Source organism: Cuculus canorus, chromosome 23 (genome assembly GCF_017976375.1).
Source record: "Cuculus canorus isolate bCucCan1 chromosome 23, bCucCan1.pri, whole genome shotgun sequence".
NCBI classification, from domain to species: Eukaryota; Metazoa; Chordata; class Aves; order Cuculiformes; family Cuculidae; genus Cuculus; species Cuculus canorus.
In genome coordinates, this window is record NC_071423.1 from 100,185 (window position 1) to 219,336 (window position 119,152).

General features: G+C 53.0%; 10 protein-coding genes and 1 long non-coding RNA gene across 22 annotated transcripts; 5 read left to right on the forward strand and 6 right to left on the reverse strand.

Annotated features, from left to right (window-relative positions):
• Positions 1–4,963: 4,963 nt before the first annotated feature.
• Positions 4,964–55,098, forward strand: CDON (cell adhesion associated, oncogene regulated). Its single transcript, XM_054087022.1, is given in 29 exon segments — positions 4,964–5,079; positions 13,101–13,237; positions 15,492–15,768; positions 17,389–17,534; positions 18,187–18,272; positions 18,274–18,315; positions 18,317–18,332; positions 18,762–18,825; positions 18,827–18,881; positions 18,883–19,020; positions 19,022–19,055; positions 19,905–19,948; positions 19,951–20,065; positions 20,068–20,181; positions 20,985–21,079; positions 21,081–21,119; positions 21,122–21,341; positions 25,924–26,210; positions 27,979–28,153; positions 29,289–29,417; positions 31,018–31,224; positions 32,334–32,515; positions 33,845–33,950; positions 38,097–38,219; positions 39,640–39,867; positions 41,510–41,781; positions 44,131–44,210; positions 50,694–50,947; positions 51,651–55,098. Coding segments are annotated over 28 exon segments (3,795 nt in total). The 5' UTR covers positions 4,964–5,079; positions 13,101–13,161; the 3' UTR covers positions 51,842–55,098.
• A 418-nt stretch (positions 55,099–55,516) lies between these two features.
• LOC128854378 (V-set and immunoglobulin domain-containing protein 10-like 2) lies at positions 55,517–59,764 on the reverse strand. The gene is made up of 6 exons (XM_054087110.1): positions 59,277–59,764; positions 58,343–58,993; positions 57,959–58,261; positions 57,536–57,658; positions 57,429–57,453; positions 55,517–57,353 (listed from the first exon to the last, which is right to left on the reverse strand). Exons 1-6 carry the CDS (start codon positions 59,383–59,385, stop codon positions 57,158–57,160), a joined length of 1,407 nt encoding a protein of 468 aa, XP_053943085.1. The 5' UTR covers positions 59,386–59,764; the 3' UTR covers positions 55,517–57,157.
• An 18-nt stretch (positions 59,765–59,782) lies between these two features.
• LOC128854344 (V-set and immunoglobulin domain-containing protein 10-like 2) lies at positions 59,783–61,573 on the reverse strand. Its single transcript, XM_054086791.1, has 3 exons — positions 61,501–61,573; positions 60,532–60,700; positions 59,783–59,988 (listed from the first exon to the last, which is right to left on the reverse strand). Exons 2-3 carry the CDS (start codon positions 60,662–60,664, stop codon positions 59,783–59,785), a joined length of 339 nt encoding a protein of 112 aa, XP_053942766.1. The 5' UTR covers positions 60,665–60,700; positions 61,501–61,573.
• Positions 61,574–62,030: 457 nt separating this feature from the next.
• On the reverse strand, positions 62,031–71,852 carry DDX25 (DEAD-box helicase 25). Its single transcript, XM_054087111.1, is given in 12 exon segments — positions 62,031–63,540; positions 65,518–65,709; positions 65,874–66,036; positions 66,485–66,615; positions 66,618–66,736; positions 67,514–67,691; positions 68,059–68,173; positions 68,852–68,954; positions 69,040–69,132; positions 69,216–69,354; positions 71,649–71,712; positions 71,788–71,852. Coding segments are annotated over 12 exon segments (1,389 nt in total). The 5' UTR covers positions 71,818–71,852; the 3' UTR covers positions 62,031–63,478.
• A 75-nt stretch (positions 71,853–71,927) lies between these two features.
• PUS3 (pseudouridine synthase 3) lies at positions 71,928–80,260 on the forward strand. 2 transcript variants are annotated; one of them, XM_054087169.1, is made up of 6 exons: positions 71,928–71,953; positions 75,143–75,262; positions 76,586–77,009; positions 78,169–78,731; positions 79,079–79,269; positions 80,031–80,260. In XM_054087169.1, the coding sequence occupies exons 2-6, from the start codon at positions 75,168–75,170 to the stop codon at positions 80,258–80,260; spliced, it is 1,503 nt and encodes a 500-aa protein (XP_053943144.1). In that variant the 5' UTR covers positions 71,928–71,953; positions 75,143–75,167. The 2 variants fall into 2 exon arrangements, with proteins under 2 accessions (XP_053943144.1, XP_053943145.1); XM_054087170.1 differs by lacking the exon at positions 71,928–71,953 and adding an exon at positions 76,100–76,244.
• Positions 79,155–80,545, reverse strand: LOC128854383 (uncharacterized). 2 transcript variants are annotated; one of them, XR_008453442.1, is made up of 4 exons: positions 80,479–80,545; positions 80,116–80,291; positions 79,404–79,512; positions 79,155–79,293 (listed from the first exon to the last, which is right to left on the reverse strand). It is a non-coding gene; the product is annotated as an uncharacterized LOC128854383 (long non-coding RNA). The 2 variants fall into 2 exon arrangements; XR_008453441.1 differs by lacking the exon at positions 79,155–79,293 and having other exon boundaries at positions 79,300–79,512.
• Positions 80,546–81,027: 482 nt separating this feature from the next.
• RPUSD4 (RNA pseudouridine synthase D4) lies at positions 81,028–86,364 on the forward strand. 2 transcript variants are annotated; one of them, XM_054087137.1, is made up of 7 exons: positions 81,028–81,209; positions 82,411–82,576; positions 82,806–83,007; positions 83,551–83,644; positions 83,746–83,896; positions 84,173–84,270; positions 84,425–86,363. In XM_054087137.1, exons 1-7 carry the CDS (start codon positions 81,060–81,062, stop codon positions 84,608–84,610), a joined length of 1,047 nt encoding a protein of 348 aa, XP_053943112.1. In that variant the 5' UTR covers positions 81,028–81,059; the 3' UTR covers positions 84,611–86,363. The 2 variants fall into 2 exon arrangements, with proteins under 2 accessions (XP_053943112.1, XP_053943113.1); XM_054087138.1 differs by having other exon boundaries at positions 81,043–81,134; positions 84,425–86,364.
• On the forward strand, positions 84,654–89,688 carry PANX3 (pannexin 3). 3 transcript variants are annotated; one of them, XM_054087127.1, is made up of 6 exons: positions 84,656–84,782; positions 86,371–86,724; positions 87,395–87,537; positions 87,619–87,833; positions 87,988–88,652; positions 89,472–89,688. In XM_054087127.1, the coding sequence occupies exons 2-6, from the start codon at positions 86,544–86,546 to the stop codon at positions 89,531–89,533; spliced, it is 1,266 nt and encodes a 421-aa protein (XP_053943102.1). In that variant the 5' UTR covers positions 84,656–84,782; positions 86,371–86,543; the 3' UTR covers positions 89,534–89,688. The 3 variants fall into 3 exon arrangements, with proteins under 3 accessions (XP_053943101.1, XP_053943102.1, XP_053943100.1); XM_054087126.1 differs by having other exon boundaries at positions 84,654–84,782; positions 86,563–86,724; positions 87,988–89,688; XM_054087125.1 differs by having other exon boundaries at positions 87,988–89,688.
• Positions 89,689–89,891: 203 nt separating this feature from the next.
• Positions 89,892–98,150, reverse strand: SIAE (sialic acid acetylesterase). 7 transcript variants are annotated; one of them, XM_054087136.1, is made up of 10 exons: positions 96,588–96,727; positions 95,324–95,464; positions 93,076–93,239; positions 92,851–92,922; positions 92,581–92,764; positions 92,200–92,327; positions 91,990–92,123; positions 91,633–91,787; positions 91,359–91,554; positions 89,892–90,618 (listed from the first exon to the last, which is right to left on the reverse strand). In XM_054087136.1, the coding sequence occupies exons 3-10, from the start codon at positions 93,224–93,226 to the stop codon at positions 90,325–90,327; spliced, it is 1,314 nt and encodes a 437-aa protein (XP_053943111.1). In that variant the 5' UTR covers positions 93,227–93,239; positions 95,324–95,464; positions 96,588–96,727; the 3' UTR covers positions 89,892–90,324. The 7 variants fall into 7 exon arrangements, with proteins under 7 accessions (XP_053943111.1, XP_053943105.1, XP_053943110.1 ...); XM_054087130.1 differs by lacking the exon at positions 95,324–95,464 and adding an exon at positions 98,055–98,150 and having other exon boundaries at positions 89,896–90,618; positions 92,200–92,309; positions 92,851–92,989; positions 96,588–96,752; XM_054087132.1 differs by lacking the exon at positions 95,324–95,464 and adding an exon at positions 98,055–98,150 and having other exon boundaries at positions 89,897–90,618; positions 92,200–92,309; positions 92,686–92,764; positions 92,851–92,989; positions 96,588–96,752.
• Positions 98,151–98,693: 543 nt separating this feature from the next.
• On the forward strand, positions 98,694–107,432 carry NRGN (neurogranin). The gene is made up of 6 exons (XM_054086792.1): positions 98,694–98,975; positions 99,800–99,849; positions 99,988–100,083; positions 103,316–103,435; positions 105,539–105,745; positions 107,264–107,432. Exons 1-5 carry the CDS (start codon positions 98,822–98,824, stop codon positions 105,743–105,745), a joined length of 627 nt encoding a protein of 208 aa, XP_053942767.1. The 5' UTR covers positions 98,694–98,821; the 3' UTR covers positions 107,264–107,432.
• Positions 107,433–107,578: 146 nt separating this feature from the next.
• ESAM (endothelial cell adhesion molecule) lies at positions 107,579–117,259 on the reverse strand. The gene is made up of 7 exons (XM_054087153.1): positions 117,168–117,259; positions 111,773–111,930; positions 110,436–110,649; positions 110,206–110,361; positions 109,356–109,478; positions 109,100–109,238; positions 107,579–108,763 (listed from the first exon to the last, which is right to left on the reverse strand). The coding sequence occupies exons 1-7, from the start codon at positions 117,208–117,210 to the stop codon at positions 108,421–108,423; spliced, it is 1,176 nt and encodes a 391-aa protein (XP_053943128.1). The 5' UTR covers positions 117,211–117,259; the 3' UTR covers positions 107,579–108,420.
• Positions 117,260–119,152: the final 1,893 nt, after the last annotated feature.

Here is a 119,152-nt window from a genome sequence, read left to right on the forward strand (position 1 = left end):
CAACAACCCACGTATGCACCAGCCCCCTGTGCTGCAGGAGGGGCAAGGATGGGGCTGTGCCAGAGGCCTCTTGTCCCAGGTGGACCAGAAGATAAACTGCAATTCTTGCCAAGCCCGGAGAGGCTCAGGCTGGAGAGAGGGTGCCTGCGGGCTGCTCTGGCCATGACATCACCCGTCTGCTCTGGCCATGACGTCACCCGTCTGCACGTACTCTGTACCCCAGTGAGAAGTGTTGATGCTGGCACCTGCCCTGGCCGGGGGCCGCAGCTTGTACTGCTCGGCTCTCGCAGTGCCCCAGTGCTGGGCAGCATGCTCTGTGTCCAGGAAAGAAGTATAGAGGAGCTTGAAAAGTAAAGCTGGGGGAAGGAACTTGTAGGGGACAGGAAGATGGTGACCATGGCTTAGAAGTAGAAAACCGCTGTTTGGGAAGATGGGTCATCAGTTGTGCTCAGCTGGCTCCATGGCCTTTGGAGCTGGAGGGGTTTATTTTGAAGCCACACACCAAGGATCTTCTCCCGGTGACCTGTGTGCACACCTCGTTATGGGATGCACGGTCAGATAGAAGGTTGGGGGGACACCTGCGTAACTTTGGTGATGGAATTCATGTAGTTCAGTCTGTTATCATCCCTATGGATATACTGGAATAACTCTTTGGCAGCTCGTAAGCTGTGTCTTGTCGCTTTAATGTCTTTGAACGTGCCAAGAGTTGACAGATACTGTTGACAGGCTCAGGGAGGCTGTGGGATGCAGTGGTTGTGGGTGTGTGAGCTCCCATAGCTCAAGGTTTGGTTGGTGAGTCTCCTCGGCTTTGGCTTTCTGGAATTCCACAAGAGCTGTTGTTCTCACATTGATCTCCCTTGGGGTGTGGATGGTGAAATATTTCAGCTGGGGTTTGGATAACTTCTGTGTGCTGCAGGGGGCAAAGATAAGGTTTGTGAAATGGGATCTTGCTGTTTGGAGAATGGGTTTTGCCAGTGTTGGCTGTAGATGGAAGAGTTCTGCTCTGTCATATTCCTGCACCACGTAGATTAAATGTATTGCAGAGTCAAACTCAACAACAGTGTGTGGTTTTCCTTTGTCGTCCTCTTCCCCCGAATCAGAGCTCACAGCGGTTCCCGAATTACGGCTCTGTGTGCATATGCTCAAGCGTAGTCCTGGATTTTCTTAAAGCTGCTGGGGGCTGCTTCTTCTGTGGAACGATTTCATGTTTGCAATAGCTTCAGGAAATCTCTTTGTTTCACAAGAGCCTTTTCAAAAGGTGCCTTTTGGTGTAGCACTTGGATACGTGTTGCCTAAATCCTTTGCAGTGACAGCATATCACAGCTTGATGGAGATTTGAGCCTCCTCTAATAAAACACAAGTGAAGGAGGAAAACCCCGAGGGTTTTTTGGAACAGAAGATGTTTTCTGTTCCTGCCACTAATTTTTGTTGCAGAATGAAATAGGAATGTATGCTTTAAATCTTTGTCAGGGTGTAGAAGGAAGCTGGCAGGGGATGTAATCAAAAATGTTATTATCAAAACTCTTGAAATATGCTGAAATGTAGGGCTTAATGGTCTAATGTTACATAGAGCTGTTCAGAGTGAGGCACTTCTGGGCGCAGACTACACTTCCAAATTGCTGTGCGAGTTGGGATCAACTAGGGAGGAGTCTTGGCCCAGATATGAGATGGTGGATGCTGGAGTTGGATGGTCTGCAGTTGTGTGGCTTGAGTCTGCACAGCTCCGGGAATCGTCGCGGAACAGAGCTCAAGGGACTTTGGTGGCAGCATTAAATCGAGGTGCAGTTTTCTAGATTATGGGGTTTTGAGCTGAGCACTTAAGAAATGGTGTAGTTTTCAAGTTAGTTTTTTTCCTAATTGTTGCATTTGCTGTTGCTTGTGTGTAGCCAACATATGTTGTAAGAGTGCTGTTGAGTTAGTCTGAAACTTGTACTGGTTACAGTAAAACACAATGAAGCAACACCAGATCCTAAACGCTGTAGCAAAGACCCTGATCCACCCAACTGGTGCCACAGGAGACCAACAATCTTCACCCTCGTTCTAGTATGTTGGAATATGGGAACTGCAAATAACCCTCACTCTTCCAATCCTTCTTCCTCAAATGGAGAGACTGCAGGTTGAGGACGTGAAAGCAGCTGAAGTCCTGCTCTGAGCCAAAGGTGTGAAGCTGTTTATTTTCACTCTGGCAGTGTATGTATTGCAGGAGGCAGATGCTCGCCTGCTCAACCGAAGCATTCGCTGCTTCTCTGGGGACTGGCAAGGGAACAAGTGTTGTCCTGTCCAATCTCCCAGTATTAAAAAGTCCAGGCACTTTTCACTGGATGAGTCTGAAATGACTTTAAAAAACATGCTGAGAAGCCAATAAAAAAGAAACGTTCATTTTCTTGGCCAAGTTCAACTGAAGACTAATGCTCTGGTGCTGCTTAATCTTGTTTTTCTTGCTATCTGATGGATGCTAACGTAGGATGGAATAAATCTTGGCGGCTGGTTATCTTTGCAGGGCCTGTGTGTGTTGCTGAGCTCGGCATTAGAGTCTTGTGGAGGAGCTGACATGCTATGAAAAGTCTTGGACCTTCTTCCCGCGTTGCTACAGCAGCAGTGTCCCTTCTTCTTTTGGGAAGGTGTCTCCTGGAATTTCTGGTGTGCAGTTGGACATGGAGCAGCAATTCTGTTCGGCAGAGTAGGATGTGTCCGTGTGAGTGAAAACAGGGTGCAGTCAGTTTAACCTGGCGGTAAATTCTCCCTGGTAGCCGTGATGAAGTGTAACTGCTTTCCTATCGGCTGCTCCTGTTTGAACTGGTTCTGCTCGCCCTGGCTGCTGTCACCGGGCTGGCGGAAGGGGATGGAGGGCTCTGACTCATTGGCTGCCGCTCGCTGCCATTCATGCCCCGATGCCCGGCCACTCCGGGCTGGGTCCCTGCCTCCAGCAGCAGCGAGCCGACTGTGTGGCATCAGCTCTGAGCTCGGCTGCAGCAGATAGAGCAGCAGAGCTGGAGGACCTGAACCCCTGTGCTGTGGTTTTGTGATCATTCCTGCCTCATTCCCTTGGATCGATGCTCTCCTTTGGCTCCGCTAGCCAAGGAGGGAGGCAGGAAGCTATGGCCAGCACTTGGTTGCTGAACAAATCCTACCCAAAGCCTTCCTCTTTGTCCCTGGTGTTCTGCTGACCTTCTGTTGTGGGAGCCAGGTCAGTTTGTTGTAGCCAATCTGTCCTGACCAACGAGAGGGTCTCTTTCTGTTTTCTGCCTGGCTGTTGTATTGAGGTAGCCTTTCCTTGGGCCTGAAGCTAAGGGGATTGTTCTGCTGTACTGTCAGTTGTCTTGGGATTCCTTCCGTCTCAGCTGAGAAGCTCAGGAGCGTGTGTTTGCCAGAGAGTTCAGACTTGAGTCTTGAAACCAGGTTTGATTTGTTGAGCGTGGGGGAAGGGAGGGGAGGAGAGCAGTAAAACTGAATTACCCAGTTAGCTTACTGTAATGCTGAGGGCATGGATTGTTCGAAGGATTGTTTTAATCAGGGGAAGGAAGGACAGACTCTTTCCTGCTTTCTCCCTCAGCTGTCCCTGGTTAGCCGTTTTGCTTTCTAATAAGCATTGTTCTCCTGCCTGACTTCCCTGGAGACTGGGTTCCACAGCAGCGTATGTTGGCATGGCACGTGGCAGGGCATGGACCACTCTAAGAGCAGGGGAAGCAGCGATTTCAAGTGGAGGGTGGCATTCTTGTTTAAGAAACAGAGTCAAAATGGATGGGTTGCTCTGTTTTGTGCATGACTGCAGCGTCCAGAGGCACTGAGAATTTTGAAGGGGGACTAACGACCGTGCTGTAACGCACAGGCTCGGCTCTCTGGTTCCAGTGCGCCTCCCATATCCTGCAGCCATGAGTTCACAGGCTCCTAATTGCCTATGATGTAAGACAGCAGTAGATGGGGTTGCTATAAATTCTGGCTGCAGGTGTGGATTTAATAGTTGTGCTTCCCTTTAAGGGATCATGGATAGCATGGATCCCTGCAAGTTGTAACAGACAGAGTTGGATTCAGGGTAAGGCAGCTAAATGAACCCAATTGCCTGTGGCTGTTTCTGGCTGGAGGCTGCTGATGGAAGAGGTGTCAGTGTCCATCTGGAATTGCCGCGGGAATGAGCTCACTGTCCCCTGACAGAGCTTGCCCACGGTTGCTCTTCTTTTCATCAACCTTCTCTTGCGTCAAAACTTACCGGGCATGAGAGCGTTGCTGGGAGTGGTCCTTTCAGCAGCGTGTGCGGACACAAGCTCCTTTGTCTGGGAGCCCAACAGGTTTTTCTGATGACCAGAGTGAATCTGTGATTCTAGCCCTTGAGTTTGGGGTTTGTATTTTTTAAATTGCGCTTGATTCCAGTTACAGGAACTGTAGAGGAAGTATAAATAGGGTGACCGTCCTTGCTGTGCAACTTGCAAACTTTTCAGAGGGGGAAAAGACAGAGCCAGAGGCAGTGCTGAAGCTTGCTGTGGTGAGCGCATGTGCTCGGAGAATGAGGATGGCGAGTCCCCTGGCTCACTTGAGCAAACGCTCATGACTCACTTGTAGCTGGGTTTCCTATATTTTTTGTTTATTTTTGCCTACATTCTGGCACTCTAGGGTTTGTTATAGATATTGAGGTGGTGCTTCATTAGTGGATCTGAGGCCTTGCTCTGTTAGACTGCAAAGTTCCATTTCATAGACGTCCACTCCTACCCCCTCCTTTGGGCTGGTGCTCCAAGCCTGCATGGTGAGCTGAAACTGCTCCCTCAGCCAGGTGAAAAGTAAACCTCATTTTGCTTTGGCGAGTTTTCAGGGAGATCTGCCAGCAGAGCTGACTCACTTGGTGGCCTCATGATCGTTGGTGCAGATAGGGGAATGCAAGCCAGGTCCTGAAGGAAGGTGTTGCTGCCCTCCTCAGCAGCAGCCTGTTTTTGAATTGGGTTCAACTGGTTGTGAAATCTCAATCTTGCTAAAAATCACCTGGTTGAAAATGTAAAACAAGCTCCCTCGCTCTGAGGCTCAGGCCAGCCCTACAGGGAGGCGCAGAGGGGTGTGCTCGCAGAAGGACCCTCGGAGACATGGTGGAAGGTGAGCAGAGCTGCTGTTGGCCATCATAAGGCAGTGCGATGGAGTCAGTACAGGTGGTGAGCTAAATACGGGGAAGAAAGTGGGAGCATGAGGCAAGGTGGTGCCTAGGCAGGAGAGAGCGAGAGGGAGGCAGGTCTCATGGGGCCTCGAAGAGCAAAGGGTGAGATTTTTTGTATGTATTTGGTCTACAGTTACTGTGATGGAACCTTTGGACTAATGATACCTTCAGATCCCTTGGGGACTAAAAGCCCTTATTTAGTCATAATTGCAGACCAGCAGAACTGTATATTAGGCTAATGCTCTGTTCTTTTTCTTCCCTTGAGGCTAGAAGAGTCAGAAACCATGCCCACTTCATTAATGGGGCAGCGGGAGGACTGTCTCAGATTTTTTTTTTCTGAAGTTAAGAATAAAATTAACCTAATTGTTATGCCTGTTTGTGGGTAAGAAAATGTGGCTTCTGCAGCAGCTCCCCACTCCCCACCGTGCTGTGCCTGGTGCGGATGTGCGGGAGGGAGATCCCAGGTCTCCGATCGGAGCAGGGATGTGTGTTCCTAGCAGGCTTGGGGCTCAGGAGAGTTTTCAGCTGCAGAGCTGCAGTACACAAACTGTTAAATTTTCTTCCCTCGCCTCACAAATTCATTTCTTCAGCCGATGCCAAAGCATGCGTTTCTCTATCGAGACCATATGTACGCCAAGACCGAAGTTTTAAAGTCAAGGTGTTTTTGAAATATTGGAGTGCAAATTAAGTATCTGAGTAATCTTAACTGTCTTCTAAAAAAATGCCTCTATCAGCCTCACATATAACTCAAAGGATTAATGGAAAACTAAACTTTGATCGGAGTCCAACAGCTGATATCAGCCGTGAGACTTTCCAGGCCTGAAAGCAAACTAGAAAAATCCGATGAACAACTGGGCATAAGATCTGCCTCTCCATCTTTGAGGCAGGCCAACGTTACGGTCATGTTTTAAGGCTCATACTACTTCCCCCGCAGCTGCCTAATGTCATCTTGTGTCACCTCTGTCCTGAGATGCTGGACCTGAACCTGTGGCAGAGCTTGAGTGAATTGCAGAGGTTATGGTGTTTTGTAGACACATCTGCCTCGCGAAGGCAGACCATCAGGGCTTTGGGTCCCCTGTCCTTGTAGGAGCTCAGCAATTGTCTCGTTTGCTCGGTGCTTGGTTTTTCTCTGTCATCTTTTTCCCTGAGCAAACAGTCTTTGCTTGGCCAGAAACAGCGTGCCGTGCCAGGTTGCTGCCCGGGCAAGTCTGGGTTTGAGCCCCCAAAACTGCTGTCAGGATTCATCCTCGGCATGTGTGTTAAGTCCTGTGGAGCAAGCATGAAGCCTCATGCATGCTGCTGCAAGGCTGCTGATAAAATTGTGTGTTAGCTAAAGAGAGTGAAGCTGCCGATTGAATCATGGAGTGGGAATCCACGTAGGAAACACGTGGGTGCTGGCTGGGCTCGGATCCATTTGGGTACTGGGCAGAGGCAGAAGCATGGAGATGTTAAAGAAGTCCAAGGCGAGGACTGGAAAGGCTGTGCGGCTGTAATTTCTCTCCTTTAAGTTGTTACGATAAGGATCTAGAAAGTATACTGTGTTGGCTTAAAATGTAATAAATAAATATGAACATAACATCAAAGGGAGCTTTTTCTTCTAATTTTTAAATACCTCTCCACTTGATTTGTTTCTGGATGCCTGCAAGTGTGTTTCACTGCATTCTCTCACCTGGTTATATCTTTCACGCTGAGTTTACAGGGTCACTGTCAGCAAACTGTTTTTTTTTTTCCCCTTCCAGACGTTTTTAGATAGAGAAAACACCAGACTTGCAGGACTGCTAGGCAGAGTTCAATTTGTTTTCCAAAAGCACCCACAAAATCCCTTTGAAATGCATAATTTTTATTACTTACACTCACAACCCCCGTCTTTTGTGATGCTGTAATGCTGATACAAAATGCCTAATTATGGTAATTTTTTTTAAACCCCACACATATGCAAATGCCAGGCTCCCTATCTCATTGCTTGGCTTCCTGTGATTTAGTGACATGCGAAGTGCCGTTCAGCGCTCGAGGTGGAAAAGAGTAAAACGGGAGCACTTGAACACATTTTTTACCCACTCTGTGATTCCAGCACAGCTTTTCTCGGGGCTGGAGCCCGTTCCTCGGAGTGTAATTAGGAACACATTGATTCCTATTGCAGCTGGCAGCTGCTGGCTATTGCCTTTTTCAGCTCCTGACCCCCATAGTCCTGCTGACCTCTCCTGGGGTTCCTCGCGGGCGCGGTGCATTGTGATGGGCCAGAAGTGGCTCATGTGGAGTTGATTATTTCCTTGCTTGTCTGGCCTTTTTGGTGCCATAACTCCAAGTCACTTCCATTTTCTTCCCCTGCTTTCGGCTGACCACAGTGAAAGGAAATGCTTTTGCTGGCGACAGGATCGGTTTGCACGCTCGGCTGCCTCGATTGAGACCCTGAACAGGGGGGAGGGGAGGGCAGCGAACGCTGTAGGTGCTGCATTTGCTGCTTAAAGGTTGATGTTAATGATTGAGAGGTCATTAAGCATTCATAAAAGTGAAGCTTCAGAAGGCTCGGTTGCCTTTTCGCCATCCTGACCCCATGCGTTGGCATCCCTGACGCGTGGGAGCTGTGTCTGTAGGAGCCGTGCAGTGAAGTCGCAGGGCGTGTAGGCACGCGTGTCCATCTCTGGGACCTCCACGAGGCTTTCCCAGCCACCAGGAGTCCGGGAAACCAACATGGGAGTTGAGCGGCGAGGGGCAGCCGGTGCTGGGTGGCACAGAGCTAATGGAGTGTACGTGCCAGCTGTGTCCCTCATCTCCCGGACCCCAGGAGGACAGCATGGAGACAGGCCGTGATCAAAGGCATCGGAGATCACTGAGGAGCCCGCCGGCAGGAATGTCTGATTGCTTTCTCTTGGAATGCCACAGGCTTCAATACCCTTTTTTTTTTTTTTTTTTTCCCCAAGGTGTCTTGGTGTGAGATTTAATGATCTAACTCGCCTTGCTTGCAATAAAGGCACACTGTTCCAGTTAGTTCTGGGGGTTCATTAGCTCACAGACACTTTGGAAATCAGTGATTTTTGTTGTAGTGACAGAAACAATCATGGGGAGCAAGTTAATGTGAATTTTTTTCTTGATTATTCTGTAATAAATGACCTAAGGAAAACCCAGTTTGCGGTGCTTTAGGTGTTAAATCATGTCTAGTGTTGTAAAGTGAGGTTGGACTGGATTCTGAGTTGCTGCTGTTTAGGAAAAATATGCAACCTTTAGTATCTAAAGCTGGTTTACTCTGACTCTGAAAACCACTGTCCCGTCTGTGCAGGCAGCCAGGCTGCCCTGACGCAGCAGCTCCCTGTCACTTTTTCCTAGGGCTTTTTAGAGACGGCCGTCGGCTCCTGGAGGTGGAGTGGGCAAGCTGAATAACTCCCTCTGTTCCCCAGCCGGCTGTTTCCTTCCTCCTCCTCCTTCCCTGCTTTGCTCCGGCATTTATAGGACCCGGTGTATTTGGCTTGCAAAGAAACCCTCTCCTCCTTTAGCTTCAGCATGCCAAAGGGCTCGCTGAAGGTCGTACGGGCTCCAGAGGGGAGTGATGGAGCATGGTGGCAATTAAACTGATGTGGGGCAGTGGCCAAACAGCTCTGGTGGCCCCTTGCTGCTGGAAAGGGAGAAGCTGGCACTGGCTAGGGTAGCAGGAAGGTGATTCAGGGACCTAAACCGGAGGGAACAAAAATCTGTCTGAAAAGGGAAAAAGTAAGTATAAGGTATGCTCTTTTTAGTAGTGACTGCCCTCAGCTGCAAGGGTGGAGAGAGGAGGTCATGGTGTGCTAGATAAGCAGGGCAGGTTCTCGGCTCTGTTTTGAGGGACACAGGATCCTCTTGGGCTGAGCACTGTGTGGATGTGTGGCAAACAGCTTTTCTTTTCATTTTTGGAGTGCAAAACTTTTTTGAGGGGCAAGCATGGGTAGGAGTGAGTTAATTTGGAAGTGATAGGTTAAGTTCAGTTAACGCTGAATGGAGTGGACGTGGAAAACCACTGGTTTCTGGAGAAACAGCAACAACCGTGACACTTTGGGAAGGGAAAAGAGGGTCGCTGCCAGAGCTGGGCTGTCCAGATCGAGTCAAGAAGTCCATCTGGCCAGCCTGGTGCTTATGTCTTCCCGTTGCAGCTGAACATTTTGGTAAGTCCATGAGCTGGTAAGTCCATGAGCTGGTAAGTCCAAGGGCTGCTCCTTGGCCTGAGATGGCCCATGTCCATCCTGGGGAAGGTCTTCAAGCCTCACTGACCTGGTGAAGGTACGCAGGCTGCCCTGTACAACCAAGCTGGCATGGGACAACTCTGCTTCTGTACTGGGCAATCTCTCTGCTGCTCCTGGAGGGACTAATTAAAATGCCCCCTTCCCCTCTGTTGTGCCGTTTGGAGTTAGCTTGGGTGATATATTGTGCTTCCCTGGCATCCTGAAGGTTGTGAGGTGGAAGCTGTGAGCTGATGGACAGGCGCATGCCTGTCCCCATGGCTGTTTAGGAAGGGATCCCTTTTCAAAAGGGCCTGTGGCATGAGTTGTGCAACCAGAATTGTCATGTTCAGAAGTACTCCATCCTACTCATTACCTCCAGATGTACCACGTACACGTTTCGGTACACCCCTGCCTGGGCTGTGCACTTCAGAGGGGTGGACACCCGTTGGGATGACAGCTCCTTGTGCCCCAAGTATTATCTTCCTCTCTTCCCTTGATCCAGGAGCAATAAGTTACTTTAGAGCTGACAAGGAAGTCAAGTGCTGGATGAAAATAATGGGAAGATTACTTTTAGATGAAGATGCCTCTATGGAAGCAGGAAAGGCACAGGCCTTTGCCGTGCTGTACCTTTCTTGTGTGTGGCACCAATGATCTGGAAAAAATGGCTGTGAAACTGGAAAGGACTTGATCTATGGAAACCACATCCATCTCTATTCAAACTTGAATATTATTTTTATATGTATGAATAATTCCTGTAACTACTGTTTTATTTCACAGGGCTCAGAAATAGCCCCTTTTAATGACACCTCTTAATTTCAAAATCACTTTGACTCTTTCATCCACCAGTGATGGATGTTCAGTCTCTCAAGCAAGAAACAGTGAACAGTAGGCAGAGTGGTTCCTGGGTGAGCTCATCTGGGAATTTAAGGCACTGAAATGCAGCCATGTCTAACCAAAGTGTTCCTCTTTGTGTTCCCACTAGGTCCATAATGAGTGCCACCCCCTGTCAAAGTGGGAGTGCAGGGGTATTGAATCTGATGGGTTTTTGTGGACCCCAGAGCTGTGAGCTGTGGTCTTGCCCTGTTCTCTCACAAGGGGCTCGTGGAGTGGCATAATATGTGGGGGAAACAGAAAGAAGCAAATACATCGAGGCTGTGTATCGTGTTTTGGATCTCATCTTACCTGTGTTCCCATATCCAGCAGTGAATGAGAGATTTCTGTGGTCCTTTCCAAAGTGGATGCTGGAGTAGCTTTGTTCGAGTGCCTGAGTGTTGTTGCTGAACAATACTACTCCAATTAAATGGAATGTTTTTCTTCTTTTCCTCCAGTCAAAGCACTTTGGTAATTGTGGCTTGCGTTGTGTACTCACTGCTTTACAGTTGATCTTACCATGCCGCAAGCCTGCGAAAGCTGAGCTGGTAGGTCAAAAGAAGAGAAGCTGTTGACACTGGCAGCAAGGAACATGTAAAGAGAAAGATAAACAGTGGGAAATCAGAGCCTGGATAAAGTAGATCTCCAAAGATAAAGTTTAGTTAAAGATAATGAGCTGGACTTGTTCAAAAAGACAGCTGCAGAATAACCCGGTAGCTCCATGTGCTGGGGTTAAAGTTGACTCAGAATATACGTTTCATTGCTTTTCATAAATAAATAGTTTAGGGAAGATTTGGCAAAAAGCAACATTGCCCCTCAGCCCTCTTCAGCAAAGTGTTTGATGTTAACAAGTTCTCCGGGTGTTTACTTTGTCCTCCATACTCGCCGGTGGAGCGGCTCTCCTGCCCTTGAACCGAGCGAGAACTCAAATAAACCAAAGCGCCTCTCCTGCCATCTGTGCCTCACCAGCACAGCCCGGCGCTCGCAGGGAGCCTGCCTGGGCCGCAGGATTGCCCGGGCTGCCTGACAGCTGGAGTGAATTTGCTGCATCAGATAAAACTGCCCAGAAACAGGAGCGGAACTCAGCATCGTTTCTCCCTGTCTTCTCAGGCTGTCAGTGTGAGCTCAGGGTGCGATTCACAGGGAGGAGTAGCAGTGGCAAGTATTTCCATAAAATCTCGAGTGATTCTTTTATTATTATTGGAGTCTCTTCCTGATGCTTATTTTGCTTATATATCCCCCAGTGATGTGCCACTGATAAAACACTGTCACTTTTAAATAAACCGTGGGAGTAGTTTTGCTGTTGATGTCTGGATCTGGCGTCTTCGGCAGCAAGCTGCTCTGTGAGTGCCCGGTAAACAGGGCTGATTCCTATCGACCATGTGCATCATTGCACTTGTTTCTACGCCTGCCAGTAAAACTCCCAGTAACTCTATGTGTGTCGGATCTGTGTACATACACACGTCTGATAGATGAGATGTTTAAAATATGTGTAGAGTGTTAGCAGCAGCGGAATTGTACGGCCAGGCTGATAAATGAAGTAATGGCACTAAATGAACTCCAATCTTATTCATCATTATATTACACAAGGGAAACAGAAAATGTAAGTGAATGACAGCAGATTATTTGTTTTGTTGGGGAAGAGAGCTTTTGATGGAGTGTCAGAAACTGTCCCTGAGACTGATCTCGTCCAAGCTGGGTTGTCTTGTTTAGTTTGTGGGTTTTGGTGCTGACAGTGAAGTCTTAGCAGAACGGGCAGGTGTCATGTGGCCAAGGAGAGGGCTGTACTCTTGGAGACACAGCCAGGTAGATAAAAGCATTCATAACAGGTGCCCCAGAACTGTGGAGGAGAAAGCAGAATTGGTTTGAGCCTCTTGCTCCGAGAATGATATGGAGGGGCTGGAGTGCATGCAGAGAAGGGGAACAGAGCTGGGGAAGGATCTTGAGAGGCAAGGGTTGTGAGGAGAGGCTGAGGGACCTGGCGCTGTTTAGCCCGGAGAAGAGGAGGCTGAGGGGAGACCTTATCACTGTCTACAACTGCCTGAAATGAGGTTGTGGTGAGGTGGGTGCTGGGCTCTTCTGCCAAGTGATAGTGATAGGACAAGAGGAAATGACCTCAAATTGCACCAGGGTAGGTTTAGACTGGACATCAGGGAAAATGTCCTCACCGGAAGGGTTCTTGGGCACTGGCAGAGGCTGCCCAGGGAGATGGTGGAGTCCCCATCCCTGGGGGATTTAAAGCTGGGCAGACGAGGTGCTCAGGGATGGTTCAGTTGTGGACAGGGACGGTTGGACGCAATTATCTCAAAGGTGTTTTCCAACCAAGCCACTCTATGTTTCTAGGAATGTAAATGAGAATGAGATAAATATTGATGGTTTTATTTGAGAGTCATTTGCCATTGTTTGCTGGCAAAGCACAGTTGGAGGAGTGAGCGGATGAGGCGTCTCAGTGAGCAGTTTTAGAGCAATTCTGAGTGGTAGCTGCATCACAGTATGTAGGTTCATAAACACTTGTGAAACAAGTGTAGCCTGGTGATAGATGGTCAAACGATTATTGTTTCCAAACAATATTATCTCTAGTAGATAAGCTGTTTACTTTGGACTTCAGTTGCTTGAATCGGAAAGTAGTCTAATTTTTCAAGGCAGCTTGGTTCGGCACAGATACCTCATGCTCCTGCTGTGGAAAAAGTCTGTGTATTAAGAGTAGTACTTGGAAAGATAGTGAAATTCAACTTCTAACTCAGTTTTACAGATGGTTTCTATATTGCAAAGAGCATTGGCTGTTTCCTGGCTGTGCTTTTTTTCTTTTTTTCTTTTTTTTTTTTAAACCCCAAACACTTTGTTGTAAGCGAGTTAAAAGACTGACTCCTGCAACTCACAGGAGACGTATGTTTGTTTCGTAGCTGTCTCGGTGCCTCATTGTAATCTGGAGCTTCGTGCTCTCCACTCCTGTCCTCTGGCGCTATGCATCTGGATCCTCAACGCTTACAGGCACTGCTCGTCATCGCCACTGTGGGTCTCATCTCTGCCACTGGCTCAGGTAAGGCCACCTTGCCCCACCTGGGGTGACACACTCGCAGACTTTGGAGGTTGAGCCCATGTTTTTGTGTGAGCAGCGGTTTGGAGTGCGTTTCGAAGTGGCTCACTTCGATAATCTGCTTTGAAGGAAGCATGGAGCACTTAAACATATTCTTAAAGTGAATAAATGGCTTTGCTTTGGAAAACTTGGCTCAAAACAAGTGCTTGAATGTGGGAGATTCTCAGTTACGAACATTTGTTCTTTGGGATCTCCTTGGGCTTGGCTGGACACTGGGTTTGCTGCATACAGTGCATCCTATGTTCCCATGGATTTGGGAGAGGTTTGCAATTTGCAGAGGGAATCAGATCTTTGAAACATGAATGCTGATGCGTGGCTGCAGTTGGAACAGCTCTGGCATTAAAAAAAGAAGAGAGATGGTTTTAATCGACACATCTGCTCTGTGTAGTCAGCTTGTCTTAATGTAACCACACAAAGCAGCAGCTTTTACTACTTTTAGCACTTCATAGCCAATCGTTATAAGCAAATGGGATAAATTTTATTTTTCAAGCAATCATAGGAGATAAATTCCAGCTGTGGGGTCACTGCTACCAATTCTGCCTCTTACATGGAGCACAAAGTGTTGGTGTCATGAGCAAGGGCAGAGGCGAAGATGGAAATTACAGCACCATTTCATAGCACTTGGTGGCTAGTGAACTAAAACAGGCATTGCTTTCCTCTTACCCTTACAAATTCAAACTGAACTAATAGGAAAAACAGTTTTCTAATTAAAAGCTAAAAATGGACATCTGGAGTCCTGTGAAATGCTTGGATACCATTTTTATGGATTTCATCTTTTTTGTGAAGTGAAGCCACACTTTAATTTCCAGTTTTATTTTATGCAGATAGTTTCTGGTCTGGTTAAAAATGCGCAGTTTCTCATCTGAAACTCATAAACAGAGCTCGGATGGCCTGGCTGGAGAAGAAGAGCATGAGCTGAGGGCCCCACCTACAAGAAAACTGTCTCTTATTTGGATGTCATTTAATATCATCATGACCCATGCTATCTGCCTTTGCTTGTTTACAGACTGGGAGTTGTTTGCCCCACCACTGTGTCTATTTTTGTTTTTACTTTTTCTACTGTGTTTCTAACCAAATAGGGTTCCTTGGTGCTAACAGCCTCTTACTCGCTCCCTTCGTATAAAATCTTTAACAAGAATGGTACAGAAAACAATTGGAAATAATTCCCAGTGTTTCATTGGCCAGGATAGGGAAAAATTTCCTCCAACAAGCAGGAATTTTCTACTGGCAAATAAATGGATTGTCATAACCAAGTTTTGTGGAACTGAACCTTTTATTTATTACCAACTTTTCCTGTTCCTGTACATCTTTACTGAGTAAAGATAATGGATGCCCAGTTCATCATTCTTGGCTTGATGGAGTCCATGTATTTGGAATTAACAAGAGCCTCTGCTCTTCTTCCAGCTTTTTTTTTTTTTTTATCCTGCTATTTTTAATTGGTTCTGCAGACTTGGAGATGGTTCTACGTAAGTACCTGGCAGGCTGCTCCCATTTCTAGAGTTTTACAAGTCACGTTGGGCCCGCTTCATCTGGGACAGCTCGGCCACAGCTGCGTGTTCTATGCTCCCCTCTCCTCAGGTGGGGGTTGCTGTTCCCCTCCGAGTAAATCCCATGGGATTGCAGATTTGGCGAGCCCTCGCGAGTGTGATGCCTTCGCCGTATGCAAACATGGGGATGTGTCATAGAATCCTGGAATGGTTTGGGCTGGAAGGGACCTCAAAGCCCATCCAATTCCACGCCCTGCCGTGGGCAGGGACACCTCCCACTGGATCAGGGGCTCCAAGCCCCATCCAACCTGGCCTTGAAAACATCTGGGGATGGTGCAGCCACCATTGCTCTGGGCGACCTGGGCCAGGGCCCTCTTAAGTGGGATTTGAATCTTGATCTTGGTGTTAGAGAGAGTGGGGATCTGTCAGGAGTTCCTCTTACAGAGGAAAAGGCAACACCTGCCCGAGTGTCACTGGCAGCCTGGAGTTAGGAGGCTGCGTTTGGTCCAAAACTCTTTTAGCAGTGTTGAACCTTCTGATGAAGAAGTTTGGGGCTGTGAGCAGTGCAGAGGCCCCGGGAAAGGGCATTGCTCTTGTACAGACCGTGGTCAGCCTTTCACGCAAGTCAGCGCATCGTTAACCTCATCACTTGTCTTCATGCAAAATGCTGTTCACTAACTGAATGTATCCATCTGTTTTTTTCCTTTTAGATTTAACTCCCCGTTTTATTTCTGAGCCCCTATCGACTGTCCAGAAGCCTGGTGGATCCATCCAGCTCCACTGCTCTGCTGAGCCCTCCACGGCTCAGCTTTCCTGGCTGTTTAATGGGCAGCCCCTGGACAGCAAGGTGGGAGAAGTGGACATCCAGGCAGGATTTTTGACAGTCGTCTCCCTCAGCCTCTCAATGTCTGGTCGCTATCAGTGTGTCGCTAACAGCAGTGTGGGTGCCGTGCTGAGCAGGCCTGCAGTGGTATCGATGGGCAGTAAGTGAATTTTGCTTTATATTCCTCACTCCTTGCAAATTATGTAGCCTTCACCTGGTTTGTGTGGTTTGTTTATCTTTGACTTTTAGAAAACATCAAGTTTCAAAGTGTTTTTTTTTTTTTCCTTCAGCCAGTACTTGGGGTGTGATCAATCATATACTTTTCACCAGGTTTTTTTCCTGTGTCACTGGGACCTGTCAGGTGATGCAGCCCTGGAACAGAGCCCCTGAGAGCTCGTGGATCCCCATCCTTGGAGGCTTTTAAAGACTCAGCTAGACAAAACCACAGCTAAATTGTTTAATGTTAGTGAGAACCTCAGTTCGATCTGAAGGCCCTCAGTCTCCTTTCCAGCAAATACAACTATTATTTAGTGCAATAATTCAATTAATTTCCAGTGAATTGATCTGAAAGTACAGGGCTCCCAAAACCTTCACTTCAAAAAGGATCTTGAAACAGCAACAGAGCTGGCATGCGAGTGCAGAAGCACCCGCAATTGAGAGTTGATTAGAAAAGAAATGTATGGGAATTGTTAACGGGAGAATAAGTGGGAGCTACAAATTTTCCTTTCCACTTATTTAATTTCATTTGGTCAAAACTATCTCGATGTTCTTCAGGTGGGCTTCTGCCCTTTTAGGTACAATTTCTTTTCTCTCAGTAGCACTGGTTATTTTAATCAGTCTTTGCCTTAGAGCTTGATGTGTAAATTATTTGATCTTAAAAGACTTTAGAAGAGGAAGTGCAATGTTTTGCACCTGGAAAGGATGCTGTGGTGCTGGGAATGGGAATATAATACTTCTCCATGAGCACGGTGCTGTCTGCATGGGATCACGGTGCTGTCTGAATCAGGCCTTTGTCAGGCAGGGTTTGAGTGATTTCTCTGGAAGGGTACCTCATCTATGGAGCATGTCCAAACTCCCCTGGGAGGAAAATTTCTTAAAAGGGAGAGAAGTGAGTGTTTTGGTAAAGTACTGACCCATAGCCAGAGCCTCTCAAGAGAGCTGTAAGAGTGGCTAGCATAGAAAAACTTCACAACCACAACTTCACAGATGCTTTGAACACGAATGGAGTAGAAGAGCAGCTTTCACACTGTTCTCCCACCTTCTGAGATGTCAGTAGCAAATGCAAAGGTGCTGCTGAAGCTTTCTGCCGGCCTCGTTGCTCATGGCAGTGAGTGGGACACGCTGCTGCACTCAGTGTTGTTTTAATTATAATCACAGAGAGACAATTTCATGTGTCTTATGGTCAGGCTTCCTGCTGATAGTGTAAATTGTGTTTTGTAGCACTTTTGGAGCCTATGGGGAGCACTGCAATCTCTCAGATGGCTCTGCTGGCTTTTCCTGCAGCAGCTGAGGGAATCCAGGAGCTGTTTCTCTTTTCTCTTCCTCATTCGTCCCATTGTAAAAGCTGTCCCTTTCTGCAGTAAGGAAGTGTCTGTGCGCAGGAGGGGTGATGCTCTTGGAGAATACAGAAAAGACAGCGCCTGTTGATTATGAAACACCCACATGCTGCACCAGAGAAGATAATTGGCTTGAAACGAACTGCGTTCTAAACATCAGTACTGTGCTTACTGCCTTCCCCTTCCCCAGGCTGTGGCTGCTCCTGACCTCATACAATTCTTTCCTAGGTCTGGCTGATTTGATACATCAGTGAAACCTGGCATTGCAGTGGAGGAGGGTGGAACAGCGTTTATCAGCTGCAAGGTGCCAGAAAGTAACCCAAAAGCACAGGTTCGCTTCCAAGTGCGGGGAAGGTGGCTGGAACAATCAACAGGTGAGGTGGTTTATGCCATGGGTCAGCAATGTGAACATTGAACAAAAGCTTACTTGGGTTTTTTTCCTTAGAACTTAAAGACAAAAAAACACTCCAGAGATTTGCACAACTTCCTATGCAAATCACTTCAGATAAATCTGCCTTTGTAAATTAATGTCCCTTCTGTGGCAGCGCCATTCCTTTGTGATCACAGGATCACAGAATGTCCTGAGTGGGAATGGACCTACAATGGACCATCGGGTCCAACTCCTGTCCCTGCTCAGGACAGCCCCTCAATTCACACTGTGGGTCTGAGGGCATTGGCTGAATGCTGCTGGGATATTGTCTGGCTTGGTGCCGTGACAGCCCTGGGAGCTGTTCCAGTGCTCCACCACCCTCTGGGGGAAGAACCTTTTCTTAATGTCCAACCTAACCCTCTCCGGCATCTGCCATTCCCTCGGGTCTTGTCATTGGTCACCAGAGAGAAGAGCTCAGCACCTGCTCCTCCTCCCATGTGAAGAAGCAGTAAATGCTCCTGCATTTAGCATGGATCGATCTGTCTGACAAGTTTTCTTAAAAAAAAAAAAAAAATTAAAAAAAAATTAAAAAAGGAAGACTTTTTTTTGAAGCTAAGTTAAATATAATCTTCTTTTATCCTTCCTCACTTGTTTAGACAACTACCTAATTCTTCCATCTGGAAACCTGCAGATTTTGAATGTATCTTTAGAAGACAAAGGATCCTATAAATGTGCAGCGTACAAACCCCGTGACTCACGATCTCAGAACAGAACTCACTGGACAATACGCTCACAGTCACTCGTGAGTATTCAGCCCAGCGTTCCAGAATTAATACATCTCAAATTGAATAAGAAATGTTTCTACAGATTTTTAAGCATGGGCCTATCAGCGTAAGTATCCAACTGCTCTCAAAGACTTATCTCATGTAAAATCTGTCTGGCACTGTTTGCACATTCAGTTCTGGTTTGCTCTTACAGTGGAGGAGCAGCGTGGCTGCTTTTACAGGTCCCAAGGGACAGAGCATTTAGTCCTGGAAAAGGTGGTGTTGCTAATACTGAGTCACCAAACAGCTTTGGAGCAAGACTGTGGAAGAGAGCATTGCAGTCGTGCTCAGCCACAGCTATAAGCAGCCTGGTTTGAAGGGGCATGGCAAACCTCGGGACTGGAGAATGAGATGGGAGAGTTCAGTTCAATGGATGGTTAGTGATAGCCTCGTCTCCTTTTCTCCAGGCTCTTCCTCACATGGCTTCCACGCATAACTTCACCCCCTGGCATCCAGAGCCTGCAAGTGCCCCGCACAGCTCTCTGATGCTGGAATGTGTTGTCAGCGGGTTGCCTCCAGCCTCTGTCCCGCTGGATTAAAGACGGCCAGGATGCTCTGAGAAAAGCAGGTTGGAAACTGCTGCACTCCCATCTGGTGACGGAGAGCTTGAGGACACTGGACTCTGGAAATTACTCTCCTGCGTGGTGGGAAATGGACTTTGGAAGTAGTGAAATACATTAACTATTCACTTACTGTACTTGGTAAGAAGTAAAGACATTTTCACATCCAGGCAATGACATTTTTATTGTCTGCTTGCTGATTTTGGCAGCCGATTACAAATAGCCTAACAGTCTTTCTCAGCCTAAGCATGTTAAAATAAAGAAAGAATAAAGGTATGTTCATAATGACCACATCTCGTTATCTCTCCCAAGGTGAAATCCATATCCACTTACCATTTTCAAATCCTTTGCAAGTCCAAAATATTAAACAGCAAAGGATGACCAACTCCAGGGGAGGAATGGGTCTGTTTTGTTTTCCTGCAGAGTGCCAAGTGTAGTTGGGATACAGTGTCAGTAATTGCCAGAGAGCAGAGGTTTCTCCTTCAAGGCTGTGTATAAGCAAAAGCTGGCAAAGGAAAGGTGATGAGGACAAAACCAAAAGAAACTTATTTGTCCTCTTTTGTGTGACCTGCAAGGCATTCTGAATCTCCCTTTCTTTTGTGGCAGAGCTTCCTAGGTTTGAGGGTTTTGCTTCCATGACTATTTTGGGTTTGTTTTTGAATATATGTGTTAGAGTAATTCAGAAAACAGGCTGTTGACACAAAATACACCTTTTGTTATAGGGATGGCACTGAAGAAATATTTGAAAATGCGTGTTTTGTTCAGAGTATTAATGCAAACATGTAGCTGTTTGGAGTAGAAGGGGATAGTTCATCAAAATAAGCAAACATGTGGGAAAACCACCTTTAGGCTGCGTTGACCTGGAAGTATGTGGTGCTGCTTAGCCTTTGTATGCAATGATTTTGCATAACATTTTCATGGTATTGGTTTTAGTACTTAGGCTTAAGATCAACACACGATGGTTTATGTAAAATTATGGCTCCTCTATAGAACCTGCCTCAATCTCCAAAGGGCTGCAAGATGAAACCGTGGCTGAGCTGGAGACACTGCGCATTTCTGGTGCGACATCCAGGGAAGCCCTGCTCCGACCCTCACCTGGCTCCACAATGCAGCTCTCCTGCAGCTCTCTCCACGGCATCTGCTGTATGGGAAACCATCTGTGGATCCGTGCTGTCGCCCCTGAGGGACTCTGGCTTTGTACCAGTGGTGTGGCAGACAACGGGGGTTGGATTTATGCAGTCCACTGGGACACTTCGTGTCCAGACAGGTAGGAGCACGTGCAGCCCTTGAGAACTGAAATGAAGCATTCATACTTCAAGCTTTATTTCATTTTGTTTTTTTCTTCCCCCTGCATCGATTGTGTATTGATTTGGTTCTGATTGCTGTTTGTAGCAAATCTAACAAAGGAGGTGCTTTCTGTTGAGTATTTAAGATGTAAGTGTTTCTGGGTAGTGTGGTTACTGATACTTAAGTCCTAGATCACCAGCTGCAATTAAATCAGCTTACGATTGAATCTGACATAATTATTCTTAAATAGAATTGGGGTCTGTTATGGGAGATGAACTGGGATTCTTAAGCCAGATTCAACGAGTACTTATGCCTATTCTGTATCTTCAACTTCATGAGACGAATCATTGATTGGGTGTTAGTGCGCTCTCCCTCTTGTATCAGATCAGCAGGATACTGATAGTCTTTTTGAGTACTTTTCAGTCTAAGATAGTTTCTCATACCTAGAGGAACTTGATTTCTGCTGGTGCAAGGGGGGTTGCAAAGGCCATTTCTATTCCTGTTCTCACAAGTTGAAACTTTTGACCTTTTCTGTTATATTAAGATTGAGGTGAGATGCACTGAGACAGGGCTGAGCATTAATCTGTGACCTGCTTGTCTGTGGAGTGGACTAAGTCTCACCTATCTCTTCATTCTGAAAAAGGAGTCTGGAGAGGCTGTCTAGAGAAGAAAAACTGTTAAAATGGTTACAAATAAGCATGTGCGACTTCCTAATTGACTCAATTTTGCGTAATTAAGCATCATATTCATTAGTCAAATTCATTCTTTGGGTTTCCCCCCCAGGCAAGGACTCCAGGCCCATTATCGTTTCTCCACCAGCAAGCGTCACATTTAGTGGATGGTGGGATGTGACGCTGTCCTGCAATGCACTGGCCACCACCCCTTCCTGTGATCCGTTGGTACGACAGCAGAGGACTTCTGTACCAAGCCACCCTTCCAGGTGCTTCATTCAAAACTGCAGAAACCCTCCTCAAGCAAAGGGGGGCAGTGCTGTTGGAGAGACCACCTACTTCTCCGTGTCCCAAGCGGGCTGGAGCTCCTTGCACATTGGGAGTGTGACTCCTGAGCATGCTGGCGAGTACACATGTGGAAGCCATCAACACGCACGGCTCCATGACGTCAAAGCCTTCCTTACAGTCGGTAAGTTTGAAACACCCGATTGCACAGTCACTCCCAGATTTGGATGAGGAATGCTCCAGAACTAAGAAAGGAACTGGAAGTCGGTGGGGTGGGCATCCTGGGGAAATGAAGCAGAGAGGTGAAGCTGTCCTCATGGACAAGTTCCCCCCTTCCACCTCAGGGCGGGGAGAGAAATGCCTTTGTGTATTGCGTGGTCTGAATATTCATTCTAGGGTGATAAAAGCTCTCCAAGGGTGGGCTGGTTTTTTATTTCTTGAAAATCACTACTTGGAAAAGACAGTTTTTATACTAACGGCAAGATGGGAAAGAGAGATTTCCTTTCTTCACATTGGATATTATATGAATTGTTATGTGATATTAATAACAGGATATTAGGCTCCTCCAAGTTCCCTTCATGATAACTTGGATGCAGATTGTTAGTTTACATAGAAGTGACTTAAAATTTCTTAGCTCTCTTCAGCTTCTTCCCTTAGGAAATTCAGCTGGGTGTCAGTGGGTTTGTAGGGCAGTGGAACTTAATACAGGGACAGGTATTTAAATGTCTTTGCCACCAATGAGAATTTAGAACTCACATAAATAAAGCAAAAAGATGCTTAAAGGTTCTCTTAGAGAAGGAAAGAAAGAAGAAACCTCAAGAAATCCATCCCATCATGCACTTTTATAAATAAGTTATTGTTGGACCTTGCTGAGTGGAAACAAAACATAAATATCATCCCAGAATTTGGTCTGTGTCAAACAGAAATCCCACTGCTTTGCCTCAGAATTGTATGGCACTTAGTTCATGTTAATATTTTGCTTATTCATTTTTATCGGTTTCTAATATGCTGTATGAGCTGCTGATTGTGGTGTGGAGGGTGGTTAAAGACAACATCGTGCCAATGCTTCCAAATGCTTCCAAAGCACCTGAGTGACTTCAGCTCTGATTTCATTGTGTTTCTTTGGTAGCGGAATCAACCGAAGCAGCTCTCGACCTCAGCTGCTCATTCCCATCGTTTGCCTGGTGCCAGCACGCAGTGAGAGTGCTCATTTGGCTGAAAAATATATCTTTCCCCCTCCCCCCCCCCCAAGCTTTCTGCTGGATCACTTCCACGATGTGATTCATTGCATGGTCTTAAAAGTGGGCAGGGCAACTTAAGCCACCATCATAGTGAGAAACCACCAAAATGTCAAATCATAGCCCCAGGATCCCGTACCCATGGCACTTATTTTAAGTCTTTAGACAGTTGTGGTGTTTGCATGCATGGCAGGAGCTTCCCAGAGCTACTAAATGCAGGGTTATTCCCCAAAATAACTTAATCTAATGGAAATGAAGGTGGAAAATACACTCCAGGACATGTGAGGAGCAGGAAGGTCAGTTTAAAACACAAAAAGATAGCATTTCTGGTCAGTAGGTAGGGGATACAGAGGAGATCAGGTGGAATCTGGCTTTTATAGACGCCAGGCACCTCTGAGGAGTCTTAGAGTGATTGGAAACACCTGCCAGGCAAGAGCGGCTTCACTGATCTGCTGCGTTAGGATTTTCAGAGTGCTTTTCCTGCTTTTCCAAAGTACTAAGGTACTTGGAGAGTTCATGAGGAGGGAGGATCCTCTGGTTGTTTAAGAAGCAGGGAAGCAATGCCTGGGAACGTGATCTGTTTGCACAGCGCAGATGAAGTACAAAGGTTGCTCTGCTGCCGTGCAAACCCAGGGCGTGCTGGCAGGCTGAAATCCGCTTGTGTGTTTGCAGCCCTGTTTCAAGAAGGGTTTAGAACTAGACAAGGTGCTGTGAAGTGCTGTAGGTGGGTTTGTAAGGTCTGGAATAGTTTCTGCAGGAGGAGAGGCTGAAAAAGTGAGGGCTCCTTACCTTCAAAATTAGGCATCCGAAGGGGAGACATGGCAGTGAGCTGTGAAATACTGGGTATGATGGGGAATGCAAAAATAGAAGCTAGGAATGCACTCTTAACGCCTGAATTTGGGACATTGGGTCCTTCTGTGGTTGCTGTTTGAGGCAACATTTTGGATGCATAGAGGCCTTGATCCAACCCAGTTCGGTGCTGCTTGTGTTTTGGGATTGGGAAGCTGAGGAAGAAGAGGAATTCTCAGTAGCTGAGGGGAAAAGGATGACACTAAAAGCAACAGCTGAAAAAAGTTGCATAATGACACAGCAGCAAAGCGAAGCCTGATGTGCTGGTTTATATGGGTAGCAATTATGCCAGAAAATTAGCAAAAAGAGCTTGGATCTGAATTGCTTAATGGAAATGGTTACCCGGGGGGTTGTTTTCCGAAGCAACAATACAAACTACTCTCCAGTTGTTGATGACTCCCCTCTCGCAGCAATAAACACAGCAGTGACTGCAGCTCTCCTGTCACCAGACTAAACCACAGCTACTTCTCCACGTGCAACAGTCCACTTCCCGTATGCCAGCAGGCGTCGAGCCACGCTGTGCTCACCCACAAACCCTGTGTCTGCCCTGATGCTTTCGGGCCTTCTGCCTCCCAACGGATCCAGCATTTGTTTCCAATGCTGTCATGCAGCAGTGCATCCCTTCCCTGCTGCTCCGCTGACAGCAGGGAATACCCTTTCATTCGGAGGTTGTTGTAGGGACGCCTGATGTTGTCAGGAACTCCACCTGGCTTTGGACTGGCATCCTTCCTGCCTTGTTCTCTTCTTCCCGTCTCTGAATGTTGTGGCCTTGCTAAGTAAATAGGAAGCAACAAACAAGGATTTCTCGCTGAGAGCATGTCTGTGGCTTGAAAAGAGAACTTTCCTTCCCAGCTTTTTAAAAAGTGGCCAAAAATAGCAGCCACACTTGCTGCTGGTATTTTAATGGAGGCTTAGAGGAATCCGAGTCAGCCAGGCTAACGCTGCCTCAGCTTTACATTACCAGGGAATTTGTTTGTTTTGTAAACCAAGTTCCCTTCATTCCCTTCCCCTTCCAGACCCCAGCACTGCGTGTAACATAAACCTACACAAATCCAAAAGGATGGACAGGGCTCAGAACATCTGGCAGTGCTGCAGCCTGCAACTTGGAGGAGCTGCGCTGCTTCCCAAGCATTCTCGCTTTTAGCACTGACATTTACTTGTCCTGGATAATCTCAGATGTCCAACCTGCCACCCTGTTCCTGCCTGGAATGCTGACAAGCCCTGCATCGGCCAAACAGGGCTTTTTTTTTTTCTGTCTTGTGGCCTCTTTCGAACTACTGATATAATATAGATGTATTTTTTTCGTGCCAGGCAAAGTAAATAGGACGGAGGAGGCTGGAGCAGGATTTCTAGGAATGTGCTGGTATTAAGTTGCATGTTAGATCTGCCCGTAAACGGGAATTTATTCTCAACGTAAATTTTCAAATGAAGTAGCCGAGTCGTGCAGCTTTCAAAGCTGATTCAAATTACAGCACAAACCTCAGAAACAGAGGTAGGAAAATGTCCTCTTGTGTGCATGCCAGTCCAGGCCATGAAAAGTTCCTTGTACAACTGCAATTAATTTAAAATTACTCTGTTTCACAAGTGTAGCTACGGGTTGGGGTTTTTTCTTTTAGCATGCAGTGCTACTATTTTATTTATTGGAGATAGCGGTCAAATTGTGCCTGTGGATGTCATGGTTCAGGTTTTCTCTTTGCTACTTGTGTAAAGAACAAAAAAAGCCTACCTCCTCAAAAAAAACCCACTGACGTGCAAGGGCGCAGCTTGGCATCAGGCTCAGGGCTGCACAGGCACATCTTCCAACTGTTTTTTTGTAGCAGGGCTTGCTTGGAAATTACGCTCTGAAATTATTTATCAGGGAGTGCAGGGATAGGACAAGGGGGAATGGTTTGAAACTGAAAGAGGGGAGATTGAAATGAAATCTTTGGAAGAAATGTTTTCCTGTGAGGATGGGGAGGCTCTGGCCCAGGTTGCCCAGAGCAGTGGTGGCTGCCCCATCCCTGGAGGGGTTCCAGGCCAGGTTGGATGGGGCTTGGAGCCCCTGATCCAGTGGGAGCTGTCCCTCCCCATAGCAGGGGGTGGGACTGTATGGCCTTTGAGGTCTCTTCCAACCCAAACCATTCCATGATTCTATGATTATATGGAGCTGTTGGAATGGGTCCGGAGGAGGCTACAGAGATGATCGGAGGGTTGGAGCACCTCACATATGAGGACAGGCTGAGAGAGTTGGACTTGTTCAGCCTGGAGAAGAGAAGGCTCCAAGGAGATCTTATAGCGACCTTCCATTACACGAAGGGGCTACAGGAAACCTGGAGAAGGCAACTATCATAAAGTCTTGCGGTGATAGGATGAGGGAGAACAGGTACAAACTGGAGAGGGGCAAATTTAGACTGGACATTAGGAAGAATTTCTTCACCATGACAGTGGGGGGACACTGGCCCAGGTTGCCCAGGGAGGTGTGGCTGCCCCATCCCTGGAGGTGTTCAAGGCCAGGTTGGATGGGCCTTGGGCAGCATGATCCAGTGGGATGTCCCTGCCCATGTCAGGTGGGTTGGACCTAGATGATCTTTAAGGTCCCTTCCAACCCAAACTATTCTATGATTCTATGATTTAGTGTCCCCTCTGCGCAGGGCAAATGCATGTCCTCTTGAAGATGTAACCAGTCTCCTCTGTTTACAGTTCCTTTAGAAACTGGCAGGAAAGCTGAAGAAACGGCTCCCATGGAAATTGCCCAAAGCGATGAAAGTGATTTTGGTGCAGAAACAGCTTTTTCAAGCTCGCCTCCAACAAAATTGCATTTGGATGCAGCTGTAACAGAAAAAGCGTGGAATGGTGCTGCTCCCCCCGAAGCGCCCATCATCCTTAGCCCCCCGCAGACGCAGAAGCCGGACGTGTACACCCTGGTGTGGCGCTCAGGGAGGGACGGAGGCTCGTCCATCAACGCCTACTTTGTCAAATACCGCAAGGTAATGTTTCTCCATTGCGTTGAAGCCTTGCATCATGGCAAGTGAATCCCGTGGTGTTCGGTTTCTCAAGGAACCAGTGAATGTCACAGTGCTGGCCCTAAGAACATGGTGTCAGGCCAAGGAGAACATAGAATATAGCTGAACCGTGGCATTACCAGCAGCTCGTTTTAGGGGTGGCTGATGTTGGTCACAAGTGCATGATTTCATCTGGTTTTAAGTGAGATTTACTCAAAGAGCCTGGGCTTTTATTTCCTTTAATGTATCGTGGTGGTCTGTGGGAATTGGGCTCCAGGGTGTATTGTACACAGCTCTAGTGGGGATAGAAATGCATTTGTGTGAGCAAGCTTGGACTTGGGGTACCCATGTGATGTAAAGAGAAGCTAAGGATTCACCTGACATGTCTGCCGCTCTGTGTCCCAAAGAGTTTCTGTTAAACTGAAGCCATCAAACACAAAGGTGAACTAGTAGTTCCTAAGCTGACACCTACCATCCTTAAAAACACAGCAAGCTCTTTGGATTAAAATCAAACCCAACCAATGTCTCTGCCCATTCTTTCAAGCAAACAGTTTTCTGCGTGGCAAAGCTGTCTGGTTAATTTCTCATGAGCTTTTTAATCCTCTACATCCTGATCTTGTCTTAGCCTGGAGGGAATGCTTAGATTTTGACCTGTTAGTTCCTGAAAACCGAGTGCCAAAGTCTGTTGATGCATTTTTCTCATCCAAGAGTGGTTGGTTCACATAAGCACAAAAGCTTTGAGTGCTTCTTTGACCTTTTTGACGCTTATCCTTCACTCATAACAACCCTTTCCACATTAAATGTGCTCACTCATCTTCCTTGGTAGGGAGTTCACCGTGGGGTTTCTAGGGTGGTGCTCTCTTTCTGTCATTAAGTTATTTTATTGATTTCCCTCTTTTAAAGAGAAAAACAAAATTGGGGGAATAAATGCCTTAGAAGAGTGGTTGCTTCGGAAGAAAATAGTTGAATAAAACCTCTGGCATAACCTTTGATAATGCACAGCATTTAGATCTGCCTCTCCTGTGTTATTAAAGTCTTATATTGTTCAGTAGTTTATTTTTGGTGAATCTTTATAGTTTCCTTTGGGATTTTGGGTAATGTTTTCCTGCAAAGGTCAAGCATTAAGCACCTACCCTGAATCTCTTTCCTTTCTTAAATGGTGCTGGTGATTTTTATTTTTTTTTTCCAAAAAAAAGGAAATATGCATTACTAAAACCCAAATCTTTTGGTCTCCCTGATGACTTTTTTCCCCCAGCCTTGAGAAGTAACTAAGATAGAGTTTTTGTTGCCCATTTTTGCCAATAAATATTTTAAAATGCTTAAGTACGGGAAAAGCTGGAATGGTTCAGGGAGCAGGTCTTTCTTATCAAGGTGTTGGGCCCAGCCCTTCAATGTCGCATTTGCTGACAGCTAAAGGCAGATTGAAGTCTTTACAACCATCTGGTCTCTTGCTGCTTTTAGCCACAAGTGAAAATGACTTTTCCCCCCACCCCCAAAACCAGTGCGCGCTTGTGTATGGAGTGGGAAAATAAGTCGGGTTTATCGAAGGAGCACCGTGAGTATAGCTGCAAACATGCTGATTTGTTGCACTTGAAGATGAATTATGAGGAGATACAGGAAAACGCAGAAAGCCTTGTCAAGTAGCTGAGCTGGTTTGGCTATTCATGTGTGAAAATGGTGAGGGATTTGAGTGTTACACTGGGTTCTGTGATGTTCAGTGCTGAAGATGGGCTTTCTCTCCTGTCCTGTGCAGCTGGATGACAGCGTCAGCGCAGCAGGTGGCTGGCACACGGTGCGTGTCCCTGGCAGTGAGAACGAGCTGCGGCTCACCGAGCTGGAGCCCTCCAGCCTCTATGAAGTTCTGATGGTGGCAAGGAATGCTGCTGGTGAAGGGCAGCCTGCTATGCTGACGTTTCGCACCAGCAAAGGTAGGGGCAGCACTATGTTCCCTGTGTCCTAGGCTTTTGGGAGGATGTTCACTTAAATTACATCAACTCTGTGTTGTCTGCTAAGCCATATGTGAAACATTCTGCAATTTAGTTGGTTCTGCAATTTAAAGAACAGTTAGTTATTCTAACTATTAGTTATTCTAACTATTAGTTATTCTATTCAGTTAGTTATCTGTTTAGTTATTCTGCAGTTTAAAGAACAGCCTCTAGCAGCTGAAATAGCTGTGGGGCAAACTTTCCTGAGTACTGCCAGGGCTATGTAAGTAGAAGCTGTTAAAAGTTTGATATTATTATTATTTTGGGATGATTATTAAAATATATGCTGTGAGGTTCCTCTTGCGCAAAGGAGATGAGGAGCATCTTGTCCTTGCGCAGGTTTTCAGAGTATCACAAGTGAAACTCTCTGTTCCATCAAGTTTTCATATATCAACAAAACTGCTTTTGGTTTGCTTTGCAGCCACCTCAGTGACAATCTCCCAGCTGTTTCAATAGTTGTGTGCAGACATGACCAGCAAAGAGCATTTCTAGGCCAAGGAGGTTTTTCTGGCAAGCGTGGGCGCTGGGGGCTGTGCTCTCACACACAGACAAGCAGATATTTTTCATACTAATGTACAAGAACCAGACAGATGAAAATTCTATTAAGAATGTAATGTATTCATGAAAACTTTGAATTCACGATACATACGTACTGCCACAGGCCAAACGTCCCCTGAGCCCAGCTGTGGCCAAGCCCAAATTCCATACCCTTTATACTGAACTTCTCTCTAGACATGGATTTCCATGTGCAGTTTTCACCCCGTTAGGATTTTGTGATGAGAGAGGGATTTGAAACCTGGGCAGGAGCTGACAGCATCGCTGTGCAGCACAGTACTGCAGATGTTGGTTCTGCCCATGAATGGTTGCAAGGGTACCTGGGCTGGTGGGAGAAGGCTTTGTTCTTGCTGCCCAGAAGAAACTCCCCAATTGTTCTCCCGGCTGTGTGATTTGGAGCCAGAGCTTGAGTCCCCTGCACTGTAGCCAGTGACCTGTGGAGCGAGCATATCAAGAGAGGCAATGAACAGCATTTCCTTATCTCTTCCCTGAGCTGATGTCTTGTGTATTAAATGTCTCTTAGAAAGAACGGCATCCTCGAAAAACACTCAGGCTCCATCTCCTCCTGTGGGCATTCCTAAACATCCCGTCATTCACGAAGGGACAAATAATTTTGGTGTCATCCTTCCAGACCTGTCTCGACACAGCGGTGGTAGGTATATGGGTTGTTTGTGATCCATGTGCTAAAAGTTGTGTTGCAAACAGGTGCGTCTGAGTTACCTTGTGTTTCCTGCTGTTCCAGGAGCTTGTGTTACCTCTCCTGTTTCCTGTTTATTCCCTAGGCTGCTTGGGTACAGGTGGTTTTCCCCTCTTCTGTGAGGGGGGTCTCATGTTTGTCAGGTTTTCTGTTCCTCTGTGTTTCCAGAGTAAAAGATTCGGTTCCTGCTTTGGGAACTGGACACTTACCTTATTCCAGTCAGTGACAGCATTGTAACCACCTGCCTTGATCTCTCAGGTTTCCACAGCAAAGTTACCAAGTAGCTGTGCATTTCTTAGACTTTGGCGTCTCCAGGGGGGCACTTGAAGCTGGGAATGTAGCTAATGCATGCCCTAACCCAGTGAACAGCTGATATTTCCAAAGGTGTTGTTACCTGCACGTGTGCCTCTCAGAAAATAAAATGTCTTTCAGGTGTAATGCACGTTCTTGCTGCTCATTATTTAAACATGCTGTTACTTTTTGCTAAATACTCTGGTTCTCTCTTCTCTTCCACTGTGGAGGATCCAGAGGAAGAGGAGAAATGGGAGATGCCCATCTCAGAGTTTAAAGTTCTCACAGTGGCTTGTATCTGTCCTGCATGTTTCCCTGTGGCTTCCCAGGGACAGGCTTATTTCTAGTAGCCAGAGGATACAGCAGCTTCCCAGGTGGGGTGATTTGCAGCCTGTTTTTCAGTGAGAACAACATGTTTATAGAGCTTTTTCTCACCACCCCAGCCTTTGAGCTCACTGACCTGATTCAGGCAAACTTACTCGGGAGCTAAGACCTCGCAGGTGGTTTCTAAAAATGTGGGTAAAACCTAAAGTGGGTGAAGAGGTTTAGCACTGCAGGCGAGGAGCCGAGTGTTGCATTCTTTTGACAGTCCTCAAGATCAGAAGAGCCATGGAGGGGCCACTCTACGTGGGCCTGGCTGAAAATGTGCAGCCTGTTTCATGCCCCCAGAGCTCCTGCCTCGCACTACATTGCTCAGTTCATCCCCTCATCGGTGACTGTCTCTGTGTTAATGAATACAAGGTAGTTTAGTGAAACCTTACAGCTTTCCTCAGTTGCCAGAATGGTGATCACCAGGTTTACTAACCTCTTTCCATTCTCTCTGTTCCACTGCTGTCTGTGCCTTCCAGGGAGTTCAGTAAGTACATCGCTCGTTGCATGTGTTCTTTAGTCTCATTCCTCTGGCCGTGCAGTGCTCAGGAGTGCGGGTGGGTTGAGGACTCATTGGATCTGGGGGAATTTGGGGGTTTTGAAAGTGATAACTAAACTTTTCACTTACATGTGTTTCTGTTTCTGTATAGAGATGGGTTGGGGTAGTGCAACGCCATGTCTCTTCTGATTATATTGATAAAGTAATTGATTACTCTGTGTTCTGCTCTTCAGACACCCTTCTGGAAAGAAGAGTAAAGGGGAATGGTTATTAGTAGAAGCTTTAAGCTTGTCCTTTAAGTCTACTTTAATCATCAGCAACTAATTCAATTGGTCACTACAGAAAATGAAGTTTCAGCTGACTCTAATCCTCTTGTAACTGAATTTCTCGTTTCAGTTCCAGAAGCTCCTGACAGACCCACCATCTCCACAGCATCAGAATCGTCCGTCTATGTCACGTGGATACCACGAGCAAATGGTGGCTCCCCCATTACTGCTTTTAAAGTGGAGTATAAACGCCTGGGTCGGAACAGTGACTGGGTGACTGCAGCTGATAATATTTCTCCTTCGAAACTGTCTGTGGAAGTTCGTAACTTGGAGCCAGGTATTAAATATGATCTTTCCTTCACCTCAGCTATTGTTGCTGTTGTCTCTGCTGAGATGGCTGCACTTCTGCTGACAGACTGCTACAAGTCTTTGGTTATCATAGAATCACTAGATCAGAAAAGACCTTTGAGATCATCAAAGCCCAACCATCCCTGACCACTACTGAACCAGATCCCTTTTAAACACCTCCGGGGATGGTGATTTGACCACCTACCTGGGCAGCCTCTGCCAGTGCCTGCCAACCCTTTTGGTGAAGAAATTTTTCCTAATATCCAATCTGAACCTCCCTTGGCACAGCTTGAGGCCGTTTCCTCTCATCCTGTCACCGATCACTTGGGTGAAGAGACCAACACCCACTTCTCTACAGCCTCCTTTCAGGTGGTTGTAGGCAGCGATGAGGTCTCCCCTCAGCCTTCTCTTATCTACAACCCTAGTTCCTTCAGCTGCTCCTCATAAGACTTGTTGTTTAGTTTCAACTTCTGCTTGGATTATCCTGTTTCTGGGTTTTTTTAGTTTGGGGTTTGGGGTCTTCTTTTGTGGAACAGGAGCTCATTGCATGAATTCAAGTTGATTTTTGGCTTTCTGAGTGGAAAAAAAGCCAAACCCACCGTAATTTAATACTTGCTGTGTGGAGAGGAGGGTTGTGTATTATTGCTAATTTTAGCTTAATTGTCCTAGTAAGCACTCAGAATGCAAAAAGAGAAAAATGCATTATTGGAAAAACGTCTGTTCTGGGTTTTGATTTCTCCCTGTCTCCACCCCTGAAAGCTGAGGGAAGGAGTGCAAGAGTAGGAGGGATGGATGAGGGCAGGTATCCTTTGAACACCTCTCAGTGCCTACCGGCTTGCACTTTAAGGCCTTCCTGGGCTGGTGGAGGTGCTTCCTTCTGTCTGTAATATCCTTTCGATTTTTCTTGAGTGAATTTCCCTAATGGCTTTTAGAAGCTGTCTGTTTCCGATGTCCACTCTGTGGCAGAGTCCTGCAGTGTTACTAATTGGATGTTGGGCAAAAAAATATTTCCTAATCTGTTTAGTCTCCCCTTGAATCCTGTTTTTAATGCTTGCTTTGCTACAAAGTCATCTTTCTTTCCCTTTTTTCCCTTAAAAGGAGAAATGTATAGGTTCCGTGTGATTGCTGTGAACAACTATGGGGAGAGCCCACGCAGTGCAGCATCTCGCCCTTACCAAGTAGCGGGATTTACCAGCCGGTTTTCCAGCCGCCCGATTGCAGGACCTCACATTGCTTATACTGAAGCCATCAGTGACACTCAGATCATGTTAAAATGGACGGTAGGTGTAATTCTCTCCTGTTCCTCTCACAGTAGCAGGCCAATTTTCACTGCTTTGACTGTCGAAAGTCAAGGATTAAGAGCTGATTGCAGACTAGTGAGTGGTGGTTTCCCTCCCTGAGGCTCAGAGGTGATCTTTTTCCTAGAGGAGAGATAAGATACTTCACGCTTGTGTGTTAGAATCAAGTAACTTAGTGGGCCAGATTCCTCTCAGGCCCTTTGCCTCCCATTTCCAAACTCCTTTTCCTCTTCCTCAGCAGCCCTGTTGGTGGTTTGCTGCCTTTGCGCTCTCTCCCAGCCTCCCTCCGCCTCACTTTCCCGTCCCAGCTCCCTGGGGATGCCCTGTACCACCTGCTCGAGTTACACCAGATGTGAGCCTAACTGGCAGCTCCCAGGAAAGGCTGCAGCCGCCTTTGTCCACCTGCTTTGGCACAGACATATCAAGAGGCACCAGTGGGCTTAACTGTCCAAACCCCTGTTCATGCCTTGAGTTGTTACTGAGTTGGCTTAATTTCCTCCAGTTCCTGCTGCTTTTGTCAATCCAGACTGTGATGGCTGGAAGCGGGTGCTGCCTTTAAAACCGACCGTCTTGCCTCACAGCCAGTAGAGGTTTCACGTTAGAGAAACATATTCTTTTCCCCTATTAGCTTGTGTTTTGTAAACAAGTGCATTAAGGTCCTTATTGAAACCCATAGAAATTCTTTGCTCTTGTTTTGAAATCCAAGCCCCTGGTGTACTTTGGAGGATTTAACGTGTAGGGTTCCCAGTGTTGGTTTGCTCTGCTCACTCAGCTTTCAGAGATGTTAAAGACAATAAACTTAAAATAACCTCTGGTTCCTCAGGAGGCTGCATAACTTAAAGTAAAATACTCTTGAGCCGAATTTTAGAGTGACCTTAACTCTTTCTAAAGTAAAAATAGTCTTAACTGTTTCCATTAATCGGTCAAATTTTCCAGCTGTTTGTGGTCACACTTTAACTGACAGTTTGGAAAGTGATGTGGGAGGAAGTTATCATCCCCAGCTCAGCCGCTTGTCCCTGTGCTCCCCTCCTTTTTTTGGCTGCTCCAGTGAGTTCCATGGCAGAGAGCAGTCCTGCAGCACTGCGAGAGCCCCTGGCACTGTGCTCATCTCAGCCGTGTCTGCACACCCACAGCAGTTGATAATTCTCGGCTGCAGCGTCGCCTCTGGGCACACCTCCCCCTACACCTCACTTGCACAACCCTGTTAGAAAAATACCTACTTCAAGGGGATCAGACATTCAGTGCTGACCGCTCAGCAGGACTTGATTTAGATGTCCTTCTCTAGCACAGTCTGTTCAAATTCTCTTTCAGTACATTACATCCAGCAACAACAACACACCCATCCAAGGATTTTATATCTATTACCGACCTACGGACAGCGACAATGACAGTGACTACAAGAGGGATATCGTGGAAGGTATGGTGCAGTACCCGCATGCCGAATAACTCTGCTTGATGGAGAACATTGTGTAGCCACATTGGCTGTGTTTATATGAAACCTAAACTGCTTTTCCCAAACTAAGTCTTTACAATATATTTCACAGAAGTAGCTATTTCAACTCCATAACGTCAAGTTCTGCCCACACATGAACTTGTTTCTTCCTTCTGAAGCCTCTTCTGCATGGAAACTTGAGAACTAAATACTGGAGTTAAGTTTGTCTTGTTACACCACTGCAAATCCTTAGCGTAGATCTATTAAACTGGGTTACCTTAAAGTAATTGAGGAAAGAGAAAGCAGCATAAATGAGATTTAAGCCAGGCTAAGCACATCTGTGCTGCAGACTGTACTAATAACTGGCTGGCTTTTAGGATGATTTACCCCAGCATGGGTTTTCTACACTAGGCAGGACATGCGTGAGATTGCCCTTCTCTCCTTTTACCTTGCTTAATTGCTTATGGACATGAGCAATTGCTCAATCTCTCCTTTTACCTTGCTTAAATTGGTTATGACCACGAGCCAGCAGTGCTCTGGCAGCCAAGAATGCAACCGTGTCCTGGGTGCATCCAGCACAGCATCACCCACCGTGCGAGGGAGGGGATTGTCCTGCTCTGCTCCACACTGGGGCGGCCCCACCTTGAGCACTGGGGGCAGTTTGAGAGCCACAGGATAAAAAGGATCTAAAAGTACTGGAGTGTCCAGAGGAGGGCACGGAGTTGGTGAAGGATTTGGAGGGGAAGTGTGTGAGGAGCAGTTGAAGTCCCTTGGTCTGTTCAGCCTGGAGGAGACTGAAGGGAGACCTCATCGCGCTCTGTGTCTTCCTCACATGGGGAGGAGGAAGAGCAGGCGCTGAGCTCTTCTCTCTGGACCTGAGGGAATGGCAGGAAGATGCCAAGGGAGGGTTAGGTTGGACCTTAGGAGAAAGTTCTTCCCCCAGAGGGTGGTGGAGCACTGGAACAGCTCCCAGGGAAGCAGTCACAGCACCAAGCCTGACAATATTCCAGAAGCGTTTGGCCAACGCTCTCAGACCTGCCGTGTGAATGTTGGGTTGTCCTGTGCAGGGACAGGGATTGAATTCGATGAGCTTTGTGGGTCCCTTCCCACTCAGGTCATTCTGTGATTCTGTCGTTATCCTGCTCTAAGGAAGTTCTTTTAGCCTGAAGTGCTGTAGTACGTTGCAGACACAGCTACGTTTGTGCTTCATTTTGCCTTTTAATCAGGTTTTATTTTTTTCCCTGTGCACATTAGATCATTGCTTTCCTGGAAGAAGTTATTCGATAATGTCTATATTAGTCCAGAAGTGGAAAACCCTTTTAAAAATATTTTACTTAATGTCCTTATTGCTTGGGCTGAGTAAATGTAGTGACCTCATTCTGTCCCGATGACGTTAATTATTTTTTCCTCTCATTTATTTCAGTTACAAGAGGAATGGACCTTTATTTTGAATACTTCCCCCGTGTTAGACAATTCTCCACACAGCGCTTTGCATGGCATAAGCTTTTGCACGCCATTAGAGCTGTTAAAGATCCAGGGTCTCAGCTCGAGGAGTTGCTTTAAAGCAGCTTGTGGAGTCTGCACCTTCATCTGCAGCTCTGTTTTAGCCTGTGCTGGACAGAACTCGTGTGTTTATAAATCTCACGCACTGAGCAGTTGGGTATTTAAGTGGGCTCTGCTGTGCTGTGAAATCAGCTTCTTTCTGTTTTTTTTCCGAGCGTGTGCATGCACTGAACTCCTTTTGGCGGGCTGAGACCACTGGCAGCTGCTCCGCTCTGCTGGAGCCTGGAACACAAACCTATTCGGTGGAAATATTTAATCTTAAAATTTTCGGTACTGTGGTCCCCTAAATCAGCTTTTCAAGGGGAGTTAAGAAAAGAGCTATTTTGAATAAAGTGAGATTGGAAGCATTTGATGTGAAATATGTAGAGAGACATGTGACTTAAGGTATTTTGCCATAAATCACTTGTTCTTCACGTTTTTTCCCCTCTGCTACCTTTGAATTTATCTGTTTCTTGACAGGGAATTTTATCTTGAAATGACTGCATGAGTTGTGGAAAAAGTGTTGTGATGCCTGTGCTAGCCAAGCACTTGCCGTAGGCTTTCCCCGCCACTTCCTGTTAAGTCTTGTCTTTCAGAACAGTCAAAACTCGGCAGAAAACTTTTTTCTTATAAGTGCCGCTACAGGCAAAATCAGATTTTATTTGAAGGAAAAAAAACAGCAAAAAAAGGTTGAACATGGAGGATTCCTCGGAATCTTTCAGCAGCTTTAAGCAACAGCAAAGCAAAATCATCCATGTCCTGCACTGATGGTTCCACCCTTTCTCTGTTCCAGGGGTCCTGGCGATTGAATTTTAGAGATGTAAATGCAGTCTGATGTCAGTTGTTTAAATGTTTTTCCTTGCTAATGATGCACGAAGAGGACAGTTAAAGTGCCTGTACTGATTCCAGTTCCAGTAATGGTTTGAAGCAGAAACCTAAAACCTGGTGTAGTAATTACCAAAAGGAATGCTTGGGGGTGGGGACGACGGGAAAACCAAGTATGAGTCTTGGGAAAATGTGTGATTTAGGGTAGGGAAGGGCCGGTTCAGCCAGGGATTGTCTTCCCTCACTTGGGATGGCCAGCATGGAGCTCGGACCATGTAGTCCATCCCCTCCTGAAACTCCCAGACCGAGATGGGGTCCTCCTGGGTGCCCCCCAGCCCTTCTTTGCTAGGCAGGGGTGTCCACACCAGGACCTGGGTCTGGGAGAAGAGGGAGCCGAGTCGCAGCAACAGCCCCACAGCCATGCAGGCTGTTATTTGTTGTTATTCATGCTTAAATCATAGGTGGTAATGACAGTTTCTTAGAAACAGTGGAAACAGTTCAAGGTGGTATTTTCCAAGAGGGATTAAGAGTGCTCAAAACAGTTAATTAAACTCCTCAAAGGAGGGAGGGAAAGGGGTTGCTGTTTTAGTAAAATTTGTCACAAGCCCGTGAAAAGTAAAAACTGAGAGTGATTTATGTTGAAGTGCTCGGTACTTCAGGAGGGTGTCTAAATGAAACACTGGCCAGGAGCCAGAGATGACAAACCCGCCCTATTAGAGAGATTGCTCGGCTGGGGATCCGTCTCTGCAGGGGGCAAGGCGCGCGAGAGGAGCCTTGCTGTCCAAGTTTGTTTCCTAGTATGTTTAATAAAATGCACATTCATTTAATTGTAGTGGTTTTGGCTAAAGTTGCTCAACTCAGCCTTGATTCCTGCGGGATCTCTGAGAATGCTAGGGGGGGCCTAGAGGAAATCTGGGAGGGGCTCTTGATCAGGGAGTGCAGGGATAGGACGAGGAGGAAACAGTTTTCAGCTGAAAGATGGGAGATTGAGATGAGATCTTAGGAAGAAATATTTTGCTGTGAGGGTGGGGAGGCCCTGGCCCAGGTTGCCCAGAGCAGTGGTGGCTGCCCCATCCCTGGAGGGGTTCAAGGCCGGGTTGGATGAGTCTTGGAGCCCCTGATCCAGTGGGAGGTGTCCCTGCCCATGGCAGGGGGGTGGGACTGGATGGGCGTTGAGGTCTCTTCTGACCCAAACCACTCCATGGTTCTATGCTTGTCCTGGGAGAGGGTCTTAGTGCAGTGGAGTTTCTCCCTTGTCCGCCACTGTCGTCTGTTTTCTGCCCTGCATGTTGTGAACAGCTTCACTGTGTGCTGTGAGCGAAAGAAAGCTTTTCCTATAAAAAACCAGTTTAAATGCCGTGGAACATTTTGGGGTAGAAAAGAGCAGTTTTGTATTTAAGATCACAGAAATGCCTGTTGGATTTAGATGTGCAGATGCTGGAAACTTGGATGTCTGAGGTCTGAGTTAGCGACTTCTGCTTTTTTAGAAGAAGAAATTTTTTATAGAAAAAAAATCAATTGAAAATACTGAAAAAAACTCACTTTTATACCTCAAAAGGTTCTTCTAAGATTCTATTTCACAAGGCAATGTGAGTCTTACGATTTCAGACAAGTCCATAAATGGTTAATAAAGACTTTTGTGCTACCATGCAAAGCTGCAGCCCTTCTGTGTTTTGCAGAGGACTCTGCCATGTCCTTATACCCAGCTTTGGCTCACGCAAGGGAATGAAATATATGGATTGATTTTTTTCTCCCCCTCCCTAGGTACAAAGCAATGGCACATGATAAATCACCTGCAGCCAGAAACATCGTACGACATTAAAATGCAGTGCTACAACGAAGGTGGTGAAAGCGAGTACAGCAACGTGATGATCTGTGAAACCAAAGGTGAGGGCTGAGAGCTGCCCACGAGCCCCTGCGAAGGGGGTGTTGGTGGCATGGAATATCCGCTGCAGTGGGTTTTTTCGCAGTGCAAAAGTCAGCTGTGATGAAGAGCATAATCTTCTGGATTGTTTTGTCTTACAGGAGCTGGGATTGTTTTGATCATAGGGAAACTGATACAGTGCACTCCTGAGAAGGGCTCTTTTGCCGCCAGGCAGATCCGCTGTGCCGAGAGGGTTCTATTGTTCTGGGCTGGGCTTTTCTCTCTGCTGTGCTGATGGCCTCTGCTTCAGAGACAGCCATGCTCCTGGAGATGGCAGAATTGATTTGTGCATCTGTTTAATGTCCTCCTGGGGCTCTGTGACACGTTGTGTAAGTGCAGACCCAGCATTGATGGTTGTGTTGGCTGCCTCCATCGCTAATCCTGCGTGCCTCTGGCACAGAGTTTGTACTGTGCTCTGTAAGCGTTCAGATATGGCAGTCACATTTTATTTTGCAAAGAATTCCTGCCTCCCTTTAATCTCTAAAACCAAGTAAGGCTGTAAGGCAAAAAATGCAGACAGTAACTTCAAATGTTGAGCTATGAAAAAATGTGTGGATTTTTTTTAAATAAAAAGAAAAAAGCCCTGCAGGAGCGAAAGCATCAACATGGAGCTGTGTTGAGAGTGAAAGCCTTTGAAAGAAGGGCGAAGCAGCTCCAGGGTTTCTGGCTTTGTGTACGATTGGCCTTCCTGCTGCAAGGAAACATAGCTTTCTTCCCTAATTTTAACCTTGTAAGATGTAATCTGCCGTTCACGAACTGATTCTTCCTTGAAATGCATCTCCAGGCTGACAGGGCGATCCAGCTCATCTCGCATATCTGCATGGAGGTGCTTGTGGCACTCCGACAGCATTCACTCCTAAACCAGGCACCTCGTATAGGTTTTTGGTGTCAAATGAATGAATCTGAGCTATGGGGTGCTGAAAACCAAAGGAAATGTAATTCCATGTTAAAGTACCATCCTCGTTTTCCATGATTTTCTGTTCGAGCTCTCAGTATCTTCAATAGCATGGTTTGGAAAGCAGGGTTAGCAGGGTTTCACAGCGGATAAAAGTAGGTCATCTGGCAGTGCCTGTGATAGAAAATACATGCTGTGGTTTTTCCTGACCTCAGGAGTGGAAAGATTTGCGCACTTTCGAGTCAAGAGTGAGTGCTGCTCTAGCCATACGTGTGCGGAGTTGCCTTGTTAAAGTTCCGAGTGGACCTCAATGAGTGGGTCAAAGCAAATAGTATTTACCCAATAGCAGTTGGTCTTCTCCTTATAGGCTTTCTCTTCAAGGCATTAGGATTCTAACTCTTCAGGAATTTTTTCATTTCATAATGCAAAATCCATTTAGAAATGGCATTTAGTGAATGTACCTGTGCTTGTCCTCTTCTTTCATCCAGTGAAACGCACACCGGGAGCATCCGAATATCCAGTGAAGGACTTGAGTACACCACCAAATGCCCCTGAGCGGGTTGGCGCAGGCGGAGCGGGGCCTTCCAGTGGCCCTGTTCGGAGCAGTGACATGCTGTACCTCATTGTGGGGCTGGTCCTGGGTGTGATGGTCCTTATTCTCATTGTTTTCATTGCCATGTGCTTGTGGAAGAACCGTCAGCAAAATGCCATGCAGAGTGAGTTAATTTTGGCTGCCCTTTCATGATGAAGATAATGTCGAAGATAGAGTAGTAACGTTCATATTACATTCATGAATGGGAATTGGTTTCCTGTTACAAGTAAACTGGTGTTTATTTAGAGACCTGTACCTTCTTGGGTGTGCCCGAGGTGAAGGTGTGGGGGCTTTTGAGAGTAGCAGTGCCTCTGTTTCTTACATCCGATGCTGGCTGCCCACCTGCATTGCAGTTGTGCAAGAGCTTCACCCAAAGAATGGTGTGTGAAACGCCCGGGCAAAGTCTCTTCAGCTGATATTTAGTGTGAAGCCCCTGCACAGTGCTTCTGCTGATGCAGGGGCAGAACTTGGATGTCAAGGGAGGTGATTCTGCCCCTCTACTTTTCTCTTGTGAGACCCCACTGGTAGCCTTGTGTTCAGTTCTGGAATCCCTAATATATGAAGGAGGTGGAACTGTTGGAACAGGTCCAGAGGAGGCCACGGAGATGATCCAAGGGCTGGAGCACCTCTGCTAGAGGACAAGCTGAGAGAGTTGGAGTTGTTCAGCCTGGAGAAGAGAAGGCTCCAGGGAGTCATTAGAACAGCTTTCATTACTGAAAGGGGCTCCTGGAAAGCTGGGGAGGGACTTTTTCCAAGGGCCTGGAGTGACAGGACAGGGGGAATGGCTTTAAATTGGAAGGGGGAAGATTGAGATTAGACATTAGGAAGAAATTCTTCACAATGAGGGTGGGGAGGCCCTGGCCCAGGTTTGCCCAGAGCAGTGGTGGCTGCCCCATCCCTGGAGAGGTTCAAGGCCAGGTTGGATGGGTCTTGGAGCCCCTGATCCAGTGGGAGGTGTCCCTGCCCATGACAGGGGACGGAACTGGAGGGGCTTTGAGGTCCCTTCCAACCCAAACAATTCTGTAATTTTATGAATCCTAGGTACTTTTAAAACGTGGAGGCTTAAAACCCCAGATCTCTCCCTCTCTTACGTGTATATATCTGGAAAGAGAAAGAACTTGCAGCACTTGGAGGTTGGTTGCCTTGTTGCCTCTCCGTCTTGTCACGGTGAAATGGAGTTCAACATCCATGTCTTTTAGAGGTGTTAACGGGGAAAACCTGCCAGTTTGCAAGCCAGAGCCTTGAGCAGAGGCACTGGAGCTTAAACACACTGTGCCACGCGCTCTGCACTCACCAAACTGTGCTGTGCCAGCAGAATCTCTTCTGCTGCTCTGTTCCTAACGCAGAAGTCAGCCTTGCTCTTCCCACAGGCAGTGGTTATTTTTAAATGTCCTTACTCTCTGACGAAGAGAAGTGAAACAAAACTTCTTGCAAGATAAGATAGTGGTCTTCAAACTGCAGCCAGAGGTGTTTTCTGGAAGCAGTTCCTAGTGGATAACAGAGCGCCTATCGATTATACAGATGGCCTGTTTTTAGGATGTTCGTCGGAGTGACTGACGTCAGCTGAGTCCTTTCAGAGCCACATCCTGCTCTGTTCCTCAGGATGTGGCTGTTTTCCATTTCTACATTTCAATATCAGGCACTTAGAGATTACAGTTAATTTACAAAAGCTGTAGAAAGAGAATATAAGTTTCTTTTGTTTCTTAGAGATGTTCATTTAACTTCTCATTTGGCAATAAATATGCTTTTGGTAATGTCTTCTGCAGAGTATGACCCTCCTGGCTATCTCTATCACGGAGCAGATATCAGCGGGCAAATGATTGAGTACACAACTTTACCCGGCACAAGCCGAGTCAATGGCAGCATCCATGGAAACTTCATAAGCAGCGGCCTCAGCAACGGCTGTCCACACATCCATCATAAAGTTGCTAATGGAGTTAATGGGATTGTGAATGGAGGTGCTGGGCTGTACCCAAGGCACAGCAACTCCCTGTCCAGGACACACGTGGACTATGACCATCCCCATCATCTTGTAGACGTAAGCTCTTATGCTGGGTGCGGGGCTCAGTGTGGGCCCTGAGGTTTATTCAAGCATTGCGAAGCAGCCTTAGTCTGGGTGGGGGGATGCCAGCCGCTGATAACAGCCAGCTCCACTAAATTACTTATCCCAGAGGAAGCAACTGGGCTGATATTTCTGATACAAACATCATGGTTTCATTTGGAGATATCAGATGACAGCAAGAATTCCACTGCTCTGGGAAATCTGCCTCTGCCTTCCTCCTAACAGCATGTCAGCTCTGAGAATGTTTCAGTGCAGGGCTGAGATACTTTACTGGTACATATGGTATTTCTCAATCTTCAAGTTAAATAGATTTAATTATAGCTGCTTATTCTGCAGCTTTATGGATTGCCTGTTTTTCCCCCACCTGTTTCAGATCTGTAACTCTAAGCGATGCTATTAATTATGGCCAAGCACGAATGTAGCAGGAGGTTCCATAAAATGAAACTGTCCCATACATCTTGAAATGCCCAGCAACATAATAACGCTGTCTTTCTTCTTTTTCAGTTACTGTTTGTTAACTGTTGAAGACAGGCTCATTTTTTTGTTTTGAAATTTAAAATAAAATCTAATTTAAGTCTGCGACCCAGCCTTTGTATGCGGTGGAAAAATACTTCGTTTGCTGAAACGTGTCCCGTTTCCAAGGGAGAATAATGATTTCATTATTGTCTATGGAAACAGATGGCTTGCATTCAGACTTACCAAACTTACTCAAAACTGTGAACATTGCCCAGGAAAACTGAAAGAAAAAGTTCTGAAGTCTGAATAACCCATGCTGGTTTTGGAGAAAAAAATGGGGCTATTGTTTGTGTTGGTAATTGAACACAAGCGCTTCGTTTTACTTGCACAACAAATTAGCACTTGCCACAGTAGTTGCCACTTCAGTCAACTCCAGCTCTGAGTCAGGCCAGTCAGTTCTTCACTGGATTCTTTCTTTACTCTGCTTGTCTAGCAAGAAATGCCATTTTTTTGGTTGCTTTCAAGACCAGCCGAGGCCCAAACCGTGGTTTTTTTGGACCTGTCCAACCTCCCAGTGGGTTAAACTCTCAGAACAGCCTCCAGCTGTTCAAGGCCTTGGGAAGGTTTTGCACGTGTTCCAGAGCTCGCTCATGAGAAGCTCAGGGGGCTCAGCACTGTCACTCCTCATTATTTATTTCTTGGAAGCAGGAAAATGTAGGTCTTGTGCAGCGTGAGTGATTTTGTGCTCAGAGCTCATCTCTGCCATGGATGGGATGTGCAATGCCACTGTCCTGTTGCCAGTAGTTTGATGGGGTGTGGAATTTTTCTTCTCCCCAGCTCCGTGTTGTGTGAAAGTTGAAGTCACACAATCTCTTCCCAAGGGAGAGTAGAACTGGCCCACGGGTGAGGCAGTGCAGGGGAGTGGAAGCGTCCTCATTGCTGTCAGACGCTCTTTATTGTTTCATGGATTGGACTAAGTGAGGAGGAGAAGGGACTAGCCGGGCATGGCCATCCAGACGAGTTAGGCAGTACTCTCTGTTGGACTGAGTGGCCTCAGAAACCCCTGTTTCTGCAGGATAGGGATTCTTAGAAGTTTCCTACCACTTGAAATCTCAACAGTCAGGTGAGCTTTCCCAAACCAGCTCCTTTCCTGACATGCAGCATGGTAGCCCAGCGCCGCTGCACTGTTGGCCAGCAGCGACCGCATCTGTGGGCTCTAATGATGAGGGGTGTGTTACTCTGGGCGTTTTTACTTGCTTATAATGGCCCCTTCAGCCAAAACTAACACCACAAAATCCCTCTCACACAGCATCGTTGCTGGCCGAGGAATTACCCCATCTGTAAAAATATTCAGTGTTTCCAAACCCAGTGTAGCGAAGTGAACGGATCTGGTCAGAGCAGTGGCAGGAGAGTGGGATGCGTTGTGTTGTGACATCAGCCCTGCACGTTTTATATTCTGTCTCCCCAAACGAGCACAGTTTGCTAATGAACAGCAATTTGCTTTCATGTCTGTCAGCAGTGTCAAAAATGCACATATTTACAGCGTGTTCATTAAATCAAACCTGAGCTTGTTCAGCTGAAAACAGCCCAGGGGAATGACCGCATGCTTGTCTAAGCTACAGTTATTTCCTTGGCGGTGACCACATGTGCTGGGGCAAAACCTCGTCTGCTTGGCTTGTGTACAGACTCCGCTGTGCCTGTGCTCACGTTTCCCAGGCCCAAGAGCTGAGGGCTGTTGAGGTGAATGAGAGGTTTGCAAATGGAGTGGAAGGGCTTGTGCAGCTGCCTGGGGCCAACAGCTTCCTTGGGGACTCTGCCGTGTGTCCATAACAGTGACTGATTTTTGTTGTTTTGACTCCTTCCGCTGCAGGGCGTGGGATGTACCAGCAGTGCCACAAACCGGACCCCGCCGAGTGTGTCCATTGCCGAAACTGCCGGAACAATAACAGGTGATGTACAGCACATGGGAAGGCAGAGCCTTTGGCAAATGGACACCCCGGCCCTGGGCACCGGGTCAGAGGTAGGGGTGGGTGCATGCAGAGATATGGGAGTCCCAGTGAGGTATGGAGGAGCTTGGTGCTGGTGTGCGACCACAGGAGAGCGGCTGAGGTTGTCCTGTGGAGTGGAGTAAAAGGAGTCACTAACCCAGATCTTGCTTTCCCTCAACACATTCATCTGATGCTCTCGAGGAAGGGAGGCAGGTTGGGCACTGGATGTTTTTTAAAACCCTTATTTCCTGTGTTTTTTCAGTTTTGAGATAACAGAATCATTCCATATGGCACTTTGTCACATAGGATTTCATTGCTCTGCTGTTTTTTTCATTTCCTGCCATTCTCTCCAGAATACCAACACACCAGAAGTGCAGATTTGCCGGCGCAGCTCTGTTCTGCGTGGAACAGGGGAACTGGCGGTTCCTCGGCCTTCAGGAGCCATTCTGGCAGCCCTTGTTCCGGATGGGATGCTGGTTTTGTGTGAGAGAAGGGATCTTGTGCAAACAAGGGAAACATCTTCCTGGTTGTAGCTGGGAGTCTGGGTTTTCATAAGGTTTTTCACTTTTGAAAGTTGTAAGACCATCCTGCCAGGCTTCTGACTGAATCTCTCGTTATTTAATGAGTAAAAGTAGAACTGAAAGTCAGCCCTGCTGATCTGCTCCTACTGGGAGATTCTGGATAGTTTTCGGTCATACTTTGAGTTTGCTGTCATATTAAAATGTTTGCTGCCTTTAGGTGAGATCTGGAGGAGCTGACTTGAAATGAAGCTGTTGTTGAGGTCAGAAAACCCTGTTCACTTTATTTTCGTGGTTTTACTTTGAAAATATATTTATAATAGGCTTTAAATCTTTCTGGATCCCATAAATACACACATGATAGTGGTGGGGCTGCCGCCTGCAGGTAGAGCTGCGGGGGCTGTGGCTGGAGTCGTGTCTGGGCTACTTGTCGGGCTTCCTGTTTCCTTGCCAACCAAGTGTCCGTGTAAAGGACAGGCTGAGTGACAGCGGGCATCAAAATGGGTACAAACTGTATGGAGTGCAGGGTAGGACGAGGGGGATCAGTTTGAAGCTGAAGAGGGGAGATTGAGATGAGATCTTAGGGAGAAATGTTTTCCTGTGAGAGTGGGGAGGCCCTGGCCCAGGTTGCCCAGAGCAGTGGTGGCTGCCCTGTCCCTGGAGATGTTCAAGACCAGGTTGGATGGGGCGTGGAGCCCCTGATCCAGTGGGAGGTGTCCCTGCCCATGGTGGGGGATAGGAATTGGATGGACTTTGAGGTCCCTTCCAACCCAAACCATCCCGTGCTTCTATGTGTTCTATGATTGACCCCTAACTTGTAATGCACTGTATGTGTTACACCATAATTAAGTGCTTGCTTTCCATTTCAAGCATATTTAAATTTTTAATTGCTCTTTTTTCTTAAGAAAGCAGGAAGAATGGCGTTCTGTCCTCTGCAACTGAGCGCCTTCCTCCCAGACGGGTCATCAGTAGGTTTGAACTTTGAATTTCACATCCCTGTTCTGTATTTGACTGTTGGGACAGAGAAACAAGTTGTCCTTACAGCTGCCTTACCCCGAGGGGGACCGTTAACCTCCTGGTGGCAGAAGAGCTGCACAGCCTCGCTCCCTTCCCAGTGCAAGGGGAATGGAAGGAGGACATGGGAGAGGGGAGTGGGGAGACCAGAACGTGCCTGAATGTTACCCCTGGGGCCAGGGAGCTGGATCTGTGGCCAGAAGAAGGAGGAGGAGAAAGCCTTGGGGGTCAGTGCAGCCAAGTCAGGGGGTTCTGACACATGGGAATTTGGAGTGGGAGTGTTTCTTCCTGTCTTTCATCAACCTGGTAGCTGCTTTACCCAAGTGAGGGCTCTCTGCTCTGTCTGGTCTCTTGTTTGCACAGAGAGGACCCTTTGTCCCACCTTCGAGCTATTGCACTGTGTGTGCTCACTCCTGGCCATTCCCTCTGCAGAGCACTGGGAGATGAGGAAAGGAGACAGCTCTGGTGGGGATGCCTGGAGCAAGGGTTGGGAAATAATGGAAGGAGGTAGCTCAGGTAGGGACACCTAGAGCAGGAGAATGGCTCCAGGCTCAGGAGCACCTCAGGTGCCCGTGGCCTTGCTCATGTGTTCCACCTTGGTGCTGCTAATTCCAGAATTAGCCTGTTCCCACTGACTGCTTGGAGTTGTTGCTGATTTGGAATGAATGGAGCAGTCGTTTGAATTGTAACCACGTGCAAATGAATCCTAAAAGTTGAGCATATTTAATAGCTGGCTGCCGTGGCTGTTTTCAGCAGTGGCCATCTCAGAGCAGGTTTATTATTACAGCAGTGAAATCCCTCGGCTTTCTGTTTAAATTAGCGCTTGTGCTCTCATAATGGCTCGTGGAGGCCCTGCCAGGGGTGGAAGCTGCTGAAATGTGGATACCCTCTTTGCTATTGCGGACAAAGCCGGTAAGATGAGTGTGGTTTACGCTTGTTACACTAGGATTGAGCGCTGATTCTTTTTTTCATCTCTGGTGCTTTTGCACTAAAACTTTCAGGATACCTGCTGGCTGCCAGAGGTATTTACAGTTTTGCAGCTCTCTACTTGCAAATTCACTGTATTCTGCTCAGAAATCTGAAAGGACACGCGTCAAATAAACCAGCATTTGTCTGTTTTTTCCAGCACTTTAAATCTAAAATTATGCTGGTGTGAGTTTTTAAATCGGATTATAGATTGGTAGGATTTTAGCACTGAGAACTGACAGACAGCATGTTTTCTGCAGCAGGGACCTTTACATCGCTATTCACACACACGCTGCTCTGGAGACTCCAATGGCTAGAGTCCATCAATATGTGGTTATTCAAGATTAAAAAGCTGAACTGCTGTCTTGAAGCATCATTCAAGCCCATACAGTAACACAAAGCACTATAGAGACCTCTGTATCTTTAAAAAGAGAGCTCCGTGAAGATGCAAACCCAAGCATTTTAAATGGATTCCGCTAAGATTTATTTTTTTTTGAATAATAAAGTGAGTGCAGCAAAAATCCTCTGTGGAGAGAAATGCAAACTCATAAATGGATTTGTTTGAAGACCAGATGTGTTTCATGTGGATTCTCCAGTGGCTTCTGTGGTATTTTGGTACTTGGAATAATGATTTTAGGTATGCAGTTATGGGAGTGGAAGGACAAAATAGGAGAGGGAAGGTTGAAAATGAAGGTTGGTGCTGCTCTGTCCTCACGGCATTGGGAGCGGAGCAGGTTCTGGGGCGATTCCACAGCCATTGTTGGGATCTCCCTGGTTGTGTGTTCTGACTTTGGTGAGGGAAACATCTGCTGGAGGGGAGACTTACTCCAGTTCCTCCCCTAGAGAGTTTGTTTGTGTCATTTGTGGAAGTTCTGTTCCCCTCTCAGTTCTGGCAGCATTGATTGTGGTTTTCAGGTGAAAGCATAACTGAGGCTCCAAGCATGTTTGTAGGGTAAATCCTTGAGAAATGTTTTTTATGCATTGTGGTGAGCTTTTTAATAGAATAAAAGTGCTTTTGGGGACTTCTGGTGAGATGTGTACAGTGGCTGCCAAGCTCAGTGCCTTCCAGATTGAAGCCTGTTTGAATTCTGTGCTTGGCAGCACTCTGGTGGCTGATCCCTGGTCACTGGCAGGTCAGGTCACCTTCTCTCCCGTCCCCCCATCAGCTCTCCAAAGCAACACACTGTGTAACCAGGTAAGCTGGCCACCTGAGCAGCCAAGGTCCCAGTTATCACCTTTTATATTTCAAAATGCCAGCACGCAAGGACAACCAACAACCCCTGTAATGACCAGTAAGGTGCGTTAGGCTCATCTCTGTGAGCAAAACAGACCACAGGTGCATTTAGGCTTGGCAGCAAAAAAAAAAAAAAAAAAAAAAAAATCAGTGCTCTGAGCTGTGTCCATATCAACACAAAACCAGTTTCTCCTTGGTGGAAGTGTTTTGGGTGTTGCTGGCTCACAGGGGCTTTGAATGATCTCTATCCTAATAACTCATAGAATTATGGAATGATTTGGGTTGGAAGGGACCTCAAAGCCCACCCAGTTCCACCCCCTGCCATGGGCAGGGACACCTCCCAGTGAATGAGGGGCTCCAAGCCCCGTCCAACCTGGCCTCTCCAAGGAGCCAAAAAGGCAACCTTGGCCAGGGCCTCCCCACCCTCATCATGAAGAATTTCTTCCTGATATTTAAATCTTCCCCCTTCCAATTTAAAGCCATTACCCCTCATCCTATCCCTGTGGGAACTTGTGAAAAAAAACTCCCCAGCTTTCATAGAATCACCAGGTTAGAAAGGACCCACTGGATCATCGAGTCCAACCATTCCTAACACTCCCTTAAATCATGTCCCTAAGCACTTCATCCACCCATTCCTTAAACACCTCTAGGGAAGGTGACTCCACCCGCAGCCTGTTCCAGTGCACGATGACTCTTTCTGTGAAGAATTTTTTTCTGATATCCAGCATGACCCTCCCCTGGCGGAGCTTCAGGCCATTCCCCCTTGTCCTCTCCTCTGTCACTTGGGAGAAGAGCCCAGCTCCCTCCTCTCCACAACTTCCGTTCAGGTAGTTGTAGAGAGTAATAAGGTCTCCCCTCAGCCTCCTCTTCTCCAGGCTAAACAACCCCAGCTCTCTCAGACGCTCCTCGTAAGACTTGTTCTCCAGCCCCCTCACCAGCTTCGTTGCTCTTCTCTGGACACATTCCAGAGCCTCAACATCCTTCTGGTGGTGAGGGGCCCAGAACTGAACACAGTACTCAAGGTGTGGTCTCACCAGTGCCGAGTACAGAGGGAGAATAACCTCCCTGGACCTGCTGGTCACTCCGTTTCTGATACAAGCCAAGATGCTATTGGCCTTCTTGGCCACCTGGGCACACTGCTGGCTCATGTTCAGTCACTGTCAACCATTACCCCCAGGTCCTTCTCCTCCGTGCAGCTCTCCAGCCACTCTTCCCCCAGTCTGTAGCACTGCACAGGGTTGTTGTGCCCCAAGTGCAGGACCCGGCATTTGGCCGTGTTGAACCTCATGCCATTGGTCTCATCCCAGAGGTCCTGTTCAGATCCCTTTGCAGAGCCTCCCTACCCTCCAGCAGATCCACACTTCCTCCCAGCTTAGTGTCATCTGCAAACTTGCTGAGGGTGCACTCAATGCCTTCATCCAGGTCATTGATAAAGACATTGAACAGGGCTGGACCCAGTACCGAGCCCTGAGGAACCCCACTTGTAACTGGTCTCCAGCTGGAGTTAACTCCATTGACCACCACTCTCTGGGCCCGGCCATCCAACCAGTTTTCAACCCAGGAGAGTGTGCACCTGTCCAGGCCAGAGGCTGACAGTTTCTGAAGCAGAATGCTGTGATAAACTGTGTCAAAGGCTTTACTGAAGTCCAGGAAGACTACAGCCACAGCCTTTCTCCCATCCAGTAGTTGAGTCATTTTCTTGGAGCCCCTTTCAGGACTGGAAGCTGCTCTAAGGTCTCCTCGGAGCCTTCTCTTCTCCAGGCTGAACAACCTCGGCTCTCTCAGCCTGTCCTCATAGCAGATGGGCTCCAGCCCTCGGATCATCCTCATGGCCTTCTCTGGACCAATTCCAACAGTTCTGTACCCTTCTCGTGTTGGGGATTTCAATGCTTTTCTTTTCTCCAAGGATTCATCTCTGTTCTGCGCTGCAGAACACACAGCAGTTTGGGGGTGGTGCTCAAAGTCTGTGGCAATTGTACAAGTAAACCTTCTAATTCTGCAGTAATTGTGGTTTTGGATAAAGCTGCACAGCAGTGTGAGTTTGGGGCTTTCCTACCTCTGAGTTGCTTTGGTCAATGTTTGTGGAGACCACGTTGTTCAGAGGTTCCAAACATGATGGCTATTTTCCCTGCTTGCTGCACTGCTGTGCACGTCTCCTAAGATCCAGCTCCTTTTATTTAAAGGGTGAACAGCTTGGCTGTAACAATCCAGCAGTTTAACTTCCACTTCCGAGCCTTTCACGGGTGTTAAAGGGCCCTGAGCCGAGTTGCAGAGCAGAGGGGAGTTATAACATTGTAGATATGTTTCCAATTTCTGTGCACTCTGATAACGCTCAGTATTTCTTTTCCAAGGGCCTTAAGTCAGCTGTTGGGACTGCAAACTTGGATCTCTTTTTCTTGGCAATGAAAATCTGTTTCACACGGCTGCCCTGACAGAGAAGTGGGCTGACGGGTCAGGTCCCTGGGTCACAGTCAATGGGGAAGTCCCTGAGAGCAGGTTTAGAATGTTTTTGGCTCTTTGTTGGGAGACAAAGAAGGCAAAGATCAACCCTTTTCTTATTCCAAAAATGTATTTAAACTGATTTGGTGAGCTCTGAGTGTTGTTAACGGTAAACAACACGTGGTGGAGTACTGAGATGTTGCAGCTTCTCAAGATGAGTGGTGGAAAGGACCAGCCGGAGTAAGCCTGTTCTGGCTCATGTCCCGTCTACAGGTGTTTCACCAAACCCAGCAACGCTTCCAGCAGCAGTGCCCTACCCGCCGTGCCCGTGGCAGCACTGGATCAGGATGGTTTGGAGATGGAACCTCTGCATCACCAGGTGATGGTGGCCGTGGGCCTGGCCTCCACCGTCCCAGAGTGCAGTGCCCAGCGGGAGGAGCGGGGCAAGGAGAAAGCAGAGCAGCCCTCCACCCAGCATCCCTGCTGTCAAGAAGGCATGGACCAGCTCTCCATGGATTACACAGATGGTAAGGCATTCTGGAGAGGCGAGTGCCCAGCTTTGAAGCCAGGAATGTCCTGTAGGACAGCCATAAGGTGCTTAATTTATTGCAGAGAAGGTAGTAATTAAGTCCGCAAAAGACCTGGCTTTTTGAGAAGGATTAAGTGTTCCGCCTTCCCCATCGTGGGAAATGGGAGCAGTGATGCTCCAATGCCTGTGGCTGCCATGCCCTTCATGATTGATGAGTGGAGCTCATCGAGCAGGCACGCTCCAGATAGTGAGGCTGTGGCTGATTTATTGCTGTTTGTCCAGCGTACCTATGTTCTTCCAAAACTGCTGGAATGCTACCAAACGGAGTTGTCCTCTAGTGAGCAGGCATCTGTGATGGCCTAGAGCTGTTGTGTAGGCACGAACAGGCACAGAGATGTAGGTGAGAGTCTGGCTGACCTGTTCCGTGTTGGTGCTGGCAGCATGCTGGGATAGAACCAATCTTTTGTGCCTGGTACTGTGGGAATGAGCATGAACTGAAAGCGCTTTTACTACCCACTTTTATTTGGAATTTTGGGGGCTTGTGGACACCTCCCACTGGATCAGGGGCTCTGAGTCCCATCCAGCCTGGCCTTGAACCCCTCCAGGGATGGGGCAGCCACCACTGCTCTGGGCAACCTGGGCCAGGGCCTCTCCACCCTCACAGTAACAAGCAACCAACCCAGCCTGCTCTTGCTTTGCAGGTGGCAATTGCGTGCACTCGGAAACCTCGAACCACATTTTGAGCTGGGGTCCCCTTATTCTGCAGCCTGTTTCAAAGGACTGTCAGGGAAAACCAGGATGGAGTTCATCCAGCATCACCTTAACCAGTTCTGGGGACCTTCGGCAGCTCCAGCTGCAGGAAACCTGCAGAAGTGACCATTGTCCCCACTGAATGCTAGTAACTGCCCAGCGGAGTTGTTGAAAAGGGAGTGATGGAGGGATGTTAATTATAACAGAGAGAGTCACTATTTATTTTTTTGTAGCAGTGTCATATGACTGTATCTCGTTTTTAAAAATGGTTGCCTTTTTATATTATTTATGCCTTGAAATTCCTTTTTTTCCCTCCCCCTCGACCTGACAAACCAGCCTGGTTGTGTGTATCAAAAAGAATTGCAATAATGTAATAAGCGACAATGGGAGATGTGGTGTGTCTGCCATGGCGTATTGGCAGCACAAGAAGCACTTCCGAGGAGTCGGATATGGGGATGGAGTGCAGCGGGTCTGGTGCTTTTGCCCGATGGTGCCACCTTCCTGGCAGCTCAGCATCGCAGCACTCAAACCCTCCTTTCCATGAATGCTTCCCATCCTCTCAGCTTCTGCGGGAAGAACCCAGTGGCTAAATAAGAAAACAAGAAGAATGAATGTAGGCTGAGTCTGCAGAGCGTGGCTTGAGCAGCAGGTCTCAGTCTGGTGACGGTTTGTGTCTTCAGGTGCTTGATAACCCTTAGGTTTGTGGCAGCGCAGATGAAAATCTAGCCTGCCTCACCTTCCAACTTGCAGAAGAGAAAATCCAGTGCATCTGTCCCTTGAACTTCTTGGTTTGAAGTAACACAAACAGCTTGAAGAGCCTCCAGAGTAGCAGTTCCCACTGACCCTGCACACAACTGTAAGAACCCTGCCTGCCCCTCGGGAACAGCACGATGGAGGAGTTGCAAGGGGAACTGCAGGGTTTGGGTTTTTTTCTTTCCTTTCCAAATTCAATCAGAGTAAATAAACCAAACGGGAGCTTGTAAAGCACTCTGTCCCCCAAAAAGTCCAGAATGCATAACCCAGGAATGAGGTGCGTAAATTATAATTCCAGCCACCCCAAGGTGACAACGTGCAGCTGCCTTTTCACAGGGCAGAGTTTTCTAGGCAAGGCTGCGGGGCTGGGAAGGGAGGAGGCGCTGGTGTGGCTGGAGCTGCTGCAAATCCCTCAGGGAGCAGAGGTGCTGCAGGTGCAGCAAGCTGCTCTGCGAGTCATGTGGGCTTGGGGAGCGATTTCTGTTCAAGGAGGAAGCTTTTGCAATCTGCTCTGGTGGCAGCGTCTCTTTGGGGACTGTTCTAAGCATTGGAGTGGGTTTTTTTTCCTTTTATTATTTAGAAATATATCAGGTTTTTGCTTTTCTTTTTATGGTTGAGCATCCTCCTAGCCAGAGCTGCCCCACTCTGAACCTCCCTGTTAAACCCTATGTCGGCACCCTGGGCCCGTAGGCTCTGACTGCCACTCACCCTGCAAAGTCCTGCAAAGCCCGTAGGCTCTGACTGCCACTGCAAAGCCCTGCTCCTGCCTCTTCCTTTTTCTTCTCTCCTAAACCCACCCCTCTCCTGTGGCTTTAGCCACACTGGATTTTTCCTTCACAAGACCTGCTGTAAGGCTTTCCTCAGTTTCCAACAGTAGCCAAGTGGTTGGTTATTCCTTCTGGCTGCTTTGTTTTCTCCAAAAGCTGGGATTTAGCCACATTTTTCAATGATCTCTCAGACCCTGTGTTTGCCCCTCTTTCTCAAGGCTGTGTCATGTAAAGACGCTGTCTTTTCCTAAGAAGCTGTAGCATTCACAGAATCACAGAATGCCCTAAGAGGGAAGGGACCCACAAGAACCATCGACTCCAACTCCTGTCCCTGCACTGGACAACCCCACAATTCACACCTTGGGGCTGATGGCGTTGGCCAGATGCTTCTGAAATACTGTAAGGCTTGGTGCCGTGACTGCTTCCCTGGGAGCTGTTTCTGTGCTCCACCACCCTGTGAAGGACAAACCTTTTCCTAATGTCCAGCCTAACCTGCTGCTGGTTCATCTCCCTGCCTTTCCCTTGGGTCAGAGAGAAGTGCTCAGCACCTGATCCTACTCCCCTGGTGAGGAAGGTGCAGAGCACGCTGGGGTCTCCCCTCCAGGCTGAACAGACCAAGGGACTTTGACTGTTGCTCACACACTTCCCCTCCAAATCCTTCACCAACTCCGTGCCCTCCTCTGGACACTCCAGCAGTTTTAGACCGTTCATATCCCGTGGCTCCCAAACTGCCCCCAGTGCTCAAGGTGGGGCCGCCCCAGTACGGAGCAGAGCAGGACAGTCCCCTCCCTCGCACGGTGGGTGATGCTGTGCTGGATGCACCCAGGACACGGTTGCCCTCTTGGCTGCCAGAGCACTGCTGGCTCGTGACCAACTTGCCGTGGGCCAGAACCCCCAGAACCCCCGATCCCTTTCTGCAGGGCTGCTGTCCAGCCTTGCGCTTCCCGAGCTGTCCATCCATCTGTGTCCTGGGGGCAAAACCCAGTCCTTGTCCTCTTAACCTCCCTGCGGTTGTGATTGCCCAGTCCCCCCATTTGCCCAATCCCTCTGTGGGGCCTCTGTGCCCTCAAGGGTGGCAGCAGCTCTCCCAGTTCCATGACATCCCCAAACTGAGTTATTAAACCTTCCAGCCCTGCATCCAGGTCATTTCTAAGGACGTTAAAGAGCGCTGGCCCTGGGATGGACCCTGCGGAACCCCACTAGGGACTGGTCGCCAGCCCGATGTGACTGCAGTCACTGTGACCCTTTGAGCCGGCCCCTCAGCCCATTCTCCCCCATGGCACTGTGGGTTTGTCCAGCCGAGTGCTGGGCGGTTCGTTCAGGAGGATCCTCTGAGAGATGGGGTCGAAGGCTTTGCTGAAATCCAGAATAATTACATGAACTGGTTTCCCTTGGTCAACTCGGTGGGTAACCTCATCATAGAAAGTGATGAGCTTTGTCAGGCAGGACCTGTGCTGGCTGGGAACAGTGAGTCTTTTAGATGTTTTTCAGTGGCTCCCAAAAGAATCTTCATGATCTCCCCAGGCACTGAAGTGACACTGACAAGCCTGGGGTTACCGGGGCCATCCCTGCTGCCCTTCTTGAAGACTCGGACAACATCTGCCAGCATTCATTCAACCGGTACCTCTGCAGATTCCCAAGAGCACCAGAAAATCATTGAATGAGGCTTCACTCTGACCTCATCCAGCTCTAAGTACCCTCGGATGAAGCCCATCAGGCCCCATCGCCTTACAGGGGTCCACTTGGAGCAGCAAATCCCACACAAATTTGGGTTGGTTGGGAGTTTATCCTTTGCACAGTCTTGGTCCTCCAGCTCTGGGCTCTGGGGAGGCTTGAGCCCATCACCAAGGCGAAGAAAGCATTAAACATCTCTGCTTTGTCTTTCTCCCTGTTTGTGAGGTGTCCATGTCCATCAAGCACTGGGCCAACGTTATTTCTCACCTGCCTTTTGCTATTAATGTATTTTTTGAAAGCCCTTTTTACTGTCCCTCACGGTGCGGAGCAGCTTCAACTCCCATTAAGCTTTGGCCACACGAACTTCTGCCCTATAGTGCTGAACAGCATCCCTGTATCCTCCCATGTACCCTGTCCTTGTTTCCCTTGGCTAGACACCTTCCTTTATGCCTCAGTTCCAGTAGGAGACTCCGGCTCACCCAGGCTGGCCTCTGACCTGCCTGCATTTCAGCGTTGCCTGGTCCTGTGCTCTTATGCGCTGGTGCTTAAAAAGTGACCAGCACCCATGGACCCCAGCACCTTCAGGAGCTTTTCCCAAGGGACCTTACTAAGCAGCTCCCTGAGCACTCTGACACCTCTGCTCTCCTCATATCCAGAGCTGAGTTCTTGCTCTCAGTTTTCCTCATTGTAGCAGAGATGTTAAACTTGGCTGCTTTGTGGTTGCTGTGCACCCTCTAGTCACCACTTCCCCCCACGAGACCCTCTTTGCTAATGAACAACAAATCAAGGAAGGGGCTTTCCTGATCAGTTCCCTCAGCACCTGAGCCATAAAGTTATCATCCAGAGAGTTTAGGAATCTTCTGGACCTGTTTGTGCCATTGTGTGGGACTCCCAGTTGATATTGGGCACATTGAGTCCCCCATGATGACAAGGGCAGATGGCTTGGAGGCATCCCTCAGCTCCTTAAAGGAGGAGTCATCAGTGTTGTCATCCTGGTTGGGTGGCCTAGAGCAGACTCCCACGATGACATCCGTCTTTTGTGTCCCTTAATCCTGCTGCAGAGGCTCTCAGCTCTGCTGTCACGAGCTGCAAGCGCCATTCATTCCAGCCCTTCCCCTCCACACACCCCAGCTCACCGGCCCCGTCCACCCGACCTGCAGAGCGTGCACCCGTCCATCCCAGCAGCCACAGGACTCATCCCACCAGCTTTCACTTACGCCGATAATGTTAGATCTCGGCGACTGGGCCGAGGCTTCCAGCTCCTCCTGCTTGTTCCTCGTGCTGTGGGCATTCATATAGAAACACTTCAAACCTGGTTCACTGTGTCCCTCTCCTCGTGGAGAGTTCTGAATGGTCTCACTGCAATGCAGCTCGTCAGGCATTGGCATGCCTTCTTGTTGCTCAGCACTGACCACCCTGCAATTGCCCCTTTCCCCTTCAAATCTCCTTATTCAGCCCTGCTCCTCAGCAAAAAGTTTTTCCTCTTCTGTGAGAGGTGCCTGCCATCGGATACTAGCAGACCTGGTGATGAATAGACCATCCCATGGTCAAAGAACACAAAGTCCAGCTGATGACACCAGCCTGGGAGCCATGTGTTGGCCAGCTGCTCTGCCTGCTCCACTCGACAGCCTTCCCTGCTACTGAAGGTAATGAAGAACACACCATCTGACCCTTGAACTCCAACACTCAGAGATCCCTTTGGATTGCTTTTGGGCTTCTCTTTGCTATCTTGTCACTGCAAACATGAAAACCCACCAGTGAGTGACCGTCTGAGGGCTTTACCAGCCCAGGGAGGTTTCTGGCAACATCTCTTCCCTGGCCCCAGGGAAGTGATGGACTTCCTGGTGGTCCTGGCCCAGGTTGCCCAGAGAAGTCGTGGCCACCCCATCCCTGGAGGGGTTCAAGGCCAGGTTGTATGGGGCTTGGAGCCCCTGATCCAGTGGGAGGTGTCCCTGCCTATGGCAGGCCTTTAAGGTCTCTTCCAACCCTTGATTCTGTGATTCCAGGATTCCACCAGTCAATCTCCTTCTCAGAAACCCTGATGCTCCTCAGCCTAGACACGTCCTCCTGAAGCTCCGTCACAGGCTGAGCAGTGTCTTTACCCGGGCACTGAGTTTTGAGTTCAGCAGCGCCACAGGAGCTGAGCCTTAGGAGCTGGAGCCACCCTTCCCAGCTTTATTGATGGAGAAGGATGAGCCGGATGGGGCACAGGCAGGTGGGAAACAAGAGGAGGAAAGGGAAATAATGAGGAAAAGCCGTCGCGGTCACGGCATTGCTGTGGTGGTGAGCGATGGGGCATCGGCACTGTCTGGTGGGGCTGAGAGCGGCTCTGCGAGGGGTGACGCCAGCGCTGCTGTGCCAGGGGCAGACGGGGCTCCCGGTGCCGGTGTTGCCTCCTCCTCGGTGCTGGCGGCTGTTTCCCGCGGCGAGCCGATGGGTTCTGAGGCGCCGGGGTCACCCCTGGGAGGGGACACACAGGGGTCTCGCCAGCACTGGGGTGCAGCAGCCATGGGGCGAGGGGGTCTGGGCACTCACATGCGGAAGAGCAGCTCGTGCAACCCTGGGGACAGACAGAGAGACAGATGGACGGGACGTGTGCGTGGGTGAAGTCCTGCTCGGCCCCCCCCGGCCCCGGCACTCACGTGGGAGCCTGTCCCGGTGGCGGGCGATGAAGCCCACTGCCAGAAGCGATGCTGCGGTGGCCACCAACATCCCCACCACGGCTGCCCCTGTCACCGCAGGGTAGGCCTCAAAGGGGGGCTCGGCTGGAACAGAGGAGCCACTCGTTAGTCCCAACCTGCCCAGATGTAATTAGGGTAATGAGACACCCATGTGCGAGCTGCACAGAGGAAGAGGAGGGAGTGTGGTGGGCAGTGGGCACCCCCAGTGCATGGACTCGCAGACCCCAGAAACGGGGAGAGAGGTGGGAGCCTGTGCCTGTTCACTCTGAAACCTACTGACAGTTGCTCACGCTCGGCTCCTCAGCTCCACCAGGACGCAAATGTATCCTTCTCCAGTCAAACCCTGTTCTGCCCACACGGAGCAGCATCCCTCACCCACTTCACCTGGCGTCTGCACCTCCGAGGGGTGCCCAGCCGTCCTGTGGTTGACAGCCAGGATGCGGAAAGCATAGATCACAGCCGGGTCCAGCCCCCCCAGGCGCCGGTCGCGGGAGTGGGGTTCGATGTCTCCAGCGGCTGTTTCCCAGGGGCCCAGCACCCGCCGAGGATGTTTCTTGGCTTGGCGCCGCTGCACCACGAAGCCGGTGAGGTTGCCGGCGCCTTGCGTCCGCCACTCCAGCCGCACCTCAGTGCGTGCCCGTGTGTACCGCAGCTTGCTGATGGTGACGTTGGGGGGGGCCGGGTACCCTGCAGGGAGAGCGCCCAGCAGGAGGAGCTGAACCCCCCGAGACCTACCCTGGGGACCCCCCTGCCCTTCCCAGGACTCACGATCCACGCGGAGGCGGACGGGGAGGCTGGCAGTGCCTACGGCATTGGCCGCGGTGCAGCGATAGATCCCACTGTCCCCTGGCCACTCAGCATCCCAGACGGTGAGGTTGAGCCACGCTTCTCCCCGCTCCAGCCGGTACTTGGTCAACCCCGATGTCACCTCCCGCTCCTTGGGGTTGTACCAAGCCATGGTGGCTCTGAGGTCGGTGCCACTGCCTTGCCACCAGCACGCCAACCGCGCCTCGCCGCCCTCCAGCACCACCACCTCGCTCCTCTCTGCCTCCAGCTTGGGGACCTCTGCACGGAGAGAGGCATGGAGCCACAGGGACGTGCGACCCCTCCGTGGCATGGCGGCCCAAGGAGGGGACACCCGGTTCAGATCCGGCTTACCCAGCCGGAGGCGGCACTCAGCACCGGTGGCCTGTAGCGGGTGGGCAGCCGCGCAGACAAAATCCCGGCCCCGCAAGCTGCCGTCGGTGCTCAGCACCAGGATGGCAGTGGAGGACGAGGGTTCCCCCAGTGCCCGGCCCCCGCCATCCTGCCAGCGCAGGGTGACTGGCGGCGTTCCCCCCTCCCACTGGCACCGCAGCATCACATACTCGTCACCCTTGGTGGCCGCCACCGCGCAGGAGGGGCCGTCGGCTGGGACCCCTGTGGGATGGAGAGGCGTCAGGGCAGGGGCCGTGGTGCTGTGCCAAAGCATCCCCTGAAATGGTGACGCCCCCCAACGTGCCCCCAGCTCTGCCATGGGGACCCCCAGCCTGGGGTTCCTGAGGGTCCAGCCAAGGCAGCATCACCTTGGGGTGATGGGACACTGGAGGTGGACACGTGTCCCATGTTGTGGCCATGGCACGGCGTCACCTCGGCCCCGCTGGGCCAAGGTGGGGGTCAGGAAGGGTTTTTCTCGGGGGACACACAACGCCTGTGCACTCACACAGGGTGGTCCCGCACGCAGCCCCCTGCGGCAACGCGGGGTGGGAGGCCAGGCAGGAGAAGGAGCTGCCGTTCCTGGTGGCCGCCCCTGGCTGGATGTTGGTGGCCATGGAAAAACTTGACCCCGCTGCCCCCTTGTCCTCCTCCTCCTTGGGGGTTCCAGAGCCCACCCAGCGCAGCTGTGCCGGGGGGAAGCCCCCCCACCAGCGGCACCGCAGGGCCACATTCCGCAGGTCACCGGTGGCCAGGGCAGAGCAGATGGGGCTGCCAGGGGGTGGATCTGCAGAAGACCATCAGCGGTGGCGGACAGTGGGCTTTTACCCCCCTCCCACGCTGCCCTTCACACCTACATCCTCACCAGAAGCTGTGTTGGTCCTTCTCGCCCCAGGGGCACCCAACGGGGCCAGCCCCGACCCAGGGTTACTTACAGTAGACGGTGAGGATGATGGTGGCCTGGGTGCGGGTTTGGAGGTGGGTGTTCTCAGCCAGGCAGGTCCTGGCTGGGTCTCAGCCAGCCTGGGTCCGGGCGATGGCAGAGATGACGTAGGTTTGACCGGTGTGGACCTGGGAGCTGTTGTGGAGCCAGATGTAGCGACTGGGGGGGTTGGAGGGAGCCAGGCAGCTCAGCACCACGTCCTCCCGCTCGCCTGCCGAGAAGCCCCCCTGTTCGGGGGAGAAGGGCTCCACGCTGATGGCCGGCTCGTCGGGGCCGTCTGCAGTGACACGGGGACTCTCAGCCAGCGGGATGTCTCCAGAGAGGGGACACAGCCCTCCCCGGGGCATCCTCCCACTGGTGGGGAACCAGGCTGGGAAGTCTCCTTAGAAAACGTGCACTGTGGTGGTTGTGAACATCACCGTGGTGGCCATGGAGGTACAGGGGTGGGTGATGGGCATGGAGACACCATAGGGCATGGTGGCCTTGGACACACCATGCTGGCCTGTTGGCTGTGGAGGTGGCATGGTGTATGGTGGCCATGGACACAACATAGAGGCATGGTGGCCACAGACTGACCTCACGGTGGCTGTGCAGATACCTTGGTAGCACGGCATGTGATGGCCATGGACACATCATGGTGGCACCATGCTTGGTGGCCATGGCTGTACCATGGGGGCATCGTGGTGGCAGGGTGCTCGGTGGTCACAGACACACCATGGTACCCAGGTGGCAGGATGATTGGTGGCCATGGCCAGGCCACAGTGGCAACTCCAGCCCTGAGGATGCCCTCACAGTCCCCTGGGAAGGTGAGGCCACTCACAGACGATGTCCAGGTAGATGGGCTCGCTGGTGCGGTTGTTGACTTCATTGTGCGCGGTGCAGGCGTACCAGCCAGCGTGGCTCCGGTTGGCAGGCGTCAGGCGCAGCTCTGCTCCGGAGCCCCCCAGCCCCATAGGGAACACCAGTGGACCTCCCCGGGGCTCCCGGTGCTGCCAGGAGAAGCTCAGCGGCTCGGTCCCCTCCCGCACAGCACATGTCAGGGCCACTGCCGCCCCCTCCGCCGCCACCGCTGCCGTCGGCCGCACAAAGGGCTTGGAGACAGGCACTGGGGGCACCGAGCTGTAAGCAGCCCCATCTCCTGGGCCCCCAGGAGCCCCCAGGCCCCCCCTGGCCCTCCCAGGGGACATCTTTCCAGCCCAGACCATGTATTGGCTAACAACATGCTCTGGCAGCAAGCAGGGTGGCTAGTGAGAACATCTATGCGCTAGTAGGGGATGTCCTGGCTGTGGGCACGGGGTCTAGCTAGAGCGGCCACAGATGGGCTAATGTGACCACTTAGGGGTTAGTGGGATGCTGGGTTGGCCAGGGCAAGGAGATGGGAATGGCTAGCAGGATGCTGTGTTGGCTAGCGGGTGCTTGGCCGGGTAGCGAGGCTCTGCTTTGGCTTACGGGCCACTTTGCTGGCTGAGTGCTGTGTTGGCTAGTGGTGAGCTACTTTGGCTAGTGGAGTGCAGTGTGGTGCTGTGTTGGCTAGCGCAGCACCACATTGGCTCGTGGGGTGCTATGTTGGCTAGTGAGGTGCTTTCCTGCTTAGTGGAGTGCTGCATTGGCTAGTAGTGCTCTACACTGGCTAGTGGTGTGCTTCACTGAGCAGTGGGGCCCTTCAGTGGCTCATGGGCTCTCCACTGGCCAGGAACATGCTACACTGGCCACTGGAAGACTCTATGGGCTCATGGGCGAGGGCAGGGGAGTCCAGGGAACGCGATGGTGGACACCAGCCGGTGCTTACCCAAGACGCGCAGGAGGATGGTGGCGTAGCCAACGCGGAGTCGCCCACGCTCCGGGAAGAGCCCCTGGCAGAGGAAGCGTCCCTGGGCGGCCGCCCGCAGCTCCTGCAGCTCCAGTGTCCCGTTGCGTAGGGCCACCCTGCCCAGCATCCCCGCGCCGGGGGCCACTGCCACCTCCCGGCCCGAGCCCACAGCCACGGCCCGCGGTGGCCCCGAGCCCTCTGGCTCTGCCACGAAGCTCCAGAAGACGACAGCCGGCGGTGCCGCTGCCATGTGCCCGCAGGTCAGCTCCACCGCGCGGCCCCGGACTCCCGTCATTGCCCACTCCTCGTAGCCTGCCTCGCCGGCTGCCAGTGGCTGCCCTGCCGGGGCACAGCGAGGGGTCAGGGCCTGCTCACACCCGGGCAGTCGGGGCTCGGGAGCTTTGCTCACCCCCTGCCAGCGCCGGCAGCAGCCACAGCACCCAGGGTCCCCTCCAGCGCGGTGCTGCCCAGCCTTGTGCCATGGTGCCATGTCCAGCACCACAGAGCGATGGCGAAGCAGGGCTGCGCTCTCCGTGCCAACTTCCTCTCCGGTTTCCCCTGGAGAATTAGACCCAGCCCAGATTAACCATCTATTATTTATAAGCTTCCTTGTGAGGGCTGGGGGGGAACCTGGTGCTGCCACCGTTCTTGGCCCCTGCAATCTAAGTGCTGAGGACAGGCGAGCACGCTATAGGAATGGCAGCATTGCCTCTGTCCCGCAGGGGTGGGGATTGATCCCTGTCCCCCCCTAGCCTCTTTTTTTTCAGACAAAGGAAGGGAAAATCGGCTGCCACAGCCCCGTGGCTGAGCATGTGGGGGGAAGCCGGGCAGCAAGCGGGGTTTGATATTTCATCTCTCTCTCCACGCCGGCCCCGGCCCATCAAACATTCATGGGGGCAGCCAGGCTGTAACACAACGCAGGGGGAGCGCTCCACCCAGAGGGGTTTGGGGGGCAGGGGGGACAGCAGCCTAGCACATCCCATCCCCAAAGCTGGTGTCCACTGAGGAAGGGGCTCATCCAGAGCAAATCTGGAGTGCGATGCTGCCTGCAAAGAAGTTTGGGGACTGAACGCAAAGCCGGGCTCATTGAGGGGGGCTGCAGACCCACGTGAGGCTTTGCTCCCTGAGCTGCTGCTAGACGCCTCCGGTCACAGTTTCTGCCTGGACAGGTCGGGTTTGGAAAGAAATTGGAAAAGCTGAAGAGAGGGGAGCAGGGGATGTTGGCGGATCCAGCAAAGGACACAACTGTCAACACTTAGAGCCAATAAAAACGTCTGCACAGAGACTAGGGATAAATTCCAAATTCCTTTTGCACAGGAGGAACACCACCACTCTAGGAAGGATTTAATTCCATTCTGTTAGGGACAGGCTTGGTGACAGCGAAGGGACAACCCCTGCCCCAGCCTGGTGGGGAACAGCAGCCCAGGAGCCCCCAGCTCTTCCAGTCCCCCAGCTGCCCGCACTCAGGGTCCCAGGGTGCGCGGAAGCAGCAACGCATTCCTGCTGCCATCTAGCGAGAGACGGTTATTCCGTTTTTTAACAACTCCACCCTTCTCCCCATTCTTTCTTTCCAAGCGTTGTCTCCAGGTTTTTGTGGCAGAAAGGTACCCATCACTGCTGCCTGGGGACAAGAGTTTTGGGGCCAGTCCCCGGCGTTTCCCTGCTTCCTCTTCACTCCGAGCACATTCAGGGCCGCTGCTGAGGAGCATCACCCCACGCTGCGCCCCGTGGGGATTCCTCATGCCCTGCAAAGCCAGGGCTCTGAAAACATCAGCCACAGAATCAGAACAAAACAAGAACCGCTGGGGCCGAGGGCGCCCCTGCCTCTTCCCAGCATCCCAACAAAACCAAACCATGTGGGGAAGCTCTAAAAGAACTGGGATATCTTCCCCTGTAACTTTTTCTTCTGCTTCTGAACCAAAACTGGGATCTGGGGCAGTACACCCCTGCTCCTCACTCAGTTTTCCAGCCTCTCAAGCTCATCCATGTCCTCTGGGTCCAGCTCCCTGATCTTGGTCTCTGCAAGGAGGAAACAAAAATTGCCAGCGTTGGGCACAAGCCAGTAAAACCAGTGCCTGGCCACCCGTGAGCTGGTATTTGCACTGCTCGCGTGCACAGGCGCGGGCGGGAAAGCTCCCCAGAGTGGGTGGGATTTCCAGTCCATGACCCTCAAGGGACAGCCAAGGAAACTGGGAGAAAGCACAGTGCCAAGTGGAGGGAGGGCAGTGGCCCAGAGGAGCCTGCTCCAAAAGCAAGAGGTGCCCCAAGCGAGAAGCAGCGTGTCCAAATGAGAGAGAAGCTCCAAGCCCGAAGCAGCATGTCCAAAAGAGAGAGGAGCCCCAAGCCTGAAGCAGCATGTCCAAAAGCAAGAGGTGCCCTTTGCCAAAAGCAGTGTGTCCCGTTCGGTTTCCAGAGCCGCTCCCACTTTCTGCTCCCACCTCCAAAGCGATGCGTGATGGGGAAGGTTCGTTACTCTCATCAGGCACGCTGGCCCTCAAATCCCAATGTTATGGCATTACAATGCAAAAGTCTGGGCATTCATCTGCTTGGATTTTCATCCTGTGCGAATCCCACAGTGGGCTCCTTTGGCCAAGGCTCGCTTCGCTCCCACAGCTGGGCTAAGCTCAGCCAGGCACTGGCTGCCCCAGGACAGGGATTGGCAGCGGAAAGGCAGATAAAATGCCTGAAGGAGGGAAACAAAAAGTGGTGCTGAGGCACACCAGGTACCTGTGCAGGCTCTGGCAAGTCACACACAAGATCCCAGGCTACGGAACAAACCGCCCACACCTGGCTGGACAGACACACGGTGCTGTGGGGGAGAATGGGCTGAGGGGCCGGCTCAAAGGGTCACAGTGACTGCAGTCACATCGGGCTGGCGACCAGTCCCTAGTGGGGTTCCGCAGGGTCCATCCCAGGGCCAGCGCTCTTTAACGTCCTTAGAAATGACCTGGATGCAGGGCTGGAAGGTTTAATAACTCAGTTTGGGGATGTCATGGAACTGGGAGAGCTGCTGCCACCCTTGAGGGCACAGAGGCCCCACAGAGGGATTGGGCAAATGGGGGGACTGGGCAATCACAACTGCAGGGAGGTTAAGAGGACAAGGACTGGGTTTTGCCCCCAGGACACAGATGGATGGACAGCTCGGGAAGCGCAAGGCTGGACAGCAGCCCTGCAGAAAGGGATCGGGGGTTCTGGGGGTTCTGGCCCACGGCAAGTTGGTCACGAGCCAGCAGTGCTCTGGCAGCCAAGAGGGCAACCGTGTCCTGGGTGCATCCAGCACAGCATCACCCACCGTGCGAGGGAGGGGACTGTCCTGCTCTGCTCCGCACTGGGGCGGCCCCACCTTGAGCACTGGGGGCAGTTTGGGAGCCACGGGATATGAACGGTCTAAAACTGCTGGAGTGTCCAGAGGAAGCGTGTGAGGAACAGCCAAAGTCCCTTGGTCTGTTCAGCCTGGAGGGGAGACCCCAGCGTGCTCTGCACCTTCCTCACCAGGGGAGTAGGATCAGGTGCTGAGCACTTCTCTCTGACCCAAGGGAAAGGCAGGGAGATGAACCAGCAGCAGGTTAGGCTGGACATTAGGAAAAGGTTTGTCCTTCACAGGGTGGTGGAGCACAGAAACAGCTCCCAGGGAAGCAGTCACGGCACCAAGCGTGACAATATTTCAGAAGCATCTGGCCAACGCCATCAGCCCCAAGGTGTGAATTGTGGGGTTGTCCAGTGCAGGGACAGGAGTTGGACTCAATGGTTCTTTTGGGTCCCTTCCCACTTAGGCCATTCTGTGACTCTGTTTCTCTGAAAATGTGGCTGCTACGGATAAAACCAACGGGCAAGGGGATGGAAGGGAAGCTCCATCTGGTGCCTGTACCGAGTGAGGCGCACCCTGGTGAGAAGAGCAGCCCAACTAGGTACATTTGCAGATGGGAAATGAGCTGGAGGGAGATCACCAGTCTCAGAACCTGTTCTAGCCAGGCATAGATACATGTCGATACTTACGGAAATGCTCCTCTATCTTGTGCACAAGCCCGATGTTCCAGCTTTCCACCATGCTGAAGGCAATGCCATTCTTCCCAAAGCGTCCAGTTCGCCCGATGCGGTGGAGATAGGTCTCGAAATCTGGCTCGTTGCTCTTGTGATAGGTGGGGAGGCTGAAATTCACCACAATGGTGACCTGCTGCACATCAATCCCTGAGAAAGAGAGAGACTGGGGCTATGGGAAGGGCTCCCTGGGCCACGCAGATCCAGTAGGATCCCTGACTCAAGCCATGCTGTCACCAGAAGAACCAGATGCCAGGAGGTGTGTGTTTCACCCCCTTCAGAATCGCAAGGGGCACTGGGTTTTCCAGAGGTACCTCTGGCGCAGACATTGGTGACAATGAGGACCTTCTCCTTCCCATCGCGGAAGCGCTGGATGACGTTGGCCCGCTGCGGTACTGACAGCTCTGCCGTCAGGATGGCCACTTGGTGCCCATCCTCACTCATCTCCACCGACAGCCAGGTTGCACTCCTCCGAGTCTGAAGTGTGGGGAGAGGCAGGCTGAGGTTCCGCAGCAGCTCTGCCACTGCTCCACTCCCTCACAGCCAACCCTTCACTGCTATTTTCCCCCACTCCCAAGTCCCCTGTTCCTTTTGAGGGAGCTCCCAGTGCTTTTTAACACCTCAAAATATAGTCAAAACAATGAAGATGAGCACGAAGCTTCTGTCACAAAGGGTAAGGAAAAACAGTGTGTACTGGTTACAGTGGAAGCCTGGCAAAGGCGGTCCCAGCTGCTAGGAGAGAGGCTTTTAAGAGTTGCCTTTGCCATATGATTGTCCTTTCAATGCTGGCAACACATTCCCCACCCCTCCTTAGGCTCTGCTCCATGATTTTGAGGGTCTGTGGAAAAGCCCCCTGCATGCATACTGGAAAAGGAACCATTCCTGTTGCCGCTGACTGCAAACCCAGCACTGTCCCCACGCAGACAGAGCTGCATTACCGGCAGAAGATGACAGCCTGGCCAATGGTGATGCTGCCGTATATGTTGCAGAGGGCTCTGTACTTCTCCTCCTGGCTCTCACATATAAAGAAGTACTGCCTGATGTTGCTCAGGTGAGCTCATCCTCACGCAGCTTTATCACGATGGGACTGGATACGATCCGCATGGCGAAACCGCGCGCACGGCTTCCTTGAAGGTGGCAGAGAACAGCAAACATCTGGCAGTCCTTGGGAAGAGCCCTGGAGCAGGGAATAAGGACCGGTCAGCCCAGAAAAGCTGCTGCTGCCCAGTTGTGCTCGCTTGGAGGGAAGAAAGTGCATTTCAGTTGATTTTGTGTTGCCTTCAAGAGAAGCCAATCCAAGGGCTGGAACCGCTCAGAGGAAATGTAAGTGAGATATAAGTCTTCCTTTGTGTCTAATGGACGTGGTTTTACAGAATGCCGGGTCCCTGGACTCACTTTCCCTGGATGCATCTTTGGCATCACAGGGATGCTCTCTTTTGGCTGTGCACTCAGATCCTTGGGAGACCAATTTGCTCAAAGCCAAGCAAAGAGGGGAAGAGACAGAGAAGCAGGACACCAGCTGTCAGGAAGCTGGGGAAGGGTCTGGAGAACAAGGGTTATGAGGAGCAGCTGAGGGACTGGGGGTTGTTTAGCCTGGAGAAAAGGAGGCTGAGGGGAGACCTTATCCATCGCTGTCTACAGCTCCCTGAAAGGAGGTTGTCATGAGGTGGGTGCTGGGCTCTTCTCCCAAGTGACAGGTGGCTGAAAGAGAGGAAATGGCTTAAAGTTGTGCCATGTCAGGTTTAGGTTGGATATGAGGAATAATGTTTTCACCAAAAGGGTTCTCGGGCACTGGCAGAGGCTGCCCAGGGCAGTGGTGAAGTCACCATCCCTGGAGGGGTTTAAAAGCTGGACAGATGATGTGCTTAGAGATCTGGTTCAGTAATGGACATAGATGACTGGACTCAGTGATCTCAAAGGTCTTTTCCAACCAAGCCATTCTACGATTACTCACCTCTGAATGCGAATGCTTTGGTAGGAGAGGCCCTGCATGTCGATCATGATGTCAGCTTCATCCAGCACGAACACCTTGATCTTCTTCATGTCTACGAGGCCACGTTTGAAACACCAGTCCAGCATCGTCCCTGGTGTCCCGATGACAATCTGCTCCTCCAGCGCTGTGCCCTGAGGAACTACCAGAGCGGGAAATGGCAGCCCACCACTTCTAACCACCAACAGCACATTTTTCACTTGGCTATCTCAGATTCCAGGCTTTGAGGGGGTCAGTGTGAAGTGGGGCTGGAGCTTATAACCACAAGCAGGGCTGATGCTTCCCTACAGCCTCGAGGAGGTAGAAACCAGCCCCACGTGGGAAGGGGGGAACCTGGAAGCAGCCAGCAATCACAAAATAGACTCCTTAGCAGGAGGGGGCAGTACAGACACCTTTTTATTTGCTACAGGGAGGTCTGTGCAGCTTCTGGTAGCTCAAGGTTCTGAGAGGAACCAAGTTCTGTACTCACAGAACACTCCCATGACAGTGCTTGGCAGGACCGGACTCACCTTGGTTTCCCCGGACAGCGTAGGCAACCTTGATGTTGGCGCAGAACTTCCCGATGGTCTCGACCACTTGCCCAATCTGCAGGGCCAGCTCATAGGTGGGAGCCAAGCAGAGGCACTTGAGGGAAGGGGAGAGAGCTGTCAGGCAAGAAACGCCTCATCAGAAAGCCGAGGGTGCTCCCAGGATGGGGGACACCAGGCAGACAACAGGGATTTTGACAGGACAGAAAGAGCATGAGAAGATCCCAGGCTGCTCAAGTCCCTCCAGAGTGCAGGGCGAGCTGGGGAGCTGGGAATACAGCGCAGCTCAAGGAGAGTAGGCAGAAAGAAGTTGCTGTAGCTCTTTTTGAGGGGGCAATACGTCTCTGGAAGCTCGGTGCCATTGGTTTCTGCACCCAGCTTTAAAGCAAGCGTTTAAATCACCTCCTGCGCTTGAGATGAGAGAATTTAAATTGCAGCCAGCAGCTGGCAGAGCTGATTCTGTGGTCAGAGCTGACCAGGCTCGTGGCACTGCTGGAGCCACCATAAAGCCAGCACCTCTGCGCCTGATTTTCAGCATTTCCAGGCACTCTAAAGCCTGGCTTAAACCGCTGCCAGCAAGTGCAAGCACCTGCCTCGGGTGGGCACCACCCCCCTTCTGCCCTACCTGCTGCTGCAAATGCCCTGGGGCTTCACCGGCCCCTCCAGCAGACAGGATCACACAGGGACAGGGACACAAACCAGAGCTCTGTCCTTGACAGTGCTTCGCAGGCTCGGGCAAAGCCCTCCTGCCTCAGCTCTCCCTCTCCTGTGTTACCTGCAGGTATTTCTCGGCGGCATTAACTCTGCTCAACATGGCCAAGACAAAAGCTGCTGTTTTCCCTGTCCCTGACTGGCTCTGGGCAATCAGATTTTGGGGCCTGCAAGGCAAAGGCTGCTTAGTAGTGCACAAGGGTCGGGTGTCGCGAGGGGCCCAGGGCTCACCCGCACGGCATTGCTACTCACGGATATGCCAGCATGATGGGCAGAGCCCGCTCCTGGATCTTGGATGGCCGGTTGAAGCCTGCCATGTAGATCCCGTGCAAAAGCTCCTTCTTCCTGTAAGACAGAGAGCAGGATGGCACGTCGGGAGTGGAGGTGGCTGCTCGTCCGCTGTGCCTGCCCGACCCACTGTGACTCACAGGGGCAGCTCCTCAAAGGATTTAACAGAACAGAGCGGGGAGCTGGGGTCCCGCTGCAGGATCTCCACGTGGTGCCTCGACTCCACCAGGGGATGTGCGGGATCAGCCTTGTTCAACAGGGAGGATTCTGCTGGGTGCTCTGAGAAAGGAAGAAACCAGTGAGAACAGAAAAGCATCTGTCTCTTCTGCTCTCTCCTTTCCCCTCCTCTCACATAGAATCATAGAATCACTTGGATGGAAAAGACCTTTGAGATCAAGCCCAACCACTCCTGTCCTCTACTGAAACAGTCCTGCGCACCTCATCTGCCCGGCTTTTAAATCAGTCAGGCATGGGGACTCCACCACCTCCCTGGGCAGCCTCTGCCAGGGCCCAAGGACACTTTCAGTGAAGAATTTTTTCCTGATGTCCAGCCTAAACCTGCCCTTTCCAGCCACTCATCCCCAAGCCTGGAGATGCACAAGACTGTTGTGTCCCAAGTGCAGGACCTGGCACTTGGCCTTGTTGAACCTCATTCTGTTGGTCTCAGCCCATGGATCCAGCCTGGCCAGGTCCTTCTGCAGAGCCTTCCTGCCTCAAGCAGATGGACCCTTCCTCCCAGCTTGGTGTCATAGAATCATAGAATGGTTTGAGTTGGAAGGGACCTTAAAGATCATCTAATTCCAACTCCCTTGCCATGTGAAGGGACACCTCCCACTGGATCAGGGGCTTTAAGACCCATCCAACCTGGCCTTGAACACCTCCAGGGATGGGACAGCCATAGCTTTCCTGGGCAACCTGGGCCAGGGCCTCCCCACCCTCAGTGTGAAGTATTTCCTCCTAATCTCAAATCTAAATCTTTCCCCTTCCAATTTAAAGCCATTACCCCTAGTCCTGCACACCCTGATCAAGAGCCCCTCCCAAGCTTTCCTGCAGCCCCTTTCAGAACTGGAAGCTGCTCTAAGGTCTCCCCACAGCCTTCTCTTCTCCAGGCTGAATAACCTCAGCTCCCTCAGCCTGTCCTCATAGCAGAGGGGCTCCAGTTCTTGGATCATCTTTGTGTCGTCCTCTGGACTCGCTCCAACAGCTCCATGTCCTTCCTGTGCTGAGGACTCCAGAACTGGATATAGGGCTCCAGGTTGGGTCTCATCGGAGCAGAACAGAGGGGCAGAATCCCCTCCCTCACCCTGCTGGTCCCACTGCTTTGGATGCAGCCCAGGACATGGTTGGTTTCTGGGCTGTGACTGCATGTTGCAGGCTCATGTGGAGCTTCTCCTCAGGGCTGCTCCCAATCATGTTGTCCCTCAGCCTGTATTGAAATTGCAGATTGCCCTGACCCAGACGTAGGACCCTGCACTTTGCCTTGCTGAACCTCACATGGTTCACTCACACAGCCTCATTTCTCCAGGATGTCCCCAGACATCCCTGAACCGACTGAAGGAGCACTCAACTCCCTCACTCATGTCATGGATGAAGATGTTTCTCGGCACCAGCCACAGCCCTGAGCCCTGGGGTCACCGCTCAGCCCAGCCCCAGCCAGGTTTTCTCTGGAGAAGAGAAAGTGGGCCTGTGAGAACCTCATGAGGTTCAACAAGGCTAAGTGGAAGGTCCCACACCTGGGCCAGGGCAATCCTCAGTTTCAGTACACGATGGGGGATGATGTGATTGAGAGCAGCCCTGAGAAAAGGACTTGGGGGTGCTGGTCAATGAGAAGCTCAACATGAGCTGTCAACGTGCACTCGCAGCCCAGAAGGCCAACCATGTCCTGGGCTGCATCCAAAGCAGCGTGGCCAGCAGGGCGAGGGAGGGGATTCTGCCTCTCTGTTCCTCTCTTGTGAGACGTCAGCTGGACTATTGTGTCCAGTTCCGGAATCCTCAATGTAAGAAGGAGATGGAGCTGTTGGAACAGGTCCAGAGGAGGCTACAAAGATAATCCGAGGGCTGGAGCACCTCCCACACAGGGACAGGCTGTGAGAGTTGGGCTTGTTCAGCCTGGAGAAGAGAAAGCTCCAAGGAGATCTTATAGTGACCTTCCAATACCTGAAGGGGCTACAGGAAAGACGGAGAGGGACTATTCATAAAGGTGATAGGATGAGGGAGAACAGGTGTGAACTGGGGAGGAGTAGATTTAGGCTTCATATAAGGAAGAATTTCTTCACCGTGAGAGCAGGGAGACACTGGCACAGGCTGCCGAGGGAAATTGTGGCTGCCCCATCCCTGGAGGGGTTCAAGGCCAGGTTGGATGGGCCTTGGGCACCAGATCCAGTATGAGGTGTCCCTGCCCATGGCAGGGGGTGGGACTGGATGGGCTTTAAGGTCTCTCCCAACCCAAGCTGTTCTCTGCTTCTCTCGTTCTCCCGGCACAGCTCGTGTCGACCCGGGCAGCGGCCGCTGCTTTCCCCGCCAGAGCTGGTGTCAAAGGCCGCGCTGAGGCCCGGCCCCCGCCACGCCCTCACCTCTCTCCTCCTCCTCCTCCTCCTTTCCATTCTCCTCCCGTCGTGTCCGCCGGTGCAGGGGGGTCTGCGGGGGCAAAGCGAAGAGTTACGGGGGCGGCGGCGGGTCTGGGCGGGTCCGGGGTCCCGGGCCGCCGCTCACCCTCCGCCACTGCCAGCCGCCCGCCGCCATCGCCCCCCGCCACAGAGACCGTGCGCGAGCGGCAAGAGCGGCGCCCCCTGGCGGCGGGCGGACCCGGACCCACGCGGTTCCGGGCGGGGCGGGCACTTCCGGGCGGGGCGGGCACTTCCAGGCGACGGAGGCGCAGGTGGGACTGGGGGAGGATGGGGGGGACGGGGGGCAGAGACACCCTCCCCTCATAGCGGGAGGGACCCACCCGTGACCCGCAAACCCGGGAAAGGAGCCCCAAATCCCAGAGAGTGAAAGGGACCCCCCCGAATCCCAGGAGGGAGCCCCGAAATCGGGAAAGATCTTCCCAGATCCCAAGAGGGACCCCAAAACCCAGAGGAAGCCCCAACACCAAGAGGGATCTCCTCAGACCCCAAGAGGAACCCCAATACCGGGAGGGACCCCCCCGAAATCCTGGGAGGGAGCCCAAAAACTGGACAGAACCTCCAAATCAGCAGGGCTTTCCCCCACCCTGTAGAGGACCCCCAACCCCAGGAGGGAGCCTCCCTCCCAGTCTGGAACGTACCCTCCAAGTCCCAGGAGGGACCCCCCCAAAGCCTGGAAGGAATCCATCTCTCATCCCAGGAGGCAGCCAAACCCAAGAGGGAGCCCCCAAACCTGGGAGGGATCTCCCTAAACAATGGGAAGGGAGCCCCGAACCCCAGGAAGGAGCCCCTGAATCCCAGGAGGGACCCCCAAACGCTGTGAAGGACCCAAAACCAGGGAGAGAGCCTCAAACTCCAGGAAGGACCTTGTATATCCTGGGAGGGAGCCCCAGCCCTGGGAGAGATCTCCCCAAACCATGATGCTACCCCCTAACTTGGGAGGGAGCCCCCAGAACTGGGCAGGACCCTCAAACTGAAACAGGAGGATTTCTTCCACCCTGTAAGGGACCACCAAACTCCAGGAAGGACCCAAGACCCCCAAACACCTCTGGACTTCTGGTTCAGATGGTTGCTCTACCCTCTGAACCAGAAGGAGCCCCAATTACTGGGAGGGTCCCCAAAATATGGGAGGGATCTCCCCAAACCATGACAGGACCCCCTAAATCAGGCAGGACCCCCAAAACCAGGCAGGACCCCCAATCCAGGAGGGATCTTCCCCACCTGTATGGAACCTCCAAACCCTGGGAAGGATCCCCTAAACCCTGAGAGGGAGCCCTAAACGCCAGGAGGGAGCCCAAAACACTGGGAAGGACCCAAAAACCTGTATCTACCCAAACTATGAGAAGACCCTGCAACCCGAGAGGGATCCCCAAACACCAGGAGCAACCCCCTAAACCAGGAGGAGCCCCAAACACCAGCTGGGATCTCCCCAAACTGTGACAGGACCCCCTAACCCTGGATGGCACCTCCAAAACTGGGCAGAGCACCCAAACTGGGAGGGATATCCCCCACCCTGTAAGGGATCTCCAGATACCAGGAGGGAGCTCTTGTAACCTGGGGGGGAATCCACATCTGCCCTGCGAGGAACCCCCAACCCCAGGGGGTATACCCCCACACTCCCCGGGGTCCCTGGGGTGCCAGATCCCTGCAATGTGGGGTGGCAGGGGGTCCCTGAGCTAGGGGGACTGTGTGCCTCTCCTTGTCCCTGCGCTCCCCTCCAGTGGAAGTTTGGGGGAGTTCCATGGGGCTCAAGGCTGCTGTCTCACCCGCCCTCCCTGCTGCATTTCCAGCTGTGCCACGGGAGCTCCGGGCCTTTTTGCAGGGGATCAGAGGCATTTCCTGATGCAGGAGCCACCAAAGTGCCAGAGCAAAACAGTAACAGTGTCATTGCTGCTTCCTGCTAGAGGTCACGCATTCTAAACCTGAGGGAGAACACATGGAGCCGGGTAGAACAGTGAATGTCCAGCAGCAGAGCCTGGCCGAGGCAATTGGCGTTAATGCAGGATGCATCCAGAACAGTGGGACCATCAGGGAAAGGGAGAGAATTCTACCTCTCTGCTCCACTCCTGTGAGAACCCACCTGGAGCCCTGGGCCCAGTTCTGGAATCCCCAACATAAGGAAATAGATCTGTTGGAACTGGTACAGAGGAGGCCATGGAAGTGATCCAAGGGCTGGAGCACTTCTGCTATAAGGCAGGCTGAGAGAGTTGTGGTTGTTCAGCCTGGAGAAGGCTCCAGGGAGACCTTAGAGTAGCTTCCAGTCCTGAAAGGGGCTCCAGGAAAGCTAGGGAGGGGCTCTTGATCAGGGAGAGGACGAGGGGGGAATGGCTTTAAGCTGAAAGAGGGGAGGTTGAGATTAGACATTAGGGAGAAATGTTTTCCTGTGAGGGTGGGGGCCCCTGGCCCAGGTTGCCCAGAGCAGTGGTGGCTGCTCTATCCCTGGAGGGGTTCAAGGCCAGGTTGGATGGGGCTTGGAGCCCCTGATCCAGTGGGAGGTGTCCCTGCCCATGGCAGGGGGTGGGACTGGATGGGCTTTGAGGTCCCTCCCAAACCAATCCATACCATGATTCTTTAAAATAGCCCACAGACCATAATAAGTTTTTCCACACACTTTATTAAAGGAATTGCTGAGGCACCACAGATGGAACCACCTTGATCTCTCACACAGGGTCTGTTCTCTGCCTCAAATCCCCATGTTCCCTGCAGTCTTGTTCCCCTCGATATCCAAAGGGTCATGCAGGCCGTGGGGTTCTTGGTGACAGTTCCTCAGAGCTTCCAGTTGGAGCTTGGGAAGTGGCATTGCAGAATGCAGGGGAGGAGCTGGGTTCTCCACCCAGCCTGCTTTTCCAAGGTGCTAGAAGAAGTTCAAATAGCAGAATTCAGCCCACTTGAAATGCAAAAAAAGGGGCTTTTTAGAAATTTTTGAGGACTTTGAGGAGAATAAAAGCAGCTGGTGCTCAGTTCCCGGCTCACAGGCAGGGAGCGGGGCTCTGGGCACTATGAGAGGGTGGTTTTCTTGGGCAGGAGGCCCTTGGCCAGGTCACAGCGCACCTTCCAGCACAGGGCAGCTCTCTTCTTCTCAGTGGGTACAGTGTAGGTGTTGGGGATGGGGAGGTGGTGTGGCCGGTGGGGCAGCTCGGGCTCGCAGAGCATCTTCTCTCGGATGCCCCAGCGCACTTCCATCCATTGATTCTCCCCCGGGATTCCAAATTTCTCCCAATCTCGTTTATATTCAAAATATTTGGCCACACAGTCGGTTTTCCCCCGGTTACGACCCAGCAGCTCGAACCGCGGAGGAATGAAGGATTTGGGTTGTTCCGCTGCAGCTCCATAATGAGAATCGTGAGAGCTCTGGCTCCCAAAATCCCCCAGGAGAAAGCAGGGGCTGTCCCTGTGGGGCCACCAGGGGTCGGAGCTGTTGCTTGACTCTATTTCTCCCTCAGAGATGCTGTCTTCTGGGCTTGGCTTATGCTGAAGCATCTTCTGCCTCAGGCTCCAGGCCTTGGTGCTGCTGTCCGGCTCACCGCTCACCGACTCGTCAAAGACCTCCACTCCTCCATCAGGTCTGTGCCTCAGCACCTTTCTTTTCATTACCATCCTCCTGCTTCCCTTCTGATCCTCAGGAAATGCCAGAAGGGTTGGCTGCACCCCTAGACTGAGGGAGGCCTGGGCATAGGGATCATCCTGGGGCCGTGCTTGCTCCTCAGCTGCCTGAGTGACCCAGATACATCGCTCTGGTCCCCTCATCTCCTTGGTTTCTGCCAAACTGGGTGGATCCTGCAAAAAATAAACTGCAGTTACTTTATTGTGGCATGTTTGAGTTGGCTGAAGAGATCAAGGGCTTGGACCCTCCGTGCCTGGGGGTCAGGGGTGCAATTTAGGTGGCGGTTGGTCCAATGGGGCTCTGAGAATGCTGGCTGCAATTCCAAACCTCGTGCCACCAGCAGAAGGCCCTGTCCCTACAGCAGATGGAAGCACAGCACAGCTGTAAAACAAAATTCCTGCTTGGAAACAGTTCTAAAATGAATTACATGACCTATGAAGTACAAAGGAGGTAATGGACAAACACAGGACAGGTTCAGCCCAACCTGTGAGTGCCAGGCAGAGTTATAACGGTGTTGGAATCATAGAATGCTTTGGGTTGGAAGAGACCTTCACAGGTCAGGCTCCTCTTGTTCTTTTATAAACGCGGTAGTTTACCGAGTATAAACTGAGGCTTTTCCTGATTTAACCCAGGGGCATCCAAGAGGGCATTTTCAAGCCGCAGACAAGGAAAAGCCTCAGTGCTGTACGTTTAGGTGTTGTCTACCGTAGCCCAAAGGCTGTTTGAGTCTGGTTGCAGTAAGCCTCAAGCCCTGCGGTGAAAAGGGATCTGGACACGGTTTCCACTTGTTCCGCAGGCCTAGGAATGCTTCGTGCTGCAAAGCGGGTTTGAAAAACCACAAGTTTGCAGGGTGCCGTTACGAAACACTGGAGCAGATGGTGCGGCGGGATGAATGGCAGCCGTTCACACGCTGTCTGGAGTGTTGATGCTGGCTGAGCACGGTGTGAAAATGGAAAGGGCTTCATGATGGCTCTGCACGGATTGCAAAAGGCGAGCTGGAAACGTGCTGCCGCTGTGCCTCAGCTGACGGAGCAGAGCTGATCGTGTGGCAGCGGCAGCACCTGGGGGAGGAGGAGTGATTCCAAAGCATAAAATGAGAGTTGAGTGAGATGAAACTGTCCAAGCTAAGCGCCCGTGGCCCTTCCCACGCCCCTCCAGGAACATGGAGGGGTTGAAAACTAAAGAATTATTCCATGATAAACATTGTTTTACAGAGGGAGCCTCTAGGCGTGATGAAAGCCACATAAAAATGCAACCCCCTGATCTCCTCCTTTTTCTGCAGACCCCAGGGAGCCACCAGCAGCTCCAAGACAGCAGCTATGGCCGAGGGGAGCGTGGCAACCGACCATGAGCAGCTCCTGAGGAGGGTTCAGGAGCTGGAAGAGGAGGTGAAGCGGCTGCAGGAGAAGCTCCAAGAGGACAAGGAGAGTGCTGGGAGAGAAGAGGCTCCTTCAGCCCCTGGAAAAGCCAAGAAACGCCAGCAACGGCCATTCAATTTTGGTGCCTACAGCCGCAGACACATAGCATTGAAAATCGCCTACCTGGGCTGGGGCTACCAGGGTTTTGCCAGCCAGGAGAACACTGACAACACCATCGAGGAGAAGCTCTTCGAAGCCTTGAAGAAGACGCGGCTGGTGGACAGCAGACAGACCTCAAACTACCACCGCTGCGGGCGGACAGACAAAGGTGTCAGTGCCTTCGGACAGGTCAGGATGCCCTTTAGCTTTCCTGGATTTCTGGGCTGCTTACGTGGGATAGAGATCTGGTGGGATTACTGTCCCACAGTCACGAGCCAAGATAGCACAGGCAGGGCTCATTTTTCAAAAACGACCAGCTTTTAAACCTGGAAGCGACCCTGGTGATGGCTTCTTGCAAGGGGAATGATTATTTTAGACCCTCCAATTATTTGTTTGTGCTGGTTGCTTTCCGTATTAGCACTAGCTTTTTTCCAGGGACCTGTTTTGAGAGGATGAAATGCATTTGAGACTGCAGTCTCCCAATAGCTCAGCACTGCTGGAAGAGGGGACATGCCCCTTCCTCCACAGATACACTTGCTCTTCCTGCACTGACTGCAGTGCCTGGCAGAGCCCTCGCAGGCAATTTAACTCCCTAATCCCACCAAAGAAGACCAAATCCAAGAACTGGAGAGCTTCCTGCAGAGTCAGGACACTACATTCCTGCACAGAAGGGTCTAGGGGAGCCGCAGCCAGCGGAAGAGAGCGTGGGAGCAGGAGCTGGAGGGAGGGGAGCCAGCCAGCCCACTTTGTGGGCATGGAGCCATCAGGCTGGCTGAGCCACCAGGAAAGCACAGCTTCGCTGCTGGGCCAGCCTCTCCTTCCCTCCTGGCTCAGGAAGCGGAGCTGCCTTAGCTTTTCATAGAATCATTTTGCCTCGTCAGGGTGATTTTGGCTCGGGTGGGTGGTTGGTTCTCCATGAGATGAGCCACATGAAATAAGAGCAGGGGCAGCCTTCTCTTGTGCTGTTAAAAGCACACAGGCACCTGCAGTTTAATCAAGTTGTCCCCACAGCAGGTTTCCCAGATAGCCAAGATGTTACTGCCTTCCAGTCCAACAAAAGTGCCTTACATCCATAAACCAGTGCCTGAAGTTGAAGCTGTTTGGAGACCAGGCTACGTAGACAGTCTGCAGCACTCTGTTTTATTAAAGAAATCCATAGCATCTGCTCAGAGCCACGGCAGAGGCGCTTGGAGCTTTCCCCGCAGGAAGGAGTGGTGAGAGCACCTGATGTAAGACACTGTCATCTGTAGGAGATTCTGCATTCATTCCACAGCAATGTAGGAAGTCTTGGCTTCACCTGCTGAGTGTGGCCATCTGCAATCTAATCCCAACTTCCCTTCTGTCACAGGTGATTTCCCTGGATCTCCGCTCAAACCTGTCGGAGGGGAAGAAACTCAATGGCCATGAGGGTGTCTCAGAAGGCAAAGGCGAGGGAGAGGAGCTCCGCTACACCCATATTCTGAACCGGGTGCTCCCGCCCGACATCCGGGTGTTGGCCTGGGCCCCTGTGGAGCCCGATTTCAGCGCCAGGTTCAGCTGCCTCAAAAGAACCTACCAGTACTTCTTCCCTTGCGCCGACCTGGACGTGGCCCTCATGCACACTGCAGCCCAGAGGTATGTGGGAACCCACGATTTCCGTAACCTCTGTAAAATGGATGTCGCCAACGGGGTGGTCAACTTCCAAAGAACGATCCTCAGCGCCAGCGTGACGTGGGCAGAGACAGGCAGAGAAACAGGGCCGCAGGATCCCTTCCGCCTGTGCCAGTTTGAAGTGACAGGACAGGCATTCCTTTATCACCAAGTCCGCTGCATGATGGCCATCCTCTTCCTCATCGGGCAGCGGAGGGAGAGCCCCGAGATCATTGACGAGCTGCTGGATGTGGAGAAGAACCCCCGCAAACCACAGTACAGGTAGGGAGAACACGGGGACACCTCCCAGGCTGCTTCTTGAAGTGACAGCTCTGTGCAACATGCTGCTGGCACGCTGCTTCTCTGGCAGCATGCAAAATGGTCCTTACAGTATGGAAGTGAGCTGCCAGCAGCCTCTCTGGGAGGCATCCCTGGGAATCCTGGTTTTCATGCTCTCAGCAAGCTTTTGGTGGTTTTAGTCCTTGCTATCTCATCAAAACCAGTTCTGTTCTTATCAGACAAAGGAGTTCTCTAAAAGGTGAGGCTGTTTCTGGCCGAAAGGACAGATGTGTTTTATCACAGCATCCCTCAAGGCAGCCGCAGGTAACATCTTCTCTCCTTTTCCCTAGCATGGCAGTCGAGTTTCCCCTCGTCCTGCATGACTGTGAGTTTGAGAACCTACAGTGGCTGTACGACCGAGAAGTGCACAAGTTCAACGTTACGCACCTCCAGCGGCTCTGGGCCAACCACGCTGTCAAGACTCAAGTGCTGCGTAGCATGTTACAAGGGCTGGAGGCTGCTCCCATGGCTGACGGAAAGAGTAAGGATGGGGTTGTGGCAATACCTGGGGATGACGGAGGGATGGGGGGCACTGGTTAAAAACAAAACACCATGAGAGAAAAGGGCAACCATAGCATGTCTGGAATAGCATTACTTCTGGAATCCTCAACATACAAGCAAGATGGAGCTGTTGGAACAGGTCCATAGGAGGGCTACAAAGTTGATCCGAGGGCTGGAGCACCTTCCATATGAGGACAGGCTGAGAGAGTTGGGCTTGTTCAGCCTGGAGAAGAGAAAGCTCTGAGGAGATCTTATAGCGACCTTCCAATACTTGAAATGGGGTACAGGAAAGCTGGAGGAGGACTTCTCATAAAGGCTTGTGGCAATAGTACGAGGAGGGAAGGGGTATAAACTGGAGAGAGGCAGACTTAGACTGGACATAAGGAAGAATTTCTTCACTGTGTGAGTGGTGAGACACTGGAACAAGTTGCCCAGGGAAGTGGTGGCTGCCCCGTCCCTGGGGGTGTTCAAGGCCAGGTTGGATAGCCCTTGGGCAGCCTGGTCTAAGGGGATGTCCCTGCCCATGGCAGGGGATGAAACTGGATGATCTTTAAGGTCCCTTCCAACCCAAACTATTCTATGATTCTACGTCCTGAGTGAGAAGGGACCCACAGGCTCATCAAGTTCAACTCCTGTCCTTGCACAGGACACCCCACAATTCACCCCATGGGGCTCCTGCAATGCTCTCGGGTATGGTGCTGTGGCTGCTCAACCCGCGGGTGTTTTTCCAACCGTCCACAGGCACAGGGAGCAGCGGGAACGCCACCGCCACGTCTCTGCTCTACAGCCAGGTCAGCGGCTTCGTAGAAGGCGTCCAGGCGCGCACCTACAAACCGTTGCTGTCGCGGCCGCGGTGCGAGGGGCTCGAGGAGCGCGTCCAGCACTTCGTGCGCCGCGGCCGCATCGCGGAGTCCCGGCCCGGCGGGGAACGCGGCCCCGGCAGCAAGCGGCTCCGCACGGGCGCCGAGTGACGGCCGGGAGGCCTCGGTAACGGCTTTTTTCCTTAAAAAATACATATTTTTCAGCGTTCTTTTTAAGAATATCGATAATTCGTTGCTTCGGGGGGAGGGGAACAGGGGCGCGACCGGGCCCTCGGAGCCCTCACCCCGCGCGGGGCTGGGGCAGCCGGTACTTGACAGGCCTCAGCTCTCATCAGATCCGATCCGCGCGCGCCCCCCATCCCCGGTACCTGCAACCCAGCCGTCCCGCGCTCCAACACCGCCGTTTACCGGTCTCCAACAGTCGCAGCGTTTAAACCGCCGGAAGGGGCGGGGCCTCCCCCGCGGCCCGGCCATTGGGCGGTGCGGGTGATTGGACGGGAGGCGTGGCCGCTCAGCTCCCTCCTCTGCTGTGATTGGGCATGTGGTGCTGGATGGGCGGGGCCGCTCAGCTCGCTCCTCACTCTGATTAGCTAGGTAGCGCTGGGTGGGCGGGGCCGCTCAGCTCACTTCCCGCTGTGATTGGGCGAGTCGTGCTGGGTGGGCGGGGCCGCTCAGCTCACTTCCCGCTGTGATTGGGCGGGTGATGCTGGGTGGGCGGGGCCGCTCAGCTCACTCCTCGCTCTGATTGGGCAGGTGGGCGGGACCGCTCAGCTAGCTGCTCGCTGTGATTGGGCGGGTGGGGCAGTTCCGTTCTGATTGGACGGGAGGGAGTGCCCGCCACTCAGGGCGGGCAGTGAGGAGGGGCCCCGCCCATCCAGGCACAGTGGGCGGGGCCTCTCCTCACTGCCCGCCCTGAGTGGCGGGCGCACACTTCCCACCTAGCGGGCAGATGGCGGCGGGGCTGTGGCGGCGCTTGGCGTTGTCCCGGGCCGGGCGCGGCCTGGGCAGCCTCAGGCGGGCGGAGGTGGGCGCCGAGCAGCTGGCGGAACGGCTGCGAGCGGAGAGGAGCAGGGAGAGGAGCAGGGAGAGGAGCGGAGAGGTGCGACGGCACTGCGGGGCGGGACCGGGGCTCCTCACCGGCTCCCCCTGACCGGGTCGCCCTCACCCATGGGCCCCCCGCCCGTCACCCTTTCCCCATGTCCCGCCCCCCTCGTCTTCCCTGGATCTAACCCCGCCTCTCCCCAAGCCTCCCCCCTCTCCCCGTGTTCCCATCTCCCCCTGGGTCCCGCCCCTCGACCTTTGGGTCCCCCTCGACCCTGTGTCGCCCCCTCTCCCCGGCTATCGTCCTACCCGTCTTCCCCCGATTCCTCCGGATCTCCCCCTCACCCCCGGGGCCCCCATCTCCCCATTCCTCCCCGCCCACATCTTCCAATCTCTCCTCTCTCCCCATGTTCCCTGTCAGCCCCCGGGTCCCCCTCCCTCACCCCATGTGTTCACCTCTCCCCATATACCCCCCTGCCCCTCGGGTCCCTCCCACCTCGCCCACCAATTCCCTCCTCATCCCCATTTAGCCCCCTTGTCCCCATGTTCCCCTGTGTCTCACTTCTCCCCCAAGTCCCCCCCCTTGCCCCTGTATGCCCATTGCCTGCCATGTCACTCTCTCTCCCCGGGTCCCCTCACTCCCTGGGTCCCTCTCTTCCCATGTCCCTTCCTTCTCTCCCCATGTCCCCATCCCCTGTGTCCCCCTCTCCATCCCTTAGTCCCCACCAACTTCTGTAGGTCTCCCCTTGCGCCCAAGGTGCCCCCCCTCTTTCCCCAGGTGTGTCCACCTGTCACCCCCTGTGTGTCCCCTCTTCACCCAGCTTGTCCCCCTTTTCCCTCAGATCCTTTCTCTTGGTTCCTGTATCCCCTGTCTCCCCATGTCACCTCCTTGCCCACCAGGTCTCCCTGCTTTCCCTGTGTCCTCACCCTGAGTGCCTAGCCCTGCCAGGGATCAAGGCGCTCCCCCTGGTGGGACGGACAGCTAGTGACAGGGGTGACAGGCGTTACCATCATGCCTGCGGGTTTTCCCTTGCTGGGCAGCAGGGGAGGATCTGGGTTGGGATTTTTGGGTCGCTGCCCCTGCCTGGGGCTAAGGGCAATGCCCCCTAACAGGGGCACTTGGTCACTGTTTTGATGATGTGAGTTACAGCGCTGCGAGACAAGGAATGGAAGCGGAAGGAAGGCGGGAAGCTGCTGAAGCAGAATCTTTGTGTGAGGGCTGTTTATCCTCCACTGATGGCATTTTGTTGTCTCCTCAGATCCCCAAAGATCCCACACAGAGACAGGTGTGGGAGCTCGCTGCGCTGAGCAAGCGGCTGCAGCAGGTTCACCCCAATGTCCTGGCCAAAGTGCTCAAGCAGGGAACTGTGTACCAGAACGAAGAGATTGTGGTGATCAACAAACCCTATGGCCTTCCTGTGCATGGTGAGGAAAAGCTGGCTGTCCTACGGCTGTGCTGAGGGGGAAATGGCTCTGTGGCTCTGACAGGGAATCCTCTGTCTCCACCCTCCATGCACTGGGATTTGCCTGCCAGGGAGGGATGGGGGCAGTTTGTCACCTTTAGGTCACAGCCTTCATCTTGCATTTTGGGGTTAATTAAGAGTAGGTGGGGAGGTGAACCATTCCCCTGATTCATTGCCTGTGGATTGTGCAGGTGGCCCTGGCATCAAGAATTGTATCACTGATGTGCTGCCAATTTTGGCCAAGATGCTGGTGAACATGAAAGCCGAACCCCTCCACCTCTGCCACCGGCTCGACAAAGAGACCACAGGAGTGATGGTGCTGGCACGGAGCAAGGAGGTAGCAGACAGGATCCGGCTTCTCTTCAAAACTCGTCAGGTGGAGAAGATCTACTGGTAGGAAATGTTTGGGTAAAGAAGTGGCTTTGAAGGGCCTGTAGAGTTTTAAGAACTCCAGGAAGACACTATAACAGCCTTCCAGTATGGAATAGGGCTCCAGGAAAGCTTGGGAGGGGCAGAGATAGGATGAGGGGGAACAGGTTTGACCTGAAAAAGGGGAGAAATTTTTTCCTGTGAGAGTGGTGAGGCCCTGGCCCAGGTTGCCCAGAGCAGTGGTGGCTGCCCCATCCCCTGAGGTGTTCAAGGCCAGGTTGGATGGGGCTTGGAGCAACCGGCCCCAGTGGGAGGTATCCTTGCTCATGGCTCGGGGTGGGACTGGATGGGCTTTAAGGTCATTTCCAACTCAAACCATTCCACAATTCTATTAAGAGGAGGGGAAAGGACAGTTGCCAGGATGTGGGGATGTGGGACTTTGTGGAAAGGGCAGGTGTTTGCTTATCTTCCCTCTAGTAATTTTTCATGGGGCTGGGTTGTGGGGAGAGGGGAGGATTCCCTTCCTGCTGGAGTGACGCCCTGTGGAGCTCTGGTTTCCCTTCCCAGGGCCATTAGCGTGGGAGACCCAGACCCTGCTGAGGGCGTTGTGGAGATCCCCATCATAGAGAAGGAGGTGCGGAGCAACCAGCCACACTACAAGGTGAGTGGGACGTCTTCTCAGCTGCTCTTCTGGCCTTGCACTCCCTCTCCCTGACTCCTGCTCCTGCCTTCCTGTGGGCTCAACCTGTCACCACTGTGCAGATGACACTGGCTCCCAACTATCGCCTGTCTCCCGAGGATGGGAAGGTGGTGAAAATCCGCAAGAATCGTGATGCGGAGAGCGCCGTGACGCAGTACCGCCTTCTGGCTCGCTCTTCTGCCTGCTCTCTCCTGGAGCTCCAGCCCATCACAGGTGAGGCCTGACTGAGTGTCCCTGAGGCTGCGCTGGCTGTACTTTCTGTGCACTCGGCAGCTGAGAGTGGTGTTGGAAATGGGAACTTGACAGACATGGCTGAAATAATTTTTGAGCCCAGGCCCTGGGAACAAGCCAGAACAGCAATGGTTTGCTGCCAAGCAGTTCTCCGGCTGCTGGCGATTTCGGCATGGGATTTATCTGGCACTGAGCGTGGCAGGTGGAGATGAGGCACAGCGCGGCTGGTTGTCACATTCCTCCTCTTTCCCTCCTCAGGTGTGAAGCACCAGATCCGGGTTCACCTGGCCTATGGGTTGGGGTGCCCCATCCTGGGGGATCACAAATATTCTCACTGGAGCAAGCTGGCACCCCAGGTAAGGCAAGTCCTGTGGTGGGGGCTGCCTGAGACAGATACAGGGCTGGGGTTTTCAAGGGCCAGCTTGAAGAGACAGATACAGGGCTGGGGTTTTCAAGGGCCAGCTTGAAGAGATGGGGTTTTAGAAGGGACATTTTGTGTCCTTCTTGCAGAAGCTTCCTGAAATCACCTTGAAGAGGCTGAAGCTGGAGCAGAGCAAGGCTCGCCACCTCCCCCTCCACCTCCACGCCCACCGGCTCTCCCTGACCCTGGGCCAGCGGATAGACCTGGTCTGCAAGCCACCCCTGTTCTTCAGAAAGACTCTGGAGAGGCTGCAGCTGGACATTGCTAGGGACTAACAGGGCAGGATGAGAGTGGTATGATCTGTCTCCGAATCTCCAGTGCTGTGTGTGGCTGCTCTGCAGCAGTGTCCGTGTTGGAGGCAGTGCTGTGATGGAGTCTGCAGTCTCTGCTGTTTTCCAAGGACTTCCCTGGTACCTGTTGGTACTGGTGTTGCTGGCTTCAACCCAGGTACATCTGTCTGCTGCTTGCCCTTGTTTGGGGCGGAAACATGGCTGGGTGCCTCTTGTTCAGACAAACAAGGCTGCACAGAAACGGGGCTTTACCCAGTCCGTATTTTGAACTGGTTTCTGAGCAATAAAAGATCAGTTCCGGCCAAGGGAAAGGGTTGTGTGTCTGTGCTCAGACCCAGAGGATCTCAGTCTGTGGGCAGAGGGTGCCCCTGGCTGCAGTCTCTCGCAATTTGAGGGCCATTGCTTGTCCCTCCAGAGCCATTTAGCACTCTCTCCCTTGTGTCCTTGTACTCTGTGCTCAAATTTGGAGACTCCCTTCTTTTGAAAATCCATCAAAAGTGCAATTTGGCTGTGGCTGTGGAGTTGTTTTGCTCCGCTGAGGCTGCGCAGGGAGTTCCTCAACTTGGCTTGGCCGAGAGCTCCGGGACTCCATCTGCTCTGTGCTGCCAGCGGTGTTGGTGTGGGTTTCTGGGCACCGACTATGCTGCTGGGAGAAACTTCTCTTTCACTGCTGCTTCAGATTTCTCCATCCTATTTCTAGATCCCATGGCAGTTATTGTGCCCCTGTACTCGGTGCTGGTGAAGCCACACCTCGAATCCTGGGTTCAGTTTTGGGCCCCTCACTACAAGAAGGACATTGAGGGGCTGGGGCACATCTAGAGAAGGGAACGGAGCTGGGGAAGGGGCTGGAGCCCCGGGGTTGTGGGAGTGGTGAGGGACCTGGCGCTGTTTAGTCTGGAGGAGGCTGAGGGGAGACCTCATGGCTCTGTGCAGCTCCTGGAAAGGAGGTTGTGGTGAGGTGGGGGCTGGGCTCTTCTCCCAAGTTACAGGCGACAGGACGAGAGGAAATGGCCTCAGGTTGCATCAGGGCAGTTTTAGGCTGGACATCAGGAGAAACACCTTCACTGAAAGGCTTTTCAGGCCCAGGCAGAGGCTGCCCAGGGAGGTGGTGGAGTCTCCATCCCTGGGGGATCAAAAAGCTGGGCAGATGAGGCGCTTAAGATGTTTTGGTAGTGGGCAGGGATGGTTGGACTCAATCTCAAAGGTGATTCTATGATTTTGGGGATCTCTCTGCCCCAGTAGCCTGCCTCGGAGCCAGATTCCTCCCCCTGCCCTGAGAGGGAGATGAGGAGAGAGATTGAAAAGCTGTCGAACTGCAGCCAATGCTCTGCCTCAGATCTGTAGCCCTTGGTGTCTGGTGTCTCTTGGCTGGTTCCCAGCAGCTCAGGGCTGGGCAGCAAGACTTCCCCAGTCTCTCCAGATGGTGTGGGTGCTGGAAACGGCTCTTTGTAGCATACGAGGCTACTGGGTACCTGGATGGGGCTTTTCGGTGGGATAATTCCCTCTCCCTGCCTCTCTGCTCCTCATATGGGGTGCAAATAGCTGGGTAGCCCCACACCTCTCAAAAGGAGTGCCAAAAATACATCTGCTTATGAGAGACAGGCGTAAAGCCATGAGGAGCCGGGGAGTGGCTGTGGCTGGGCAGGAATGAATGCTGCCTTCCCAGCCTGCCACTGTGGCTGCGCGTTCTCTTTTTCTATTTCAGGGCACACTTGTTGTGAAAAGGCTTCCCCCTGTAATTTCAGGTCCATTTAATGTGCCCTCTAAGCTGTCGTTTTACTGCCGCCTGGCACAGAGCGTTTGGCAAGCGGTGCCTTCAGCTCAACAAAGTCGCTCCACGAGCCAGTCACGCCTCAGACAGCACCAGAGCTCCTGGGCAGCAGCAACAGTCGCCGTCGTCTCCTTTTCCTTGACAGCCATGTCCCTCTCGCACACAGCTGCAGAGTACATGCTCTCCGATGCTCTCCTCCCAGATCCCGGTGGTTCCCGAGCCAAGGGGCTGCGCCTGGAGCTACCAAGCGATCGCCTGCTGAAGTTCATCACTGTGGGGCTGCCCCTCTTCCTTGTCTCGCTCGCTTTCGCCCGGGAGTTCTCTGCTGGTGAGTGGGGATCTTCGGGCTGTGAGTGACGGCTGGTGGTGACTGAGCTGTTGCTGCAAAACTCTCGTGCTCACACCAGCACGGTCATGCCCTGCGGCGGGGCAGCTGGAAAATGCTCTTTTAGGAACTGTTTTTTCACAGGGCTATTTATTGATTGTTTTTAATGGATTGTTGGTTGCTGGGAGAGCCTGGGAATGGCTGCACTAAACTCTAGTGCCCTGCCTCCCTCCAGCACCTCTGGGTGTGCAGGGTAGTTTCTGAGGAGGAGGTGGCTTGGGATCCATCCTGCCAGAGTTTGCAGGGGCAGCACAGAGGGTAGCATTGATGGGGCCTCACAACCTCAGGCTAAATCTGGCCTCAGCCGATGTCCTGCTGGGGCCTGCAGAGCTGGTTGGACTCCAGTTCCCACCCAGTCTCTAATTTTCCTACTGCGTGCCCGCAGCTATGCTCAAAGCACTTGTGTTTGGGAAGTGATGGAAAAGTCCTTGCTGGAAAGCACAGTGGTGGGGAAGGACAGCTACAAAATGACTGTTGAAAAAGGCTTTTTGAGTTACACATGATGCCTTAGCTGAGACCACCCACTGGCACCCAGCTGCATGGCTCCTGCCTGTGCTTACCGGACCCTGGTGGCTGAGGCTCACCTTTCTCCTCATCCTTGTCCTCACCCTAGGCTCACAGATCAGCTGCTTCTCTCCCACCAACTTCACGGGGAAGCAGTCTGCCTACGTTGACACAGCTTGCTGGGACTCTCTCGTCCACCATGGCTTTGACACTGAGGGTCACGCTGTCACCAAGTCCCTCTGGGCTCTCAAGGTACAGGTCAAGCTCACAGCTAGGTGCCTTCTGGTCCCACCTGCGTGCACAGCTCAACACCCACTTGTCTCTTTCACCTAGGTCTTCCCCTACTCACTGCTGGTGGTGGCAGTGCTCATGTACCTGCCATACCTGCTCTGGCGTTATGCAGCTGCTCCTGCCCTCCACTCTGACCTCCTCTTCATCATCGATGAGCTGGACAAATCCTACAACCGCTCTGTGCGCCTGGTGCAGCACATGAGGAAGGTGCAGCAGGCCAGCGCCGAGCCAGAGCGGTTCTGGGAGGAATATGAGAGGTGAGGCTGCTGGGCAGCCCCACCTGGTCACCACGTCCCTGCAAAGTCCCTCCATGTGGTGCTGTGGCTGTGGCCAAGTCCAGGATGGACTTGGGTGAAGCGATTTGGTTTGGGAGGTGGCTCTAACCCCCTGCTGTGTTCCCTCTGCCCCCAGGGCCCGCCAGGAGAGGTATTTTGAGTTCCCGTTGCTGGAGCGCTACCTCACCTGCAAGCAGCACGCCCACTCCCTGGTGTTCATCTACATCCTGCGGAACCTGCTGCTGCTTTTGTTCTTGGCTGCCACCTGCCTCTACCTCATCTTCCTCCACCTCAACATCTTCTTCCAGGATGAGTTCAGCTGCTCCATCAAATCGGGGCTGCTCGAGGCAGAGCCCCACATCCCCCCACTCATCCCCTGCAAGCTGGTTTTCTTCTCCATCTTCCAGCTCATCAGCCTCTCAGTCGGTGGTGTCTATGTCCTCCTCATACCCATTGTTATCTACAATGCCCTGCAGCTCTGCCAGTGGGACAAGGGGCTGCTCTCCATCTATGAGATGCTGCCTGCCTTCGACCTCCTCAGCCGCAAGATGCTCACCTGCCCCATCAATGACCTCAATGTCATCCTCCTCTTCCTCCGGGCCAACATCTCTGAGCTGACCTCCTTCAGCCGCCTCAACGCTGTCAGCGCCTTGCGGGACACCACCGCCAACAAGCAGGACATCGATACCGTCGTCGACTTCATGACGCTGCTGGCCGGGCTGGAGACCACCAAGCCCAAACCCCACGTGTGCACCCCTGATGCTGACAGCAGCATGGCCCTCTCCAATGGCAGGGCTCCAGGTAAGCTCTTCTGGGAGAGAAGATGTCTTTACTCTCCTTGTGGCTCTTCTGTGGCCAGATCTCACCCTGGGGGTGAGGCTGGATCCGTCCATTGTGGCCTTAAGCCCTTTGCAAAGACTGTAAGGGTTTGGGGGGGTTTGGGGACACTGGGAGGGCCAGCAGCTCTGTTTACAGCTGGGTATGGGTTCTGGCAGCCAGGACACGATGCTGCCCTGAGCCCACTTGTGGGCAGGAGTTGCTATAGGAACAGAAGGCAGAGAGATCGAGGCTTCCACCCAAGTTCTGGGCAAACTGGGGGGTCGGGGGGGCTCCTGGTTTTGGCAGAGAGAGCAGCCCCTGTGCTGGGGAGTGGGGTTGGGAGCTTTAAATCCTGGGGGTCTGATGCCTGCTCCCTTCTCTGGTCAGCACGGCCCTGGGGGGCTCAGCGTGGCTGCCTGGGGAAATGGGGGAGGGGTCTCTGAGGCAGAGCTGCATCCCTTGGGGCCTCCACGTACCCTCCCCTAGCACCACAGCTCCCTTTCCTGCATGCTTTGGGTTTTGGGGAGCCGGGGGTGCTTCCTTTGCAGGCTTACAGGGATCCCTGACCTGGCAGGGTGGGAGCCAGGATGTCTGGGCTCCTTTCCTGGCCCCCAAAACAGTGGCTGAGGGCTGCGGTTTAAAAGAAAACACAATTGAACTGTATTTAGCATCCTCGTTGGCATGGCAACCGCAGGGTTAGCACAACTGGCTCTCAGGCTAGTCACACTCGTGGAGAAAGCCTAAGATCCCAGTTTGCGATTGCCCAGTTAATGAACTTCCTCCTGCTCTCCACTTGCCCAGGAATGAGGCCTGGAGTAGAAGCGATGGGAAAAGCCTCCCGGGACTCACTGGGCTCTGCCTGACCCTGGCGGCTGCAGCACAGGCCCCACTGCTCTGAGGGGATCCAGCGGGACCCAGTTCCTTGTTGCCAGCAGTTGCTGGAGCGCATTAAACTCTAGTTTGGATACAGCCTGGGGGGTGACATCTGTAATGCGACAGAGCTCACCTACTCTCGTCCTGCCTTGGGGTTCCCCTTACACATGTTTTCTCAGCTCAAAAGGGGTTAAACAATCAGTTTTTGGTGCAGAGACTCTCGAACACCTTATCCCAAGCCCTAGGTGCCACATTGTGCCTCTTCCACACAATTGTCCATGCTGTTCCAGCAGGATGGGGGGAACGGAGGGCTAAGGAATGCTCCTCAACATTAAAAAGAGACGGTTTTATTTATTGGCAGAGGGTGGTGGCAGGCCCTCACCCTGCTGCCCCACACTGCGCTCTCTACGCCTCCTGCCCTGGGCTCCACATCTCGTTGTGGTTTGGCAGAGCTCTTCTCTCCCGCTGCCTCAGATTCATGGATCCTGCCAGCACCCTGCCACGGGGGCAGCTCGCTGAGAGGGGGCCAGGATGAGCTCCACGGGCAGGGAGGGCTGAAACTCCCACCCCCTGCTCCTTGGCTTAACAGGATTTTTCATAAATTTTCCTTTAAATTGATTTTTTTTTGCCTGTAGCCATGACCTCAGGCCAAAGAGGAGCTAGGAAGTTGCTTAATTAATAAGGCTGTAATGAAGCTAGCCGCCTCACTGCTTGGAAGGGAACAAAGCTGGCACTGCCGAGCCACCTTGCCAGGCCTGAGCTCCCTCAGCTGTCCCCTTGCCTAAATCCCCCAGGAGCCAGGGCGGAGGAGCAGCTCCCTTGCTCCGGCTGTGCGGGTGAGCCCCGGCATGCCCCCCGTGGGCAGGGTGTGCAGGAGGAAGGGAGGAGCGGGCAGGCCCCAGGTGTTGTACAGGGCACAGGACTTGTAGTTGCAGGGCCACTCGGCCCAGGCGTAGCGCAGCGCCAGCACCAGTGTCCCACAGCCGGCCAGGGCCAGTGTCACCATGCGCGACCCCACTGCCACGATGGGTGCTGGCAGCCACCGGCATGGCCACGTTGAGCTGGAGCAGCAGACCTGGGTGGGGAGAAACCTCCATCAGGTGGAATCATGAAGGTTGGAAAGTCCTCCAAGCTCATTTAGTCCAACCACCAGCCCATCCCCACCGTGCCAACCAAACCATGTCCCGTGTGCTACATCCACATGGTTTCTGAACCCTGCAGGGATGGAAATTCCACCACTAGTATCCTAATCTACTACTTTTCCTAGTATCCAGTCTAAACCTCCCTGGTGCAACTTGAGGCCATTTCATCTCATCCCATCCCTTGTTACTTGGGAGAAGAGCCCAGCACCTATCTCGCTACAATGTCCTTTCCAGGAGCTGCAGAGAGCGATGAGGTCTCCCCTCAGCCTCCTCCAGACTAAACAGCCCCAGGTCCCTCAGCTGCTCCTCATAACCCTTGCTCTCCCGACCCTTCCCCAGCTCTGTTCTCTTCTCTGGATGCGCTCCAGCGCCTCAGTGTCCTTCTTGGGCCCAAAACTGAACCCAAGATTTGAGGTGTGGCCTCACCAGTGCCAAATGCGAGGGGACAATCCCTGTCCTGCTGGCCACCCCATGGCTGATCCAAGCCAGGATGCTGGTGCTCTTCTTGGTCATCTGGGCCACTGCTGGCTTATGTTCAGCTGCTGTTGACCAGCACTCCCAGCTCCTCCTCTGCTGAGCAGCTTTCCGGCCGCTCTTCCCCATGCTTCACAATGGGCTTCCCTCTCCCAGCTTCCCTCTCCTGGCCGTGGGGGAAGCTTTTCCCACTCCTCACCTCAAATGCTGGCGTGTCTCTCTGCTGGCAGAGCAGCTCCTGGCTGTAGATGACGTTCAGCAGACCCCTGCTCACCTCCAGGACAGCATGGATAGGATACGGCCCCTGGAAAACCAAGTCTTTCTCCCCGTACGCCACAGCCCTGGCACCCAGGAGCAACCGGTGCGCCACATTCTGCTTGTCCCGGGGGTGGATGCTGCAAGGAAGAGGAGGGAGGTGGGTTGGTATTTGCTGGCTTCCTCTCTCACCCTCACTCCCGTCCTCTGGGACTCACCTGCCGTAGGGAGAGTGCTCATCGCCCAGATCCATTGCCACTGCCATGAAGGTGCCAGGCATCCTGGCATTTGGGACAATCCCCAGATCAGCTGTTTGGTGCCAGCGGAGCTGGGCGAAGCTGTCATCCGGGCTCTGACGGCGGTAGGTGGACAACTGCAAGGCAAAGGTGGCGGAATGTGGCTCACAGCACTCCCAAAACTGGATTTGGCGTCCCAGCAGGGTGCGTCCATGTGTTCACAGCACCCTGCTGGCTTTGAAGCGGCCTCTGGGGTGCAACCAGATGGGTAAAACCTCCCTGAGCATCATGAGGTGGTTCCTTGTGGGGGGGAGGTCCTGCCCCTCACCCCCTCCTCACCTGCACGAAGCCGAAGGGGAGGAGAGGCTCCGTCTGCCCGGCTGATCCGGTGTGGAAAGCCCAGCGCCAGTCAGCAATGAGCGCAGGGAAGGTGCAGTTGTACTGGTCTGTGTTCAGGAAGGCATTGGCCTCGCCTGGCCCCAAAACAGAGAGGACAGTGAGAGCCTTGTGGGATAATGGGGGGCTGGGGATAAAAGGTGGGGGGTTTACCCTGGTACCAAGCGACTCCCCGCAGCGTCATGTTGAGCAGAGGGTGGATCATTGCGTTCCAGAGAATGGAGGGTGTTTGCGGGCCAGAGAGATGCTGGGGCAGGGAGGTGCTGGAAGACAAGCCTGGGCTGAAGGGGGTGAAAAGCACAAGGTCAGCCCTGAAGATGGGCCTCAGGGGTCAGGGCTTGAAGCCAGTGCCATGCAGAAGGGCTACCCTTTGTCCCACACCACCCCCTTTTCCCACAGAAACTTGCCCTGCGCTTTCCGCACAGGAGGGGATTTTACCCAGAGGGGACATCGTGACTTGCAGAGGAGCCAGAAGTGCTCTGAGAGAGCTGGTGGGATGGGAAGGGACAGAAGATGCTCCCAAGGATCTCTCACCTCCCCACATCCTCTGGGAGCCCGCACACCCGCAGAGCCCTCCTGGAGGACCAGGCCTCAATCGGGGTGCCCCCCCAGGCCACTTCCACCAGCCCCACTGGGTACCGCAGGGTCTCGTAGAGGAACCGCCCCAGCAGCCAGCAGACAGCTGAGAAGTAGGTGAAATTCCCATGGCCCAGGTTTTCTGTTCAAGAAACAATAGGCTGTAAGGGGAAAAAAAGCGGGGTAAAACCATTTCCAGGCTCTTTTTTGGTGGCAGGTTGCACTCACCGGCTGTCGGGATGGACCACGGCAAGTCTATTCGCTCCAGGTCCTCCAGCTCCACGTCAGAGCGGGCAGGTGCTGCGGCAAAGACACGGACGTAGGGGTAGTGAGCAGCAGCGGCGAGCTCCTGGCTGGCATTGGTGATCTAAGAAAGAGTCAGGAGCACAGGGGGCACCTTCCTGCCTGGTCCCTGCCTCGTCAGCGGGATCGGGCCATGCTGCGGGTGCTCACCTGCAGCACCGTCATTGCCATGTTGCTCTGCCCACTGCAAAGCCACACGTCCCCAAAGTAGATGTCTTGCAGCGTCACGTTCTCCGAGCCCTGTCTGGCTGTCAGCACATAGGGACCACCCTGATCCATAGGGTCCAGCACAGTTGTCCATGTCCCAGAGGATCCTGGAAAAGGGGATGATGTTTGGCTTTCACCATCCCTACTAAGACCTCAAGATCATAGAATCACAGAATCCTAGAATGCTTTGGGCTGGAAAGGACCTCAAAGCCCATCCAGTTCCAACCCCTGCCATGAGCTGGGATGCCTCTCACTGGATCAGGGGCTCCAAACCCCATCCCACCTGGCCTTGAACCCCTCCAGGGATGGGGCAGCCACCACTGCTCTGGGCAACCCAGGCCAGGGCCTCCCCACTCTCACAGGAAAACATCATAGAATCATAGAATCAGCAGGTTGGAAGGGACCCGCTATGTCATCGAGTCAAACCATTCCTAACACTCCCTAAACCATGCCCCTCAGCACCTCGTCCACCCGTCCCTTAAACACTTCCAGGGAAGGTGACTCAACCCCCTCCCTGGGCAGCCTCTGCCAGTGCCCAATGACCCTTTCCATGAAAATTTTTTTCCTGATGTCCAGCCTGAACCTCCCCTGGCGGAGCTTGAGGCCATTCCCCCTTCTCCTGTCCCCTGTGACTTGGGAGAAGAGCCCAGCTCCCTCCTCTCCACAACCTTCTATCAGGTAGTTGTGGAGAGCAATAAGGTCTCCCCTCAGCCTCCTCTTCTCCCAGCCCCGTCCAACCTGGCCTCTCCAGGGAGCCAAAAAGGCAACCTGGGCCAGGGCCTCCTCACCCTCATCATGAAGAATTTCTTCCTGATATTTAAATCTTCCCCCTTCCAATTTAAAGCCATTACCCCTCATCCTGTCCCTATGGGCACTTGTAAAAAAAAACCTCCCCAGCTTTCATAGAATCACCAGGTTAGAAAGGACCCACTGGATCACTGAGTCCAACCATTCCTAACACTCCCTTAAATCATGTCCCTAAGCACTTCCATCGCCCCGTTCCTTAAATACCTCCAGGGAAAGTGACTCAACCCCCTCCCTGGGCAGCCTCTGCCAGTGCCCAATGACCCTTTCCATGAAAATTTTTTTCTGATATCCAGCCTGAACCTCCCCTGGCAGAGCTTCAGGCCATTCCCTCTTGTCCTGTCCTCTGTCACTTGGGAGAAGAGCCCAGCTCCCTCCTCTCCACAACCTCCTTTCAGGTAGTTGTAGAGAGTAATAAGGTATCCCCTCATCCTCCTCTTCTCCAGGCTAAACAACCCCAGCTCTCTCAGCCGCTCCTCGTAAGACTTGTTCTCCAGCCCCCTCACCAGCTTCGTTGCTCTTCTCTGGACACGTTCCAGAGCCTCAACATCCTTCTTGTGGTGAGGGGCCCAGAACTGAACACAGTACTCAAGGTGCGGTCTCACCAGTGCTGAGTACAGAGGGAGAATAACCTCCCTGGACCTGCTGGTCACACCATTTCTGATACAAGCCAAGATGCCATCGGCCTTCTTGGCCACCTGGGCACACTGCTGGCTCATGTTCAGTCGCTGTCAACCATTACCCCCAGGTCCTTCTCCTCCGTGCAGCTCTCCAGCCACTCTTCCCCCAGTCTGTAGCACTGCACAGGGTTGTTGTGCCCCAAGTGCAGGACCCGGCATTTGGCCTTGTTAAACCTCATGTCATTGGCCTCGGCCCAGCGGTCCAGCCTGTTCAGATCCCTTTGCAGAGCCTCCCTACCCTCCAGCAGATCCACACTTCCACCCAGCTTAGTGTCATCTGCAAACTTGCTGAGGGTGCACTCAATGCCTTCATCCAGGTCATTGATAAAGACATTGAACAGGGCTGGACCCAGTACCGAGCCCTGAGGAACCCCACTTGTAACTGGTCTCCAGCTGGAGTTAACTCCATTGACCACCACTCTCTGGGCCCGGCCATCCAACCAGTTTTCAACCCAGGATAGTGTGTGCCCGTCCAGGCCAGAGGCTGACAGTTTCTGAAGCAGAAAGCTGTGAGAAACTGTGTCAAAGGCTTTACTGAAGTCCAAGAAGACTACATCCACAGCCTTTCCCCCATCCAGTAGTCGAGTGATTTTGTCATAGAAGGCGATCAGGTTAGTTTGGCAAGATCTGCCTTTCGTGAACCCATGTTGACTGGGCCTGATCACCCGGTTCTCTTGCATGGGCTTCATGATAGCACTCAAGATTACCTGTTCCATGACTTTCCCCGGCACTAAAGTCAGACTGACAGACCTGTAGTTCCCCGGATCCTCCCTGCAACCCTTCTTGTAGATGGGCACAACATCAGCCAGCCTCCAGTCCAGTGGAACTTCCCCAGTCAGCCAGGACCACTGGAAGATGATGGAAAGGGGTTTGGAAAGGACATCCACCAGCTCCTTCAATACTCTTGGGTGGATCCCATCCGGCCCCATAGACTTGTGGGTGTGTAGCTGAGCATCTCTCCCTAATGTCTAAGATCTTTGCAAAGAGGTGGGATGAGTGGCCACAACTGATGGGGATGGACAGCCAAGGAGGAAAGCTTCCCCACCATGGAGATGGGCACAAAGATTTTGAAAGCTCTCTGCCATTGGAAGGTCTTTCCTCCTACAGCAATGTAAGGGTTAAAAAGAAAATCTCAAAGACAAATGTGTGTCAGAGCAGAAGCTGCTGGGACGAACCAGGATTACAAGAGCAGCTTGGTGTGTGTGACACCAAGATGTCTCCAGCTAATTTTAGATGTGCCGAATCGAGGCGTAAAGATATTCTGCTGGAGCTCAGCGTGGATTTTATGGCTTGGCTGGGGCTGGATCCTGCAAGCCTCTCTGGAGCAGCAGAATGCTGCATTCTCACAAGATGCGTTGGGGCTCTCCAGCTCGTGGAGGGGCACTTTAGGCAGCAGTTTCACCCCTAAAGGTGATGAGCAGCCCTGACTCCCGAGACAGGGGATGAGGGCACCAGCTGAGGTTTGAGGAGCTGAGATGCCTCCAAGCCCTCCCAGCCTCGGGGAAGGCTCTGCCTGGGGAGGTGACGGCCTTCAGGGCTCAGAGATCCCCAGCAGGATCCTCCGAGGGGGAACACAGCAGAAAAAAACCCCAGGAGAGCTCTGGAGATTTCCCCGGAGATGGCTTTGACAGGGAGAGGAACTCAAATCCCCTCCTCTCCGCAGCCTCATCCTTCGGCTGAAGCCTCTACAGTGCCACCCACTCCAGTGGCAGCTCAGCACCCGCTCAGCACCTACAGGATCCCGCTGGTGGGAACCAAAGTGAGCAAACGCTGGTGTTGGTGGAGAGGGGAACAGCTGAACCGCCCTGGATCTCCTGGAGAAAGGGAAGCCATCACCTCTGCAGCATCGGAGCAGCGGTGTGACAAAGCCAGCAGCATCCTGCCCTTTAGCAGGTCCAGTCTGAGCTCTGATGTGCCCCTTGGCCACCAAACCCACCAGCTGCAGTTGCTGATTGAAAGTCCAGGACTGACCTTTAACTCGCACTGTCTTCTTCATGATGATGGTGCCACCATCCCCAGTGAGATCCACGGTGACTGTGGCGCCCACCTTCCCGTAGCCCCACAGCACAGCTCCTGCCGGCGCCTTCTGCAACACCATGTGGTCACTGTAGTAGGACGCAAAGCCCAGCATTGTTCCTGGGATCAACAGACAGAGCAAACGTCATCTCCAAGAGGCAAAAAACAATGAGAACACCACTGCATGGCCTCTGACTCCCTCTTAAATACAGATTGAGATCTCAATTTATAGCTTCCTCCAGTCCTGACCAACCTTAGGGTGGTTAAAACCACCAAGAAGCCAAGGAAGCAGCACAATTTAAGCCCCCAGGAGAGCTCAGCCCGAGGGCAGTTGCCTCCCAGAGCACAGGAGCTTGGTTACACTGAGTTTGGAGGCAGATTTTGGTACAAATCCTCCCAATAAAAGCAAGGAGCATCTCCACCAGCCCAGTGTGGCTAATAAACACACTCTGATGTGGTTTTCCCTTGCAAAGAAAAGCTTGGTGAACAGTAGGATGGGGAACATCAGGCACATAGCACCAGCAAAGGCACCTTCAGCAGGGTGGGAAGAAGGGCTCTCAGCCTTGTCACCTACTAAAGCCCCTTTTTGGGGATGTAAAATTAAAACCATGCTTGAAGGCAGTTCGGGCAACATTGCAGGACATGGAGAAGGGATCTGGGCAAGGATTCTCGCTGTAGGCATCAAACTGGGGCTCACGGAGCCCTATCTGCTGTGCAGCTCACCCAAGAGAGGAACAGACCCCAGGAAGGATGAGTTACATAAAAAACGAGTCGGAGGAGAAAAAAATAAACTCTGAGATGGCAGGGAAGAGCTGGGAGGCTATAAAAAGCGCTGGGAGGAGGGGAAGGAGTGGAGCCCATGGGATGCAGCTGGGGAGCGGTGTGCGACGCCCGCCTTACGTAAAGCATCAACCCACAGCGGCGGCGACTTGGCAAGGGTGTCCGACTGAGGCTGGGGGAGCCCAGGGCCCTAAAACGGAGCTGGGGGAGCCCAGGGCATTGAACAGGGTCTGGAGGAGCCCAGGGCATGCTTTGAAGAGGGGCTGGAAGAGCCCAGGGCATGCATTGAAGAGGGCCTGGGGGAGCTCAGGGGATGCACTGAAGAGGGCCTGGGGGAACCCAGGGGATGCACTGAAGAGGGCCTGGGGGAGCCCAGGGGATGCACTGAAGAAGGGCTGGGGGAGCCCAGGGCGTCCGAGCGGAGCTGGAGGGGGCAAGGGCATCGAAAGGGGCTGTGGGTGCCACGGGACATGAGTGGGGCTGAGGGTCAAGGGTGTCAAAGTCATTGACACGGGGCTGGGGGAGCCAAGGGCCGCAAAGTGGGGCTGGAGGGGAAGAAGTGAAGGGGCCGGGGGGGGTCATAGGGCCGCTGGGGGGCTCGCTCCCCGGCCAAGTTGGGGGTGCAGAGCCACCCCGTTTTACCTGCCGCCAACGGAGCCAGCATCGCCAGCAGCGGCAGCGGCGCCATCGCGGCCCCGCGGGTCGGGGCCAGAGGAGGGACGGGACCAATGGGAGAGCAGATTCGGAGGAGGGGGCGGGGCCAATGGGGCGGGGGCCACATAACGACGGCGCTTAGAGGGGCGTGGCCGCACAGTGGGGGCGTGGTCATCAAGGAGCCTGGTCACGGGGGCGTGGCCAGGCCACGCGCGGGCAGCGTGCCGGGGGGGCGGCGGTTGCCTAGCAACAGCGTCCTCCTCACAGGCAGAGTCGCCGACACGGCCCGGCCGGGTCAGAAGGGCGGGGTGGGGCGACGCGGGCCGGTATACGGGGCAGGGGGGGCACCGGGGGGCACCGGGAGGAACAAGGAGGAACCAGAGGAACGAGAGGAGCCGCAGGCCCGAGCTCCCTGCCCTTCTGCCCATCCGGGCCGCGCCGGCTCCGCTGCCTCTGAGGAGGACGCTGTTGTTTGGCAACCGCCCCGCAACCCCCCCCCCGCCGGCGGCGCGTACCCTGGCCACGCCCCATCCGCATGACTCCCGGCCCTCTGCAGCTAAGCCCCGCCCCATCCCCTATGGCTCCGCCCCTCATGTATCCTGGTCCCGCCCCCTCGCGGTGCTGCCTTCCCCTGCCTGCACCTCCAGCCCTGGGGCCGCGGGTTCGAGTCCTGGCGCTGCCCGGCCGGGGCTGGAGGGGCACGGGGTGCCGCTGATCCCGGCTTTGCCGCCGCAGGGAGCCCGGAAGAGGCTGCCATGTCCATCCCCTCCGCCAACAGCACCCTGCATCTGCCCGCCGGCTTCGACACCCTTCTCGAGGGGCTGGCGCTGGAGGTGCTGCGCTCACAGCCCACTGACGTGGTGGCCTTCGCTGCCCAGCACTTCCAGATGCTTCTGGAGCGCAGAGAGGGTGAGTGGCCCCAGCTGGCAGCGCCCAGACCTGCTCCTCCATTGCCTGCCCAGCCTTGTCGCAGCAGGCAAACCGGGGTTCAGTAGTGGCTGGGTCTGGGTGGACTCAATGATCTCAAAGGTTCTTTCCAATCAAGCGACTCTACGATTCTATGAATCCTGCTCTGTGGAAGGCCCATCAGCCAGACCATCAGGCCTTCCCCTTGTGCCCATTATCCAGGGCATCAGGCCTTCCCCTTGTGCCCATCACCCAGGGTATCAGGCCATTCCTTTGTGCCCATTATCCAGGGCATCAGCCCTTCCCCTTATGCCCATCACCGAGGGCATCAGGCCTTCCCCTTGTGCCCATCGTCTGTGTTGTCATGTCTGCCCTGTGTGCCTGTTGTCAGGACTTCATTCCTGCCCACATGCCCATCGCCTATGGCATCCTGCCTGCCCCATGTTCCCATCCTAGGGGACTTAGCACCTTGCCCAATACTTGAGTCATCAGACCTGCCCATGTGCCCATCCCTGCCCCATATGCCCATCCCCATGGTGTCAGTCCTGCCACATGTGCTCATCCCTGTGTCCATCCCTGCCCTACGTGCCCATCACTGTGGTATCAACCCTGCTCCGTATGCCCATCCCCGGTGCATCAGCCCTGCCTTGTGTGCCCATCCCCGTGGCGTCAGCCCTGCCCCACGTGCCCATCCCTACCCCATGTACCCATCACCGTGGTGTCAGCTCTGCCCCATATGCCCATCCCTGCCCCTTATGCCCATCCCCATGGTGCCAACCCTGCCCCACATGCCCACCTCCATGGCATCCCGCCTGCTCTCTCCACAGCGATCTCAGCCGACCCGTTGGTGAGTGGTGTCCCCCAAGCCCCTCTCCAGGTAGGCTGCCTTCCCTGCCCAACCCTCCAGTCCCTCTGGAGCATTTGGGGTGCACGGGGTGACAGGCTGGGACCCCCGTGGCCCCGCTGCCCTTGTCCCACACCTCCAACATTTTAGGTTTTCCTGCTTTTCCACCAGGAACTGGAGGAAACTGAGGAGAAGGAGGACGAGGAGAAGGCAGAGGAGCAGGCAGGCAGCGTTGCATCTGTGGACACAGTAAGGGACACAGCACCTGCACCCTAAATTGGGCTAGCGTAGGGGGAGCTGCCAGCCCCTGCCAGCACCAGCACAGCAGGATTTCTCCCCAAAACTCCTGGCAGCGCAGCGAGACGAGTAAACCCACGGAAGCGGGGAGCATACCCCTCTTTTAGCAGGACACTTCTCTGGGGAGCTGCTCCACTGATCGGCCGTCCTGCCTCCTTTCTTAATGAGATTTCTTATTAATAAGGTCCCCGCCGTTATTAGTAACTCTCACTTGGGATTTCTTCCCTAAAAAGTCTGGCTCCAGGAGCAGGGCTGAACTTCAGAGATATTTTCAGGCTACTTATTTAGGCCCCTGCACCCCTAGAGGCTATAAACCCTTTAATAGCGTCCCCACGTGAGGGAGGGCTGTGACATTGCTCTGCTTCCCCCCCTCCAGGACCTGAAATGCCGTTTTGGGGAGCACAGGGGGGTCCCTCCATCCCATTCCATCTGGTGAAATTCCTATTTTCCCATCCAGGTTTCAAAATCCTAGCTGGTGCTGGGAGAAAAAAAAAAAAACGGGCGATGGGGCTTGTGTTGCAGCTGGCTGCTTTATTTGTGGGGGGCGCCCCCCCCATCCTGTGCTCATCCCGGTCCCCCCCAGTCCTGTTTCCCGGGGGGAGCCGGCCATATGTGTCGCTCGCCCACGGTGCAGGGCATGCCGCTGGCTCCCTGGGAAAAACAGGAAGGAGGGATGAAGCGGGGGGATAAAAAAGCTGGCGGGGACCCCACACCGGGGCTGATGCCAAGTGGGTCCACTGTGCCCCCTGCACCCCAGCACCACCTCGCCAGCTGCCGGCTCCCGCTTCTGCAGCAGCAGTGCTGCCTGCCCAGGGCACCTTTCCAGCAGCAAATTCCCTGTTTTTTAACACCTCAGTGCCACCATCTCAACCCATGATGATGGGATGCTTCTGGTGGGTCCATGCCACCCATCTCCTTCCAAAACACAAATTATTGTGTCTGGACATAGTTTATGGGATGCTGGAGCACCCGGAAAAACATTGCTCCAACGTTCCCTCCCCAACACAGTGCACCCCAGGGTGGGTTGTTTTCTCGGATGAAGGGGCCCAGGGAGGAAGAACGCAGAGCTTGGAACGGGCTCAAAACCCGCTGCTAATGATTAGAAATGTTCTGGCATTTGGTGTCCCTCCTCCGCAGCCACAGCCTGCGGAGACGCCGGTGCCTGGCAGCTCTGCTGGGACCAGGGGGCTGCGGCCGGAGCAGGTTTTGGGGAGGGGGTGCCATCCACTCTTGCATTGAAACTGCTCTCAACCCCCCATTTTTATGCATTTTTTTTCATTTCTGGGTGCCAGGATGACTCTCTCAGCATCTTGCATCCTAATTTTGGGGCTAATTTTCCCAGACCTTTGAATGCACGAGTCACCCCGAAAACCCTTTCCACCCAGCTCCCCTTAAAACACCTCTTCCCTGGCTGAAGCAGGTAGTGATGGATGTGGTGGTCCTAAAAAAAAAAAAAGGCAGAGGATCATTTTCCCATCTAAAAATCCCATCCGAGCAGACAAGGCTTTGATGGGAAGCTGGAGCAGGGTTTTCTGGAGCAGAGCTATTTCCACCCTCTGATGCTGCACTGGTGGGAAGAAGTGGTGGTGGAAAAACAGCTCCAATAGGGAGAGTCGGGTGCCAGTGGCTGGCGGGGGAGTCGAGGGATGCTCAGGGAGGACCCGGCTCCCTGGGTGCAGGGTTTGGGTGCCTGGGGGGTGATTGACACCCATCAGCCAGTGAAGTGTGGGATGGAATGGGATTGATGGGATTGATGGAATGGGGAGCAGGGGATGCCACTGCCCGCATCTTGGCTGGAGTGACCTTGGGAACAGAGATAGCATCAGGGATGGAGGTGTGGACAGCATGGTGATGAGAGGGGCAGAAGAGGGGACAGAGATAAGGGTGATGATGGGGATGATGAAAGGGACAGAGATGGTGGGGTTGAAGTTGGGGATAGGGACAAGGGTGGAGATAAGGGGGATGGGGACAAGGAAAGGGGCAGTGGTGAGGATGGAGACAGAGGTGATGATGGGGATGGCGAGGGTGGTGGAGGTAATGGAGATGGGGATAGTGAGAGGGCTGGTGACAGCAGTGGGGATGGTGATGGGTGGTGCCAAGTTTGGGGACAATGATATCAGTAGGACAGGGATGCCAACAGTGATGGTGATGCTGGTGATGGCAACCAGGAAGCTCAGCACCACCAGACCCCAAGCAGGACACAGCCCCATGAGCAAACCCAGCCAGGGAGGCCCAAGGGTGCTGGTGCCTGTCTGGGGGGGCCACACTGTGTTTGGGGAAAGGCCAGAGCCAGCATCGGTGCACAGAGCCCACGGGCAACTTATGCAGTTGCTTAGCAACTCCCAAACCCGGATTAGAGGCAAGCGAGGCGGGTGATGTGGGGGGCTGTGGGCTGCACCCCTTGCATCACCCTACAGGTGCCCCCTCTTTCCTGGGGTCGCCCCATCTCGCCCTGCCAGCCTCAGCACCTCAGCATGGTCTGAGGGCGAAAGGGGGTCTGCAAATAGCACCTAGGGCTGGAAAAATGGCTGGGTTTGCAGGTCTGGCTGGAAAACATCCCAAACCTGGGGCATCAGATACTCCTGTGAGCAGGGGAGGGACCCCCCAGCCCCCAAAGTGGAGCCTCCTCTTCTGTGTGGAGCCTGCGTTGGGGCACATCAGCCCTGAGCTTCAGCAGCTGCTCAGTGGGATGTGGATTCCTTCCATACCCTCCCTTCCTTGCAGTCCTCATCTTCACCATCCTCATCCTCACTTTTCTTTGGGACCAAACCCTAAGTAGGTAGTGAAGGCTTTGACCCCTGTGCAAACAAACCCAGGGGCAATCCCTGCCTCAAACATCGCTGTGGGCCAAAGCATCCCCCCAGAAACCCTCCGCTCCCCCTCCTGCCCCCTGAGATCGCTGCAAATTTTGGCAGGGCCAGATTCCCCCCGCCACGGCGAGAATGAAACCTGACAGTGCCGTTAAATATTTGCTCACAGCCTCCGCGTGTAATTTTCTATTACACGAAACTCCGATGCGAGCTGACGGCTCCTTTAAGTGTTTGCAGGGAGTTGGAGGCTGCGAAAGAAAATTGGAGGAGGGAAAAAAAAAAAAAAAAAAGAGGAGAAAGGAAAAAAAAAAATTAAGAAACACTCCCCCCTCCAAAAGCCTGGCAGGGGTGCAGGGCTGATAGGCTCGCCCGGAGGAAAGCGCATTACGTAGGCAAGCGGCTCCGCTCAACTTGCCACCTGCGCCGGGAGAGCTGCTGGGGAAGCAAGACCCTGCTGGAGCCCCTCGCCCACCGCTGCCGCCCACCTGTCCTGCGCCATGGACTGCTGCAACGTAGGTGCCCCCTTTCCCCCAATGCCTCGCCTTGCTGCATTCCATTTATTATTATTATTATTATTATTATTATTATTATTATTATTATTTCCACCAGAGTGGGATCTGGGGGTGGCGAAGGGGATTTGAAGGGGGTGGATTTGCAGGGGGCTGATGCTGCAATGGGTGCTGCACCCAAGAGCTCAGCCAGCTCTGTGCCCCCCACCCCAGCATTACTGCAACCCCCTCCAGTCCCTAAATCCTGTATCACCCCCTTCCCAAATCCCCCTCCCCATTTCACACCGGTCCAGGATCCATCCTGCTGGGACCACGGCCAGCATCCTGCATCCCGGTCAGGGAAGTCCCCCCCCCCCGTCCCCAAACCCAGGGGCCAGACACAGAGATTAGCTTCTATTCATTTCTTTCTCCCTCCTCATCACACCAGGTGGGATCAGGGGTTGCTTATGGGTGACGGGATAAACTGGCGGGAGCAGGGGGCTGCACCCCTCCGTGAGCCCCCCTCACCAGCCAGCCTGGGGAGCTGATCCGGCAGAAACTCATATCCTTCCCCCTCTTTTCTCCTCCATCCATTTTTGCCCCCCTTTCCTTCATTTTTTCCATTTCCCCCCCTTTTTTTCCCCTCCTTTTTCCCCCTCTCCTGCTCAGCTGTCAGCATGGAGAGAAGCGCCAATCTGCCTTCCTGTGCGCCTCCAGTGAGGCAAAACCCACCTTGGATATAGGATTTATCCCACCCTGGATATAGGAGCTCTTCCCTGAATATAGGATTTCCTCCCCCTCACTCCAATATGTAGGATTTCTCCCTCTGAACATAGGATTTCTCCCTTGCATGTAGGATTCCTCCCCCTATATACAAGATTTCTCCCCCTGGATGTAGGTTTCTCCCCTTTGACATAGGATTTCTCCCCTGGATATGGGTTTTCACCCCCTTCATATAGGATTTTCCCCCTCTGGATATAGGATTTCCTCCTGGATATTGTTTTTCACTCCCTGCGCGTAGGGTTTCTCCCTTGAATATAGGATTTCTCTCCTAGGTATATGTTTCCTCCTGCATATGTGAGTTTTCTCCCTTGAATCTAGGATTTCTCTCCTGGATATAGGATTTCTCTCCTAGGTATATGTTTCCTCCTGCATATGTGAGTTTTCTCCCTTGAATCTAGGATTTCTCTCCTGCATATAGGATTTCTCTCCTAGATATATGTTTCCTCCTGCATATGTGAGTTTTCTTCCTTGAATCTAGGATTTCTCTCCTGCATATAGGATTTCTCCTCCGGCTATAGGATTTCCAGCCTTGGCTCTAACATTTCCACCCTGGACGTATCATTTCCACCTTGAACTTGTCGATTAAGCTGCCACCGCTGCTTTGCTCCCCTCACCTTTCACACTGCAACTTTGCAGAGCTCCAAGGGGGGAGCATCCCCCTCCCCCAAACATGCAGCTTCCAAATAATCCCCCCAAACCTCCTTTAAAAGCGCTCCCAGGGCCATGCAGAGGATAAACCCGCGCTGTTGCCCACACTGGAGCATCCAGTGCCGCCTCACTCCAATCTCAATTGGTTTTCCCGTGTTTTTTTCTACCCCTTGACCTCGGCACTGCGTTTAACCACTCTGTTGGGATGCAGCAGGAGGGGAGTGGGCTGCGGAAATTTATTCCTTGGGAGGATTCCCCCCTGCCTCCGGAGTCACAGACTGTGAGGGAAGGGGAAACTGAGGCACAGCCACCTCAGCTTGCATGAAGTGACTTCCTGTGCTGGAATCCTGCTCCCAGAATCCACTCTGTGCTCCCAGGGATGCTCCTCTCCCTGGGTCGCAGCCCTTGGGGCAGCAGGATCTAGCCCAGTGGGGCTGGCTGGGCTCTGGCTTTTGCAGCTGAGTGGTGTTGGGTAGGAATTGAGGCACGAACAGGGAGTGAAGCATCTTCCCCCATCGCACTTTCAGTCGCAAATCCCCCAAGACACCTGTGAAAGACCCCCATCTCTAGCAGAGGACCCTCATTTCTGGCCAAGGGGCTAATTTAGGACCTTATTTAATGGATTGAGTTGCGAGGGAGGGTCGGTTGCCCTTTTTGAGGTGCCACTGGCCATAACCTTCCCATTGCTGCCGGCAGGAGGGAGCCTGCACAAAGCTGGACGAGGACATCCTGGACATCCCCTTGGACGATCCTGACGCGAACGCAGCGGCCGCCAAGATCCAGGCTAGTTTCCGTGGCCATATGACCCGCAAGAAGATCAAAGGGGGGGAGATCGATCGGAAAACCAAGGACGCTGAGTGCGCCAACAGCACCCGTGGGGGCGACCTCCGCAACGGCGATTAGGTACATCCCGCGCATCCCCTGGCCCCCTCCCAAATCAGGTCATTGCTACAAGGATGCCACTTGGAGCATCTTTCCTGTGCTGTTTCGGGATGGAGAAGTGGGTTCTATTCCCAGGAGGTGAAAGCGCGCGGGCAGGCAGCCGCTGCCTGCCCTAATTTTGGGAGTGCGCCGTAGTAGTTAGCATGGGAAAGCGAAGCCCTAGATTTGAATTCAATTTCTCCCTTAGCAACACCACCCCGAACGCCTCGCCTCAGCACATGCTATTTTTAAAAGCCTGTGTCACAGTCTCCTGGCAGGAAAAGGTAAATTTAAGAGCACCCACGGTGCCGAGGCCGTGTGGCATCAGGGCCCGGACAGTGGGTATTGCTGTGCCCCATGCCCTGGACCTCGGGCTGGGCTGGCACGGGGAGTGGGGAATGGCCCCGACGACCGGGATCTTCGCTTGGGGTTGGCGGCGGGGAGGTTCTGCTGCCAGCTCAGCCACGTGTGTGTGACGGGGCCGGTGGGGATGCAGTGAGGGATGCAGCTGGGATTCAGTGAGGATGCAGTGGGGCACAGTGGGATTGAGGTTGCAACAGGGTCGAACTGGGGATGCAATAGGGGAATGCAGTGGGAATGAATTGAGGATGCAGTGGGGATGCAGCAGGGATGCAGTGAGAATGAACTGGGGATGCAGTGGGAATGAATTGAGGGTGCAGCAGGGAAGGACTTGAGGGTGCAGCAGTGATGAACTGGGGATTCAGTGAGGATGCAGTGGGAATGAATTGAGGCTGTAGTGGGGATGAACTGGGGATGCAGTGGGAATGAACTGGGAATGAATTGAGGGTGCAGTAGAGATGAACTGGGGATTCAGTGCGGATGCAGTGGGGATGAACTGGGGATGCAGTGGGGCTTCAGCAAATATGCAGTAGGGATGAACTGGGGATGCGATGGAGATTCAGTGAGGATGCAACGGGCATGAACTGAGTACACAGTGAGCATTCAGTGGAGATGCAGTGGGGATGAACTAAAGGTGTAGTGAGGATTGAACAAGGATGCAGTTGGGATGCCCTGGAGAGACAGTGGGGATGCAATGGGGAAGCAGTTGTCAAGGGAAGGGGCTCATTAGGGCCACGAGTCTCGTTAGGGTGGCCTCATTAAGTGGGCTGAGAAGGCTTTCACAGGGAGCTGGGTGCAACCCACCCCCCATGCTCCCGGCTGTGAGGACGGGGCTGGGTGAGGGCAGGGTGCAGGCAGCATCTGAGGGTGCAGGCAGGGTGTGGGCGGGCTGCAAGTAGGGCAGGGGCAGCGTGCAGGCAGGGTGCAGGCAGGGTAGGGCACAGAGAGGGTGCAAGCTGCAGGAGAGTGGGCAGAGCGTGAAGAGGGCAGGGGCTGTGTGCAGGCAGGGTGCAGGCTGAGTGCGGGCAGGGCTCAGGGTGCAGAGAAAGTTCGGGGTGCAGGCTGGGTGCAAGCAGGGCTCAGGTTTCAGGGTGCAGGCAGGGCTCAGGCCCAGCACTGACTGCTCTCTCCTTCTCGCAGGGGCCGCCACTTGCCAGATCCCCTTTGCCGCCGACCCCCGCCGTCCACCGAGGCCCAGGAGCCCCTGCTTCGCCCCCTCAACCCTGCATGCGCCCCCCGGGCCCTTGCTCAGCTGGTCCCCACCTGCCCCCTACCCCAATAAACGCCCCTGCCAGGGGCCCAGCCTGTCCTTGGCACCTCCTGATGTCACCAGTGCAGCGGTGAGGTCACAGCAGCACAGGGCTGGGAGGGTGATGTGGCAGGTACTGCCCATCAGTGACATCATACACTCATGCGTGATGCCACTGGCAGGAGTGACAGTGCACAGGCGTGTGTGATATCACTGCAGGCTGTGCGATGGCTGCCGTGACCGTGCAAGACACGAGGGTGGGAGACAGTTCACATGATGGATGCTCTGCAGCAGTCGGGTGGCGTGATGTCACTGCTGGATGTATGACGGGTGGTGTGACATCGTATGGGTGTGTGGAACATCACTGTTAGACTCGAGCAGGGCTGTGATGTCATCCAGGCATGTGTGACATCACTGCTGATGGTGTGATGGGAAGTGCAGCATCATGCAGGCGTGCACAACATCACCGATCAATGCGACAGCCGCTGTGATGTCACACAGATGTGGGGCAGATGCTGTGACATCACAATGCCCGATGCGCGACTGGGGCAGGGGGTGACATCACGGTGATGGGTCTTGGCATGTGACAACACCCACATGCCACAATGCTACCATCACGCAGCCACTGTGACACCACGCAGCCGCTGTGACATCACCCGGAGGGACACGGGGCCCATGACACCCTGGACCCCACAAAGTGCCCCGAACGCGCGGCGCCAGACAGCGCGGCAGCTTTTAATCAGAAAACCCCTAAAAAAAGTGCATCCCCGCCCCCTCTCCACCCCGTCGCCCTCCCTGCTTTTAATGCTCTTTTATGACAAATCACCCCCGTTTTCACTGCGGTCGACACAAACGTGGCCCCGTGGGGGACCCCACGCACAGGGAACTTGGTCCCCCCAAACCCAGCACCCATTAAACAGCCCCTGCCAAGTCCCGCTGCTCGAGGCATCTTTGACAGAGAAAGAGAAACCCAAAAAGGTAAAAAATAACCCCAGAAAATGGGGAGAGGGGTGGTGGTGCTGGATCTGGGCCCCCCGTTAGTTGGGGGTCACACCAGCGAGCCTGCTCGGCTCTGCGCTGGCACCATGACCGGGACAGCACCCGCACGTGCCAGGCTGGCGGTGGGCACAGGGGCCGGGGACGTGTCCTGGTGCCGGAGCGCCCCATTGGTGGTGGGGGGTGAGAGGCTGGGGGTGTGGGGGCCCCCCCGGGCAGGGGCGCCCCGGTAGCTGCCGGTGGCAGTGAGGATGGAGGCGGTGTCAGAGGGGGGCTTGGCCCCGTACGGCTTCTCCCGGGCACCGGCAAGGGAGGACAAGGTGCTGGTTTTGGAGATGGTGTCCGCAGCAGGGCGCCTCGCCCACGACGGTGTTTTGGGGGCCACAGCATCTTCCCTGCCGAGAGGAGATGGTGTTGGAGAGAACGGCATGGGACACCCCGTGATTCCTCTCCCCAGCTTCCCCCACTCAAAGCAACAGGGCTCCCCAGGCTGCCCACAGCTCCTGGACTCCAAATCACAGGCGGCAAGAGGGAGAGGGGGAAACAGCAATGAAAATACCCTTATTAACTCTGAAACCTAATGATGGCTGCCCAGAGAGGGAACCATCCTCCCCCCTCCTGTTAACTTTGAAACCTAGTGATGACTGGCCACAAACTTCCTTCCCGGCTCCTGTTAACTCTGAACCCTAGTGATGCCAATCTGAACCCCCTCCATGGGTGTGGTGCCTCACTTGATCTCATTGGCTGCCTCCTCGTGGCCATCACGTTTCTTCCTCCGGTAGCCGATGACGCGCCGGGCAAAGAAGATGACAGTGACGAGGGCACCCAGGGACCCCAGGACAGCGCCAGCGATGACAGCCTTGGTGCTGGCTGCCGGCGAGAGACAGAGAGGCGTTGGGGGACTTGCGTCCCACCTCGTCCCCCGGGCACCCACGAGGCCCCAGTGGGGAGCGCATCCTCTCCCCCACCCTGTGGACACGTACTCACTTGAGTGCACCTCCAGGACGATGCTGCACTCGGCCGAGCCCGCCTGGTTTTCGGCCACGCAGATGTAGAGCCCAGCCATGTCCAGGGAGAGGTTGGTCAGCTTGAGGGTGCCTCGGGCATGGTCTGCAGGCGAGAAACCCGGGTGCCACCCCCCTGTCCCCTGCACCCTTGGGTGGCCCGAGCCACGGGGATGTTCCCTGGGAACGAGGCAAGGCACGGGCAGAGGTGGGGGGGTCACAGAACCATGGAATGGTTTGGGTTGAAAGGGACATCAAAGCCCCTCCAGTCCCACCCCCTGCCATGGGCACGGACACCTCCCACTGGATCAGGGGCTCCAAGACCCATCCAACCTGGCCTTGAACCCCTCCAGGGATGGGGCAGCCACCACTGCTCTGGGCAACCTGGGCCAGGGCCTCCCCACCCTCATCGTGAAGAATTTCTTCCTAATGTTCAATCTAAATATTCCCCCTTCCAATTTAAAGCCATCCCCGCTTGTCCTGTCACTCCAGGCCCTTGGAAAAAGCCCCGCCCCAGCTTTCATAGCGCCCCTTTCAGCACTGGAAGCTGCTCTAAGGTCTCCTTGGAGCCTTCTCTTCTCCAGGCTGAACAACCACACAGCAAAGGTGCTCCAGCTCTCAGATCATCTCCGTGGCCTCCTCTGGATCTGTTCCAACAGATCCATCTCCTTCTTATGTTGGAGATTCCAGAACTGGGCACAGGGCTCCGGGTGGGGTCTCACCGAGCAGAGCAGAGGGGATGAAGGAGAAGGATGAAGGGTGAAGGATTCTCCAGCTGAAGTTGCTTGGGACTTCCCAACCCCACGGTGTCACCCGTCCCAGTGCCACCTTACCCTGGGCAGGAGGGAAGAAGACCTCGAGGTTGGGTGGCATGCGCTGCCACTGGTACGTGGGCAGGGGCTTTCCCTTCTTGGAGGTGCAGCTCAGCGTGATGTTGGCTCCCACGGTGGGGCTGCCCTGCAGCCGGCAGGTGGGGGTGGCCGGGGGCACTGCGGGCACCGGTGTTACTCCCGAGGGACATCACGGTGGCGGGAGGGAGCGGGGGTCACCGACCGAGCCTTACCCAGTACGGTGAGGTTGATGACGCCGACGTTCTTGCCCGGACTGGTGATGTCGTCCACCACGTTGACGGTGCACATGTACTGGCCTGAGTCACGCTCCCGCGTGGCGTTAATGAACACCGAGATGTTGTGGGTGAGGATGGGGTACAGGAAACCCACGCGGGGCTTCAGCTCTGTCTCCTCCACCTTCACCACTCCATCCAGGTAGGTCATGATCTGCATAGGGACAAACACCTACTTGGTCAACTGGGGATGGTGTCACAGGAGAGGAAACCCCTGCAGATCCCAAAAATTTGGGGAGCAGAGTTTGCTGCATAAGCTCCCTCCATCCTCATCCGCCTGGAGTGTCTGAGGCATGGGAGCTGTGGGCATCTCCCCACTGTGGGCACCACATGTACCTCCTGACATGGGCACCATGAGCAACTGCCCTACTATGAGCATCTCCCCATCATGGGCCCTCATCGAGAGTACCATGGGCACCTCCGCATTGTGGGCATCTCTTCACCAAGGGCACCATGGGCACCTCCCCATCGTGGGCACCTCCCCGTCATGAGTACCATGAGTACCTTCCCAGCCTGGGCACCATGAGAACTGCCCTGTCACAAGTATCTCGCCACCAAGGGCACCTCCCCATTGCAGGCACCATGGCCTTGCCCCCATTGTGGCACCCACCCATCACCATGAGCTTCCCTGCACTGTGGGCATCTGCATCACAGGTACCGCAATTACTCCCCACTGTGGGCATCTCCCCATGGTGGCCACCACAGAGACCTCCCTGTCCTGGGCATCTCCCCATCTCTGGTGTCTCCCCATTGTGGGCACCACAAGCACCTCCCCATTGCAGGCACTGTGGGCACCTCCCTGTCACAGGCATCTCCCCATTGTAGGCACCATAGGAACCTTCCAGTTGTGGGCACCACCCCATCACAGGCATGACAGACATGACCTCATCATGGGCATCTACACATGACGATGAGCATCCCCCCATAAGGGCACCTCCTGATCGTGGGCACCATGAGTTTCAACCCACCATGGGCACCTCCCCATCATGGGCACCACAACCATCTCCCCATTGCAGGCACCACGGCCATGTCCCCATCATAAGTACCATGAACATCTCCCCATTGCGGACATCTCCCCTTCACGGGCACCAGAAGCGTCAACTCATTGCGGGCACCTCTGCAGGGTGGACAGTGCCTCATTGTGGGCATCATGTGCTTCCCCTCATCATGGGCACCTCCTCATGGTAGGCACCTCCCCATGGTGGCCACCACTTCATCATAGGTGCCATGAGCATCCCCTCTTCCCCCCCTTGGCCCCCTCCCTCCCCACCGCTCACCTGGAAGGGGTCAGCATCTTTCTTATCCAGCAGCCAGGTGACGTAGGGCTTCTTCTGGGAGTGGCTGGTGTACCAGGCAGGCAGCACCGCTCGCTCCCCCTCCACGGAGAAGACCGTGCCCGTCCCCACGTGCACCTCCAGCACGGCCGAGGAGACACCTGTGCGGGGCCAGAGCGGGAAGATGGGATGTGACTCAAGCCCAGATGCCGCTTGTCCATGAAAGCTCAAGGAGCGCTGGGGAACTTGCCCCTTCTGAAGGGGAACCCAACAATCATGGGTTGTTATGGGGAGGACATTCCTCCTTCCCCACCATTGGAAGGGCTTTCCATCTGTTTTGGAGGATGTGGAACAATGCGGCACCCTCCCACCCCATCAGCCCAGCCGGGATGGGGAACCTCCAGCAGTTCCTGCTGGGACCACAGAACTCTCCCTGAGAGGCTCCAGTGGATGGGCCACCCCCCAGCTCCAACCGGGGCACTCCTGTCCTCCCCAGGGAGCTGCACCGGATCCTCCATCCCATGGAATCTTGAGGGGGGGCACCCACATGCACCCCACAAGTATTCCCAGTCATCCCAGTATTCCCCCCTTTTTGAGGCCAGTGCTAAACTGAGAGTGTTCATGGGGGCCTCATCCCTTTCCAAATACCCCATCCTCGCATCACAGCATCCCTCACTGGGAGAAAGCAATGGGATATACTGACTGGGAAGTATCCAGTCAGCCCAGTATCCCCTCTTTGCACTGCTAGTGCTAAAATGGGACTGTTCATGGGGGACTCATTCCTTCCCAAATGCCCCATTCCTGCATCCCCACATCCCAGCATCCCCTGCTGGGAGAAAGCAATGGGATATAATGACTGGGAGGTATCCAGTCATCCCAGTATTCCCCCTTTGTGCTGCCAGTGCTAAACTGGGACTGTTCATGGGGGCCTCATTCCATTCCAAATCCCCCATCCTCGCATCCCCCACTGGAGGAGGCACTGGGATGCGACTGGGTACCAGGGCCCAGAGGAGGATGCTGGGCTCCGGGAGGAAGATTAAGTCCCTGGATTTGCCTGTAAGACTGAGCTGCAAAATTAATCGGCTCAGGCGCGGTTGGGTTTGGTCCGTTTCTCTCCCCGGGGGAAACGCCACCCGCATCCCGGCAGCTCCATCCCTGCATCCCTGCATCGATCCGTGTCCCCAGCTGCCCCGCTCCTGCCACTGCCCCAGGGATGCTCTGGATTGGGATGCAAGGGGGACAGGGCGATGCTCTCCCATCACCCCAAATGCTTGCTGCCACCTGGGATTTGGGGAAAAATCCCTACTTTTGAGGGATTTAGGGAGCATCCGACAGCCTCACCCTCTTTCCTCTGAACTCAGAGGTTTTAAACTTGATTTTTCCAGGGTGGGAAGAGGAAAACAAGGCACTGGGGGGTATTTTTAGCCTCCTCCCCACATCCGTTCATCCCCCTCCCGGCAAGGTTTCCGGACGGAGCCTTTCAGCTCCGGGCAGGAAATTCTGCTCTGGCCGATAAAGTCTTCCCAGGAATTCACAAAATAATTCAAATTTCCCTTCTCCAATGAAAAAAACGGGAGAAATCAGCATTGAGCTGGGGAGGATGCTTAAAAATAGCTCACCCAGGCTAAGAACATAAACCCTTAAGTCCTGGCGAGGGGGGGAATTGCTGTCGGGTGACGGAGCCGGGAGCCTGCCCGGCAGCTGGACCACGGCAAATCATTAGTAGTATTAATATTATTAATTATATTGAGCTACGGTGTAGAATAAAATCTACAGTCTGGGAAAATAATGGTAATTATGTTGTAATTCTGTGTCATTGTGAAGAGAATTGGGTTAAATTTAGGTAATATCTAAGAAAATATGGGAGATCTAATAATGATAGTCTAATTTTTGAGATAAAAACCATAGTAAAAGAGATAATAGAGAGTAGACGTCCTATAATAATTATAAGAACAGCGATGGTGATGGGGCTGCGATGGTGCAAGCAGTGATCATAATAAGGATAGCAAAGATAATAACGATAATAATTATGCTGCTAATGCTCGTAACAATAATAAAGTTCATTAATGATGCAGATCCTGGCTTCTGAACCTCTGGGCACCCCCAACAGCCAGCAAAAATCCAGGTTTTTTGCCCAGCTCCTCCAAGAGCATCATTTTTGGGACAAAGAAAAGGCCAAAGAGTGCTGTGGGTCCCTGGGGAATCCAGGCTTTAGAGTTAAAAGATGCTCTGGCCCCAGGCAGGTGTTTCCCATCACAGGAAAACAGCCCCGTGTGGCTCCACCCTGGCAAAGTCTGGCGCGTTAACTCTAAAACCTAAAGATGACTTTTAATAATGCTCTGTGGCTGCAGCTTTGCTCCATCACCTGTAACCCACGGCGACAGGAGAACATAGCTCCGTCCTCTCTCCAGCACCTCAGGGAGTGGTGGATGGATCCGGATCTGGAGGATGCTTGCATAATAAAAATCCCCTTTTTCTTGCAGAGTTCACCCCAAATCCTCATCTCGGACAAATTTCACCCTAAAATGGGCTTGGATGAGTCGGTGCTTGAGCTGCGGGTATGGGACCGAACCCTTTGGCATCAGCTTTGGCTTTCGCCACCTCGCCGCTCAAATCCTGTAATGCCTTAACCAGATCGAAAAAATTAAGCTGCTCCTGGTGCTCAGACCCATAACGGGGGGGGGGGGGGGGGGGGGGGGGCGGGCAGGAGCCACCTCGGGACCTCCCGGCTGTTCTTTGGGCTGAAAAACCTTGATTTTCATCCAGTCGCCCCGAGCTAAGCACCTGCCTGGGTGTTTCCCTCCGTTCCAGCCCATCTGCCGGGTTTCTTCCCTGATGCCAAGCATCCCCCGGCTTTGCTTTCCCTGATTCCTATGGATTCCAGGGCGGGGTAGACAGGGCATTTGAAAGGCAACTTAGAGGAAAACCACTCATTTGGGTCTCGAAAGTGTCTTTTTCCTACAGAAAAAATAATTCCCTATGGACAAAAAAAAACCTTTACATTTCCTTTAATAAATCCCTTTCATTTTTTTCCCTAGGGAAAAACATTTCCCTTTAAAAACACCTTTACACTTTTTTCCCCATGGGGAAAAAAAAACCCCACAACTGTAAGTTGAGGTTTTATTGTTTTTCCCTGTGGAAAAAACAGCTTCAAAGCCCGGCACACGCCCAGCACCTTCATAGCCATCGCTCTGCCTGTATCCATCTCCCCATCCTCACCTCCAGCTGCATCATTCCAACCCTTCCCATCTCTCGGGCAGCCTGGACCTCCCCATCCTCTCCAAAGCCCTGAACCCCATGGAACGGGGGCTGGATGACCCCGTCCGATGGGATTTATGGTGCAGGAGCCACAGGAAACCCAGACTCCAATTAAATCCCAAGAGCCCAAGCTTGGGATTTCAAATCCACAGCAGGAATCGGAGTGGAAAAACAACCGCTCGGACCCCCGTGAGGAGGTCAGGGTGCGCCCCAGCGGGTGGCACAGCCACCCGGCCACTTGGGTTTTTCATTTTTATGGACATTTTTTGTTTCTTCCCTTTGCTCTTGACTATTTATAACCAGGCAGATAGGAGATGCCGAGCTGGGAGCAGCGTCCGTTGGGAAAACCCACAGTGGCTTTTCTCACGACCCCGGGGCGGGGGGGGAGCAGAGAGTGGTGAGTACTCCAGAGAGGCCAAATTTGGGAAAAAAAATTAAATAAAATAATAATAATAATAAGAGTACGTGACTTTGCTTGAGATAGAACCGAGCTCCAGGCCAGGGTAGGAGAGGGAGGCACAACAGGATGGGAAAGGAGACGGGATTTGGAATGGGATGGGATGGAGACAGGGACGGGACTAGGGGATGAGATTGGGGATGGGGTCAAGGATGGAGATGGAATTTGGGATGGGATTGGGTGGGTTTGGGGATGAGATTGGGGATGGGATGAGGATGGGAACGCAGATGTGACAGGGGATGGGATGAAGATGGGATGGGGATGAGATTGTAGACAAGTTGAAGATGGGGATGGGGTGGGATGTGGATGAGGTTGGGATGGAAGGACGAGACTAGGGATGAGGATGAAGTTGGGATTGGGGGATGAGACTGGAGTTGGGATGAAGATGGGATGGGGATGAGATTGGGGATGGGATGGAGATGAGATTGGGGATGGGAACAGGGATGCTAAGCATCATCCCTCACTTTGCTTTCCCCATCACAATTCCATATGGACCCCACAGGGCGGGGGCAGGATGTCTAAAAGTCAGCTTACAGGAAAATCTCCCATTTTGGGTTCCAAAGTGTCTTTTTTTTCCTGCATTTTTGTGCTCTAGGTCCCTATAGCATCAAATCCCGGGACTCGGCATGACTTTTTTGGGGGGATCCATCACAACCCCACGAAGATTAATGCCATCCACACGCAGCAAAGGAGCATCCTGCTTGGGATTTAAGGACGAAGTGACCCTCATGCCTTGTCCCAATGCCCTTTTGTTGATTTTTACCATGGAAAAGAACCCTTAAGGAGCACAAACCAGTTTCTCCAGGAGCTGGGATCCCCACCCAACATCCAGCCAGAGAGGAAACTCGGCTGCCATTGTTTCTGGGGCCGTTTCCTTTCCCCAAAGGCCTCTCCGCTGGGAACGTCAAAGGATGTTTCCCTTTGGAGGAACCCTGCCCTTGCCAACAACACTCCAGCAGCATTGGGAACTTGGGGGGAAGGAGGAGAAAAGCCCAGGGAAAGAGAAGGGCAGGGATGCGTCACCCCCAAGCCAGCTGGGGTGGCCTTGGAGTGCTGGGAACAAGAGAGGTGACAGGTTTTTATCATGGGGAAAAGAAAAAATCATGGATTTTGCTTGTTGCCTGATGTGAATCATTGGCTCCCGACACAGTGGAGTCCCTGGTGGGGCGGCTCTGGGTTTGGGGCACCAGGAGCTCCTGGGAACGAGTGGCTTCTCCCAACTCTTCCCTCTCTGGGCACCCCGAGGAGGCGTTGGGGGGATTTCCAGCCTGATGCCCCGGGATGGGGCACAGCCGAGAGCCCCCAGAGGCCCCCAGGGTCCCTTCTGGAGTCCTCAGAGTCCCCCAAGATCCCCCCCAGTGTCCCTAGAGCCCCCCAGGGTCCCCCGATCCCCCGGTCCTGATGCCCTTCGGTACTGATGGATCCTCCGGTACTGATGGATCCCCTGCTCCCCCCGGCGTCTCCCGGTCCCAAGGTGTCCCCCCCCGGTGTCCCCTGTCCCCCCCAGGCTCCCCCCGCCCCTCCTGTCCCTCTCTTTGCTCGAGGTCCCCCCGGTCCCGGTGCCCCCGGTGCCCCCTGCCCGCTGTCCCCCCCAGGTTCTTCGCGACGCCTCCCGGTGACGGCGCCCCCCGAGTCTCTCCGAGTCCCCCCCGGTCCCCCCCGGTCCCCCCCGGCCCCGCTCACCCAGCAGCGCCGCCAGCGCCAGCGCCGCCCGCAGCGCGCCCATGGCCGGAGCCGCCGCAGGTGCCGGGGGCGGCCCAGGTGGGGCGGGGCGGGGCGGGGCCCTTCCAGCCCCGGGAGAGCCGACCCGCCCCCCGCGCGGCCCCCTCCATGCAGAGCAGCCCCCAGCCCGGGCTCGCGAGCGAGTGCAGCCCCCAACCCACCCCCCAATCCAGCCCCCATTCCAACCCAATCCCCTCTTTCCAATCCAGCCCCACAATCCGACCCAGCCCCCTCAATCCAATCCAGCCCCCTAATCCAGCCCCCCCAGTCCAATCCAGGCCCCCAGTTCACTCCCCCAAATCAGCCCCTCAATCCAACCCACCCCCCAACCCGGTCCCTCAATCCAATCCAGCCCACATTCCAACCCAATCCCCTCTTTCCAACCCAGCCCCACAATCCGACCCAGCTCCCTCAATCCAATCCAGTCCCCCCAATCCAGTCCCCTAATCCAGCCCCCCACCAGTCCAATCCAGGCCCCCAGTTCACTCCCCCAATCCAGCCCCTCAATCCAATCCAGCCCCACAATCCGACCCAGCCCCCTTAATCCAATCCAGTCCCCTAATCCAGCCCCCCCAGTCCAATCCAGGCCCCCAGTTCACTCCCCCAACACAGTCCCTCAATCCAATCCAGCCCCTCAAGCCAATCTCTCAATCCAGCCCACATTCCAATGCAATCCTGTCTTTCCAACCCACCCCCCCAAACCAGCCCCACAATCCAACGCAGCCCCTAGTTCAGATCCACAATCCAATCCAGCCCCCAATCCAGCCTCCAATCCAATCCCCTCTTTCCAATTCACCCCTCCAATCCAGCCCCCCACTCCAATCCCCCATTCCAATCCAGCCCCCGTTCTAATCCCATCTCCCTATCCAATCCACTCCCCCAATCCAATCAAGACCCCCCAGTCCAGCCCCTCCATCCAATCCAGGCTCCCGTTCCAGCCACCCCAATCCACCCCCAACCAATCCACCTCCCATAACCCAACCCACCCCCCCAATCCAATCCAGCCCCCCCATCCAATCCCTGCATTCCAATCCCCCAATTCTATTCCACCTCCATAATCCAATCCAGCCTCCCAATCCAATCAAGCCCCCTGTCCAATCCGAGCCCCCCTTCCAATCCATCCCCCATTCCAATCCAGCCCCCAATCCAATCCAATCCACCCCCCATCCAATCAACCCCCCATTCCAATCCACCCCCCATTCCAATCTAATCCAATCCAATCCAGCCCCCCTTTCCAATCCACCCCCCATCCAATCCATCCCCCCTTCCAATCCAATCTACACCCGACTCCAATCCCGTCCCCTCCATACAATCCAGCCTCCCCTGCTGTGAACCCCAACCACGCAACAATCCAGATGCAAGGAGGAATTAATTAGGGGAGGTAATTAATTACTTTCAATGTCAGGGTTCAAAGGGGGAGGCATGGGGCGCCCCAATGTCATCCCCAGCCCCCTCCCCCCCACGCAGGGTGTTCGAGCATCCCTCAAGCATCCCTCAGGACAAACACAGCGATCCTTCAAAACCAAAAAACGACCCTAAAAAAGACCTTCCTGACCCTCCGGGCAACACTCAGTGATTTTAAGGAGCCCAAGGGTGAATCCTTTCCGAGGTTGTCCTGGTCCTTGATCCAACCAGGGCGAGACCTCGAAGCACCAGCAGAGATTAGATGCCGGCAGAGGAGGAGGAGGGGGGAATTAATCCCTTCTCGCCCTCATCTCCCCCCATAAATCCAGCCCGGCCGCCGGGACTGCAGGATCTGGCCACAGGGAGTGAAGGCACTCGGTGAGGATTGACCTGGGCAGATCCCACCGGCATCTCACCTTTCCCCTGCCTGCAACATCACCTCCACCTGACGCCAGTCCCAGCAGGGGCTCTTTGGGGCAACTCACCGTTTTAGGGAATGATTTGAGTTGGAAGGGACCTCAAAGCCCGTCCAGTTCCACCCC

Bases quoted from the DNA above. Each gene is read 5' to 3' on its own strand.
- LOC128854378 (XM_054087110.1), bottom strand. From the start codon at position 59,385: ATGGCCACCAACATCCAGCCAGGGGCGGCCACCAGGAACGGCAGCTCC. The intron at 58,262-58,342 runs GTGAGTCCTGGG...CTCTCCCTGCAG, and splicing joins CGTCCGCCTCCGCGTGGATC to GGTACCCGGCCCCCCCCAAC. The intron at 57,659-57,958 runs GTGAAGTGGGTG...CCTCTGTTCCAG, and splicing joins CTCGGAGGTGCAGACGCCAG to CCGAGCCCCCCTTTGAGGCC.
- LOC128854344 (XM_054086791.1), bottom strand. From the start codon at position 60,664: ATGGGGCTGGGGGGCTCCGGAGCAGAGCTGCGCCTGACGCCTGCCAAC. The intron at 59,989-60,531 runs GTGAGTGGCCTC...GTGTCACTGCAG, and splicing joins CATCTACCTGGACATCGTCT to ACGGCCCCGACGAGCCGGCC.
- PUS3 (XM_054087169.1), top strand. From the start codon at position 75,168: ATGCTGAAGCATCTTCTGCCTCAGGCTCCAGGCCTTGGTGCTGCTGTC. The intron at 75,263-76,585 runs GTCTGTGCCTCA...CTTTTTCTGCAG, and splicing joins GACCTCCACTCCTCCATCAG to ACCCCAGGGAGCCACCAGCA. The intron at 78,732-79,078 runs GTAGGGAGAACA...CCTTTTCCCTAG, and splicing joins CCCCGCAAACCACAGTACAG to CATGGCAGTCGAGTTTCCCC.
- RPUSD4 (XM_054087137.1), top strand. From the start codon at position 81,060: ATGGCGGCGGGGCTGTGGCGGCGCTTGGCGTTGTCCCGGGCCGGGCGC. The intron at 81,210-82,410 runs GTGCGACGGCAC...TTGTCTCCTCAG, and splicing joins GCAGGGAGAGGAGCGGAGAG to ATCCCCAAAGATCCCACACA. The intron at 84,271-84,424 runs GTAAGGCAAGTC...TCCTTCTTGCAG, and splicing joins GGAGCAAGCTGGCACCCCAG to AAGCTTCCTGAAATCACCTT.
- PANX3 (XM_054087125.1), top strand. From the start codon at position 86,544: ATGTCCCTCTCGCACACAGCTGCAGAGTACATGCTCTCCGATGCTCTC. The intron at 87,538-87,618 runs GTACAGGTCAAG...TCTTTCACCTAG, and splicing joins AGTCCCTCTGGGCTCTCAAG to GTCTTCCCCTACTCACTGCT. The intron at 87,834-87,987 runs GTGAGGCTGCTG...CTCTGCCCCCAG, and splicing joins TTCTGGGAGGAATATGAGAG to GGCCCGCCAGGAGAGGTATT.
- SIAE (XM_054087129.1), bottom strand. From the start codon at position 98,100: ATGGCGCCGCTGCCGCTGCTGGCGATGCTGGCTCCGTTGGCGGCAG. The intron at 92,124-92,199 runs GTAAACCCCCCA...TTTTGGGGCCAG, and splicing joins GGGAGTCGCTTGGTACCAGG to GCGAGGCCAATGCCTTCCTG. The intron at 90,619-91,358 runs GTGAGGAGTGGG...CTCCCCACCCAG, and splicing joins GAGACACGCCAGCATTTGAG to GTCTGCTGCTCCAGCTCAAC.
- NRGN (XM_054086792.1), top strand. From the start codon at position 98,822: ATGTCCATCCCCTCCGCCAACAGCACCCTGCATCTGCCCGCCGGCTTC. The intron at 99,850-99,987 runs GTAGGCTGCCTT...CTTTTCCACCAG, and splicing joins TCCCCCAAGCCCCTCTCCAG to GAACTGGAGGAAACTGAGGA. The intron at 103,436-105,538 runs GTAGGTGCCCCC...TGCTGCCGGCAG, and splicing joins GCGCCATGGACTGCTGCAAC to GAGGGAGCCTGCACAAAGCT.
- ESAM (XM_054087153.1), bottom strand. From the start codon at position 117,210: ATGGGCGCGCTGCGGGCGGCGCTGGCGCTGGCGGCGCTGCTGG. The intron at 111,931-117,167 runs GTGAGCGGGGCC...GGCCCCGCACAG, and splicing joins GGCGCTGGCGGCGCTGCTGG to GTGTCTCCTCGGCCGTGCTG. The intron at 109,239-109,355 runs GTGAGTACGTGT...TCTCGCCGGCAG, and splicing joins CGTCCTGGAGGTGCACTCAA to CCAGCACCAAGGCTGTCATC.